Here is a 144,179-nt window from a genome sequence, read left to right on the forward strand (position 1 = left end):
AGTCACTGAGAACCAAACCAGATGGAAAATTTACCCTGATGTGTACTTTACCACAGCATGGATCAGTACTACCTTTAATCACAGTCTTCCCTGCACTGAAAAGGGGAAATACGTCAAGTATTTTGGTAAATATAGCTACTACACATGGCAAATGTCAAGATTTTAATGACACTTACTTTTCAGTGCTTTTCATCTTCAAAGGACTTCCCGTTAGTTGACATACTTTAGAGTAATGACTATTCAAAACTGCCCTGTGAAGTAAGTGCTCATAAGTATAAAGTTGTTTTCTGGCTTTCTTCTCTCCCTTGAGTTCATTGCCCCAAAACCCTTAGAATGGGGGCTGTATTCAATCACTGCTACATAGTCCTGGCATGTTAAAAGCTGTTTCATGACAACATGGTTAGTAGGTAGGCAGTTTTGCTGCTTAATTTGTCCCGCATTTTACTGTAAGTGAAACAACCATCTCAGCCTCCAGGCTTGGCAGGGTAGATGCATGTCTGCCATTGTTAAGGCCTCATTCTTCCCTCTGAGTGTCATATCCTTAGACTTCAGCGGAAGCCAGAAGGCAGAATACAGGCTTTGCATTTTGACTAGAGTTAGCTTATCTCTCACCACTTGCATCTTGATTTGCTGTTCTTAAATGCCACACTTCATTCGGTAACTCTTTTTTCCTTTAATCCAGGCTTCAAGAATGTATTTCGTAACAGCTCCCATCTATGGGATAATTATGCTTAGTTAGCTGTACTCAACAGTGATGATTTCATAACATGCCACAAACAGGTGCCCATTAAATTCCTTTATTGGAGACAGAAACATTGCATAATTACATATTTGATGAGGAAAACTGCAAATAGTATAGACTGTTTCTACTGCCAGCAAAATACAGTTATTACAGGATTTATAGACATACAAATATAAAGTGTTTCTTTCATGCCAGATGGTCTGTACGTAACAATGCCATTAGGAGAGCTTAATTGTGCTTCTACAGAACCTTTAGAGAAGAATGAGGTAGAGTTTCCTTTAGTTTATCCAGTATTTTTTCACACATCTGTCTTTTACTGCTTTTATATGCTCAGATCCTTGTAAAATACCCAGTTAACTTTAACATTTGAGAAAACAGAGCCCCTTCAGAGGTGTTTACTTCTCCCTCTTTAAGTTGCTAATTTCCCACTGCTTATATGCTACAAATCTAATAACTACTACTGCACCCTTCTAAATGCCTCAAAGGTCAGGTAGACTGGGACACCTGTCTTTCCAAATTTACTGCTTTGACAGAAATTGTTTGCAAATAACTTCAGATAAAACTCTTACTTGTCTCCATCATGGCAAAGAACCTTTTACATTCTGTAACCCTCTACTATAGTGGCCAAGTTAGAGTCCAAGCCATCTCCCCAGGAGATGGAGGGAATAGATTCACTCTTTGTCAACATCCTCAACTATGGAATAGAGTTAATGATATATTTGTCTCCTACTTTCAGTTCTACTCAACTACTGGGCCATTAGAAAATGAATATAAATTATGGGAACAGAATAGGCCACTGACCTGTAGAAAACAGTTTCTCACTGTTAGATTACCTGGAGCATTATCTGTTTGTTTTGATCTAATATTTTACTGTTTCATGACATACAAAAGTGTGTTGGCGGTTTCAGTTAAGATACTAGGGCCCAAGTTATGAAAATGTAGGCACAGATATAGGAATTTAAGAAACTGAATAAGAGCATTCTTAAATAGCAATAGCAATCTACCATCCTGCTAGACATTTGGTATACCTGGGTAGTCTCTGTTTTCGACTGAATGAGAGTGGTAATGATGTTCTTCTGACCTCCTGTCTTGTCTGACCTGATGGGTATTTTTACTCTCATTCCTTAGCATGCCTGTTCTGGAAACAGAAGACTTTCCACTTTACTTTTTGCTCTGGCATTTGCTGCAAGCACTTAGTACTTACCAAAAACCCGAGAGCGCGCTAGTAGGGTACAGTAGAGAAAAAACCTGTTATTTCACTTGAAGAGGTCACAATTCTAGCGGTGACCAAATCATAATGAAGAGGGGATTTGGCATAAAGTAAGAAGGTGATTACATAAAGAATAAGAATGTTTGCTTTCTTCTCATAACCTACTGAGACATGATAGTTTAAGATAATAGTTCAGTGATACTGTATCAGAACTCTAAATGAAAAGCTAATTTTTTATAAAAAGGTGCAAAATTTAAAAGATTCCGTGTTCATATCTTGATCACTTTGATCATAAAATGAAAGGAAATCTGTTCCTGCAAGATAGTACTGCCTGAGATAACTTGTGAGCTCCTCCATCTCACACTTAAATGACTGCTCTAAGCCTGAACAGAATCAAGTCCTATAAAGAGTCAGCATTATTAAGAGAACCAGCTCTTAGAAACTTTCCTAACTCTTGCTTAGAAAAAAAATCACTATGCTTCTGTTACCTACTATTCCCTGCATACCTCTTTGGTAAAAAACAAAAATGGCCAGTGTTGGAAAACCATTTGGAACACTGTAGTTAATTACTTCCACAAAGTTGTCTTCTCTTTTTCTGCCTTAACTTTATCCGGCAGATATTTTAAAGACTCAAAAATTGTATATCAAGGTCTTAAATCCTCCTTAAGGTCTTCCTACAAACATGAAATTTAGGATTCTTTTTTTTAAAGCATGGCGTGAGAATTCAGGATTGTGGTAAAAATCAGACACAATAAATTAAGTTTTAAGATAAGCAAACAGTATAAATTCATGTTCAGAGAGAGGTATGAGGATCTAGCCATGCTGTTATTACTAGTGAATTTAAAGATCATTATTTTTAGTAAATTTGAGTGTGGTTAACCTTTGCTAGTGTGGTTAATGAGATTTATTTCTATCTGAGCTACTAATTCCAAAATTTTGTTCCAAACCTAAGTCTTGACTATTCTAATTCAGTTATTGTTCCACACCTGCTAAGCCCTAACATACTTGACTGTTCTAGCTCAAGGTAATGGCTAAGTTAGTTTTGTTTATGGAGTTGGGGATATATTTGCCAACTGTGCTATAGATGGCACGCAGATTTTGCACAGTCAGGGAAAATATCCTGGAATTCCCACTAATAACCATCATGCTTAAAGCAAGGCATGGACAGAAGGACTGCTACAATAGTATTTTTCACCAATGCAATACCAGTACTCTCTTTTGCTGTTATGACTAAAAATACAAATACTTATTAAGAAGTTACTTAACTTAAATGATTTAGGACCTATGAACTATTTTTCCAAATCTTGAGAGTAGTGACAAAACACAGTAAAACACAGCTCTTTGACACTTTCCAATTGCTAAATATTGCAGTTCAGAAAATTTGTAGTCAAGATTGATAAAGAGGTCTGTCTCAGTGCTACATGATAAAGTGTACCTCTAGAATAGTTGTAATCTAATGACTCTACGTTGAGAGGTACAATGCTTCCTTCAAGTATCACTTTTAAATAAGATAGCACTGTTTGAGAGGTGGAGGTGAATTCTCTTTTCAAGATCTTTCTGTATGCTACTTTATATCCTGAACTACATATTTTACTTGTTTATGGGTTCATACAACAAACCTTAAATATATTTCTCATTCAGATAAAAATTTTGGCCTGCATAATCAAGATACTTCTACTCTAAAGCAATCCTTGAAATACTGGACTTTACATGGCATCTTTCTTTGCTGCTTAAAAAGCTTTCTGGAAAGCTTATTTGATCTGTAGTAAAATAACCTTTCATGCAAAAGTTTGGATTAGAGTTAAAAGTGATGTAAGTGGTAGTACTACTACTCTGCACTTACGAAGAGGTTAGATAACTTGTCCAGGGTCACAAAGTCAGTGGCAGTCTGTTCAGGCATTACATGTGCAGGTGGTAAAGTGCAATTCTGATCCCTGAACACCTGCAAGATGAACAAAACACTTTTTTTTTTTTTTAAATGTCACTACTGCTAAAAACAAAAAGAATGCAAAATTTGCTTAAATGGTCACTTTTACATATGAGACTAAGTGGCATCATGATAGGAGGCTGGGGAAAAGGGGCTCCAAGTTTGTGTGGAAGGGAGAGAAAGACAGCAAGGAACGGCCCACCTCAGGGCAAACTCAGCCATCATTCACACCTGCCCACCTCTCAGTATAGGAGCCTGCCACTAGAACATTAAAACTTACCATCAGCAGGGTGAATCCCATGCAGAGAGCACCAATGTGCCATAGTCTGGCAGGCTGTGCTGCCATCTCTGTATTCTATTTCATAGCAAGGCACTATCAACAGACAGTTCACACTAAGCGATCTGTTGAGATTACGCAGATAGTTTTGAAGAGGCCATTGAATTCAAGAGGGTTCCTCCTCTAATTAGGCAGCTATGAGATCAGTCCCCATTGTTTTTCTGTCTATCTCCTTGGAAGACCATGTATTAGACAGACATTTCAACTAACTTGCACTCCAAATGATTCTTTCAAATATCACATTTTTCCAAATTACCATTCTTCATGCCTGAGGAAAAATAAGTATAAAATAAGCATACAGGAGAGGATCAATGATAGCTCTCTGTTGAATTAGGTAAACCCTAAACAAGAGTTTATCTAGAAAGAGGAGGAGTGGAGGACAACTGCTTTTTGGCTTGAGATAGTTGAACAGGTGTAAACAATGGCTGGGCAGAGAGATGTCTCACTATCTTCCTTTTGTCTTATTAGACTTCCCTTCTATATCCCAGAAAAATCACGTTTGCTTTGCACTGCTACAGACTGAACAGATTATCTACCCTAAGCAGGAACCTTTATTAGCATTCTCACCAGAGTCTGTCACTGTAAATTCTCAACAAATTTGCCCTCATTGCAGTTAAGAATCTAGTGAAGTATGCCAGTTGCTGAAGCCATAACTCTTGGCATCAGAACAGCTTGTATGAAATGCCAGTTTCATGAAAAGTTCTCTCATTTGAAGGAGTTCTTTCCTATGCTTGAATCATGCTCACCAAACTGAAAATTAAGGACATGATCAATACTGAAAATAATAATCAAAAGAATGAAGGGGAGAAGAACATAGGAAAATTAGAGTTCATTATTATCATTTTAAAGTACCAGTGTTTGTAAAACATAAGCACGTGAAAGGCTGAATCTCATTTGATCAACCCAATTAAACATTAAATAATTGCAGCCAATTATGCAAATATCACACAACAATATTAATTTGTTGATCTTTTTTGAACAGTCTCAAATTCTCCTAATGTTAGACTATCTCATGTCTTAAATGATCAATTAGCAGAACCATAACTAAGTGATGAAGAATGGATAATTGCCTAGTTATGATGTACCATACTCTTTCTATGTAAATCTGTTGCAATTAAACAAATAGGGCACATGGAGAAAAGATGTGCAGATGTTCTTTTACAATCTATTATTAGCTCAGGGAATATCACAGTTCCCTCCTAAATTTTACAGGCTAAAATAGGGAGAATGCAATACCAAATACTCACTATTATTTATACATATCATTTCTTTCCTTTGGTTAACAGGATAAAAAAGCAGTGGCAGAATGCAAGGTAGGACAGCATGCAACATCAGAAGAATTTCCTGTATTATACTGACCTGTCAGCTCCCTTATTTAGGTCTTAAAGTTTGAAATCTAGAACCTATTGACCTGGATCCCATTTGGAAACAAGCACAACTTGAGTTGACATAGCCAGAGTAAAGCAATTAACCAAGCTGTTAAACACAACAGTTAACATACACACGCTACATGTTTTCATTCTTCTCTGCTAGAGAAGTCTACGCATTTCTGTGGATCATTCCAATTTCAACTCTCATCATTTTGAAGTCTCCATCAGCTCAAAATGTGCAGTAAAAGGAAAGGTGTCTCTCTGGTCAGTGCAGGAAACAGTGCCAACCACAATAAATGAAACCGCCTGGTTTCCTCACATTAAGTTACTTGCATCCAATTTAAGAAAAGTTTTACACAACTTTTAGGTTTACACAACAGTAAAATAATTCTTCTAACTGGTCCTTATTCATTCTGATTAGTGAATAGATTACTGCTGGCATACTGATGGCTTCATGAGGATTTTTGATATATGGTACCTGTCAACGTCCTGAGATGTTAAGGTATCATACGACTACTTTGCCATGCATCTGAAGTTAGATATTTCCACGTTTCCTTTTGCTGCTAAATCTAGGATGAACATAAGGGGACAGATTACATAGTCCAGTAACAGGAAGCCACATGTGGTTGCTCATTACATAATCTTTAGAGAGCTCCATGCCACACTCTAGTTAAAGGCACTCTTTAGTTATGATACTTGTCTCATTGGATAAAACTCTCTACCCCACATTGCATCTTGACATATTCTCTATGTTAATTTTTCCACCCATCTAATTAAATAAACAGAGACTACCAGCAGTTTATAATACACAGTAAGATACTGAACAAAGACCAGCACATGATACAGATCCAAATGGTCAGAAAAACAGACACACAATACTATTGCTACTGTAAGTGAAATAACATTTTGTGCTTGCAGTTGTATTCTAAAGAGAAAGCTATCCAACAAATTTTAACAATGGTTACATTGTCAGAGAGAACCTTCAACTGTTCTTCATTAAAAGATCAGATTGGACTGCAGTGAAAGATAGTAAAAGTCATGATTTGAGGGAGCAAAAGAAAGTGACGGCAAAGTAGGGGTTGTCTTTAAAATCTGACCAAAAAATGAACAGGAAAGCCATAAGGCTACTTTTCAGAAGTTGCATAAGGCATGGATGGTCTATTAGAAATTATATTTTGCCTTTTTAAACTATGTTAACAAATGGCAGTAACTAGAAAGGACTTATAAAGCATGGGAGAGATACTCTTGGGTCTTAAAAAAAATAAAGTGCTAAATATTTCCCTTAATACCAGTGCATCTCTACTGCAAACTATGGCAATAAATGTTTCACTTTTACTTCTTCTAGGACTCCATTAGTGTCAGTAAAGTTCCACCAGTTTTACACTTAAGTAGCACTTTGGAACATTGATACAGAATATGGTGATCCTTTTTGGCAAGAGATATCTTAAAGCTGTTCAACAAAGCTGTGTGCAAAAGAGAAAGCTAATAAATATTACAGTATGATTGTTAGTGAACATTTGCAGAAGTTATCTCCCTAACTATGGGCTACATGCTCTATATTGCCTCCAAATAGTATCCAGACTGCATGTGAGAGAGTAGCAGTATATGAAGTAGTATGTGCTTAATCAGAATGAAACCAGGGTTTGAATGAAATCTCTTTCCTTCTTGTGCTAGATATTTTCTGTTGACAACATAGCTTGCTCCTTAACAGGAAAGCCCTATTAAAGTACGTGTGTGTCAATGGAGCCTGGATACATTTCACAGCAAGTGGTGAAGGGTACAAGAAAAACATTTTGCTAATCTAAATTATGTGACTGGATGATGAAAGAAATTCCTCAATCCAAAGGTTTGGTTGCTGTGAAGAGTGGTTCAGCTTTCACAGCTGCAGTTGTTTGATCTTATTTTCTAGACATTCACCTGGAAGGCAACACTGTGTCCGCAGCGCCCAGCTCTGTGCTAGGCCAGACAAAATGTAATTCTTGTGTCACCAGGGCCCAATCCAGCCCTGTAAATCATGTATGGAAGGATGTATTCACCTATTAGAGAGGTATGCACTGCCCAAGCAGCCACTGGATATCTGCATGGAGGGAAAGGCAACAGGCCAACAGGGAGCATATTGCAGGCTAGATTGACTCAGAGAATTTTGGCCCAAAGGACAGAGCTATTATTTGACAGAGTATGCATGAGGGGATCTAGAGTGCTATGCAAACTCAGGAATCTCCCATACAAGCAGAGTATGAAAGGAAAGAGCATATGGCTAAACTTAATTGTTTCCCGAACACAGAGCAAAATGCAGAATAATGCGAATAGAACCCTGTGGCCAGCTAACAGGCAATGTCTTTGTGTTATATGACAATGTGCTCTGCTGGTGATGGCAGTTAAAACAAACCAAATTGAAGAGCAGTTGAAGAGCATTTTACAAGTTTTTAGACTGTACATAAGACACAGGGAGGCACTAAGAAAACCATTAGGAAAGTTCTATTGCTAACATTTAGCACCTCTACCAAGAAGACAGGTTTCTACTAACAGAATTACAGTAGAAATCAAAATGATTGTGTTCACATTTGCCAGATTGTGGAAAAAAATCATCCTGGGGAGCAAATTGATACAAAAACTATGCTACGCACAGGCAGCTACAGAGAAGTTGTCATTATTCATGTCTGTTCTGTCTGGAGGGTCTGAACTCTTCCACCTTCATGACACCAGCATAGCCCAATCACTGTCTTCTCTTCCATACTGAAACAAAGCAAAAAGGAAGTTTAAGAAAAAAAGTTAAAAGTAACAGTGTACGGTTATGATAACTTCTTAGGTCTATCCTCAGGCAGATTCATATCCACCACCCTGATAGTAGTTTACATTATTTCTTATGCCTCTACTTCTGTCTTTGATTTGAGCAAAGCCTAAAGGCAGCTTGAAGCTTTATCCATCTTCCAATAAGTAGACTAGGAAGGGGCAATACTGATACTCACTAGAGATGATACAGAATAGTCCTGCTTCAGTAGAGCTTTCCATCAATTTAATACAGTTATTCCCTGAGGTCAGTGAACTAATTCATTCATAAGTATGCCCCTGCTCAAGCTCCAATAAACAAACACATTTGGTTTTATTTCTTTTTATTTTCAAGGTGTCTTTTTATTACAGCACTCTGATTGAATGTGAAATAAAACCCATCACAAATACCACAGAGTACAATTAGAGAGAATTGTAACCCAAATAAAACAAGTCATCTTTCCATACGCAAACCAACAGGATCACCAGGCAGAAACAAAGGCAACCTACCACATGGAGCTGTATCCCTTCCAGGGGAGGATACAGTCCCAAAGCAGCACTTTTGCTTGTTAAACTGGCTCCATGTTCTAAAGCTCCTTGTCACCAGTCCTGTAAACAACGCTCCAGGGAGCCCCAAAAATGTACATAGGGCTCAAGTATGTAAGTAAAGCAGAGGTGGACAGACTAGCAGCAGATGTAAGTTAGGAGCCCTTTCCCTCATAGTACCATGTTCAGGGAGCTTGAAAACACTTTTCACCAAGGAATAAAGACTGGTTTTAGAGGCTTTATGTAGATTGAAAAGATCACTTGATGATAATTTCTCCAGAGAGGATAAAAGGAAGTTCCTCCAATCCAGGTTCTGCATCAGCAGGAAAGGAGATAAAGGGACATTAAAGCAGGGAAAAGACAACAGCTCCAAATCAGGATGAGCCAGAAAAACACACTTCTAGATCCACAAAGGAATGATGTTCAGTGTGCTTGTGTTTTACTCTTTACTCCAGCAGGTAAAGCCTCTAAATGACCTCCACATGTATCACATCTACTTTTTCTTTTCATTACTAATTCTGCTGTTCCTGTCCTGCAGTCTGTGATGTGGTTGACTAAACACTGGTTATGGTGCTACACAGGACCTTGGACAAATTACTTGTTCAAAAGATCTCCAGCTTATGTTCCCAGATGTCAGTGTGGTTGCCTTGGGAACTCTAACCAAGGAAAAGCAGATGTATCATCAGTTTAACCACAAAGCACTGGATTACCCTCATGCGAAGCAATTTTGTTGAGAATGGGGACATAGGGAGAAAAAAAGAGATGTGTCTGACCTTCATATCACTGCTTCTCAGAGAAAAAGTGGCACCCCCACCTCCCCCAAATCAGAAAGCAGGCAAAGCCCAGAGGATTATTTGTAAGTTTTGCTGGCTTTAGTAGTAGTATCATCTAATGCTCTGATGCTGACACTTCAGAAATTGCAAGGGTTGGTCTGAGTTGCCATTTGACTATGGTTTGAACCTGCTTCCAGAATTAAAAGGGGAATGAAGATGTTATACCACAATCAAGATGTTTTCATTCTGGAAATAAAAGCAGATTTAGCTTCCTTTCCTGACTCTGTCAAAGACTTTGTGACCTCAGCCTAGTCAATCCCATTCCTCTTTCCCCCACCCTCTCCAGGTCCTGCTTTGTACAAATTAACACATACATTCTCCTTCCGTGGTTCTTTTCCACTGCGGTACCTATTTAGATTGTGCAGCTTTGAGAAAGATAGGGTTTTTGACTAAATGTCGGTTCACTTCTGTCTTGACTGCACTGTTTAAATGTATTTTATATCATGTAGTATAAACAATATGCAAATCTTACCTTCTATCCATCCCTTCCAAGCTGCACCATGATCTACGCTTTAGGGTATAGCAAAAGCTTGTTTATTCTCAAAGCATGAAATGCAAAACCGCAAAAACATCTGAGTGGTATTTCACTGAGTGTATTCCCAGAGAAAAGAATCTCATCTCTAAGTCTTCTAACTCAAGCGGTTATAGAAGACAGTGTACTATGACTAATTCATTCATAAGCACACCATTACCGTATACAATGTAAATGATTTAATCTAAAATCTTTATCAGCCGTTAGTAATCATGATTTCCACTCAGAGATAGGAAGGGAAATGTATATCGCAGTGCTACTACTGTCTCTTTCAATTGGCATGAGAAATGGAATCAGTTCTGCCCATGAGTTTCTAATTTGTCACTTTAGCTCTAGTTCCACTGAACAGCTGTTGAAATCCAAAGAAATCCTGTTGAACACAGAAGACTTGCAAAAGAACAATGAGCAGCATGAAAACAGACTTGGGAACACAATAATGAAGATAAACTGAAAATTTAAAAAAAGCACGTATTGTACACAACGGAATCAGTATAATGATATTGGATATGGAGCCCTGCACCTCTTGGTCACAGGTTCAAATACAGGACAATGTTGATATTGAGAATTTTTACTTTTTTACAAATGTCCGTTGTCCAACATGAAATGGATACATTGCCCTAGTTCAGGCAACAGCACAGCACAGAGACCAAAGCTGTGTTTGGCTGTAATTTCCATTGCATTTTATTCTTCAGAACTTGAATGTCCTTTGGAATAACAGCCTCAGACCATCCAAATGATATGACAATAGTCCAATGGTACTGCAGAGAGACCTGTTTTTTTTCCCCTTCTGGTAGAATATGTAAAAGATCTTTGTGAAAGATCCTGAAAACTCCCCTGACATTTTAAGAGTATTATATATTTCATTTTGTGTGTTGCAGCATTTTTTTCTGTATGACAACTTGGGGTCCATTTGGATATGAACTCATCTCTTCACAGATAGAAAAGTGCAGAAACACAACCAGCAACTGATTGACTCTTAAAGGGGAAGCTGCCATCATTCTCTTTAAAATCATGTTTCTAACAATGAAGTGTTCTAACTCTCCTGGCTTTTTTAAAGAAGGAAGAAACCCCAGAAGTAAACATATACATAATAGTCCAGCACTTCCCAGGAGTGACAGATGTACTCTTGGTGCGTAACTAATGAACACATGGTACATACATAGTTGAAAGTCAAAAAGGTCCATGTGCATAGTTGTAAAGCGAAAAGATCCAAGAAAGATAATGGTTAGAAGCAATCCACACTTCTTCAGCCTTGGTTGGGGTTGGAAAAGCAGGGTAATCAGGTAGGGCGTGGAAGGAAGCCTCAGGGAGCAGGCTGAATGAATTTGTCTTAATAATCAACTCACTATCTATTGGCCAAGGGAGAAAGACACATATTCCAGTGTTGTCTTCTGAAACAGAATTCTGGATTTCACAAGCCATTCTTCTAGAGAAGGCACTTGCTTGTCTCATGACACAAACTGCTAAGGCAGGACCTATTCCCACACATAACACTCAACAAGGTGCTAGAACTGGCCTCAACTCTTTCTGATGCTGAGCTGCTCCATGACTGCAATTAGAAGTGATCAGTGGAGACTCAAACTGATCACAAGTTGTTGAAGGCCCTAACATATATTGCAAAAGCATTGCCTAGACATCAGAAGGTAACGCAGGAGTTACACAAGTGCTTTTACACATTAAAGACAGATACTTGGCATACTAATACGATGGCTTCAACACAGAGCAGAGTGCTGTGGAAACAGTGACCAGTATGTATCACAATGAAAAGTGTATAATAAATCTGGACATATGACAACAAAAAAAAAAATAAGGTGATGGATACCAACTGTTATTTTAGATAGGTGTATCAGGCACTTGGGATGAGAAAGATGAAATAAAACTGTGGTATGTAGTGGAATTCTGGAAAAAGGCTACTGTGTATTCTCATATAGTAAGATGATAAAAATGTTACGTATAACTGAGCTGGGAACATGCAATACTAAACCTCTCCTTCGCCTCACCAAGTAAAAAAATCTAGAACCAAAGGAGCCTATGCTTCTTGCTAGCTATCAGTCCTACTGTTTGAAGAAAAAGACCCAGATCCCAAGCCATTACAGTTTGCACAGCTGAAACAACAGCAACATGATGGGGGAGTGTCTCTTTTTGCCCCCATGAAAGTTGGCTCAGCCACCAACACAAAGGTACCAGAATATCAGGAATTCTTTCCTCCCTGAGTTGCACCCAGAAATGTCCAATACTATTCTAAAGAACAAGAGATGCTGATCCCACATCATCCTCCTAGTGAAGAACAGTCAAGTGGTCTTGCTGCATCATTTGAGCTACAAGTTGCGGGGGGATAAAAGAAAAAAAAAAAAAGTAGTTATGCTGGAGACCAGCAGCGGTGAAAGTTAAAAATATCTAGAGAAACAAGAGTACAGAAGAACCACCAAAATGATATGAATGGCCTGACTTCCCCTTGTCTAAGACTGCTTCACCCTACTTGAATTAAGCAATGAAAAAACACCACAATGAATAGCAATGGATTTAAACTTGGAGTGCAATGTAGCACAAAACACTGAATAAATAACATTACATAAATGAACCTGGTTATCATGGGATTTTAGCTGGGTCAACATATGACAGCAGACTGCAATTCATGAGTAGTTTTTGTTTGGGGTCTCATCAGAAGAACCCTGTGTCAGATTATTTCTACACACTGTAAAATAGAAAGAAAAATCAATTTCAGGACTCTTTCTTAAAAAGTTCTGATAATTTTATTGGGTTTAATAGAGTTGCTATGTAGTGCAGTACATCTCACAATCTTTCAAGAAGATTCTTAGTTCAGGGCTTATTGGCAGAAAGATAAAAATTTTAGTAGCAAACCTAAGAACATCTTGAGCCAAAAGCTAAGGATGTAGAACAGTAATCATCAGACGTGATTTGAAGAAATCATGACAATACTGCCAAGCAGCTGCTATCAGCTCTTAAATAAAGGGGCTTGTAACTTGCCAAGACTTACTCCTGTCCCCAGATCCCCCGCACCATAAACTACACTAAATAAGGAAAAGAAAACAGGTAACTAAAATAAGAAGGGCTATCATGTGCTGCTTGTTGACTTTACCTGAAATGGTATTGACTTCTACACCCAGACGTGGAGGTCAAGCGCAGATTCCAAATAGACTTTGATATTTAGCAAATCACAGAGGAAGGAACTGTTTTAAGAATAAGAAGTGACTGTGTGATTGGAAAGATGCTGAGAAACAGAAATGGTGATCAGTTGGCTGTGCCCAGTGAGTGCTTACTCCTTCACCCATCTCTTTATTGATTAGCTTAAACTCATTTGTGATTGTGGCTATTAAGATGCTTCATAATGTTATTTTTTCCCTTAAAAAGGAACCTATAACAACAGTACTGGATTTCACTGATAACAGCCTCCAAGATGAAAAGGGAAAAAATATATCATTCTCCATTCATATCATACTTTCTCAGGGGAAAAAAAAGAAATGATAGAATAACCACACCAAAGAGCCTATATTATTATATAATGGTGCCTATAGCACCACTATTAAAAAGACTATTTTCTGATGCTTTCAAATGGTCACCTTTTATTATTTTATCTGGTTAAAGAAGAGGAAGCACCGTACCTGGATATCACTCAGTTTATTCAGGAAACGGGTTGTTAACTGAGGTCCATTCTCCATAGTTGGAATGTGCAAATGCTGACATTGAATAAAGAAGGTGGGGGGAGGGAAAGGGGGGAGGAGGGTGGGGGGGAGAGAGAGAGAGAGAGAGAGAGAATAACATGTAATAATAGCTTTATATACGTATTAATACCTTAGGGTCACCAAGAATTTTAATAAATATTTATCAAGCTTTCTAGCCCTCCTTACAAGTAGGCAATGATTGTTGTAATGTTTTTTATAGGAGGGCATGCTGAGCCAGTGAAAAGTTAGGTTAGCTGAACCGTTATGCTGTTTTTAAACAAAGGCTAATCTAAGCCTTCCAAAAGATCTGTCCAAATCGGAGGGTATATTGTACAGGCAAGAGTAGTAACACTATATACAGTATTTCATTTCAAAGTATATCATGTAGAAACACAACAGGTACATTTATAGTACTTATCATCACTCAGCACCTTGATATCTCTCATATTATCTTAGCATCTGATAATATCAATACATTTATTCCATCTTATTTATTCAAGAAGTGTCACCTAACAGACATTTACTGCACTTGTCATATTTAATGGAACAAAGCACACCCATATATGCAGCTGCAATAACCCAGCCTTCTGAACTAACTTTGTGCTGGCTAAATAGCAGCAAGTCAGCTTAACAGTCTGAATGCTTGTGGAATTCCACCCGTGCAGGAGAAATCTCCCATATGGTATATAGTAGGTGGAAGCAGCTGTGCACCCTGCTGAAACAGCTCTTCCACCAGAGCTAGGTTCCCTGCAATGAGGAGTGAAGAAGAGATGAACTTGAGAAGGAAAGAATGCAGTGGCTCAGAAATTTGGTTCCCTGTAAAAGTCTTTCCTCTCCTCACCTTTCCCAGGTGCCTTAACTTTGGAAAAAATGTTCAATAAAAGTAACATGGGAGAATGTATTTTTCTATATTTTCAAACAGGCTGGGCTGGGAAATATTTATTTTTGCATTTCCCAGGAATTGAGATTTTATGATTTTAACTATTAAAAAAACCCAGAAGACAAGAGGGAGAGTTCTCTTCCGACAACATAGCAGTAACATAGCAGTTTCACTTGGGAAACAACATATTGACACTGTTCATCTTTCCAGGAGTCTCTGGCAGCACTCCTTTTCTATCTCACTTGTTTTTTGCTTCAGCTGCAATTAATTATATTAAAATTCTTTAGAAAGAAGGAAAGGGGAAAAAAAAAAAAAAAGAGACATTTTCTTACCTTGCCCTTATATAAAATTTTAGAGATAGGACATACAATACAAGCTGTTCCAGCACCAAACATCTCCTTTACTCTGTTCTCTTCCAAGGCAGCTGTCAGGTCACTCATAGTGATGTATCGCTCAGACACCTTAAATTCTCCCTGCACAATAAGAATCAACCATAAAAATTGTAAAAAGTTTAAAAATAGTTTGTGTTTTTGTTTTTCATCTTGAAACACCTCTAATAGAACTATTAGCCTAGTGGCAATCAGTCAAGTTTTGGTTGAGATCTTGCAATCTTTTCAAAACTCTCAGTATCACACAAGATAGACTCTAATCAAAAGAATGACCTTCATGGAAGCCAGTGGTTTGCCAGATACAATGCTGATGATTAAGTGGCACTTCCCTCTGATTTGGTACAGAATATCAATATTGCATTAGGGAATAACATAGCAGAAGTTGTCATGGGTAATGTGACACAGGATCTGACTACTCATGGTCTCTAGCATGTAATAGTTTGTACAAAAAATACTCAGTTATGTCAAGAGAGTTTTGCATCCCGCGCTCAGACAATTCCTGAGCAAAATACATTCTGTTAATTCCACCTGCAAAGCCAACTAGATGTGATATATTTCTTTAATCCCTGGTGAAATTTCACACTGTAGCCTGCACACAGCTGTCACATACAAAAATTAACTGTACTGCAGGTATGAGTAAAGCAATTCACATTGGACAGTCTTAACATAGGAAGTATTTTACCTTCTACGTGTTGAAGAATGCATAGCAACTGATTGAATGCACAGCAACTGATTGAGGTGACATGTTTAAAGAACAAAAATAAACATCAAACTTTGAAATTTTCACTTCATGGATTTATGTGGACTTTATTGTCCTATCAGACCAAAATAATGCTTAGCCCTTGTTTTATATGCAAGCTTTTTAACATGAAACAGAGATGCTTACGATAGCAGAAAACATGATTAGCTCTGGACAGGATAGTATTTGTAGAGAGAAGCAGGGATACCATGTAAGCAGAGTTTCAGATAGGTTAGGGAATGGAGGTCAGGAAGAAGACAACAACCTTTGTGAGAGCAGAAGACACCTAATTATTCAAGAGGACTGAGGTGAGAGGCTGGTATCTCACAAACAAGCCCTGTCAACTGGGAATATCTATCTGTCTTGTAAAGGAGATGGGACTGAGAAGTGTGCATGCATATCTGCACTAGAGGAGCACCAATACAAATAAAGATGCATAGGAATTCAATGCAGGTCAACAAGTGGTACACATGCACCACGAAGTACATGCCTAGCTCTCTTCACTGCAAGTTAGATTTAAGTGATATAACTGTGAACTGTATTTCAGGAAGTCTTTCAGCTGCATGTGTTTGGAAGCTGAGTTAATACCAGGGAGAAAGTATCACACATGCCTGTGTTTTTCCTGTCACTCCTCCCTGAACATAAGCCTGGCCAAAACCAGGAGACAGGATACTGGGCTTGATGAGCCTTTGGCTGTATTCTTATCCAAGCCACAATAAACCCTTTGAATACAGTGCAGGCAGAGTTAACAGTTTGCTGCATTTCAAGATATGAGGTAGTCCCAAGTGTCCAAATAAGTACTATGATGGCTACACTACAGAACTGGAACCTGGAAGCAGACAGATGACTTCAAGACTGTGGCTGGAGTTGAGGCTGCATGCTAGTTATTAGAAATAAGGGTGGAACCATGAGAACTAAGTGGACAAATAGTGTGCTGATGACTGAAGTATAGCTGTGGTCATGCACGGTAATTGTTTCCTTGCTTTAAGTTGCTGGTACCAGTGGATTTACTGAGAATTTTCATGTTAAATACTACACAGAGCTACTTTAACAAGCTTGGTATTGTTCTGTGTGACAGGTGTGGGTATTCTGATGATGTTGCTGGGAATCTACGAATTAGCATGCCCTTAGTTCCCATTTAGGTTAAGGGATTTGACCAGATCAGTTGAACTTCAAGATACCCAGCACCAGGAATGCTTACTTTCGTCGATGTAATATGATAGTTGAAACCATTACTGCCAAGGTCAAAACACTCACCCAGTTGCGTGCCAGATCCAAAATGCTTTGTCTTGTCACTCCTGGAAGGATGATGCCATCTAAAGGTGGGGTTGCCAGTTCATTTTCTGTCAAATACAAAAGAAATAGAAACACTGGTTGAAAAACAAAGAAACAAAAATAACGTTTACCGATATTACACCAAATATGAAAATTAAAAAGTAGTTGAAAGATATCAGAAATGTTCCCTACCCAGAAAGATGCAACATTTATCAGAGTTCTGTAAGAACACAAGTTACACAAATTCAATTCCATTAAGTTGTTGAGTCTTTGGAACCTTTTGAGTACACTTCAGCGGGTGGGGAAAAACCATATTTAATACATTAATAAATACATGGCTAAAGCCATGTATTATGTAGTAGGTTTTATTCCTCAGTGCATTATGGATTCACTCTATAACTAGTGGGAACCACTGAATGGCTCAGTCTTCAAATTCAGAATAGAGAGGCATAAGGGAAAGCCACGCCTAATAACGCTGGGGCAAATCATGACTTTCCTTGAACTGCTTTACTTAATTTAGGAATATGGGGCTCAGTATACCTACTTCGTAGCATTAATATGAAAAATCTACCAGAAATTTTGAGGCCCATTTACTGAACAAGCAAAGCAGTGGAAACCTTGCCAAATGCATCTTGAGAGGAGACTTCCTTAATGATCTTTTGTCTTCGTCTAGACATCCTTTCTCCCCGCTAATTTTCTCTTTACACAAGAAGAGCAGTCCTAATAAAATTCCAAAAGCACCAACAATTCAAATTGTTCGACTAGTTTGATTTGTTAGCTTGTTTTTCTTGCTTGCTTTTGAAAAAGAACATGAGATAAATGTTCATCTAACATAACTAATTAAACAGTAGATAAATGGTAATCTGTACTTGCTAAGTACTTAAATTACAACACAGAAGTTTGCATGTAGTCTTTGTTCTTCCATCTGACCTTTGCAGCAAATCAGAGTTAATCTTTTTAATTTTAAACTGTCACTTTCATTTTAAATCATCACGTAGCATACTCAGTCATTTCTATTATCGGAGAATACTGAACATTTACTCTTTCAGACAGCCAGGCTCTTTTAAGACAGTCTCAGATTTGCACTGAGAAGTGAAGACATCCACAGTCTTTCAGTAATATCCTTCATATTTTTTTTCTAACCATTTTCTCTTCCCAATGAAAATCCATTATCTTTCTTGATCTTATTAGGATACTATCCTGTTCATTAATACCACAAACCATTAAAGTTTTTGATTCATTTTTACCTAGGTCACATAAAAGAATAAGATATGTATCTTCATGTTTTTATTATGCCCCCTTCTCCCTACCCACAAAAGATCACTGAATCCAGGCCTGTTTGAACCAGTCTCAAAGGACAAGCTGTCTAAAAAAATGTTTCTGTAGGTCCTGTGAAAACTTGCAGCTGGATAGAAGAGAGAAACACGGTATTCATCCTTGGACTGAGAGAGCAGGTTGAGCTCAGCTGCTTAATACTCTATTTTCAACAGTCAGCTAGATAATTCTGTGCACAAACACTGCCGGCCAGCCAGCGCATACACAGCTCCAGACTGACTACCCGCATAGGCTGTCTCCCACTCTGAAAGAGGGGGCTTTGGGAGCTGGGGTGGGATATGGAGGATAAATAAATGGAATTGTTCATTGAATCTGCTACTCACTGTCCATTCTCTTGGGAAATGTCTGTTACTTTTTAATGCAGCCACCCCTGGATTTGTTCATTTGGACTAGAAGTTTTTCCTACCTATGCTTCCATGTTCCTTTTATGAGGATCCATACACACATATGTAACAGATGTAAACTGTCATGCCAAAATGTATAAAAAAGCTGCCCTAGAACAGGCTATATATTCTGCTCTGTTTTGACTAACCAATAGTGCTGTTCCCTAACCTATCTCAGACTCCTAAGTACAGCAGTGGTCTCTTCTTTTTCACACAGTCAGGAACAATAGCTTTCCATTTTCGGAGTCTGTCTAGAACCATTCCTAATCGTGATGCATGTCTGGTCCTAATTCTGGCACAACTGTCAAAAGAAGAGGACTTAAAAACTTTCCATGAGCCACAAGGCTCATGTGAACACTGAAAACCTGATGTTCTGCATTTGTGTCCCAGTCATATACAAGTGCTCCCCTTTCTCTAGCAGAAAGCTTCCAATAATGTGGACCTTAATACCAAAGACTGTGACTACGCACCAGATAATATTCTCTATCTATCTGGTAATGTTGCCACAGATCTTGGCCAGGACCTGTTTAAGCTCAACAACATATATTAATTGATTTGAGCTAGTTTGAAAAGGTGCCAGGCCAAACCAGCCGCCAAACAGCACTCAGCAGACAGGACATGGGAGTCTTGAAATCTTTCAAACAGCCTGTAGAATTTTGTCAAGTATCCATATGATGCCTACCAGCCTGGGGCCACCCAAGGAACATCTGCTCCCCTGGTATCCGGCAGAGATGATAATGCTATACAAGATGGCATGCCAAAAAGCTCATCCTCTCTGTGAATTGATGCCAAACCAGGCTCCATATGACATCAGTTTGTCCATCTCCAAAAAAACAGACTGTGAGCTCACAGACTCCATTTGCCTTCTGAATTATTTTGATGGGCCAGAAGCCTTAAAATGTACAGTAGCAAAAAGGAGGGGGAAAGGCATTTGAAGAAAAATGTCAGGGTTTCCCTTCGGTTGACTACTGTTATTGTTATAGTAGTAGTGCTAACAGTCCTGTGCCCATTACACCAGGCATGGTATAGACATGCTGTAACAATGGAACTCCATCAGAGTGTTTAAAGCGATTTTTAAAATGAGGTCTTGCATATTACACAACCTCAGTTTTTACACACCTGTATTTTTGCACATATAGCAGATAAGATTCCAAACATGGGATGCCTTCAGTACTAGTGACACTATAACAAGGCTGAGAAATTCACCAAAATGTATTTTACCAAAATGATAGCAGATACCAAGTGAACTTCAGGATCAAGGAGAACCCAGGAAACCCTTAGTTCGCTATTATTAACGGCTGACTTCCTTTCCCGGTTTGTTCTGGACCTTTCTATTTCTTTCTCCTTATTTCCCTCAGGCTTTTGTTCTATTCTCCCCTCATGCAATCACTCTGTTTTCACATCTCTGTCAATTTACTTTCCTCAATTACTTTCCCCTCCCTTTCTTTGTCTGCCGTCTCATTCATCTGCTGCTCTCCCCTCCATGCTATTGCTATGGCTTTCTATTAGAGCAGAAGGTGCGATCCTTATTCTGTTAGTAGTCTACTTGTACAAGATACTTCTGCAGCACAAATAATCCTCCACCTACAGAACCCTAAGCAAACTTGCCTGATCTTTTACCTGACTGTTCCAGAGAATCTTTTAACATATTTACTTTTTAATTTATGTAAGCTATTTTGAAGTGGGCACTATTAATCCCCATTTTAGTAACAGCACAAAAATATTAATTAATGTCTGAATGCTATTCACAATGCCTTAACATTAAAGCTAGAAGTAGAGCCCAGATGGTTCCAAATCATTCTGAAGAAACTGAATTTTTGGAAAGTGCACACAGATTTCATAGTTAGCAACCTTCAGGTTGGACATATGTTGAAATTTTAAGGTTTTCCATAAAGTCAAGCCTATATTCTAGGCAGAAGAACAGACATTATTAAAGGAAACAAGTTTCAATGTTAACAGCTTCTTGGGATTGGTATGTGCTCTGAAGAGGCAGGTGGAAGGGACTGTAGGGTGACCAAAATTTTCACTTTGTGAACATAAGCCGTAAACAGTATTTGATGAATGAAATGTCACACTCCTGTATTTATGCAACAGCAGGGATACAAATTCTAAGCCACAGCCAGAGCAGCAGTGGGCATACAAGAGCAGCGTAGAGTGTCATGTTATTTTACCAGGAATTGAGTAGTTTCCTCCCCTACTCCCTCCTTGATGTTACAAATGAAATATTTTTCCAGGCTCCTCCTGCCGCCCAAGACAACATGTCACGTTTAGTCACAGTGATGTAACTGAAAATATATAGCAAAGGGTTGCACAAAAAGCATAAAAATTTGGAGATCATTGGAAGCATAGATGTTCTTCAGTCTAGGCTTTACTGGGCTGGGTCTTTGATTTGTTACAAACCAAGGAGAGCAGTTCAGACTACTCCAGTGATCTCTGAACACACAAAGAAGTGCGTTTTCATTTTGATGATGATCTGCAATTTCTGCCTCACTATTTTTATGTTAGATCCCTCTCTCAGCTGCAGAATTTGCATGACAAAACAAAACCACAGCCTAAGTAAGTATCCTTTGTGAAGTGGCAGAACATATGGCAAACACTTTTTAAATCACAATGTAAAGCCATAGGCAGGTATGTGATGACACACACTGGCAGCAAGAGTGATTCTCAACCAAAGATATCATAAATTAAGCATTAATCAACACACCAGGAGACAGCAAAGTGCTCCAATGATGCTAATGACCATGTCGTGTGAAATGGCAGGTTTGCCAGTATACAGTTAGCTTGGGTGGCATGAATTACAAGTTGTTTGCTACGGCCACCTCACAATAGTACTATTCAGTAGTGCACTGGTAATGCAGTGATTGGCAGATCTTTGGAACAGTACGGTGCTGCAGCTGGATAATTCCAGCATATTCCTGGTTTAAGTACAATGAGAACATTGAATTCTAATTACGTCCCCCCTCAGTGTCCTTTCCCTGGGCAGAATGAGCCGAAATCTATTTTCGTGTCTCTCCAGTGAAGTTACACAAAGCGTGAATTTGGCCATCTAGCTACGCTGACAAATCTACTGCTGCTATAACAACAACAACAACAACAACAACAACAACAACATTTCTCATATTTATAGTTTCATTCACAAGACTTCACAGACTCATTTAACACTGAGGGAGTATCATCCCTCTTCGTACAAAAGTGGTAAAGATTTTGCAGAAGAATAAGTAATGAAACTGGAGATGGGAGTCAGGTAGCTGCATTCCCGTTACCCTACACTATCCAAAGCACACTGCTGTCCCCACAGAATGTTACCTCTGTACTGCAGCTGAGCGCTGTCAGAAAAATGTCAATTTTCAAGGGTACCCATGGCACTGTGACAAAATCAGAGTCTGAACCCTGCATCTGCTGCCATGCAAAAATTCAATAACACTTAATTTTCATGGAGGGCCAGCACTCATGGAAGTCAGGAGGTATCCTTTTATTCACTTGCCTATACATTGGCTTACTCCTTTAAGGACACAGAGTCATGTAGTCTTCCTAACCGGTTCTCAGGTGCAGCTATCACTTCTCAAGCACTGAGTACTTGCATGCCCAATGGATGTTTTTGAGATGCCTAAATAGTTGGCTGCTCATTAACTAGGTAGTTTTCTAATCAGCATGTACATTGCTCAGAGATGACTGTGGGTACAAAGAGGCAAAAATAGCTTCAAGAATGATGGTATATCTTGAGCATTAGTAATGTGGAACGCTGACTGCCATGTTTCTCTCTCTCTGCCTCCACTGGACAGAACTTCAAATTCTTCAAAGAAAGAGACGAGTTCTTCATCAGTTGGATGCTGAAATACTTTTGGCTATGCTTCAGGAACATTTGACTTGCCAGAAAGAGATGATGAGAACCACTCATGCCCAAAGCCACAGAGTTTCAAGAGTTACACAGCCATGAAGTGTCTTTAGTATGTCTGCATTGTTTCTGACCCAACACCTCCTTCAAGATCAAGAATGCTGTTAGAGTTGACACCACACCTGCAGTGTGGCCTTGTGTATGGCTAGACATTAACCTTCTGACCACTGGCCCAACAGTTTAGTATGTTATCAGTAGGCAGTAGTCACAGCTGCTCCACAATCTCCTCTTCCACAACGGTATAACTGGCAGTCACCTATCAGTTTTCAGAAGAGAACAGACATTTCCTTTCTTAAATTGTCTTCATTAAAAAGGTTAGGATGATCTGCACTCTAATAATCATTTTGTGGATTACGGTCCCAACTGTCTACTCTGTTAAAAGTTTTCATGTTTTGTGTTACTGTACCTCCATCTTCATTTATCCAATAGAGAAACAGATTCATTGTTCCAACTTCAGTTATTTGGTGATCTTCTCCATAGAGCCACAAAACCTGCTGGCAGCCTAACTCCAGGGCTTCTTGCTGTGCATAAATAGAAGAACCATAATTCCTTCCAGAAACAAAAAGAAAGAACAAACAGTTATAAGTATCTGGTTGGGTATTTTCTCATTTCTATGCAAGGTTTTGTGCACATCTACCTTATGAGCAAGTGCTCTGCACAGTCACTGCTTGTCCCTGGAATATTTTCATTGGAAGTACTCTACTAGTATTTCACTAGACCATTTGTATCTACAACCCAAAAACTTTGAAGGGCTGAACAGCATCAATGGCTCAAAACATATCAATCCAAATTGTCTTAAAAATACCTCTTGTTCCATTTTCTGGACATTCTAATCATTGCAATTAGACACGTTAGGAAAACATTTATCTTTATTTAGCAGTTGCCATCCTGGAGAGAGAGCAACCATTCCCATCCAGCTCATCCTTTTAAAAAAAAAGCAAAACAAAATTGTCTACCTCATCTCATATATGTCAGATGAACAGATGGGTCATGTATGTCAGATGAACCTCTTGGAATACAAAAATCACCAGAGACGAGTTATTTCTTTTCTAATAAAAGACATTCGCAGAACTAGTAGCTTCAGGAGCTGCAGATGGGCCTTGATGAATTCCATATCCTCGAGGAGCAACTGCTTTCCTAAAATCCTGCCTACAGAATGAACCTGACTGAATAATATGTGTTTACTCTGTAGCTGCTTTGAGGGGGGAGGAAAAAACCCTTTCACTTCTGATGTTCAACAACTTTCAAGACCCAAAGTCAGCAGCTCCAAAAAGTGCTGACCACACTGGAGTTAAATTCTCACTTCTGAGCACAAATCAAGTCAGTAGTGACTGCAGGCTATTCCTTTTTTCACAGCTGATGTATGAAGGATGCACAGGAAATATGATATTTCTAAAACTAAGCAAAAACTCACAAATAAAGAGTAAAGGTCTCAGAACATCAGACTCAACGAAGGAAAGCTGTTTTCTTGCCTTTTGATTACTCTACTAGCTGCCTAGAAAAGAAACTCCCAGGTAGAGAAAATGAGCTTCGTTTAAACCAGAGACCAAGGATGTATAATAGAGTCATTTATTTAGCCACATCCAAGTTGCTTGCTCCAGTCAAGTCCTAAGCAGCTTCACTCTACAACTCAAGTACTTGGACATTAACCATTATGTTTCTACCTTACTAGTGCTTTGGCCTAGTTCAGCAGAAAACTGCCAGACTATGGACAAGTCAATGCAGATAATTGTCTCATGCTTTCCCTTAAACACCCATACTCCCCTAGCTAACTGCAGATGGCTTGTCAGGACGGTCTGCCAAGGAAGAAGATCAGCAGACAATGCCGCTCCCTGCCCAGTTGGCAGCAGGTTGCTATACTGAATGCTGCATCACAGACGTGATGTCTTCAGTGTCAACTTCTGCAAGGGGAACAGGCAAAGTATTACATGGACACCTTCCAGGTCCAGTTCCTCAGCTTGAGATGCTGCAAAATTGCCTCTGCAAATAATCCACTTGGCTGTGATATCCAAACAAAAATATGCAACTGGATTGTATAAATAATATTTGCAAAGTACAATTTTGAAATCTTTGTTATAGTGCATTGTTTGTTTAACTGCTACACTTAATACCTCTACTTCCGCTGGATTAGATACTTCACTAAAAACCAAATCTCCTTTGTGAGCTATGTAGAAGATGCAGAATTATGTTTACTTACCCTCCCAGCTTGCAGTCCCCTGTTCCTCCTTTCCAGGCTCTTACATATTTCGGATCTGCCCATAAGGATATTGGATTAAAGCTTCCAGTTGCAAAGTAAGGGCCCACAGGGCTCAGTATGACATACAGTAGGGCTTTAGTCGGCTTCTTCACTCCAAGGGAAGGCTGAAAATATGGAATGTAAACAAATAAAAAGATACTGGTATACTTCACTCCAAACATCAGATGCTGCACAATCAGCTTTTGAAACACTGCTTTCAGAGGAACTGCAGCACAAGAGTGCTTTTACCAGGACAATGCAAAGTGCTGCCATGAAGAGAAAATATTTATATAACTTCCCCCCTATCCAAGCAACATAACAACCCTAATTTTATATACTGTCACCATTCACTTGCAGCTGTTTTATTTATCTATATATTATTCTAATCCTCTCAAATAGTTTAAAGCTTTTGAGAATTCAGAAATTAACTTAACAAGATAATTATATGAATTAATCACAGCAGAAGCCTGCAAAGCCTTCTGGGGGGAGGAGTGGCAAGGACCACTGCTAGCAACAACAACAGTGGAGGAACCACTGTCGGCTGCATTAGTGATAAGAATTAGCCAATGCCACTTAGAACTGGCATTGGTAGAGTTGAGTGCTGGCTCTGTGAATGGCTGTGTGACAAGCTAAAATGATTTGCCTGCTGGAAATGGTTCACACAACAGCACAGGAAATAACCTGGAATGTATCACTTTTTTTTTTCCCCCTCGTCTCTGAGAGATGGCTTCTCACACTTCAAGCCATCACCATCAATACTTGAAGGTGGAGGTGAAAAGTCTGGCACTGGTCAAACTCTGAATCCTGTGGTAGGAGACTCTGCTTAACTATATGATTCTTTGCAAAGCTCAGGACTGACCACAGAATCACAGAATGATTGAGGTCGGAAGGCACCTCTGGAGATCACCTTGTCCAATCCCCCTGCTCAAGCAGGGCTATGTACAGCTGGTTGTCCATGATTCCTGGGATCTTCTATGCAAGTGAATGGGTTGCTATTTTCTCTCCACTCAGAGAAACCAGTCTTGTAAAAAGAACAAGCTCATCCTTGGTTTCTAAGATTAGGGCTCCATTGAAAAAAAGTTATTGAACTTAGATCTTTAGGACCAAAGGTCTAAGCAAAACACTGTGCACAAAGCACATGAAGCTAAATTGGGAGGTGGGATGAAAATAATAGTGTAATAATGGAACTACTGGAAAATACAAATTAGCCTTCCTCAGGTGCTGAGAGGGTTCTTTTGATTTCCGTCTACCTTACTCCTTCAGCAAAACTTCTGAGAAGATTAACTGAATGAGATCTTGATATTTTTCCTGATTCTTACACGATCGTTCAAAAGATAGTGTTGACTGGGTTTCCTAACTGTGCTGATTCATAAAAAATTAGCAGGACATGCAACCTGGAAACAACATATGACATTGTGGAAAGGCCAGATACGTTGGCTAACCTGAAGCAAAGCTCAACAGCAAAAGAATTTCCAAAAACAAAAGCAGAGGAAAAAAAATTCAATTTTTAATATTAATACTTTACAGTCACGGAGTGGAGATCCTTCCATCTGAAAATCTGCAACTAGTTTACAAGAATTAAATTAATGGAGTCCTAAAACACATGTGAAATGTATAATGCTCAGGTATGGTAACAACTTATAGATGTGGATATTGCAGAAGAGTAACTTGCTTAGTTGGGAACCATAAATTCTTTAGCTTCCTTATCCTATGCTCTATCATTATAGGTTTCTCTCTTGCCACTGCTAAAAAAACCCAAACCTTAAAATTTTAATTAAAATAAACTTCCTGTTTCTAATTCCCTTTATAAATACTATAGGCTTGACTCACACCCACATGAAACTCACAGAGTACACACTAACACATAGTTTCTAAGGAGCCTCTTATAAGGTCAGGTTTGTCTGGGTTCAAGAATAAATTTACACAAGAACTTGTTCTTAGTGCTGTTAAAAATCTCTCTCAGAAGAGCCATCTTAATTTACTGGGTAGAATCTTCCAAAATCTCCTCACTAAGGTCAGGATGGAGGTATGAGATGAAATCACAAAATCTACAGAGCAAATTTCTGTTCCTTCACATTTTCTCCACATTATTAGTATTTTAAAGGCATACATTACCATGTCACAAATAACTATCTTTTTAGTACAAAACCAAAGTTAATCTAAATTTTGCCATTATCACTCAGAATAGTTAATCGAAGTTTACTTTCTGTGAGCTGAATCAATGTGTCCACTAGGTGGTGGTGTGGTCAACATAAATTTGTGAAGTAAAGCTACAGGTGACTAACTCAAAAGTAAAAACATAAAACCAATTTGCCCCTGAACTGTAATACTGTTGTCCAGTGACTGCTGCACATTTCCCTTTATGGATGGAAGCTTTTGCCTCATGCTTAAATACACAAAAGTTAAGAGGGGAAAAAATGTTTCATACCTCAGTTCCAATTAAGGTAGGACGGATATACAGGCTGGCAGAGGTTGAGTACGGGACCCACTCCTTTTCCACTTCCACAAGCTTCCGGATGCACTCTAACAGCTCATTCTGGTCAAAACACTGGGAAGGAAAAACAAAGGGAGGAAAGCAAATGGAGAAATACAGCCTGAACACTCTGTGGTCTTTATAGATCCATATGCTAAGGGGAACACTTCATCAGGATATGTAACAGTGACAGTCCGTAGAGGTTCATAGGACTACACCATCTTCCTTAAGCTCATTTCTTACAGAATTTAAGATCCCATGGTCTTTGCCACTGTGTCTTTTTATACAGTATCCTGAATGCACTCCTTCTGCCACAAAGTGTTCTCCTGAGATAGTAAAAAGGAGCCATTGACCCTTCTTGTCCTCAAAGCACACGGAGAGAACTCCCTGCACAGCCAACACCTTCACTTTGGCATGCTGCAAGCTATGGCACCACCTCTTCTGCAGATGAGCACTTCGGGTTAGAACTCCAAGGGGCCCACCAAGCCTCCCGGTTTTACAAAGTTGCAAAGTTCTTACAGTAATAAAGCTTATAAGTGTGGGAGGAAATTCACTGGCCAATATACAACTGCTAAAAGCAGCGTTAAGTTGCTAGCATGACCAAAAATGAACGCACTCAGAAGCTGAAGGACTTAACTGAAGTGGAAAGAAGAAAAGGAAGAACATTAGCAGCAGAACAATTTCATCAGCTGTGTGCATACAAATAGCTGCAGAACTGCGCTCATCCCTCAGAAACAGACTGTGTACATATGAGGCAGTAGGGAGACAAAAAAGAAAGCAAAACATGGTTGTGATTTAAAAGAAAAATGCATTTCAAACAATTCACTGAATAAGATCTCGTAACAAAGTTTAACTGAACTATTCAAGAGTTAGAGTGTTTGATAAATGTTACGCTACTGTAAAGTTTCAGAGATTTGCACTCTGAAAATGAAAGCACACTCTGGCATAAGGAGAATAAGGTGCCTTGGCTACATACTGGAAGAGTTGCTCGTCTTGCTGATCGCGCCATCCTGTCCATGTTGAGGGTTGGCCGGAACAGGCGGATTTTGCCATCCACTCCTCGGTAAGCCTTCATTCCTTCAAACAACTACCAAGCCAAAAAGGAGGGAAAAGAAATCAAATAATAATTGAGACGTGTTATCCCACAACAATCTGTGCAAAAGCAGAACACACCTTTTGGAAATAAAAGAACTGCACTTTCCTGCTCACAGTACTCAAAGCATAAATGCTAACTATTTCATCCTTGCAACATACTCCTGTGAGGTAGTACTATGAAGTTTATATCACAAAGACGACCTGCCTATGCTTCAGATATATCTTTCTCTGGCAGGGGACTTAATGATAACCATTTTTTTCATAATTTGGTTACAGCAATTAAAATTTGTAGCATGTGTTTGACTTAACTATTCCCTCACATCCTGACTGACACCTAAGGCTGAGCCAAAACAGTATTCTCCCTTACGGACAAGATGTATAGAATTTAATTATATATGTTAATAGTTTTTAGGGCTCTGTCCAAAATGCATTTTGGTAGGAAGCATAGAAGAAGGTAATTAAAGGAATTCTGTTGCAGTTCTTGCTGCAGTTGTAGCAAAATCTTGGTCACTTATTTCCCTTACATACCCTTACATTGTGGAAGAGAATTTAGCTAGCATGAGAGACAGATGCATCAGCCTTGCAGTAGAGGAAGAACACATGAAAATGTTTTATCTATACTTTGTAGGAAACTTAAATTAGTCATAATTATCCCATCAAACTGCAGAATCTGGATGACTGGTGTTGACAATCAATTTACCAGAAACCCTTATCCCACCAGCACCCTCCCAGCACAATGCTCTACAACATCTCCTAACCACGGCAAAAAACATATGCCCACAAATTATCCATAGTTATTTTCAGTTACAGATTGATAATTTCCAGTTATAGTTATAGATAGAAAACACATGTATTATATAAGCTCACATTAATATATACATATATACAGGAATTGTTTAGATTAAGTATTAAAGGATCACTTATGCTTATAGACAAGAGTTCAGATTTTTAGAATTTATTTTCTAAAGCATTTCTTTGTATATTAAATTTCAGTATGAGTTCTATGAATTTAACTGCATCACTGCTGTCAGTCTCCTCAGACATGTCCTCCTGACCGCTCTACAAAAAATGGCTGGAAATACATTCTGTGTGGTCGGAAGTCTACATTTGCAAGTATTTTTATTTGGAAAAAAGAATCCTGTGTATAAGTAATTTTAGTAGAATGCTCAAGGTCTCATTAAGTTCTATAACATTTTCCCATAAGGATCAGTGGAATACAATGTTTAGAAAGCTTTTCTGTAGTCCCATGACAGAGCTAGGTCCTTCCACATGACAAATTTTAATTGGGTTGTAACTGGGTTGCAGGAATCCCGGCAATCTTCCTTAGGCCACATGCCAACTACGTAGCAGAACCAGAATTAGAACCCAGAACTTTTTGCCTTCAAAATGTATCTTATTCCTATGGCAATGCCAACCTTATTAAAAGCTTTGTATGCAGTTTTGGAAAAAACCTCTTCCTAGTATAGACATTGTAGCTACAAAAAAAAAACATTCTGTCTTTAATAAAGGATGGCATAGCTGGTGATATGGTTGATACTTCGATACGATTTTTATTGGGCCAGTTACTAACTAATACCACATTTCTGTAATGCTACTTTCTTATCACAGAAGTTGTTTCCCCCCACCCTTCTCCCAAACACATTCACAGAACTTTTAATGAGAGGGAAGAGGAAGGAATGTTACTACTAAGATTTGATCAATGGTTTGCGAGAAGTAAGAATCACATCACTACTGAAACACAAAGCCTTCTCAAGCTGTTAAATCTTTTTCTCCAAAAAGAAATACTTTTAACCTTCCAGAGCTCAGTAAAACCTTTCACTCATTAAAAAGGGAGACAGTGATGTGTTCCAGAAATGCTCAACTTGAATAAAAGCAACTGCTGCGGTTGCTTGATGGTCAGTTGCTACAGTGGTGTGCAAACAATATTATCTGACATCTGTACATCACAGGAGCTGGATCTGGACTTCAGCAGATCCAGACTATCACACTGCATCATGGAGGGCAAGGAGAAAGGGAAGGGAATGCCAAATTCATCGTTTTTATTATACCCACTGTGTATTCATTGAGCCACAGCATTGGTACCAGATTCTCCTCTGTCTGTCCTCTTGGCTAGAGGAAACGTGATGCAATAAGGGTAAAAGAATAAAAAAAATGGAAAAAAAAATAAGAGCATATTCATATTAGCAATTATTTCAGACTGGGCCAAAGGCCGAGCATTAAAACAATATGCTACGAAGAGTGAAATATAGATTTGGGACTCCAGCGTGGTTTCTTACTTCTTGGGCAGATCAAGAGCTGCAGCCTTAGTCACAGGGGCCTGTTGTAATTTACACAGGACCTTTGGAGGCTTGGTGACTAGATGGGGAAAAAAGAGCAACAACAAAAAATGGTGAAGGCAGGAGCTCAGGGACAACAAGCAGGGAAAAGCTTGATCCTTCCCTTATACCAGCAGTTACAAAAAAAAAAAAAAAAAAAAAAAGAAAAGAAAAAGAAAAAAAAAAGAAAAAGAAAAGAAATAATAAAAGAAGCACACTCAACTCCACTAACTTCAGTGGAGACACTCCCCCCTACCCAGAAATGGGAGGAGAAGCAGGCTTCCCTTTCAGCATCTGTGCCCTGCTGAGGCTCTCACACAGATCTGAGTATAGCCAAAGCTGCTCTGGAGACACAAAAGGCAGCTTTAGACAGTAAGCAGCTAAGCACGGAAACTGTTAACCACGCTGGTTTCCGACTTAACATTTCACTTTCCAAAGTTCCTTGCTGTATATTCTCTGCTTAAATACACTTGTATATGCTGAATGTATCAAATCTAGTTCGGAGCTCTCCAGACTTGTTTGGAGTTGCAAACAAGCATCTGTCTAGCCTGTCCTGCCATCCAAGCTATGGATTTAAAACAGCTTAAAATAACTTTCACAAAGTGCATGTTCAGTCCCCAAATTAAAGCTACTCTTAGAATCTCACACGATCTTATCCAGGGTTTCATTAAGTTACACCAGAGACAGTAATTAGACTGATCCATTGTCAGTGAACTAGAATGCTTTCTCAAATGAATTTGTCACCACACAAGAAAGGTCTGACCTTCACCAGGCTAGAAAGTTAAGTGAGCTGGACTCCACAGGCCAGAGTTGCTTCTGAGTCATACTAACATAAACATAACCTGTTGTCAATAATGGAATTATTCTGGAAGGACATCAGTTAACAAACCAAAATGTAACTCAGTACTAATAAACTTAAGATAGTAATAGTCCCTGCATTACAAAGCTGTTGCTTCAAGAGCTAATGAAACAAAATAGCAGTTTCCAAATCAATTCAGTACTCACTTCTACAGCATAATGCAGAGATGAGGAGGCTGGATGCAATGAAAGGTTCTCAAGTGGCTTAATGTAAGGTTTCTCCCATCCTGAAGCCAAGGACCATTCAATTGTCAGCATGTTATCAGTGAACACAGTTCCAAATACCAAACCACTGGGGTCTGGTTTTTCCTTGAAAGTCGTAGCTGGGGTGATAATCAAGTCTGAAGCCTGAAGGAACATGAAGACAAAAATGAAGTGTATAAAAATAATTAAGTCCAACTGATTTTAAAATGATTCTGCATCAGTGAACATGGACAAATGCAATATTTTATCTGCAGGGACATTTAATGACAGAATGGTTAAAGGCAGCTAACCCCTAAGTAGCCGGCAAAGTATTCATACTGTGTATGCACACATATAGACAGTGCTGCTTGTACCAGAAGTAGTTAGCATATTTTGAAGCACTGTTAAGTGGAGGAAGCAGAACAAGGTGTAAAAACAGAAAATTAGCAGATGAAAATATCTTGGACATTTAGATTAACACATCTATACATGTTCCAGAAACACCCAATTGCTGAACCTCAGAATGTAAGCTGATCATCAGAAATTAATCCCCCTCGCAACTAAGTAGATATGTTACACTGATTTTCCTTTAATGCATAAAAGCAACGTGAGAGATCAGAGCCAGCAGTCAGCAGATTACTTGGGTCACAGTAGCTTGTTCATTCACATTCATATTTTCCTAGAAAGATCCCATTAGCAAAGAAGGCTAAATGTTTCCCTGCATGATTAACTGTAGAGACTTTCTCTTACAAGCCATGACTAGCTGCAGAAATGCAGCATAGTTTTTTGTACTGGTTTTGGCTGGGATAGAGTTAATTTTCTTTACAGTAGCTCATATGGTGTGAATCATCCTTAAAGAACAGCAGGGGAAGAAGGAAAGCAGGATCTCTGGCACGTCACTCTCCTTTTATACACAGATAGGGGGCAGAGTCTTGATCCACCCTCTCCAGTCTCTTTCTACGCCATCTGAGCATTTAAACTGTGTTGGTCAGAGGCAAGGAAGAATTCAACAAAGAACTGCATTCAAAGCTCCATTTTCCTTCCTATCATGACTCAGAAAGCACTGACACTTACTACAGACCCCAAAGTGAATTCTTACTCCTCTATGTTGGGTACATATAGAATAGACTGGAACGCAGGTAGTTCACACCATTGTTCAAATGATTTGCACGTGAACTAAAAAGGTGGTTCTGCGAGACATATCACTGACTTTGACTTCTCAGATTCAGCATACATTTTGCAAAACGAGTAAAAAAAATAGTCCCAAGCTTTTGAAAAAGAACACACGCACCCCAGTCTCTGTAAACAACCTGATTTTCAAGATGTTTTTAATGAATAATGGCCTATTTTTTATTGATTGGTTGGCTTGGGTTTGGTTTTTTTTTTTGTTTGTTTGTTTTGGTTTTTTTTTGCTTAATGGCTTAGATGCGAAATTAACTTAGAGCTGGAGCACATGAATGGCTGAAAGCTTATTTCAAACTATCTCCAATTATAGGGCTTGTCTAGATATTACACTGCATTAGCGTGGTTGAACTAATACATAATCTGATGAAACAACAATTACTCTTCTTAACTCTTTATAGTACCCTTTATCCTGCTGACACTGAATGCTCCAATAGGAAAAGCACTACTTAATGATGTCGACAACCCCTTATGCGCTTCGGAAAAAAAGATGTCACAGAAGAGCGTGGATCAAAATAAGAGCCACAAAGGAGTGTTTGCAATTATCCACAATGCAAGACAGCTCAGGAAAACACTCAGGCAGGAGCAAGATGTCAATGGGGCTTAAGCAAGGATGTAGAACACAGTTATATCCTTGGCTTTATGTCTGGACAGAATCACAGCTTCTAAAGAACTCCTACTGCCAGTGGTATTAACAGCTCTCGCTGAAGACAAGGCTTCTGTCTCATCTCAGGTCATTTTCATCAGAGGTGATTATCTTTACAATAAACTGGTCTGGGGACCAGAATTATATGGAGTTTCATCCCCCAGAACTCCCATCAGTGTGCTGATTTCTGGTTTTATGCCTCAGTTTGCCACTTCCTTAGTTGTGGTAGCACAACTAGTTGAAAGGCAGCACTATAAAACAGTTTTCTAAGCTCATTGGGGTTAACAAATAGCTTTTACTTTAAGGATGGGGAAGGATTTTAAGCTGGCTCTTTTCACAGGCCCACAAGCACACGTAGAGGGAGCTGCAAGCTGCACACAAGTGAAGAAACATCCTCGCTTGGGAGCATTTGGGCTTTCTTTGACTCAGATTTGACACCAAAGATATTTCTCCAGATTTGGAGACCTGGGGTTCAAGAGAGCCTTGGATAGAGTCTCTGTCATGTGAGTGATAATTTAATACAACTATGCTGATAAAATACAAGCACACTGTTATGCTCTAATGGTTAATACAGAGAGGGTCCCAGATCCAGAGTCACCCCTATGCTGGCTCATTAGAGATAAGAGGTGGGCCAAGCGCTCACTCCTGCAAGTTCAATAAAATGGGTACTCCTCTGTGATGGGCAGTCACACAGCAGTGACTATGGCTCAGAGCAGTAGCCCACACTGCTTAGCTTTCAGCCCCAAGAACTGGGGACTTTCTGCAGTCACAAAAAAAAAAAAAAAAATCACTGGACTGGACTTCAGGTTGAGTCACCTGAAGGCAAAAAGCCTAGAGAAGTAGGTAGCTGCAATGCTTATCCAGAAAAGAAGAAAGTAGTTTCTGGACCACAGAGCTTCCTGGAGCTGCACACTCTGAACAAGGAGCCCACCTGCTGTTTCTCACTTCCTTCAGCATTTAGGGAAACCAGCTTTCATTCAGGCATTTTGCAAACACCTGACTCAACAATATCAGGTATGACACTTGACCCATAACGCTTCCTTCGAACAACAGTAGGAACACCCTGCAGAAGACTTCAAATATAGGGCAACGTGAGAAATGAGAGCCAGCAGTCAGCAGATTACTTGGGTCACAGTAGCTTGTTCATTCACATTCATATTTTCCTAGAAAGATCCCATTAGCAAAGAAGGCTAAATGTTTCCCTGCATGATTAACTGTAGAGACTTTCTCTTACAAGCCATGACTAGCTGCAGAAATGCAGCATAGTTTTTTGTACTGGTTTTGGCTGAGATAGAGTTAATTTTCTTAACAGTAGCTTATATGGTGTGAATCATCCTTAAAGAACAGCAGGGGAAGAAGGAAAGCAGGATCTCTGGCACGTCACTCCCCTTTTATACACAGATAGGGGCTAAACAACTAGAGAGGGCTATGAAGTGGGCAGGAGGGCCACCCTGCAGAAGACCTCAAATATAGGCTAAACTGGACAGACCAGTAGGGCAACAATCATTAAACAGGCAAAAAGGCAATTTTGCTGATCCTTATAATCCTGTTAAGCTCTCAGGAGATGCATTTAAGACTTTTTTTGGCCATTACTTTCTTACGATCCTTTCTTAAGACTCTTCCCCCTTATTCATTCTATCGTATTTTTCTCCCTCTTTTTACCAAGCAGTGAGTAGTGCAAGTGAACACTGTGCAAAATCACCTGAATCTTTCAGAATCCCAATGCTTTTTATGTCAAGACAACATCAAGCGCTGCAATACATTCAATCTTTTTTTTTTTTTTTTTCCATGGAGGGGGATGCAAGGGGGGCATTGGAGAACCCACCCTTGGAGTACTCTCTCCCACACTGTGGTCTGCAGCATGAAGTATTGCCAGCACCCCCAACCTCTTCTAGGTCCCTGAGTAATGGGACTTCCTACACAACACCTCACCTGGCCCACAGGCCCTTTTGGCTTAACATGCCCCAAAGTCCTGTCCCAGCATTTTATGGTGCTGTTCAAGCAGCACCAGCAGGAGGGAAACAAAATCCTCAGAAGAACCCACACAAAGAGAGCAGAGCAAGGCCAGGTGACTAATACCAGGAGTACTGATTAGGTATCAATGCCTATTACTTTAATATCACTCATGAAAACGTTATCGCAGTGCTACTGTGGTATCACCTATGACCTTTATAAATGGCAGGTTATTTCTTTCCTTTGTCAACATTCCCCCCACCCTGATAGCAGCATATTAAGGATGCATTAACACCCATCCAGATCTCTGCTATTTGTACTACCAATAAAAAGGGCAATTTTCAGCTTGGTTTGTGTTTTCCGTGCTTTGTTTATCAACATGCTCTCAAGCACCTTCTGACACTGCTCCCTAGTAAAACCATTAAACTGGAAGGAAAACCGGTAAATGCTGTAAAAAAAAAAAAAAAAAAGATAAGGAAGATGAAAGAAAGAAACGGATGTGGCACACAGTCTATTGAGCGCAGCTATTTGTCCCCTGTTGCCTAAAGTAAAATGACAAAGATGTAGTTCCACCCCTGCAAACTCTCCATGTCGCAACAGTACAGTACGTACAAGGTGTGTGTGCCTAGGTCCCAGTGCAGGGCACTCTGGTAAGAAATAGGAAGAGCCAGATTGCCCTGCCTATGGTAGGCAAAAGGGAGTGGTGGGGAAGCCAGCTGCATACTGTTGATTTTCAGGGCTTATATAGCAACACTACACCTACAAGCAGCCACTGTCTTTACCAGATGCACTTTTTTGAATAGCTCCTCATCTGAAAAGCGCCTGCTGATTCCAACGCAACTTCTTCCCGAGCAAAGCTTTACCTAGCCCAAGTAAAGAAGATATACTGTGACCTCCTAAAATTCATCATTTGATCAAAACAGATCTTGTCAGTTATGAGCTAGGTCAAATTAAAAGTGACATGCTGGTCAGCGTCAATTTTAACCAAAGCTGTAGCAAGACATTCTGGTGCCCTTAGCCAAGATGTCAGTTTAATGTTTATTCTACCCAGCCTTTGCAATAGCCTTAACTGGATTTGGAGCTGACAGCAGCCTCTGGCCAGAGCTGTTACTCTCATTAGTACATGCCTACCTTTCTTACCCTAGAGAGGTGTCTCGAGAAGGTGCAGATGGCAAGTGCCTATTTTGTCCTACTCTTTCCATCAAGTTTTGCCAATGCCTTCCCAAATGATCCTTGGCTGCAGTTATTTTTACTGCACTGAAACTAATAGACCATAAGCAGTAGGCTGAGCAGCTGTAACAGGTGTAATTCATTTGACATGCTCAAACTTTTCTAAACACTGTGCTGGGCCAAGCATTTCTATCACTTACATCAGTAAAAACAGAACTAGCAGCGTCAGTTTTGAAAAAGCTTACAAGTTACCTAACTATAACAAAAAGTTTCAGCAGAGATCCTCAAAACATTATCATCCACTCAGTGAGACTGACTCTAATCTATTCTGATGAAATAAGTAACCTCCCTGGCTTCTAGTCAAGGCGATTCAGTCAAGATCACAAAGCAACTGCAATTATTACTTTTTATTACTTATGCTGAGTTTGTAAGCATATTCTCGGAAAGATCTGGGCCTTCTGACGCAATAACAGACATGGAAGCGTAGGCAAAATTGAATAACTTGTTTTGCCCTTGCACTTGTGAACAGCAAAATGCAGTCGCAGTAGCAGAGCAAATTTTGAGAAGGAGACAGATTACAAAGAGTATGAGGAATTACTGTAAAGGGAAAAGGTAACAAAGTGTATCCAGGGGGAGTTGGAGAGAATGAGGCTGGGACTACACAGAATGGTTTTGAGGAGGGCTCCAGGGGTAAGGATGTCATTTTCCTGCCGTTCAGTCCTTATGGCTGTGGCACCCTCATCATGGCTTTTGGGCCCTCCCCAGCACACACATCTCTATCCCAGGAAGCCATTCTTTCTGCTGGAGCAGCTACTTTCGCCCCACAACACCTTCTGCCTGGCCTCCTGAACCTGAGGCTCCTCCTATATAACAGACTGAGGAGAAGAGGTTTGCATTGCCAAAGAGAAGCAGCGGTGGGGAACTAGGTTGAGGATACCAACTAAGCTGAAGAAAGCGGCTTGTTAATTCATCTTTCGAAGCTGAAACCCTCTCTTCTTTTAAACAAGTTTTTTTTGGCCTTGCAGCCAATGAGCAAGCTACCACCTTTCTCCTGTAACTCATTCAGCTCCGTTGCTTTCCAGATGTCGAGCTGCAGGTGGCAGAGGATTGCCCCCATTTTCTTGCTGACCTGAGCAGTGATCTTAGCTGGCTGGTGAAGCTTGTCCATTAGATATTCCAGCCCAGCAGCCTCATACAGCAGGGTTCAGGCTACTATATGTTGCACATAATAGCTCCTGTAGAGCGGCTACTATGAGCAGCCCACAGGGAACTGCAACCTGATCCAGGAAGAGCCTTCACCACCTGGGCCTGCTTTCTGCGGGCAGACATCATGAATCATGCTTAACAGGTACTACTGCACACAAAAAGGCAGCTTGTGCCAAACTATTGCCAAACTATGCTAAGGCACATGGAAAATAAGGAGGTGATTGGTGACAGCCCATATGGCTTCACTAAAGGCAAATTGTGCCTCACAAATTTGGTGGCCTTCTATGATGGGGTTACAGTGCTGGTAGATAAGGGAAGAGCAACAGATGTCATCTACCTGGACTTGTCCAAAGCATTTGACACTGTCCCACGTGACATCTTTGTCTCTAAATTGGAGAGACATGGATTTGACGGATGGACCACTTGGTAGATAAGGAATTAGCTGGATTGTCGCACTCAAAAAGTTGCAGTCAATAGCTTGATGTCCAAGTGGAGATCAGTGATGAGTGGCGTTCCTCAGGGGTCATCACTGGGACCAGCACTGTTTAACATCTTTACTGGCAACATGGACAGTGGGATCGAGTGCACCCTCAGCAAGTTTGCCAATGACACCAAGCTGTGTGGTGCGGTTGATACGCTGGAGGGAACGGATGCCATCCAGAGAGACCTTGAGAGGCTGGAGAGGTGGGCCCGTGCAAACCTCATGAAGTTCAACAAGGCCAAGTGCTAGGTCCTGCACATGGGCCGGGGCAATCCCAAGCACAAACACAGGCTGGGTGGAGAATGGATTGAGAGCAGCTCTGAGGAGGACTTGGGGGTGTTCGTTGATGAGAAACTCAACATGACCCAGCAACGTGCGCTTACAGCCCAGAAAGCCAACTGTATCCTGAACTGCATCAAAAGAAGCATGACCAGCAGGTTGAGGGAAGTGATTCTCCCCTTCTACTCTGCTCTTGTGAGACTCCACCTGGAGTAGCGTGTTCAGCTCTGGGGCCCCTGGCATAAGAAGGATATGGACCTGTTGGAGCGAGTCCAGAGGAGGGCCACGAAGATGATCAGAAGGCTGAAGCACCTCTCCTGTGAGGACAGTCTGAGAGAGTTGGGGTTGTTCAGCCTGGAGAAGGGCAGGCTCCAGGGAGACCTTATAGCAGCCTTCCAGTACCTGAAGGGGGCCTACAAGAAAGCCAGAGAGGGACTTTTTACAAGGGCGTTTTAGTGATAGGACAAGGGGTAATGGCTCTAAACTGAAATGGGGTAGATTTAGATTAGGTATAAGGAAGAAGTTCTTTACTATGAGGGTGGTGAGGCACAGGAACAGGCTGCCCAGAGAAGCTGTGGATGCCCCATCCCTGGTAATGTTCAAGGCCAGGTTGGATGGGGCTTTGAGCAACCTGGTCTAGTGAAAGGTATCTCTGCCCATGGCAGGGGGGTTGAAACTAGATGATCTTTAAGGTCCCTTCCAACCCAAACCATTCTATGATTCTATGAATCAGGGATGACATGCTAACTCTTCCATCAGTGACATCAGAGCAGACAGCAGCAGTGCTAGGCTACGCAACTAGAAAGTAGGAAAAGGTTATGGAGGCTGTGTGTGGTGTTAGGGAAACTGGTACTTTTCTCCTGCATTGGGACAAAATAAGCAATCACCTGTTCCTCCTGTTCCTAAACCCTGTCTTAGAAATAGAAATGCTGAATACTGCTGCAGTAGATTAAACCAACTGCAACCTCTTCTAGCTGGTGTTATTTTTGTCTAGTTTGTCTGACTTACTGCCACTCAGCTCTATCCACTAATCACTAGCTGACACCACAGCAGCATCTACTTGACTAAAAAAGAGGAGATTTGTGTCCTACAGGCCTTGGGTAAACCAAGGTCTGTGGTTTTGTTTCTTCTCCCATCCCCACCTTCTTTGGAAAAGACTGCTAGTTTTCTGGGGCAGAGACCATTGCTTCCTGTATAGGGCTAAGCCCTGTATGGCTCTGATCACAATAATAAAGTCTGTAGTAGAAGCAATAAGAACAATAAGAGTTCTATCAACTGAAAACAGAATAAGACAGAGTTAAATAAATTCTTCGAAATCTATTACTAGCTTGTAAGTATAAAAAATAATGTTAATGTAAGCTATCCTATAATCCCTTTACCATCATTACTATTTTAAATTTACAGCAGAGCCCGAGGCTTGAGAATGGAAAGTGTGCCAAGATATAATAAGATTTGAGCAGGAAGAAAGCCCTAATTTTCCTACTACGAAAAAATAAAAAGAAACAAAATATAACAAAATATCTTCTGCAACCCCAGGGAGAATACACAGAAATCTTTCAACATAAAGCTTCCCTGAGACTTCATCTGAGAATATGTTAGCACATGTAATTAGACTGGGGCCTGGAATCATTGCATCAGGTTGACTGTATACTGGGTGATAAACCACAGAACAAATGACAAAGCAAATGGAGTCAAGGCTCTGAACCAGTTGTGAGTCAGTCATGGAAACAACAGAAAATATGGCTGGAAGGACTTTGTCTAGTCCATCCTCTGCAAGGCATCTAACCTAAACTATTCATAACAGATATTCATCAAATATTTATCAAAACAAAGAATGAGCTTCTGCTACACTCTGCAAGCAATGGGAAAAAAAGGAGAAGGGCACAACATACTGTTGGCTTCTTTAACTTTTCCCCTGACCTGTTGGATGCTCCAACTCTGATGCAGGAATGTTTGATTTGGAGCAGTAGGCAGGGAAGTAAACCTGCTCTGACAAGCAACAGATAAGCGATTGGAATTGACAGAAACTTCTTGCCTTAGAGAATGAAAAGGGCACCTAGGGCAGCAGCACAGCTGAAAATGCAGTCTGAAGCTCCCAAAATGCACCAGAAGTAAACATGTTGGGAAGCTCCAGTCTGGCTAGACTGTAAAGAAAGCATTGAAGAAACTAGTCTTGCCCAACAAAACACTCAAGCACATGGATAATGCATAACATCATTGATTTCAATGGCACTAACTAAATTTTAAGAGTTTTTCCGTATGTGCTAAAATGTGGCCCTGCACCAACTCCGACTGATTTGATCCAAACCCCATTTAAGTTAATCAAGACTCCTTCCTCCATCTTTGTAGGAATTTGGATTGTGAGACAAAACTACCTGAATCTTTATAGCCTCACCCATTTCTTCAGTAAAATTAAAGGGACTAATAATGGTTTTGGTTTTTTTTTTTGTCCCTTACTCATTAGTCTGTTCTCCATGGATACAAGTTTCAGAAGATATATATTTTTAAAGTTCAGAAAGATGAGGGAATGGGGTTCCTACAGATCCTAAGGAAACCTTCTTCCTGATATTAAGGAAATCTTAAGGAAAGCATCTATTTGATTTTAATGCAGTCTATCTCCTTTACTCCAGCTAATGGTATTTACTAGATGACTGGTTTTTGTAGATCTGAAATTTCATCTATCAAGGAATTATATAAAACATTTCAAATATGGCTATCTCTTTAAAATATAAACCACCAAGATGCTGATAAGACTATTAAACATAGGAACAGCAACTGGACATGTTATTACATTTTGGTCATAGAAACTATTCTTGTTTGCTTACAGCTCTTCCAGTTAGCTAAGTGGGGTCATCAGAAAGTATGAACAGGGAGGAAGTATGAGCAGGCTTTAATGCAGTCATTGCACTGGACTGAAAAACACATTGATGTAGCTCACGGCAACTGCTAGTCAAGTTAGCTATATAAAAATCCTCTTTGGCCATGCAACTGCATCTCATGTCTGCAATGCAGATATACCTGGGCTTTTGATTAGAAAGAAGCAATTCCATATAGAACAACAAGGGAAATCACAGATTGCAATTTTGTAATAGCCCAATTCCTTGCACAGAAAGTCCTCTCAGAGACTCATACTCAAACATTTCCATAAATACGAAACTCGGACCATTCTTTGCTAAGGGAACACATTAACTAATTAAACTATTCATATTATTCACTATTAGTATATACTGCTTCTTCTCAAAAGATCTGATATCTTGGTTAATGCAATTCCTGATGCTGTGCTGCTCCTTGCCTCACAACCGCTGTATTTCTGCATTGTAGCATAAACACAATGTTCCATTTTTAGAAAGAGTTTGCCTGGGAGAAGGTTTGAGCCTAACACAAGCTGAGGGCTCACACTGGCCTATGACACAAAAACGGAATAGAGAGATCTGTGACATTTCATAGATATCACATTTTTGTACAGTGGCACAGTGTTTTAGATGTTCAAATAATGCTGTATGAAAACAAAACTTACAAATTTGGTCCACAAATATTTAAGACACTGCTGTCTCCTGGTTCAGGAAACACTATCATTTCTATTTCACACGAAGAAAGTGAAACAAAAAATGAGATATTTACATCTAAGCTTTTTTAAAAAGTTGTCATATTGGAAGAAGAAATTAATTGCAAACCTAAATTTCAGACAAACAAGTTGGAAATATTTCGCCTACGTAGCCTGGGCAGTCACAAACCTGTTATGTGGAATAGCCAAGAATAGAATCATAATCTCACATGTCCAAGTCCTGAGCAGTTGCAATTAAATCTTCTTACCCTGACTTTAATAAGCCTGCAGACATGCAGGGAAGTGGAATCAAGGAATACAGAATTTATCATTTCATATGGAATTTCAAAACCTTTTGGGAATATAAATTGCTTTCATGGTACAGTCTCTTATGTAGAGGTTACAGGAATAATTTCAAGCATTCAGTTAACCACACCTGCCGTTTTCACTTATTCCATCTACCTCTCACACTGGTAGATAGAAGGTAAACTTACAACTTGCCATGAATTTCAATGTTTGATCTGCCACTGAAACTGCCACATTTTGCCAATTCATTCTGTTCAGTACTTTCCTAGAAATGGGGACTAAGTACGAGATCAAGATAAAAATCTTCCAGCTCCCTAGACTGTTAGTTCATGGGAGTTAGGATATAGAGATAATTTCAAAAGCAAGCAGAAAGGCCAACAGAATACTATGGAAAAAAAAGACTAAATTCTCTTCCTAAATTGTAGTTCCTATTCATGTATGTTCAGCAAAGAAAACACTTAATATCAAATCTGGGAACTTGATATCACAATGACATTAAAATTTAAGAATTCTTGGAAATAGGTATGGACACCATGGATTTTATACATTTTGGAGTCCTATAGTTTCCTTTGGGAATCATTGGATGGTGCTAAAGCCCTACATTTTAAAAGCAATTCTTCACCTTGGTAAAAATAAATCCAGAAAATTACGCAGGCCAAATGGAATTTCTAAAATTCTACTACAATTTCTGTGTTTTTACAGACACCAACTATATCTTAAACTCCTAGTTAAGAAGAAGATAAAGGAACACTTTCTTCGTGCTATAAATCAACTCAGCCAAACTGTCCCCTGGCTGTTTTTCTAGCATCTTCCTTTTATCTTGGCTTAAAGCTCCTACTATTTGCTGAAGACAATTAGCTTTATTTGCAAATCCTACAGCTTCAGATAATGGCACAATCGGTTTCTCTACTACAGCTTAGAAAACCTATTTGCTAAAAGCCTGCAACTATTTGAAGGACATTACCCACCTGAAGAGAAACACATAACTACTTGCCACCAAGATAAAACTGAAGAGAGCTGCCATAGATCTCAAATGCCCCATTATAGATGGGTTCCTGATGGCATGAGAAACCTACTTGCAGACTATTGGAACACCATGCATTAGCGTACCATGGAAGAATCATGGTGAATTATTTTCACAGCACTAAGAACTTGTCATTGCTCAGTAGCATTTCATGGCTACTACAATTCTGAAGCAGTGACACTACTGCTACTACTCCACGGTAACAAGCTTGATTTAGAAATACTGATGTGCCAAGTAGAGCTATCAGCAATACTAAGCTGCATCAGTGTATCTTGCACGGTCTCCTTCAGGAAAGCCACTTTCTCCTAGCAACCAACAACAACTGAAACATTCATTAACACATATTGGGCTTTGCTTCTTCCCTCTTTTGTCAAAACAGGACGCTCAACTGTAAGCGCCCTCTGTGTTGATCATTACTGTGACCTAGACCCATACTTTCCTAATAACTGGAATGAAAGCAGCAGATATGCAAGTCAGTCTTGCCCAGCTATTATTAGTAACATTCAAAAGAGTTTGTGCAATGCCTGTGTCGATGCAGAATACCACAGAAACCACTCAGCACTCAAATCTTCTCTGTGCTGTAGCTGGTTTCCCTCTTGGCATGTGAAGATGAGGGAATGGGTTTGATTGTAAATCACCTAAAGTAGTTCTGCAGCATATACATACCCTGCTAGGAGGCATAACCAAGGGATATGAAGGCACTGCGATCTAATAGTATTATTACTCGCCAATCTTTTTTGATTCAACTCATGACAAAAAGCAAATAATTTTACTGCCATTGATGAAAAGCTAGAGTGAATAGATTCAGCTGAAATCAAGATAAAATCAGAATGACCTTTTCTCAAGCAATGCCCAGTCCACAAATGCTAAATACTGTTATGACAACAACAGAATTGGCCTCTAGCTTGGCATCCTAATCTAACAGTGGCTACAGCTATGTACTTCCATGGAAATGATACGGAGATGACCTACCAAGTAGTAACTGACACAGTTTTAGCTTAGGAGGTTCAGACTGTACATCAGAAAAAACCATTTTCTTAAAGAGAGTAAGGCAGCACAGCATTCAGCAGACAAAGCCACAGCTGACCTGGTCTGGTGCTGATGAGAGTCCTGCTTTCAGCGGGAGGATGGACTGGATGGCCTATGATTCTAAGACACAAAATATCTGGAGATGCCTTGTTGTGTAATGTTATATGCACACACACACACACACAGATATCCAAGTGGTCATCTTTCTTTTACTGCTGACAGTTTATATAAAAGCAGCTTTCCTAGATACACATTTTGGGGGGCTACTGCTCATCACAGCATCAAGATATTGGTAAATTTCTGTAATAAATTTTCTCCCATACAACTTAACATAAACATAGAGGAAACGTTCTATCTGATCAATCAAAATTTAAAATGGGGTCTAATACAGAATTTAAAATGGAAACGCAGAGCATTCTCCTAACACCCCCCAACCCCAAAACCACAGAAGAATCAACAGCTGCAACATGACAAAAAGCCTCATTGAGTGTCCATATGCTTTGGCAGGTGAATAATTTATTGATGTCGGTAGAAAATGACAAATTGAGAACAAGCTGGAGAACAAGAGATGTGAAAATATACAAACCATGCAAACTGCTTTGTATTTATTAACTTTATACATAATGTGGTAACTGTAATGCATATATGTCCTCATTCCAAAAACATTTCAGCATTCTATTGATCCATATGCTCTGAGCATGTCAGAAACTTTACGTACTGCTCATATAAAATGAAAACACAAGAGAAGTGCTATGTACTTCCTAAAGTCTTCAAGGAGTGGAACTTTCACTATGTAACTCTAATGTTGTGCCAATGTGATACAGCCAATTAGTTCAGATTTTAAAAAGATGTTTCAAAAAATTAGACTATTCTGTATTTTGTATGTTTTTAATCTTTGCATGGGAGCAGGCGGAAGAAAATTTGGTGAAGAAACAATTTTCTTCTTTAAAAAACGGGGTTGGAGAATTGTTTATTCTTTATCTCTGTCAGCAACCTTTTCACATATAAAATAGTTTTCTAAAATAAAGCTTCAAACTCTCTAATATCTCAAAATGGATTGGTCCCTCTCCCAATTCCCAGAGTAAGGAATCCTATACCCCACCATATTTGGCACAAATTATAGACACACTTGAGTTTCATTAGTATAAACACGGTAATGAATCACAGTAATTTAGTTTCATTAATGTAAACATAGAAAATGCAATAATTAGTCAGGTTTTCCTTTGAAAGACTGTTTTGAAATTAGGCATATCTTTCTCCACAGGAAAAAGGAATTTTTCCAACTCTTTCTAATGTATACTATATAACAAGAAATGCTGCATACTGCAATAACATCTAACCTACATCTTACCTGCATAGATTACTCCTGTAATACTACCTTATTTATAATTTTAATGTCTCCAGAGTAAGATATAGACCTGTTCTTTGTCTTTAATGTTATTGCATTATTTGTCAAGCACATGAAAAAGGCAGAGAATTGGAATCAGCACAGTATGTTTTGCATAGAGCCAACCAAGTTCACAGTCATTTCATGCAAAGGCTACCTGTTTTAAAGCATGCAACTAAAAGTCCTATTACAAGGAACAACTACATTTGTGTGAAGAGACCTCCAAGAACAAGATCAACATCTGTAAAACTTTCATTGGCAATCTCTCAATTTGAACCACAAATGACTGCATTGGAAATAAATTTTCAGTTTCTTCATACTTCATCCAGAGGTAAAATACGTTTTAGATTCCATGGAAAAACGGTCAGAGATTTGGATTGTTTATTTGTAAGTTTTACCTGTAGCGTGAAAATAATCTTTATGTTCTAATTTGTACAATACCTAGCACAATGTCAGCTAGTTCACAGCTTGGGCTCTAGAACATTCTAGCAATGCAAGAAACAAATACTAAAACATACATCATTACAGAAAATTCACTATATCCAGCATCTCATACAGCTAGATGTGAGCTAGCTTCAAACTGGAAGCCATGCAAACCTATTAGCATAGCACTGTATTCAGTCTAGCAAGTCCAAGGTCTCAACAGGGATCATTAGTTGGAGCACAGCACTGCACTAACCTGCCTATATAGCTTCCAGTCTGCCATGGGCTTGCATCCCACTGGCTTGGAGCCTGGAAGGTTGGGTCTCTCTGCAGAAGACTCTGCAGGGACACTCACAGTTATTTGGAGTAACATGAGGAGCCATTCAGATACAGAAGCTCCACTTAACCATTTTTCACTCCACTACCACAAGTCTTCATATTAGCAAGTCAATCCAGATCCACTTGTAAACTACAGCTACTTTATTCTGCTTTGGCGTAGCAGGCTAGCCAGTATTCCCTAGAAGGCCTGCACCATTTTGGTACACTAAGTAGGCCATTAAAAATTAAAACAAAAGAACTGAACTTTGCACCATTAAGATGCCCAACTAATTCCACATCACTTCAGATCATTAAAACACAGAGAAACATTAAAGGAGTAGGCAATACCTTCTTAAAGTGTGCCATGTATGAGTTTCTCAAAGAGAAAATCTATTCCATGACAAAAGGTTACATAAAAACTAAAATCATCTTTCTGGATATGGACTGATAACATGAGGGAAAGAAAAGGCAATAATAGATGCCTTTAGTTTCTTAAGACCAAGTATTACGCATTCAAAGTCAGAGCTAATACACACGTTAAAAGAAAACAAATTAGACCTACGTATGGAAATAGATGGCTACATTATCAAACAACATTCATTCTCGTGACAGTACAATAAGCAGAATGAATGCATTAAGGAAATTACCAGATTTTTAATCATAAACATTAAGTACCTTAGACATAACTCTGTGCTATTTCATGGTATTACTGAATGCAAAAAAACATGTACAAGAACAAAACCAGATACGTGCATTTCTTGATTCAACATTCTGAAATACATTCAGAGGTACAGAGAATGACTGTACTTTCCATTACTGCTTTCATACTCCCCTCCTAGAGATCCAAGGCTGACAATAGGCAAAAACTACAAGTTTAACTTCTTAGGTTATGGTCACAAAGCACAGTCAGTTATTTAAATAAATAAATATATAAATATGTGCATACAGCTGCTTGGGGAGGGAGGAAGACTTCATTCTAGTGGAAGGAGCTGGGTAGATAAATCCTGGAGATTTGACATTTTCTACAATACAGGAAACTCTAGCATAATCACTGTTTCCTTCGATGTTTCTTATCTGTTCCAAGATCACTGGTCATGTGTCAGCTCTAAATACAATATGTTAAGTAACTTGTAAATCACAGACCTGTCAGGATGAGACTTTTAACTGCAGAAGTGAGTCAAATTAAAGTAGTTCAGTAGCAGCTAAAATGGACAAAGTGCCAATTCTGACCTATTGACTTAAGAGAAGCCCATGAGAATTGAAAACAGCGAGCAGGTGGCAGAAGGGCTCACTGCTTGCTAGAAGCTGTAGGTAGCCTTCATTCCTTCCCTCCCAGTGTAAAGGGACTCTCCTAGCCCACTTTTCCAAGTCAGGCAGAAATTGCAGTAAAATTCAAAGAAGCTCACCTCACCTAAAAAGCACAGCACTGCATTCTAAAAAGAAATGTCTTCAGAGGGCTAATCTGGATTCAAATGCTGGGTATCATCCACTTTAAACAACATGTTTTATGTAACCATAAACAAAACCATACCCTGTTTTCTACATTCCCACAACCTTGGATTACTTAGGTTACTGGCACAAAATTGCAGCTTTCTTCAGCACAGTCAGCCCCATGGGTCAACTTGATTCCTTTGAAATGTTATTAGCTGTAGTTTCTGAAATTGTAACCGTAACTGTCTTCCACAGAAATGTTTGCGAAGTTCCCTAGAATGAATCCAGGCTATTTTATTTGTCATTGTCTGGTGTTATTTTTTTCTTAATTTACAAAATTTTTCTTTTAATTTGACAATGAAGTTAAAGAGACTGCAAATAATTATTGTAATGCATGACACTGCAATCAGTACCTGTATTCCCATCATAACTTTCATATACACACCCCCCCACAGTACAGTATTTTCTAAAAAACTGTACCCCTTTCTGGTGACTGCAGCTAATCTTCAGAAACAGAGCCATAAGGCAGGAATGGACTTACAAATTAGACTTCAGCCTGAGCCAGCTGTTTTTTCTAGTATTATTCCCTTTATGACCATCTGTCCTACCTGCTAATATATTTTTCCCCTCACACAGACTCTCCACTACAATGATTTGCCATTCTGGCTGACATACAAGTATTGATGGAAAGGAAACTGAATTAAATCCAACGTTGTGCCACCCAATATTTGGAGCTTTGGTAAGGCACCTGCTTGACTGACGGTATAATTAAATCTGCTTTAAGTCTGCTTTAGTTTATGCCCAGTTCACCTACAACCCAAACACTATCAGAGTTTGTTGCCACTCTGCCTGTCTTCCTTCTGGACTACCTCAGTGAGTGGAAGGAAACAGTACAGTGCCGTTACACAAGAGTCTCCTCTCTGTAAAGCAATTTTTGTTTTTGAATACATGAGCACACTCTACTGAATGAACCTACTGAGATCTATCTTGTCTATTTATTAAAGGCAAATTCACAAAACAACTCTGCACTCCATACTCGCGAATTCTCAGGGTTTCAAACCTGGTTGCATGCCTGGTTTTGTCAACATTTTCCAAATCAGACCTTGTGGCTGTAAAGTCATCCTAAATCTTCCTTCTTGGGCAGAATTGCCAGAGAGACACTATGCAAAGAAATGAGGAAGAGAAGAACTGGGAAGGGCTGAGAATGGGGAAGAAGAAATTAAATGACATGTTGCTACATGGCAAAATTCTGTAGTCATGGACTCTCAAGAATTGTTTGCTGCTTTCAATGAGACTGGCATCAGAATAAACCTTAACAAGGAGTCCAACACATTTTCTGCAGTATTTATTTTCCATATCTGGTTAAAGCGTGGCAACTAAAAGGGAAATAACTACTTATAAATAATTCAGAAGACTGCACAGAAGTGACACTGCCCAAAAAATCAGGAAGAACATGACAGTTACAAAAAGTACCATTATAATTTCATCTCACGTACTGCTGACAATAGTCAGCAATAACAGGAAGGGAACTGCTGAAAAAGCACAAGTGAGGTCACCTTTTTCTGGGTACTATTTTTAAACATCTGCAAAATATAGATGAGGCTTTTTAAAGATTGTAAAGCAGAGAAAGAGACTGGGAGAAAGAATTACAGATGTGTGACATAAGGAATAAAGGCAAAAGAAGTATAAACAGAAAAAAAGGGAATGAAGACAGAAGTAGAATTCAAAGGAGCACATGCTGATGGGCTTTACATTTCCAACAGAAAATTAAAAGTTGACATCTGTGTCCATACAATGTTTAAAATGAGCTCTTAGTTGCCCTGCATTCAGGAAGGAGGCAGAGGAAAAGAGTGATATCTTAACTGAGCTCAATTCTAAGCTTAAGATTAAAATAAGAAAAGAGAGATTCAATTTCATGTCAGCTCCTGGCAGCTGCTCAGCATTCCTTATTATCATAGCCCTGTTTGCTTGTTGAGCGCTGATAATGTGCCAGAGCTGTGGTGTGCTTTGGAGTCTTTCTGAGATCCTTAGCTCTGCAACTTTCAGACCAGATGGAAAAACCTATATTTGAACACTGTTCATAATGCCGAAGTTTAACAAATAATAGAGTGTTACATAAACTTTGTTTGGAAAAAACCTTAATGGGGGGAATCAATCTTTATTTCTATTGCTTTTGAAGCAGATAAGAGTAAAAATAAAATCACCTATACCATTTTAATTTTTGCTCAATGACTACTAACCTTTTAGCTGGTACCTGAAACTATAATGAATTAAAGAAGTTCATTTTGTAACATTCTTAATTTCTACACTGAAAACATTTTCAGCAAATGCAACTTACAGAATTATTTACAGAATTATGACGTTCAAGCATGTCAGTAGCTATGAAGGCCTGCACAATAATCACTACCATGTTATGGATGCTGTCTGGCACCATCTACTGAAATGCTTCAGACGCCTGTCTTTTAACAGACAACATACCTTGAAAGACTCAGTCATATGCTTTGCTGTTTCTCCCGAACATCCTCCAGCCATGCACTCATTTTGACAGCCCTAGAAGAGACAGAAACAGAGGAAATCAAATTCAATGCACATTGCAGAAAAGTTGATACACATTCAGTTAATTCTTTTTAGGGACAGATTTTATTGAATGATCACTCAGACTTTGTCATCAGTAAATATATTAGCAAGAACTTTTTGGTAGTTTCTTAGCACATCTTTCCACTTTCTAAGCTTTTAGTTTTACTTCAGTTGCATTATTTTGTGCAATTGTATTTCAGGGATTTACAGGAGAGACAATGTCTTAGACTAGATTATCACTCTGAAGTGGGGAAGGGCATGGACAACATCACAAGTCTTTCATTCAAACCTGACTAAGTAAACTGTGTTTTTACACAATTCCATCAGATCCCAGTTTCTCTGCTAAAGCATCCACCTAACAGATTTGCTTTTGCCTTTTCTCAGAGAAGCCTGACTAGGCAGAATGGAAGAAAAAGGGAAAGAATTGTTTTTGTTAAATCCTTCATTAAATGAAGACAGTGATAAGGAATGCCCACCTATATAAGTATATAATCAGAGTATTTTGAATTATCTACTATGTTGAACTTAAGGGTTCTGCCACCGACTATGCTAGAAAGGAACTGAAAGAAAAAGTGCGATAGTTCTAGGCATCCTTCTGTTCAGCAACAGAGGGATAACATAGACAGGTGCAAGCCATCTACCTAAAAGCAAGATCCCCAGTTTCCACAGCATCAGGCTAGCATCTTTGTGGACCTTCCTGCACTAGCTAGACCTTCCTTGCCAGTGGCCAGTAAACGCATATTAGACCCAAGAGCACAGAGCAAATGAGAAAAATACAGCCCTGACAGCATTTCTTGTTTCCGAGCAGCCTTTAAGAAAGAGCTGGAAAGGTAAAGTGGGGGCAGAAGTTTGAGAGAGGGAGGAAGGTGCCAGGAGCAAGACTGTCTGGGGGGTGGGCCATGAAGGGGACAGCTAGGAGGATGGCTTAAGGGAAGCACTACTGGCAAGATGGAGGGGATGGCGGAGGGGATGGCTAGCTGCTGAGATGAGGCCAGGGAGGGGTGGACATGGGAAAATAGTCATGCTGGTCAGAGGGGCTGTCTCAGGGGGTGAAGGAAAGACAGACACACTAAGGGATGTTGTTGCCAGGGCTGACAGGCAAGGGGCTTTCAACCTTACAAGGCAAAAGCCCTAGGAGGAGCCTGCACTGGCTGCTCACCACTTCGTGGCTGCCTCTCCCCCTGTCACCCCCTCAGCCTTGCTGCATCTTGGGTGGGAACTCCCAGCCCAGGCGGGAAAGCCTTAGGACAAACCTATAATCCCCTGAAGGAACGAGGTGGAGAAGAAACCCTTCATGGTCACCCTGTAAGATCCCTGCCCCAAGCTCTTAATCACAGAGCAGCCCTCACCCTACAAGGAGGGCTGCGTCTAGGGTGGATGGCAGTGCCAGGGAGACACCAGCCACCACAGTCCTGCAGCAGCCACCAAACTGTGGGGCCAGGACTTGGGCCGCATGGCTCACGGGCTGTGAAGCATGACGCAGTCAAGGCAAATAACATGATTTTTTTACCCTTTTTGCAGATCTTGGGGATATGGTAGACAGGGCAAAAAAAAAAGTACAGTATCTTCAGTGGCCCTTTAACAGATAGCAGGCTTGCTACCAACAAAAGAAAAAGCAAACTCCCAGCCACAGCACATCTCACTTCCTCTCCCCTCCCCCCTGGGTCCCAGGGAGGCCATAACATCCCTCCTGCCTTTTCTCACCATCACCTTTAACCCTTCTGTTCCTCTTCTTTTTATAACCCTCTACAGTGAGACATGCAATCACGGCTACAGGCTCCTTCCTATCAACTAAAGGAGGCTCTGCCAAGAGCAATCACAAATCTCTTTACAAGGTACCAATATGCTTTACCTTAAAACCGTATTAAAAATATGTTTTATTTGCCTTAAAGCTTAGAGTTTTTTACTCCAGAAAGACAAGTCTTTTTGGTAGAGTGTTCAATGGCATTCAGTGTCAGACCCTAGCAGGACAAAAGTGTTACCCAAACTGAGGGACAGTCTGAACTAAACATTGGTCCTTGCTTTCCCTGTAATTCTTCAAATACTTCCAAATTCAGTGGTAAAATCTCAGAAGGCCTTCATGACACCAACAGTTTATAATAGTTAAGTATTCTGCAGATGAATTAAGCCAACTGATTTTTCTTTGCACTGCAGTGAATTAGGATGGAGAGCGTGCCGATTACCAGCTAACAGGATGGGAACTGCCAGCTGTGGAGCAAGAATTTCTCAAGCAGCTCCAGCTCCATTGCTGGCTTTTGTCTAATATCTAATACGCAAAGTTGGATTTTCTAATAGTAATTACTGGTGACAGCAAATACTAACAAATACTCAACCATTACGCTTCAGCGTCTTCCCATCTCTACTTTATGAAGTTGCCCTAAAGCAAGTCTTGGCATTGACACAGAGGACCAAAGCTGGATATAGTTTAATATTCTCTTTCATGATCTTTAAAAAGATACAAAACTTGTATGTGAATTTCAGGTGTGGACCACCTACAAGAACAGCCCCTAGGGGCTCAATCATGTTGCTCTTCAGTTCAAGGTTCTCACTAAACTCAGCGAAGTCAACAGCTCATTTTTTGGGCATATGCCATGGGGCCAATCCTGTTCTCCATGAAGTCATTATGTTTTACAGATTTAACTCATATTTAAAGCAAGTAGCTAACTGCCTTTGTTAACCTCACTTAGATTAAATTGAGTTAATCCCTCAGCACTGGAAAGACATACCACAATTACTTTCTAATTGATGGAGTCATATTTTAATGGCTCCATGGCTTTTAAATCTGAAACATGTTGTTAAATGCAGTAGGGAAAATTACTCCCTGATTTAGTGCCAACATTGCCAAGGGAGATATGCCAAGCATAAATTCACCCTTTGTGTTTAATGGCATGGTAGATTTAAAACTGCATCCATTAAAACACTGATGTTATCCTAAAGATACATTTGAGCCACTGGGTCAAGGTCTCCTCAGAAGTCACTCAAGCCTTTATCAAGTTGCTATGCGATTACACAAGCATGACAGTATTTCCTACATTGTAGTGTAGAGATAACACCACTTTCTTTATGGTACATGTAACTGTTTTATCTAAATTGGAAATAAGACAGTATTTCACAGTTTTCCTTCCAGATTATTGAAATTTCACATTGATTTTATCATTACTGTAAAGCCTGTATGAGAAAAAAGTGTAAAGCATTACACTAGATTAAATTTTGTTAAAAAATGGGTTTTACATGTCATTGTGTCACTGAGAAACACTACTAAAATAAAGCCCTGGTGATAAGTAATTCTGTCTTTACATTTATAGAAGATCTCAATGCTTAATAATCATCACAAATCCTTTACTATCTACAAAAGTAATTACAATATACCTGGTTGGATATAGCGCTCCCTCACATTAGTACTTACTTCCAATCTAACTCTCATATAAAGAAGAGGTAAGCCTTAGGGGGGTTAGTCTCCTCCCAACATGTGAAGGACTACTGTGTGTGTAACACTTACCATCACTTTCGGAAATTTTATACTTAATAGTTGTCACCTGCACTTCTGCTAGAGCTTTCTCAAACCTGAACATTCAACTCCTGCATTTGGTCCTCAGACTTTGTTAGACACTTGTATTTTCAACGCCTTTTAGCATCAGGATGCTCCAATCAATGCCTCTTAGCTTTCCCTGCTGTCTTTGGCACACCTTCTCTGACTGCTATTCTGTTACAGGCATGAGACCTTGTAGCCAAAGTATTGACCTGCAAGAGCACCCACCAACATCACTATTACCATTTTGCCATGCCTCTAGTTATGCTCATCTTTTAGGGTATCCTCCTGCATCTCACAGCTTCTTCAAAACAGAGAATCTCCCTCTTTTATGCAGTCAGATCACTCGTCCTTCAGCTGAAAGAACCTTCTGCTACAAAAATAGGCCCATCTCCTCCCTAAACTCCCTAGACGTCCTAGACTACATGAGTCTGCCCTAGTTTTTCCTGTGCCCTCACACTTGGTAGCATTTGAGACCCAGTGGAAGCACCAATGTCTTTGTTCTTGTTTGGGATTATCTGTTCTATAAACTGCAATTCTACCAGATCCTTTGTCAAACTGCTGTTCTTAGGTTTTAGCTACCCCACTACCCCATAGGCTCATCCTCAGTTATGAAATAGGAATTGAAGATTATCAGAAGCTTCATCACTGTAAACTTAAGCTGCAAACTGCACTTCTTTAACCTATGGTGCATGACATTATTTAATAAAAAAAAGGCACCAGTTCTCAAAAAAAATTTGCAGCTACCTCTATATGCCATATACTTTGTCACCCTTTTTCAAAGAAATCTAATTCTTTAATCAATCAGTTCTACGCTCACTTAATTTTCCCTGTTGTTTGATAACTCTTCTCACCACTGGGGAACAGAAAACTTTCCCTAGTGGAACGTAGGACTAAGGAAATAAATTGCAAATAATTCTGCAGAGTTCACACTTTCAGCTAGGAAATCATATTGGCCACTTTTCAAAACAACTCAAGATCTGCAGTTTCACAAAATCCTTAGTTATCTTTTTGGTTTCACCAGTGTGTGCTTATCCAAGTCAGCCCACAGACAGCTCTGATGTCTCCACTCTGAGTGAGAATTTCATCAACAGCACCAGTGCCCTGGTTAGAGTACTACTGGTGACAGTGAACATCTGAAACCCCAGTTTTATGCCCATGAAAAAACTGTAGACAGTGCTTTGTTGGCAGGCATTGGCTATTCATGGAGGACAAGAACCTAAAGAAGGAAATAAGCCACAGATACACAGCTATGGCTGCATATAGTTCCTTCTACTGAGGCAACCCCGTTTCCTGCTGTGCAGAGGAACTTAAAACCAAGACTATCTCGTAGCAGTCATCAGGCCCCAGCAAAGATAGAGTGGAGGTTTCCTTTCAGTCAGAAGTCATATGAAAAACAGTTTTCAATGAAGAAAGTCCTTTCTGAGACATTTCATAGAATCACAGAATCATTAAGGTTGGAAAAGACCCTTAAGATCATCGAGTCCAACCGTTAACCTAGCGCTGCCAAGTCCACCACTAAACCATGTCCTCGAGCACCACCTCTACCCGTCTTTGAAATACCTCCAGGGATGCGGACTCAACCACTGCCCTGGTCAGCCTGTACCAATGCCTGACTGCCCTTTCGGTGAAGAAGTTAAAACAGTGTCTTACTGCTTTTTCCCATGCTTGCTTCTGGCTACTAAGTCTAAGAACTATTTCATGCTCTAATTTACACTGGAAGGATAATGAAATTAGAATACTTATCAGATTCCAGGAATCTAGCAGATCAATAAATTCAATATATAACTTATACTACGGTACTTTGGGATTCAAAGCCGTACAAATCAGAGTTCCCTTTCTGTTCCAGGTATAAAATAGAGTCCAACATGCACAACTGCCGCATATTCTGTGTATTGATACAGTCACATAAAACAGTTCCATGAGTTCAAAACAGTTTTCATCTGCCCCTAGGAAATGTTAATACAATTTGGCAGCCACACAACATAAAAGATGAATTTGCAGAAAAAAAAAAAAAAAAAAAACATAATGATGTTCATAGCTTTAGAAAAAAAAAATTCACCCGCTGTCAGACTGAGAGAGAAATTCTGAATATTGCTGTAGGGCAGAGTCATATAACACTATTTTTAATATCAACTAAAAAGATATTTACTTAACAACATTTATGAAAGACTTCCAGAGCTCAGGAAGCTCATTTATGGAATCTAACAGCCAGACATGTTTACCCCAGCTGTCACGGGAGTAGTTGCATGATATAAAAATATTTTAATACTGTCTTTATATTGTATGTATGAGAACGTGAACAGACACGTATGTATGTGTTACCATGCAAGTGTCACCAAGTACGTTCATTGGATTGGGTCATTTACATGATAGCATGGCATGCCTTATCCACACAACTTCTTTTAAATCTACCCTTTTCAAAATCAAGACAGAAGGAGCAAGAAAATTAATTCTTAAAATGTATTTCTAACCACTTATCAAGCCAAACAGAGATCTTTGAGGTATCTTTGGTAGGTTGGAGCACTCTCCATGTGTTGGCTTGCCAGTCTTCAATAATGAATTCAAAGAACATGCACAGCACAAATCCCAGAGCAGCTTCAATGATACACCTCAGTGTACACACAGATCAGCACTGGGGGAAGAGTTAAAAAACAAAAACAAAAAACACAAAGGAAAAAAAAAAGGACAATTTGGCATATGCCATTTCCATGCTTAACTTTTTACTTAGCTCACCAAGAATTCTCATTTGTGTTGATTTCTGCACTTCCAATACATTTTTTTAAGAACTCTTACCTAACGTATATCTGCCCTGATGCCTTGTCAGCTGGGCATTATCACCTTACTGTGGCTGCTTGTTCAACCTTCAGCTGGCACTAATGTTGGTTAAACAGTGAGGCAGTGTAATAACAGTACACAATAAAGAAAAATACAAGGCAACTAGCATAGCAGAAAAAGACAGCTTCCACATTATTTAATGATAATTTTGCATCAGAGTGAAAGCATCAGGGCTTAGAACATAGAAGAGTTTCTTTATCTAAGAAAGCTGCATGGCATAAAGTAAGGTTAAGTTTAAATAGATTATCATTAAATTAGTCCAAAAGACTGTACAGGCACTTATCTTCCGGCTTGAGCAGTTTATTTGGTTTAATTTAAAGCAATTTAAGTAGTTTGAACAAAACTGAAATATGCTCCTCTTAAAACAAGTATCACTGTTTTTATTACATTTAAATGAAAGACAATTCAGATTATATGAGCACAACTTATTGATTAGAAAAACCTTAAAACAGAGAATATAAAGAAATGGAAATATTCAGCTAGTCCATCCAAGATTCATATTTAGTAACATTTATAGCTATATCACAACTCTAAAAGCAGACCAAGTTGGTTCCACAAGATTAAATAAATGCAGGACAATGTTGCCAAAGTAAAGTCATTGCAGTCAGCACTAAGGTGAGAAACCTCTCTAGGAAATAATGCCAATTTTTTGACTCAGTGCTTAAATTAATATTTGAATGAGTTCAGTAATGCCTAACCTGTGGTACAAGAAAGCTTGTATCCGTTCATCTGAAAGGTAGCAAGGCTAGGCAAGGTAAAGGATAACTACTTCTGAAATCCAAAAAGAATGTGTGCTTGACAAACTGGATTATCAAGGCAGCTAAAGGAAAAGAGTTCAACAGAAATAGAAAATAGATTAATTCATTGTAAACAGCTCTAAGGAGAACCTGACTAAGGATCTATTCAGATTCAGGCTAAAATTAATTTGCCAGATACTTCAGAAAATTTACAACATGAGCTGTGAATTACACTCATACAACATGGAGTCTAAAGTGTGATACTTCCCAAATGAAAAATATTGAAAACCTATCATGAGCCCCATCCAGGACATAAAGCAGCTGTACATCTCTGCATGGTGTCCCTTTATTCAATAGTTAGTTCTGTCTTAGTACATTTCCTGCACAACCATACAATCTCCCTATTTTCTTTACAGAAATAGGCAAGCACTCCAAAGAAATCCTCTTCACGAATTACCTCCAGATGCAATGTGCTTTAACCTTGATTTCTAAGCCCACTGCTCATGCTGCTCTTGTTTGTTTTCCTTCCTATGACCCTCTTATTGCTCTGTCACTCCCCAGTGCCATTTCCTCTGTCTTTACCCTCTTGCTCAGGTCACTGACTCTCCCCTTCTGATTGAGGAAAACAGCCTTGTACTATTAGGGGAATAAGCAGATGACCTAATGGAGCTCTTCCATCTCTAACTCCTATGAACAGTGCCTCTAAGTGCCTCTTTTGTTGGTTTGTTTGTCCGCTCTAGCATTAATTAGGTTTTTAACAAGTGCATTGTTTGCTAGAATGGCATAAAGAAAAACATCTTAAAGCAACCAGCTGGATCTAGTTGACCTATAAATTCATCTGCCTGTTTTCTAACTGGATAGTGTCTCATGGCTATGCGATATGGTTATTGCTCAAACAAAATAAATAAAAATTCTGAAACTCACCATGGTTTTATTGTGTTGAGGCCCAGTTCTCCTTGATATGAGATCTTTTACATCAAACTGGCAACAACAAAGGGTATAAATGCTATTACATACTTTCCCCTAACACTGTAAAAAGGCTTTGCTGTTAACCACAAGGAAGATTGTGTTCATTAAGTTTCCTCTAACATTTCCCTTTGCTTTTGAATTCATGTATTCTATGATGCCAGGTACTAAATTAGCATTTTAAGATTTTACATTAAAGTTAACCAGAGCTATGGGATGCATTTTCAACTGCACTGTTATACCAGCAACGATGAGCCTAAGCACAATAAAAATTATTCTGCTTATTTTCCTCAGGGATTCAGTTATACTGGCTACATCTTTTATCCTGAGACAGCTATACAGGTAAGGTACAAATCTGATTTAAAGATGCATAAAATACAGTTTACAATTTATTTGTGAAATTCCCTGATGGTGGAAACTGCAGCTGATGACCAAGGCAAGTGGCTTGATGCAATTACCAAATGATAATGTGAATAACATGAATGCATACACAGCAGAAACAAATAAAATCATTGTCTGAAGAGTTACTGAGGCTTTAGAACTGGAAGCAGACAATTTAGTGCGGGAGACCAAAGCTTCTGCAGTTTGCAAATAAATCATTGTAGACTCCTAGGGAAAAAAAAACCCAAACCACAGCAGAGACAGTGATGGATTCCAAAATGAGAACTGACATGCTTAAAGAAAAGAGCTAGCAGACAACAACCTGTATTTAAGGACATACTCCTGTTTGCAAGCTCCCTCATAACTACAGTGGAACCAGAAGAAACACAGGGTCAGGCCTGAATCACTGGCCTGTATAAGGGGTCATTTGTAGCTATTCTCAGAGCGCTTAGACCGTGTCCCATTTAAGTCCATTTTGCACTGGAATAAAGGTTTACATAAGACGCTGAGCAATGATGAATCACACACTGAAAACAAAAGCTCTGGGGGAAAAAAAAATCCTTTGGAGGAGAAAGGAGTTACTTTTTTCACCACAAGTCCTATATACAGTCCCACTAGAGATAATAAAACTAACTTATACAGCTGGCTTTCAAGTAACACTTAAGTACAATAAAACATTATGCAACTGTGCATGTGGCTGCTGGTCTGTAAAGGGCAGACATATGCTGGCTTGATATCACATCTAGCCCTGATAACTTTGCATGGCCTATTTAATTCATCACTGAGTATCAAATGCCACTGGTGCAAAAGCATGACTTTCTGTATTGCGTTAGGCTGTTAGTGCAGTTATTGCCTCTTCCCTGCTTCCCAAGCAGTTTGTTTAGCTGTTAAGAGTCCAACAGATGAAGCTGATAAAGCATGGCAGCAGGTATCTGACCTGGGGATCTGAATGGGCTCAATACTTCAGGTAAACTCTGCTCAGCTAATCAGAGGAGTACTCCTTATAAACGTGCTTATCTATTATGTTGGTCTTTTCAAATGGCTGAGCATAGACCCTGGTTTTTTGCTTGCAGGCAGAACTGTATACACCTAGATACGCCTTCTGCCTGGACATTTGACCACAATGCTGCAGAAGGACCCAGACTTGAGTTTTCAAGCCTTACAGTGGACTGAGTGTTCTAGTAGGTCTCTTAAAATCAGTGATGCAAGCCAGGGTAGAAAGAAAAACCCAGAAAGACAGCAAGCTTTGTCTAGAGGTGTTGCAAATACGGTGCTTTCTCTTGAATTCTCATGGTGGGCTGGTCTGTATCATGCCTGCAGTTATTTTACTGTTTGTTCCAGATAAAGAACCGAGACCTTCGTTGTTTATAAGCTTTAAATGAATCTTCTCACTGTAATACCTGGAGGCCTTAAAAATTAATACTGGCTCTACAGTCACAACACCTAAGTGCAGGAAGGTAGAAATATCTGTCTCTTCTACAGACAGGAAATTCAGGCGCAGATTGCTCTGTCGGCATACCTCACACTGGTTGGCAGTTGCTTCAGAGAATTCACTGGGAGGTGGACAGGTGCCAGAATAGAACGTGCACAGCTCCCCAGGAACTAAATCTATAGCTCCTCTTCCTTATAGAGGCATACCCATCAGATCCATTACAGTCTTCTCAAGGAAGAAGAACAAGTGTAAATGATTGATGTGGTTTTGGCTGTGCACTCTACTCACAGCTATGCCCTGTGCAAGCTTCTTGCATGACAGCACACAGGTGACGGCTGCAGAAGACCTGCCTATACTAGCTCCAGTGGGTTTTAAGCCTGGCATAATTGGCTTGAAGTAATGGGAGATCTCTCCCTGGCTTTTACCAAAGCCTGGGTTATATCCTTGTGATATGTCTTTTTCTGTGTGTTCAAACACTGCTTTAATTTGATTTAACTGGACACAACTCAAGAAAGTAGAAAGTTGAAGCTTTCCTCGTGATGTAAAAGGCACTAGGAACAGAGCTAACTCACAGGGAATAACCTTGGAACCTGTTTGAGGACAGCACCTACAATGATGTTTGTGTTCTTGTTCAAATTAACAACAAACTACAGAGAGGGAACATATTTGCATGATAGACATCCAGCTCAGAATATGCTAGGAACTTCTCTTGCTTTACAGTCTTTATGAGTTTCAGTGGGTGCAACGAAAGCATAATCCACCACACCAGCAAATGTGAATAATCCCATGGAAGCTTACTAACAAGCCAAGAAAAGCAGAGCACAACTAAAGAGTCACTGTACAGTGTCACACATTACTCCCTTGAATGTGGAAAAACACCAAGATAACAGCCACAAGAAGTTGTTTTTCTTGATGATGTCTGCTCGAAAGAGGTAAAATATTTTAAATCAGTGACAAAGCCAGATACTCCACCTACTTAGTATATATTCAACTGTGTAACAACACTAAGACAGGGAAAAATCACACATTATAACGCTCCAAAATTTTGGAGTTGCATTAAAGTCACCCTTTGTGTCCTTTCTAAGTACCCTGTGAGCAAGTCCTTCATCTGAAATCCCCCATTATTTGTTGACAATGCCCAGAGCAAACTGGATTCTGCCCAGGGAATGTGAGAGCAAAATAGCACTCGGCACATTAAAAGTGGCCTTGAAAAAGTATGGTCACAGATGAGGTATTTGTAGAGGTGTCAGCATTAGGCACACATTAAGCATGCAAAGCAGAGGCCCTTTGCCAAAATTATAGCATGGTAAAAGGTCACCACACATCAAGAGTGCCACGGTCTCTATTAGAAAAGTGATAACTTTGAAATACTAAGAAATGGCACTAGTAATGAAGATAATAAACAGGTCTACGACAAGTAATGTAGGCTTGTCCTCTTACAGTTAGTTCAACATCTGTATCAATGATCAACCAGCCCTGCTCAGCTCAATAAATCTGAATTGGCAAATGACTTATTTATAACACTTCCATGAACCAAGGGTTTTGCCCAGCCTCAACCCACATGAATATCAATGCTCTTGACTAGAAAGTCTCTGTCATTTCAGAATTTATGAAGCTAATCTTAGGCATCTTAAAACAGTTTAGAATTGGATCTGATTTGTCCACTGTTGAAATCCAGTTCACCTGGAAATGGCAGGACAGAACATTAATTTTATATGTATGTCGCAATAAATATTTTGCCTAATTGACATGACTAAAACATTGCTGGCCACAGCAAAACCGCTTAAAAGATGGTCCAAAAAGAAACAATTGTAAATGCAGCATTTTCAGCTCAACGGACAACCAGAAAGGAATGCTGATGTTACTGAACTTCTATCTCCAAGTGTCAAGAAGAGAATCAACCTGTAAATGCCAAAAATCATCTCTGAAAAGGTGTTGAAAGGCAAAGGATAATATTAAAAAATGAAGCTATTCTACTGGTACAGACACTTGTCAATATAAAAAAGCATTGACTGCAGAACTTGTCTTTGTATTCTGTAAAGCACTGTCTAATACTGAGGACGAGGCCTGGGCCATAGCACAGGGTTAGATTTAGAAAAAAGCACAGCTGTGTTAGAAGGATATACAGAGAAGAAAAACTGAACTGAACCAAATAGTCAACCAACCCAATGGACTTGCTTTATGGTTATAGAAACAAAACACTTCCTGGCACGGGAAACTTTGTTTCATTTGTCTTGCAAACCGCACTTCTGTTTCTACAGACAGTTAATCCTGTTCAAGGCAGAGTCTGCAATTTAGTTCCCATGTGCATATAAATAGGTTACAGCATATCTAACCGTCATACATGCTTAAAAACCAAGCGATATACTCAGGATGGATAAATGTCTCAAATATACAAGCATGTGAATACAATATGATTTCTTTTTTTCTGCGTGCACACTAGCACTGACTGTGACCTTGATAATTTGATGATCTTAATAAATCTTGATGTTCTGTTCTCAAAAATTATTGAGGTACTTCCAAATGTTATAAAACTATAAATTCTACTAAAAAATAACTTATGCTTTTATTTGTCCATGATCAAAAACTTAACCTCTCCACCTGTTTCCTCAAACTTGAAAATCAGGGAAATAAAACCTGCATCATACATCTGGTAATAAACTTACTTAACAACTAGCCTGCTAAATATGTTGAGGATGCTTCAAGTATTAAAATTTGCTATAAAGTTTTCTTCCCCATAGTGTTTTGATTAAGATTTTCCTTTATTTTACTGAATGGTGAGAAACTCCATGCATCAACAGAAATTATACTATTACTGCTGATTTTGAGTGGACTTTATGTGATTTTAATGAATTGCATGATGATATACAGTTGTATAAAATCTTGTGAATTAATAATTTTTTGTAACAGTAGAATATGCAATTTTGTATGGTATATTCATATATTATATTTAAGATATAGTAATTTAAAGTTCACATTCCAGAAAATCAAAAAAAATCTGCTTTTTTTCAGTACTTCATATATTTTTGCCAGTATTTTATTTTCCACATACCAAAGGAAAAATTACATAATTTAGAAAATTTAGCATCAAATATTACAGAAGTGAAAACCACTAGACAGAACCTTTTCAAAAGTTGCAAGAATTCTAACAGTGCATTGAACCTTACTTGCAGTCAGTTGCACTGGAAAGTAAAAAGAAGACCTTGTGCATTAATTTCAAAACCAACAAGAAGCCGTTATTTTTTAAAAAGCCAGCAGTATTATAAAACCCCCAATCTTAAGAAAAAGATGTTTAAATCCCTGAGATATCCCCTTAACATTAGTAACTTCCCTAGGATTTTTCACATACCTCTTCCCTTCCCATGGCCAGTGCCTACTGGTACAATGATCCTTGTTTAAAGAATGTCTTAAAATACATGGTAAGAAAAAAAGTTTAGCAAAACCAGGATGTATTCTGATTATGAGAAAAAGTAGTAGCTTGGCTCTCTGATGTGGATGGGGAAAGCAAGTACAGTACTTAGAGGGAAGGTGTTGAGAGTGTAGGAAGGAGGTACAGTCCTCTTTCCTGGCTCAGCAGCGGCACACTGATGGGGTATTGATAACCTTACCATGGATCCTAATAAGGTAATTAAAGCAATGAGGCTCCTGGGGGAAAACAAAACAAAACAAAACAACACAACTAAAAATCTCCAGCAAACAAACTCCAAAGGGTCCAAGTAAAGTATCATTCTTGTGAAGAGACTTGCACCATTACTGTTCAACCTCTTCCGCCAAGCACCTGGAGTTCCTCAAGATAATAGAGAAGAGCAAAATATTACTACTATACTGACATGTTAAAGAAATTACCTTCTGCAAAGAAACCTGTCTATACTGGTGACTATAAAGACCATCTTTGCGCAGAGGTCTTTGTACTGTTAAAAGCGCAGCAAGCAGAGCTCTGGACAAACACGCACTGATCCACACTACTGTGTCAAAGACTAAGACTGGGTTAAAAGAAAAAAAAAAAAAAAAAAACAACAAACAACTTAGTTCATAAGTTTTTTTTCCAGGACCATAGGAAAATCCAGGCTGGAAGGAGCCTCAGGAGGTAATAGTCAAACCTCCTGCTCAAAGCAGGGTCAGCTCTGAGCTCAGACCAGGTTTCTCAAAGTTTGGGTTGGGTCCAGTTGGGTCTTGAGAGCTCCCAAGGATGGAGACTGCACAGCCTCTCTTGGCAACCCGTTCCACTGCCTGACTGTCCTTGTGGGGAGAATTTTTTCCTTATATCCAGTCTGAACCTTTTTTGTTTCAAGTTATGCCATTGTCTCTTGTCCTTCTACCATACATCATTGCTGAGCCTGGCCCCATCACCTTGATTTTCCTCTAGATTTTGGAAGACTGCTATTATGTCACCCCAAAGCCTCCCCTTCTCCAGACTTCCCAGTTTCCTCAGACTCTCAGTGTCAAAGTTTAAAAAAAGTTCATTCTAAGTAAGGGTAATGCAAATTCAAGCATTTATTACAGAAGTGATGACCCCTAAGACAACAGTCTAAAGAAAATTACATAAGTGGACATGACTTGTGTGGCACTGATCTCTCTGAATGCTACTGGAAATTAATACAATCAGAACCTTGTGGAATTAAACCCTATTCATATACCAGGAAAAACAATATATCTTCTGTGCTTACTAAGAGTGTTTTTATCAAATATTGTGTGAAATGCTCTAATAGGCAACTTGAATTAGCAATAGCTGTGTACCTACTGAGAAGTCATATGCTGTGCTTCATTAATGCACCAGGTATACTCTAAAATAAAACTTGGAACAAACTGCAGACCTCAAGGGAAAAAAGTAAATGAATAACTTTGTTGGAAGGTTATTATGACATTAGTTTGTAAAAACAGTAATAAACTATGGGCCAAGATGCACAAAAGACAGATGGGTAAAACTTCTTGATCATTTTAAAAATAGTTTCCATTATTTAGTTTATGTTAACTCTTTCGGATCATTTGATACACACACCAAAGGGCAACATTAGGCCTTTCCATAAGCGTAACACTGGATTTTCATCTGCAATAGCAAATGGTAATATTTGCTAAATTGCCCTTCTACAACAGGTGCTCTATTTTATGAGGTAATATTACCTGTCCCTTTAATGTATGTCATAAAGTAATGAAATTGTTTCCAAGGTAAATGGGACCACCCATTCACTCCATCCTATGTAAGAATTGGAGGTATCAAGTTGCAAGCATGTAAGTGACTACGAATAACAAATTAGGGTCACATACTACTTTGATTTATGCCCAAGTATCACCGAAATTCAGACATTCAAGATGAAGGTTGTGCATTTAATCTCCACATTACAGCCGTTGCAAAAGCCACAATCAGTATTGAGTGGCTTGAGCTCATAGAAGTCTCTGATGAGCTTATCTAGCACTGTAGAGTACATAATAAGTCACTGTAGTGGCATGAAGATGCCAGTCCTCACGTGTGTGGCCTAAGAAGGCTAATTGTGCAAATTTTCCAAACAGAATTTACCCTTTAGCTCCTTCATTCTAATGCTGAAGGTCCTGCCTTCAAACCTACTGATAGTCTGCAGTTCGCTATACATTCAGCTATGATTATTCATTTAAGAAAACAGCATAACATAAGGAAGTAACGAAAATAATGTCTGTTCTGATTCTTTAGCGTGCCCACACCAAATAAATTGTTTTAAAATGGCTGAACAAATTCAGAGTAACTGAATGCTTACACAATTAATGAGCTGATTTACCTCCTTTCCTAACATTGCCCTCCCAGGGATAAATTCATCGCTAGTGAATTCCATTTGAATTAATTTCATCTATCAAATTAAACCAAGGATATGGCTTATGGACTGATTTAGCAAGATATCAACTGTGTTAAAGCTACCTAATGATTTTGCAGTCTTCTTTTTTACCTATGACTTTGCAGCAGATTTCAATACTTAGTTTCCCTGGGAAAAATCAGAATATCCACTGGATCACACAATGCTAGGAGTGCTAGGCCTGTCAGTAACAATCAGTGCAATAGGTGGACAAGGCAGGGCTGCAGAAACCAGACGCATAATTCATTTTTTATACATAACATTCCTTTAAACAGGCCAGAAAGAGAGTGTTGAGGTTGGGCTGGAAATGGTTCAAGGAGAAAGGGAGGGTTGTGACTAAAAGCAGGAAATGGTGAAGGGGGAGATGAAGGGATAAGGAACTGTAATAATGCTGTTGCTTACTGATACCTTTATAAATTTATTGGGTTTTGCTTAAGTATCGTGATAATCAAATGGTAGTTTTCTGCACCTTTGATACATGCTCTACAAATACACAGTGACAGCCATAACCCTGAAGAGTTTACAGTCTGAACAGATGAGGCAAATAAAGGGTAAAGGGCTCAGACAGAACTGACTTGCCCAGGGCTACACCACTCACAAGTGACAAGAGAGTACTTTTACCGCTGCAGCTACTTCTTCATGCTCTTCTCTACAATAAAAATACAAAGCAAAGTTGGGTTTTGTGCAGGTGAGAAGAACCCAATGAGATGTCAGCACTGCTTTGAGCAAACAGGCAGGTAAGTCCATGGCTTGCCAGCTACTTGTTTTTCGCATGGGTGTGCCAGAGCATTACTGCCAGGTGCTGGATAACACCCCGGAGACTAGGGTCATGGCCTCTTTCCTAGACACGCAAAAGGTACATCAAAAGTGATATAAAACATGACAGACTGCCTCACTCCTTGAGGCGCTTGCATTCTGTCCCTAAGCATTCTGGCTGGGGGCAGCTGCTTGGGTATTTTCCCTGAGCAGTTTCAGATCAGTTTTCTGCCATGGCTGGTCTGCCACTCTCAGGTTGCAGAAAGTGCAAATGGGACTAATCAGAGCCTCCTGAGGCTCCTCCAGAGCACTCACCCATCTAGAATGGGTGCCTGCCATCATCAGTAGCAGCTGCACCACTGCCAGACCCACCCAGGAGAGAAAAATGTTGATGAGACCTAGGATGGGATGAGAGTAACACTTGTCATCAGCGGCAGAGAGGAGCTGGGGAGACACCTGCCAGTCACATACCTGTTGTGCCCATATTCCATCTGTTATAGTTACCCAAGGACAGCAAATAACTCAGTCTTGTTTTCCCTCAGCTGTTAACTTTGGCATCGGGCTGCAGCTGCGAAGTTCACAGTCAGCCCTGCACAAGCTTCTTCAAAACCCAAGAATTATTCTTAGTGCAGCTGTTACACAGGGTATAAAGTGGCTGTGATGTTCCCTCAACCTAATTGAAAAGCACCTGTGCTATCTCCATGCCCTTTGTCCTGACAACGAAGACTTCTTTTTAATCCCCAGATCAGCCTCACTAAGCAGAAGAACATAAACATGACTTTCATAAAAGGATAGTTCCCACAGATGCTCATCTCTCACGTTAGTGTTCACTACCGACAACTCCTCTTCCGTTATTTAAAGTTATTCCTGGAATTACTCAAAACCTCTAAATACATGTTACTGGGTTTTACCCATAGTCTATTTTAGTACAATGGCAGACATTAAGACCTATAATAAACTCAAAGGCGTAAAAAGGCATGATGCCTGCCAGGAGACCATACACTTTGCAGTTTTTTTCTTTTTAATCATTAAAAGTCCCGTGTTACAAATAAACAGTAAGAACCCCCCCACCCCCGAGGAAATTATACACCTTCCCTTCCCCCCCCTTCTCCCTCCCGACTTTTCCACCCATGCTGTCTGCAATGAAAGAACAGGGAAAGAGGTAGAATGACACACATCCTGCTTCTGAATCTCAAACAGCAAATCTCTTGGGGACAGAAATCTCCTTCGCAAAGCATAAATAATAAATAAGAGCATTCAAATCTGTAAATACAAATCAGCAAACTACCGCTTTCCTTGTTTGCCAAGGAAAAGTCCCTCTGCTACTCCGCATGCCCCGAAGGATGGACGAGGGGATTTTGGCAGGAAACCCGCCCCGCTTACCTTGATCATGCTGGCAAGAGGGGGGTGCTTCCCTGCCGCGGCAGAGCGGGCTCTCGGCGGGCCGCCGCTCCTGTCGGGCGGCGGTTGCGATGGAGCCCCGCGGGTCGCCGAGCCCCGGGCTGCGGCGGCGGCGCGCTGCGCGGGCTCGGGGCCGGCCGATCCGCCTGCGGGGACCGCCGGGGCGGCTGCCGCTGCTGCTGCTGCCGCTGCTGCTGCTGCCGCCGCCGCCGCCGCTTGCGGGCTCCGATTGCATCAGCGGGCGAGGGCGGCGCGCACGCCGGCCGCCGCTGGGCGAAGCGGCGAGGGGCTGCGGGCCGCCCCGCCTGCCTCCTCCGGCGGGCAGGCACACCTCCCGGCGGCCGCCCCGCCGCCGCCCGCTTCGCCCTCGCCCCCCTTGCCCTCGGGAAGCACCGGCCGCGGCCCGGGCCGCGGGAGCTAACCCACCGCCCGCACCTATCCGCAGGGGCAGGTCGCTGGCAGGGGCCGTCGTGGCCCTGTGCTCGTCCCTAAAATGGCCCCACATCATGCGCCGCGCCTACCAGGCAGAGACAATGAAATGTTTTTACTGTAATTTACACTGAGGATAACACGTTGTTCTTACCCCTCTCCCTTAACAAGCATTAAGAAACTCATCATTTTCAGTCTCTGAGTCATTTCCTCCTTCTGGCGTCCAAGCTGCCTGACACACCAAACACCTCACGGTTTCTCCCTCCCATGGCTCGCGAGCCCTTCAGCTCTCTCGCTGCAAGGCAGGCTTTCCCCAGGCCTTCCGCCTCGCACCACTACGTGCACAACTTGTCCTAAGTCCTCCAGCGCTGGACACGAACGGGGGAGGGGCCCGCGCCACCCGTTTGGTTTGGAGGTAGCTGGGATCGCCAGATGTTTCACACCGGGGCTCCGAGTCCTGGCCCTGCTAACCCGTGCCTAGTCCATGCTGAAGCCCACGTAGCTACACCTCCACAGCTCTTCGTACCCCAGCCAGCCATCTTCCCGCCAGCTGGCGCCTACTTCGGTGTCTCTGATTTCTGTGCGTGGGTACCTGGCATCAGAGGCCGGTCTACTCTGGTACTTCTGCCAGTGCTGCTGCCAGGGAAACTCTACAGTAGTAGTACAACAAAACCGTGAATTTTTAAGAGAAAACTCCAGTGTAACCACAGCGTAATGTTCACAGTGTGCTTACTTTCATCTTTACTGATCTTACGGTTAGGTCTTTTCTTCCTTTACTACTGTTTTTGTGTATGTTTTCCCCTTCTGGTCTGCTTGAGAGTAGCTGTAGTAAGCTGTTTCATCTCAGTGCTACTGTCAAAAGTGTCAGGTTCTGCTTTGCATGATGTACATGAATTATTCTCTCTTGTGTAGTGCCAGAGATTGGTTACATAAACATCTCTGCTCCTGCCACTCTTCAGCCAGGTAAGAAAGTCCTATTTATTAGAATTACAAAAATTTAGATTCCAAAGAAACGTGGGTAAACGATGCTACCCGAAATGAAAGTTCATGTGAACAGTGATGTTTTAGTGGCTATTTAGGAGAGAAGAAAGATGGAGCAAAAAGCAGGAGGCAGAGAAGGCAGCAAACCAGCATCAGAGAGATACAATTCATCATCAGTGAACTACCACCCAGCGCTCACGAGAGCAATTCAATCCATTCACGATGAATTATCTTCAGATTACAACCACAACGTAGGAACAAACATGCTGGGTCAGGCCAAAGGTCCATTTAACTCAATATCCTGTCTCTGACAGTCGACAATAACGATGCCTACAGAAGAGTTAGGAGCACAGGATAAGCACGCAGGGGCACTTTCCTGATGGCCCTTTTTGCCTCAAGAGGTTTGTACCACAGCAATTTCCTGAAAGATGGAGTCTTTAGGCATAACAGTTCTCCGGGGATTTTTGTTCTATTAATTTAATTGTTCCTCGAACCCATGTAAAATTTGGCATCTATAAGATCTTGTGCTAATGAGTTCCACAATTTAACTCTGTTCTGTGGAAAAATACATAATTTTGTTTTATTTTGAACTTGCCACTTGGAAATTTCACATCATGCTCCCTTCTTCTGATATTGTGAGACTGTAAACACAAACAAAGATCAAAATATTCATACCTCTATATTATTTATGATTTTACAGACTACCATTGAATCTTCTGTCAGCCATCTCCTTTTTCCAGATGAAGAGTCCTAATCTTTTTAGTCTTAATATAAAAACAGTTCCATACCCTTGATCATCCTTGATTTAGAATGGGGACATGAACTACACAAAACTCTCAAAATGCAGGTGGCCATATTTACTTTTAATCTGCTTTTTTCCCTCTCTTCCTAATAATGCCTGGTGTTCTACTTCCTAATTTGACTGTTCTGAGCACTAAACTGAATTGATATTTTTACAAACTATCTAATTCCAAGATTTCTCTTCTGAAAGGTAACAAGTCATTCATAACCCATCACTGTTTACATAAATTTAGCATTTTTTGCCATGTGCATCATTTTGTACTTGCAGATATTATTATATGTTATTTTGACAACTGTGTACTCAATTTCATAAGGTCCTCTGCAGCTCTTTGCAGATAGCTCTAGTGTGCTTGAATTGTTTAACACCATTACCCCGAAGGTGTTAATCTCATCAGCAAACTTTGTCCTTTCTCAATTTGCTTCCATTTCCCTACCATTTTCTCAGTTGCACAGACTCTCTCTCTCTTCTGTTTCTTATCTTTTAATCAATTAATGAGAGCAACCATAAAACCACCTTTGTTACGGGAGCTTATTTTCTATGAGCCTTTGGTAAGGGACCTTGTCAAGTCCTTTGGAAATCCAAGTAGATCGTATCAATTGGACCTCTACTGTCTGCATGTTCACTGAATCCTTCAAAGAAGTTTCTAGATAGGCAGGTCAGGATTTCCTTTCAGAAAAGTCATGCTGAGTCTGCTCCTCAACGTGATATTTATCTATATATCTTTTTCCATTCCTTAATACAGGTTCTACAGTTTCCCCAGACTTACTTCAGTATCCTGAACCCCTCTAGCAAAAAAGCTGTTTGAATGCAGTTTGACTGTTTCCAGACCTCAGTTTCCCAGTTGGAACACTATTGTGCTGTGAGCCCTTTTTCCTTCTAAGTTCTCTGCATCATGCTCCACCATAGAGATGCATTTCAAGTCATCCTCAAACTACTGCCAGATATTGAGGTACAGAGCAGAGTCCATGGCCTGGGCATAACTAAGAAAAAGGCGAAGGAAAGGAAAGGGAAAGGAGAAATGTTATCTGAACTACAGAGGATTTGTGCAAAGCCAAAACACCAAGTTATCTAGGATATATATTTAAAAGATTGATAGTCAAGCTGGCCCTGAACTTGCAAATAAAAATCAGAAAAAGGAGACCAAAACTCAGAGAAGCTACAGAACTTACCTCAAAACTTGCATCTTGCTGCAACACCCCAGAACCTGAAATTGCCATCAGTAAATGTGCCATACAGACATATTTTTGCAGTGTTGGCTTGCATTGCCTCTATCTAATTACACTTCCTTCCATAACACTCCAGAAGTTATAATGCAAGGGACATTGACTTTATCTTTACCTCTACTGATTCAATCAGTTGTATTGGTCCATCAATAACAACATAAATTTTCTACATTCTGAATATTTCATTTTCATAAAACAGGCCATTCTTCATTTCTACGCTAGATTTTCCATTAATGCAAAGCATTCTGCAAACGCTTGACAGCACTGTTAAACTTTAGAGGTTTTAATGAGTAAGTTTTTCACAGATATGGGAGAATTAGGTAACTTATATGCTTCAAGTCCAAAGTGTTTCCACAAGTTCTAGAGATTCACAAGGTGAATAGGAGCTGTGATACTTGGGGCCCTAGGGGCAGATTATGTTTGCAGAGTGGCCACAAAAACCTGTGATTAATATGTTCCATTCCTTTTGCTGGTCTGCACAGAAGCCGTGCAGAAGAGCACAACATTCCTTCTGCTTGCTGTGGGCTCCTGAGTGGAATTTTTGCAGAAGACCAAAGGGGTTTTAAATATGCACGTTATCCAAACCAGAATGGAATAAACTTAAATTCTAGCCACAGAAATATGAGGAACTACCGTTGGGAAAATGAAAAGGCTCTATGATATAAAGCCAAATAGGGAATTTTGTAAGAGGCAGCTCGTATAATTCCATAATTCTGCAAGGAATGAAGGGTGGAAGCCCATAGCTTGATGCACTTTCAAAGGTTTCCTCTGATAACCCCAGTCTGCAGAAAGAGGATAGGGTAAAGGTGGGTAGAAACCAGGTTTTCCACTTAAAAGAAAGCTGGAATTTTGAGATTTTTTTTTCCCTTCTGAAATGGAATGAAAACTTCCTGTAGTAAAATGTGGGGAAAGCAATTTTGATTCAATCAAAAGGTATCATTTTGACAAAATTCGTGTTTCGGTTTGATTTTGATCTTTTAACATTTTCAAAGCTTTTTGTAATATAAGCCCTTTTGAAATGCGTTCCAAAGCTATTTAAAAAAAAAAAAAAAAGTATCTTTTAAAAATATATAAGAATGGTATGTTTTGATCTTTCTGAAATACTTTGCTTCTACTTAGCTTTTGTACTAACACTGAATCATGCTGAGTTTCTGCAACTGCATGAAAGTGCATTGGCATAAATATTTAAAATAAGGAAACATCAACTTTCATCTAAAATATTCTTCAGGGAAAACCTGTGACTGATTTCAGTCCCAAACTAAAACTCTTCAGAACAATTAAGGTAACTGCAGGACATGATTTCCATATAGCTGCCTTGCAGAACTGGGAATACAGTTGTGGAAAGTTTTTAAGTGAGGAAAAGAGAAACCTTTGGATGAGAATCAGGTTGGTGTTGTAGAAATTTCCTAACAGAAAAAAAAAAGTGTATTATGTAAATATTGTACATATGTGTGTGTTCATATATGTACAAAATATTAGGGTAAGATTTATTTTTTTATTTATTTTTATTTCAGAGAAGGACAGGTCATTTAGAGTCTTGTCATTTTGGGCTACAACAGAACGACAGGAGAAGCTGAAATAATAAGCCTTATACACAGAAAGCGATGGCTGCAATTACTAGTCTTCATTTTGGAAAAGCAGAAGAAACAGTTAGGATTCTTTGTAGAAACAGAAAGACAAAGGCACAGTGGCCTTTCTTGTACTCACAGGCACACGTCACCTCACAGAAGGGCTCGAGTGAGATGCAAGGTTTCAGTGGATGTTTTTCAGAAAAGCAAGATCTTTTTCTGGCAGCACCTTCTCTTGGTGCTCATTTCCTCATTTCCATCCTCATGCCATTTTTCCACCTCCTTGGACATGCCAGCTCCGCTGTGTGCGGGCTCTGCTGTGAAATGGATTGATAGAGTGATCTGGGTTTAAAAAACCCAGATAAAAAGCATGGGAGTAGGAGGTAATTGTTGTAGATGCTAAAGGGCGGGAAGCGTCTAAGCTGGCATCCTCACAAAGAAGTAGCCTGCATAATTATAAAAAACAAGAGTTGTGAGAGAAGATAAAGGGGAACGCAGCCACAGAACACCTGACAACCAGGAAAACACTAAGAAAAAGGCTGAAAGGGAAAGGCCTGCACGTGTGAGGGCAATTGGAACCAAATAAACACAACGTCTACTGCCCTTTCATTCCCACCCACTCAGGGAAACAGCATTTTACACATTCTTCCTAAATAAGCACTTCGTGAATGCGTCACTTATTTCTGCCCTGAGAGGCAAGAAAAACATTACGCTGTAGGAATTAACGAAGGACAGAGCTTGTTACCAACGTTTCTTCCAGACTTCTGCCTTCTAGCGCCGCTCCTCTCCTCCGCCTCCTCACAGCCTCCTCAGCGGCGGCGGGGCAGGGCCCCGGCCCCGGGCCCCTTCCAGAAGGTTCTGGGTCGCCGCGCCTGCCTCGCCTGCGCGCTGCCCGCCCCGCAGCTAGCTTCCTTCGCGCCGCAGAAGGCGAAGTGTGAATCGCGCTTCTGAAGCAAAGCCTGCAAAAGGCATTTAAAAGGAGTTTAGGTGCACCAGAGGTAGGTTTCAGCAGCACCTCAGAGGCCGAGGCAGCAGCAGAGCCCTGCTCAGCTGGCTCCGTCTGAGCCTTCAGCACCTGGGCCGCGTGAATCCTGAGTTCTCATCAAAATCAACCCGCTCCTTCACCCTTTAAGGGAAGCACCATGATTCCTCGCCAGCCCATTCTCCCCATCCAAGGTAACTCCTAAGATTTCATAACTGCTAAGTCGCTTCTTTCTCCCCCACTCAGGCCTGATTAAAAACTGGCAGAAAAGTAAGAGAGGGGAAACACTGGGTATTCTGTGCTGTTGTGTTTTTTTTTTTTCCTTGGGGGGGGGGGGTAAGCAAGTTGAGGATAACTCTCCACATAAGTTCATAAAATCACAGAATCATTTAGGTTGGAAAAGACCTTTAAGATCATCAAGTCCAACCATTAACCACTGCCAGGTCCACCATTAAACCATGTCCCCAAGCACCACATCAAAACATCTTTTAAATACCTCCAGGGATGCAGACTCAACCACTTCCCTGGGCAGCCTGTTCCAGTGCCTGACTGCCCTTTCAGTGAAGAAGTTTTTCCTAATATCCAACCTAAACTTCCCCTGGTGCAACTTGAGGCCGTTTCCTCTCATCCTATCCCTTGTTACTTGGCAGAAGAGACCGACCCCCACCTCGCTACAACCTCCTTTCAGGTAGTTGTAGAGAGCAATAAGGTCTCCCCTCAGCCTCCTCTTCTCCAGGCTAAACAACCCCAGCTCCCTCAGCCGCTCCTCACAAGACTTGTGCTCCAGACCCTTCACCAGCTTCGTTGCCCTTCTTTGGATGCACACAGATGGTTAATGATAAAAGCCACTCAGCCAGGCCACCTGGAAGACTTCAGCTGAACTGCTTGGTTTCAATATGAAAACTAAATCAATATTTAAAGACTGACCTAACATGATTGTGGCGCAAAACATTTAGGGCCGAAAATGCCTTTTATTTCAACGCGGTAGAATTAAATTGCAGAAATCAATGTGAACTCTTGATCCCTCCGACGTTACTGGAAGAGCTTTTTGCGCGCCGGGAGAAAGGGCGGCAGCGAGGCCGCTGGGCGGTGGGGGGCGGGAAGCCCGCCTTCCTTCAGCCCCGCCGCCGCAGCCCCGCCGCCCGGCCGAGGGGCGGCCGCCCAGCGCCTCGGCGCCAACGCCGCTCTATAAAAAGCTCAACATCTGCTTCGCGTTTCGAAGCCACGTTGCCGTTCCCCAGCCTAAATTAAAGCAAGCTTAAAAAGGCTTCAGAAGTACACAACAAACCAGCCAGATATTGTGGAGGCATCTTTCGGGTCCCACTCACCGATCGGCTGTCGGACCCTGAACGGCTGGCTCGTCGCACGGCTGATTTGAAAAGAAGACCGTAAAAAGTATCTTTTGCCCTGGACCGCGTGAGGTATCCCCACTTGATCTCCATCCCCGGCTCTGCAGGTACAACCCCGCTCGCTGCCCGAGGGAGGCCGCCGCTCCCCGGGCCCCGCCGCCGCCGCCGCCGCCCCGGCGGGCGCCGCGCCCCCCTCCTCCGCCCGGCTCCCCCTGGCGGCCAAGGGGCCGCTGCGGACCCGAGCCGAGGTTCAGAGCCAGGCACGAAAAAAAGGAAAATAAGGAGGTTGTGGGTCGCTTCGGTTTTGCCCGTGGTCTGCTACGCTGTCAGCTCGGTGGTGCAGGAGGCCGGTTCTCGGTTATAAACACCTCGGCACCTGGATCTTAATGAGATCTATACCCCTGCACCAAACAGCAGGTTAAACACCGTTGCCCTTTCAGTGGAGAAATTCCTGCATGTATTAAGTCAGCTAGGAATCCAATGCTTTTATGAGCTTTCAGCATCATATGCAGTAAGATACATCAAACCTATGTATTTTTGTAGGAGACCCGTTACATTCCCCTGCAAAGTGGTACTACTGCTTCAGTGAAAAACAGTATCTGCTAGAAAGTCCCCAGGAACACACATGCTTCTCAGCAAGTACACCTCCAGACACATGCTACTTTAGCAGATAGACACATTAATGACTGGTAAAAACCACATAAATGCATTTCTATAAATAGACCTTGAGCAATATCCCAAATCAGCAGTCATAACACTTGGTTTGAGATAGTGAATTTCACACCAAATCACTCCACATCAGTCCTGTCAGTTTTCTGTAAATTGTTACATATTTGAGAAGGATGCTTTAGCATGTAATAATTGTGCTGAAATTAGGCCTGGTGAGGGATTACAGTAGCCGCAAAATCTCTATGTTGGACTGAGCATGAGATCCCAAGTCTTCTGAAAGATGCTTTAATATGCCAAGACCAACACTAGAGGGGTAAAGCTTAGAACAAACAGGCCACAAAGGCCAAATTCTGCTGGGTAAGTTAGTCTGGTAATGGCAATCTGAACAGTAGAAGTAACAGCCAATGCAAGCCAGGACACGGCAGCCAGAGAAACAGAGACAGGAGTCCAAGGGTTGGCAGTGACATCTGAAGAGACAGCAGCGACACATACATACTACATTGGGTTTAGGGATGTGGACTCTACTTTCCAGCCTGATAATCAAGTGAACCAGAAAAGCAACAACTAGATGAATCTGTACCTTGAAATCCGGCGAGGAAACAACTTTAAAGCAATCCAATAAAACCTTACCTTTGACGCCTACTGCAGAGACAAGATACCTTTCTTTACAATGTTTTTGACACGGACTCTAAACTACAGTGGTACCATATTGTGAGCAATAGCGAAGTATTCCTGGTTAATAAATGGCAACTGTCCACTAAAAGTAACTGGCCATGAGCTACATAGAGATTAACGTTGTACCTCTCACAGTTTAACAAATATAACTAGAAGTAGCTGGGATTTTTCCCCTTTAAATTAGGAAGTGATAATTCTTTGGAATTGTTAGGATAGAACCAACTTTGGTAAAAGTTAGTTGAGAGGCTAGAACTTCAGCCAAAATAAGTTTTTTGGGCATTAATTAGCACATAGCACCAACACACCACCTCAACAATCAATTCAAATCCCTGCTTTGCTGTTCTACTCCCTCTGTGAAAACCCTCAACAGCGGGCTGCAAGCCTGCAGCGCACCACAGGCTAGTAAACCCGCTTATCAGGCCACCCTCTAGGATCTAGAGAGCCTGTGCTCATACCCTTGAACTGAACTGAAAGCACAAGGACTAGAACCTGCTATAAGTTCTAGATGTGTGCACTTTTTCTCCTAAAGTTTCACAGTATTTTCATCAGAAAGGAACGGAGGCAGTTTAACAAAGAAACTATTTCCCACGTAACTAATTTCCACATTTTGCTGTGATGTGTTTGAAACTGGAACCTGAATAACCAGGGGGATGTTTATGTAAAAGGTTTATTGTACAAAAAAGAGGAAACCTTTCCATTTAAGGTTAATCAAAGACACTGTTTACTACGAAAGTCACAACAGTGTAAGATAGCCCAGCAGTAACACCACGCACCCCCTAACTTTTGGAAAGGAAAACTTGTCAAAACATTGCCTTAAAATGTGCATGTAAAGAGACACAAAGACAAATTATAAAAAAAGGTACCCATTTATTCAAGGTATGACAAGGATATTTACAGTATTCATTTGCTCAGAACAAGATCCATCCTTACGATTTTTAAAGCAGCAATTATAAATTACATTTAAAAGGGGAAACGTTCCAAGCATGTTTCTGTTAAAGATATTTTTACAACGACAGAAACACTTTAAGGCTAAGTCATTTTGACCTTTGCTGCCACCCACATTTATCTTGGCAAAACTGCCTCAAAACCAACATTACCTTGAGGGATAAAGACTATGCTAAATTCGACATACAATTTTGTTCCCTCAGACGCTTTTCACAACAGTTCACATCTGACAAAAATTGACTTTTGATTTAGAACGATGCATTAAATAAAAGTGAGATGAACTGCCTACATCCCAGCATTTCAGAGGGCTAAAAGATCATATACAGCAACACATCCACCACCTCTGAAAGATACCATCAGATTTCTTGTTGATGAAGGTACTTCAGCTTGCCACGCAATTTGCTTTCAGTCAGAGCTCCATAGTCATGTGGTGCAATCCACCTTTCCCATCACATTACTTTTCAAAAGATAAGAACAAAAATCTCCAGGTAGCTGACTTCTAATGTAAATGATGAACACTGTCTGCTTGAAACAGTACTTGATTCCCACAGTACAGACCAGCGCTCTACCAAAGCGAACAAGATGAGTTTGCTAAACTGCTGTAGTGTTATTCTCTAGGCATTTTCACACACAACAGATCTACGGGAGCAGTTAAAATTGGTTCATCTCCTGAGGTAGAAGCCACAAGCCATATTTAGTCCTGTCTGTAAACTACAACACACATGCTGTCAGGCAAACATAGCCATTTTTTAGTCTTTTATAAAAGAGAACCACTGATTTTTCAGATGCTATTAATTGTAAATATAATGGCATTTTTTCATTGAATCACTTTGTGCCTGTTTGAGAAGGAAGCAAATTAAAACATTGGGAATAGTAGATTGTGGCTATTTATACAGTTGCAATGAAAATAAAACATGTCTTGTACAAATAAACTTCGTGGCAACTTCCAAACAGGTTGGTATATGAGGATTCTTCTTAACATAAAAGTTATTTTGGAAAAATACCAATTTTAACTGCATAATAAAGAAAAAGGAAAAAAAACCACCACTAAACAGTCATTAGACCTTTAAGACTACATAGCTACTTGAAATACTACCATTGCATTTTGGTTATTTTTTTAGGATTACATTTAAGGGAAAAGGAAGTCAAAACCAACAGAAACCCCCAAAGCCTCCACAAGTAAAATTTACTTAATGATCACGTTTTGCTAGGTGAGGATACTAAGTAATTAAACCTATTGAAAGTGCACAATGTTTAACATCCCAATAGAAGCAGAAATGTGACCCTTGCACTTGTAGGGGACATTTATTCCAGGTTAGCTAAGAATCTCTGTAACAGCAAAGTTGTTGCTGTAACTGATAGGAGTTTTAAGTTATTTGAAGACAACCCAAGCAACAAGTTACAAAACATGGAGATTGGCACTTGATCTTTAGTTAGCCCCAGAGACTCACGTACACAGAATTTTAAGTTTTCATTTTATTACTGTAAAAAATAAAAGTCAATTTGTAGTTCCAGAGTAAACAATGAAACCTTAGCTTCAAACTATTTAAAAACAAAGGTTCAAATTTTGATAAGATACATTTCACAGGGTTCATGCCAGCACCTTAACCAAATGCATTTTTTCTGTGAACTAAGCATATTTCACAAAGTTTTCAAGTTAGTGACAAGGGGCTACATTCTCATCCAGATGCACGTGTAACATGACTCAAGGAGAACAAACTGGAAGGAGCGCAAGTCAGTTTCCAGAGTTCCCTGTTGAGCTCTACATGTTCAGAACCAACATTTAAGACTGAAGTTACTAACGATTGACCTTTTGCATGTTCTGAAACAGAAGGCAAATACAATCAACTTACATTTGGCTTTGAAACATTAAGATAACAATGTTTTATTTCAGCCACATATTTACAAAAATGTTTACAACAGAACCGTGTAGGGTTTCCTTTTTTTGTCATAATACACTTAAAGATGAATAGTCATCTTAACCTTCATGCAAAGACGCATCTCTCATTACACAAGAAGTTTTCTTTTTTTTTTTTTTTTTTTTTTGCACTCTGAGGATAGCAAGCAGAGGGTTGGATAAGTTTGGGTCACCCTTAAAAATGCAGGCCTGTTTGCTCTACTGCACCTTCAAAATAAGGAGGTAAAGTACAGGCTCCATTAATTCCACAAGGGTTCATTGCCTCTAGCATGTTTTCCAAAAACAACAAAAGTAGTCTTGAACAGTTGTAATATGGGTTATTCCATGACTTTCACCTCTTCAGTTTACTTCCTGAACTCTGGAGTTACTTTCCTAGAAGCATACTTGCTGAGCTTCTTTTCTAATGTATATTGTTGACTATACATTTTAAACTGTTATGTAAAGAATGTAACAAGCTTTTCCTTTGTACACAACTTAATCTTTGTGCTGAGTATTCTTCAAAAGGATTTTATAAATAATACAATAAGTTTAGAATCAGTCTTCTGCCCTCTTGTCATTATACCATGTTGTTGCTCTCTCCAACTTTATCTACAAGCTGTAGAAAAGGAGACAAAAAAGTTTTAAGCTGCATGACGTTTATGTACAGTGAAGTTACTCTCAAATATTACTTGCTACTTGCACAGTTAGTATGCGACTGAAAATGAGAGTCAAGTAGTACTCACCAAGGTCTCATGATTTAAGTTTGTGAAAATTAAAAATCTTACATTGCAACTGTGTTTCTGCATGACATGTTTTTCTCATATAGACATTAACAGTGCAACATGAAGATGCAACAGAATGAAAAAGGAAATAGAAGAATGCAGATAACACTGCTAGCTTAATGATTAAAACAAAACAATACGGTATCAGCCACACATGCATTAGTAGACCAAGTAAGATATTTCAACTGACCATTACTGTGGATTCTCTTCTGAGCCTACGTAGGCTTTGAATAAAACATTAACAATTATCTTTTTAAAACAAGATTTAACCCCATTGTGATCAAATTAAATATGACTAAGTAAGATCAATTGACAAATGAAACATTCAATTGATCATGAATTATGAGCCAGAACTTGGCCTAACTGTAAGATTGGAACAGATGATCTTGAACGCTACTTTTTAAAAAACAGACTCTATACATCTAAGTTATATCCCCTGTTAATTTTTTAGTAGTGCTATTAAAACCATTGCTTTCAAAACTAGGGTTAGAAATGTTTGTCTTAAAATACATACAGAAATTAGCACAGTAAAAGTAGTTGACTGAAACACCCTAGATTACCATCTTTCTGGCACCTGTTAATTGTCTTCAAATCCCTGGCTATTTGGTTAAGCAAATGGAAAACTGCATTTGAAAAAATACAAATCTTAGTAAATAGCAAGACGTAGTCTGGTGCAGTGGACTTTAATATATTTGATGAATGATTATGCATCATGAGAGTTTCTGGATTCACCATACGAGCTGCAACTTAACATTGAACTAAACTGTTTGCTTTTACAGGCCACTTTTCATAAATACATCCAAATACTACACAAAAAAGAACAGTGTCCTCCTCATCATACAGACAGGAGGAGAGGCACAAAACAGTGGCATGATTCACCTACTAAGTCACCTAGGGCCAACAGTGAAGCAGGAAGCAGAACCCCAGCACTGAGTCACAGGCCAGGGCTCTTTCCACTTCACAACATGTAAACAGGGACAGCTTCTGTAAAGGTGTCCTTTTACTCCTTTTACATCTAGAAGCCCCTCACTGGGAACAAAGGTGAGCTGTATGGTGCAAGAGCTATACAGGAATACATCCAAAGTCACTGCTCTGAAGTTATATTTGCTTTATTTCTGATTCATTTCTAGTATTGATATAACAATGGAATAAAACACAGTACAAGCTTCAAATTTTGCATGAAGTACCAAACACTTACCGAGCTTATACCGGGTAAATTCAAGAGATAGCCAAGAACTGGAACTCTTCTAATAAAGCCAACCACCACAGGAAAGAATCCCCTTTAGGTAAGATATCAGAAGACTGTATTAGTTTCTATACTTAAACTATTCTCTTATTGCTATAAAATGAAGAAATAGGAAGTATTTTTTAAACCAAGATTACATAAAATCTTGTACCTTTTGTTAGCAGCACATTAATTTTACCAAATACATCAACATACATTCAGCAGAGAAAGGAGAAAACCAGGAAAGAAACACCTTATTTTTAAATGTACTTAATTTTCTCCATAGCTGGCAACCCTCAGTCAGCTCTTCAAAAAATAACTAAAGAAAGAATACCCAACTTAATCAGCAGAACTGATGCTCCCAACTAATTTCTCAAAATTACCATACATATTTTGAGATAATTTCTTTTTACATTATAGGAAATACATTCTTGCAATACCCGATGCAAAACCAGCTGAAGTTAATTCTGAATAATCCGCTTTGAAACTGTATATAGTACTCTTTACATTAACTAAAGAAAATTAAGCATGATAGAGTTGCCTATTCACTTATTTGACAAATTTATGTAAAGTAAGGGTTTGCATCATGAACCAGGGGATGTTGCCTAACACAGCTGCTATGGTGTAGCCCCCTGCACTGTCCACTTTGTCTCTGCAGCAGGAAGACAAATTTTCTATAGCAGTATCTCAGCTGTTTGCAGTCAACTGCAGCAATTCAGCTGCTGGTGGCATTCCGAGTTCTCTCTTGTTGAGCTACACATTCCCTACGTAGAATAAGGATTAACGTTTAATGAAACCTCAGCCACAGTTAAACAGTAAGTTTCACAAGTCATCATCCTCTTCACTACACTGGTAAGAACTATTTGCTAGATAATAGCAATACCAGCAAGTCTTTCCAGGAGATTTTCTTTTTTTAAAGACCACATCACTTCAGTGGTCCAGTAAATTGTAATGCAGGACACACAAATCACTTGTAACAAATTAAAACAATTGCTGTAGCCAAGAATAAGGAATAGTCAGTATAGGCAGGATAATATAGTTAGCCATAACTCTGGATGCCTGTAATCTGAATAAGGCTCCAAAAGCAGCTTAGAATACAACAAGAGATACTGTCCCATAATAGCCTTCTCCAGTGAATGTAATCTGAGCATGCGAAAGTATGGCAAAAGACTAAACCTCTGATGGGAAACTTAACTTGCAGCAGCGTGTTAAGGGAAAGACATTCTAGATTTAAATCAGAGTAAAATAATAATTGCATCTCTCTTACTTCAGTCAGATGCATCTTTAAAAAAAAAAAAAATCACCTTTGCAATCCTGCCTTTTGTTTAAGTGTTCTTGGTCACCAGTACCCAACCGTCACTTTGTGGCCAACAGGGCCTCTGCAATTACTGCTACAGGGCATATGAAAGGTGACTGTGTAAAAGTAGCCTAGATATGCAAGACGACAACCTACGAGTAAAGATTCTAGAGCGATCTGGACACCTAGTGGAACTGGTTTGGTGGTCTAAAAATCAAGAGACTGAAAAAAGTACAATACAGTGGTTTACATTTGTACTATCTTAGTCTGAGTTGAAGTAAAGTTACTAGAACTGCTAAATTGCTCTTGATAAAAATAAAGGTTTTCCATATAAAAGTCCTAGTAATGCACATGACTAGAACCATTAGGATACACAGAAATACCCATCCTCACAACATACTGCCCTAACAAATCCAAAGGTGCATAAGTCGATCTGGTATTCCTTGGGCCTAAGAAAATGATGTACTTCAGAGACCAACGATAACCAGGGAAGTTTTCTGTTACACAACCAAACAGTGGGATCCTGAGGAATCACGTAAAACAACACTTGAGGAAAGGCTCCATTTTTAACCTCTTCAGAAAGGAGCAAGTTGCCAAAAACACAATAATGGTTGAAACGAACAAGAGTGAAGCAAACCAAAAAGCTTTGCTTGAAGTAGAAACTAGCTAACATTGTAGCATGAGATTTAGAATCTAAGAACTATCAAGCACTAGAAAATATGGTCTAGAGATGTTTTACATTAAAACAGATCAGGTAATCATTCACACCTGGAACTATCTATCCCTTGTTGATACCCTCCTGGCTAAGGGATAGTCCTAGTGACCTAGGGATAACTACTGACCTTCTATAATCCCTTCAACATTATTTTACCCTGCTAGCCCCTGGCTAGCACCAATAGATAATCCATAACCATACCTGCTTAGACATAGTAACTTATAATTCTTTTGAGATCTTTTAAAAGGAGGGACGTTTGGTTGGAAACACGCTCTACTTGCTTTGTACTGGCTGATTAAATCCAAGTGCTACGTGCAAGAAGTAACAATGCATTCAGTAAAATACTGTGATTTTCAAAACACTTGCAGTGACAGAGTTCAGAGTCATAGAGGGTAGAACAATAAGAAACATATTAAAAATATTTAAACATTTTATCTAAACTAAATACATGATTAACACACAATTTTACTGAGTGGAAAAAAGAGCGCCATGAGAACAGTGGCTTGATTTTGATTAACAGGAACTGTATTATTTAGCCAGCAGCTGAACACTTTGAAAATATTTTAGGGGTCCATTATTAGATTAATAAGATTAATGGGACAGTCTTCATCTGAACAGAAGTCCAGGAACAACTAAAAGCCTCTCTTCTTTCTTATTAGCATATTTTTGTACTTTGCTCTATCCTGAAGTATGGAACTTCAACCACAGAAATAAAGATAAAATATAGATATACAGGTTGTAAAAAGTCAAATTCTTTCACCGTTACAATTGCATTTATGAAGAAGTTAAATGATATTTCACATTGTGAAAGCTATAACATGTATCAAGATTGCTATTCAAAAAATAAGAATTGTCATCTTTCCTTAACTTAGTCCAGATAATGCTAACCAAAACCAGCAGTTCTGACTATACTAGGGCACAAGTGTGATGAAACATGACAGGAAACACCTTTTCACTGTGCTACCATAGTAATGAAATGGTAAGATTACAAACCTAGGAAGTTTGTAACCAGGTATTTTGCCCCATTTGTTACAGAACAAACTCCCCACCAAAAAAATACTAATTGTCCAAGTTGCCTTTTTATGAGGAAATATTTAAACTTTGCAGTCCTGACAATTGGGGCTCCCAGGTATTTTGAAGCTTTACAATTCTTTGGTTAAACATAAAAATTACCAAAGTCAGTTTGGTATATGCCTCAAACATTAGCAGATTTGAGTCTTGGAAAAATACTTACCAACTTTCCACCTCTTGCAAACGTACATCAACAGCATTATATATAATCTATCAAAAGCAAACATTTAAAGGATGCTGCTTTGTCAGCTGTAATGTAGCAACACTAAACAAATATATTTATTCCTAGATACAGCAATACAGAAAGGTATTTTGAAACAAGTCTTACCTGAATAATAAGAAGAACCCATAAATTTCAAGGATCATTCCTATTAAAGGCCAACCAATGAGAACTATGAGCACACCACCCAGGAAAAAGCCCGTTGCTTTCATTTTGTGTTTTTGAAAGAAGAATCTAAATGTTCTTTCCAAACCGATAACAAAAGACAAGCCAGCCACAAATAAAACCTAGAAAAGACAAAAACCAACCAAAGAAAGAAAACAGCTAATTATAATCCTAAGCTTAAGATGTGAACATATATATATATTCTCTACAAAATTAGATTGCATTTCTTGCACAACTCCTTTTAATACCAAAAGAGAGATGGTGAGAAGGAATTTACTAGTGATTTTCTTTTGTGAAGTCGACCTTAAAGCATGGGTAGTTAGCGTTCAAAACTCTTCTCTCAGCTGCTTGAAAAGTAGAGTCTACCTTTGTGGTCTCTGACAAACACAATCATGTCAAAAGACCTGGTGACAACAGTTATCTGTCCTGTAACATACGTACAACCATTATTCATAAGTATTGTGTACCACTGACAGCAAAGGTTACTAAAAACTGAGAACAGATGTGTTACAAAAGCACCTCTGTTCTGTACCACGGACATCTTCAATAGCTTGTACTGATCTACTGAACAGTGCAAAGCCGAAAAGGAAAACAGCTGAAGAGCATTATCAGTTACCTTTTATTTTTTTCACTGTGTATAGTCTTACTACCATTTACTACTTCCAGTATAGACTGAACACTATCACATTAGTCCCAACTATTTAGAACTACTTTTAGTGTCCTTTAGCAACGGGACTTGTAATTGTTTCAGCTTGTAAGCATAAATCTGTGCAACGTTTTTGCTGAAAAAAGGATTTTACTCAAGATTATAGATGAAATTTAAGTTTCGTATGTTATTTAATAAACCGCTTTCTTACCACCTTTTCTCCCTTTTGATATCACCTTTTTTTTTTTTTAACTTTCTGTAAGGATACAGTACCTTTTCTTGTATTATCTCTGGTTAGCATATAGCCTCTCATTGTCTCTTCCCACCTATGTTTTCATTATTTTCCCTAAACAGGATCTCATATTTCCACCTTACATTAGGAAAAGAAAAAATAAGCATTATTTTATTTTTCACTCTTCCACTATACACTTTATTGATGGTTCAGAACAATGCTTCAACTAATGCACCCAAATTCAAAGATACATTTTCAAGTTTTCCTTCAGTGAATCTCAGCATTTGGCTCTGCTGCCACACAATGAAACTGATCAGTTTTGACCATAGACTTTTAGGCATCAGCAAAAGAAGATGCAATCCTCTACCAGGCTGTGCTCCTGGCTGGCTGGCAAAGCTGAGAACAGCAAAGGCACAGAGATTATCACATTCAGAAAACACCCTGTCATTTTATATTTGCTTTGGATTGGGAATTTTCTTTTCTATCCTGCTTTAAGTGAAAACTTTGATTTGGTAAAAACTGAAGATATTAAATCTCTCCATTATGAAGGGTGATCGGCTCTTCTAAACCCTGACTACCAGCAATTCATACTTCTTTCTTTCCTCAAAGCACTGCAAAGCGACATTTGCCAGTGTGTACAGAACACTTCACTATTTTTATCCAATTAGATACTTAAATTTGACAGTTATCTTACAAGACCACAAAAAAGAAAGCATTAGTAATGACAGCCAATCTAAAAATCTTATTTGCGGCAGCATAACAACCGTTGAACAAGCTGCTTCTTTATGACCAACACACCGCAGGCCTGACCTGAGGGTACAATATTTAGATTGATGTGAGCTGCTCTAACTTTAATCACGAAAAATGATTCACTCATATCACTGAGCATAAATCTTCCTTTATACCAAATAGCCACAGTATTTTTTGTGATCCAGTTTCAAATCGATAGCATATTATTCCACATTTAGTTTATTTTTCATATATCATATACATAATTCTAAGCAGTGCAGAATCTAAGACTAAACAGCAGGCACTTACATTTCCAATAGCCAAAAGAGCTTTGTCAAAGAACAGTATCATTCCAAAGAAAAGGAAAAACACTCCAAAGCCTGTTAGTCCCATTCCAATCTCTGAAAAAGAAACAAATTTAGGCACATAACAAAACATGGTACTAGGAAAAGTTCATGCATAAAAATTGTGAAAAACATAAAATGTAAATTATGAAAAACTTAGAACATCCAACTACAGACGTTTTAAATTTATAGAAAAACCTCAGTCTATATTAGGACCACCTAAAAACTTTCCTGAGTGTACAAATACAGTAAGTCTTGTAGACACCAATTACTTCAATAACAGACAGAGAGATCTTTGGAAGCCGCTTATCAAAAAAATACATATTTGGAACTATATACTGAAATCGAATGCAACAAAAAAGCATGCATGCATATACACATATAGCAGAAACATCCCTTTTGATTTACCGCTCGTATAGAGAAAAGGATTGTTTTGTGAACAGATAATGAAACTTTGTTTTCCATTTGCAACTTTTATCCCATTATGTTTACCACAGTAACATAAGTACCCTGGTCCTTTCCATCCTCCCGAGACCTTGCATCCCACCTCCCATACCCTTGCATAGCAGTCCCGCTTCCCCCAACTTCCTGACTGAACACAGCTCAGACTAACGCTGCAGGCTCTCTCCAAGGGACACAGGCACTGACGGCTATTGAACACTAGCTTGGGTCTCCAGCCAGCTGCCAGTTTTCACAAAACTAGTGGACACTAAATATCTTTGCATTCTGCTTGTCTGTAAAGGTCACTCAAAAAATATTGGGAAGGCAAGAGCAGGAGGGAAGATTTGTTTGTCTGAGGAACTGGGCTAGAAATGTCAAGCTACGATTAAAGCTACCGCTTGACAATAGCTTCTGAGGTATCTTGAGGACCGCACTTGGAAATACATGCTACTTCTAAAATTAAACCTCTAAGGCCTTCCTTTGACTCTCACACAGACTGAATAGGAGAGAAATAACAGGAATAGCAGCAATACAGCTGCAAAAATCCTTGCATTTATCCACACGCTCACCCTTACATTATTGCTATCCCTGGGACCAGAGAATTTAGAAGCCTACAGGATACATAAAAACAGCTAGCAGAAACAGCCCTAATGCTATAGACAGGCTGGCAGCCCAGTTTGTGTCTCTGTGTGTGTATATGTATATATATGTGTCTCTCTATCTATTTTGAAGATTCCAGTAGTTTTGTGTAGTCTAGCCTGAGACAAACAAACAAAAAACCCCACCCACACTATCATAGCCTTCACTGCTACTGTTAGCCAGATTGACCTAAATGTATTTTAGTTGCACTTTTGACTGCAATGTAGATCTAGTTGAACATTTACTGTTGCTTGAAGTGCTCAGGAGTAAAGGAGTATCATTCTGTGTATTTCAGAACTTCCATTTAATTATTGCAAAAAAATTTCAAAACAGCTTAAAGAGATTTGTTACAGCAACATTCAACTTCCCTAACTTCTGTAAGGGCTCGTCTTTCAGCAAGGTTGGAGACCACATGGTGTTAAATTTGTAGTTCTACAATATTGCCTGCCACTTAAACTTTTGCTATGAGCATTTTAACCACCCAGAACTACTAAGTAACCTGCTACAACTGATTTACTGCAGACGTTCTCAATACTCATTTACAATGAAAAATGGAATTGCAAGCTGTATTTTCAATGAATCTGCTGACTGAAGGCAACATAACAATTGCAATCTGCCCTTTTCTCTAGTACTCTTTACTTTAGAAAAGCAAAAACAATCTGTATTTTGGAAGGAAAACACTTGGAGGCAGGACTCCAAAAGAATTACCAGCTGCCAATAAGATAAATATGCAGTCCTGGGAAGCAAGTATTCATTCCTCCCACAGACACAGCACAAAGTAGGGATCTAGCAAAACGGCAGAGGCCAACTCCCAACAGCTGCTGCAGTTACTACTCTGACACTTCTGTATTCACTTGAAACATGTTTGTAATCACCTAATCCTACAACAGGTTCAGATTCACTTTAGAAGTCAACCATATTCTCTGGTTGGTGGAGGGAAAAGAAAGAAAAAAAGAGATCACCATTCTCATCATCCCAAAATTACTGCTGAAAGAAGATGAGTAGTCCAGGAGCATTATTCTCTGTTGCCAATATTTCAGTAGAAGGTATTACTGACTTGATTCACATCAGAATTTGGAAATATATTTGACCAGCATTCTTAGAGGAAATTAAAAAAAAAAAAAAAGCACTGACATTTTGTACATAGTCTTTGCAACAATGAACTAGGAATTTTTATAGAAGGTGTGAACTATTTTTAAATGCTTTCTCCTGCACCACAAGAGCCTTCCCATATTACTCAAATACAGCATTTCAATGCCTAGAAATGCAGAAACACATACTAGCCACGTGACATTTACTCTAGATTTTTCTTTAAATTATTATGATTTACTGAGAGGAGGGAGCAATGTTTTCTTGATGTTTCTGCAGAAATCCCATAAGCTATGCAAGAGTACTGCAGCACTGTACCAAAACAACTTAGTAAATATTAAGACTTAAAATTAAGATACATTGCTTGTGAAAGTTAAGGGAAGACTATGCACATCCTCCATCTTTTGTGTACAAAATTACAATGGAATCATGCACTATAGGCTCTCAGCAGACAAAAAATAACACAGTTTATAGGTTATGAAAAGTTTCAATTTTTAATTATTATTATTATTTTGCTAGCAGTATTTTTTAGTATCGAAAAATTAATTTGTTTGGGAAAAACTAAGTGCATTTTTTCCACAGTTACTGGTGGTTTATAACACCATTCAATGAATCACTTAAAAAATGTTCTAGACTACAGCTGCAAATTTAACATTCCAAACATCAACTAATGCAGTGGTCCTCTCTGGGTATTTATCACACTACTCCACCAGTGACCCCATGGCTAACTCCATATTTTTCCAAACAGCAGTGAGTTTAAAAATATCTGATGAAATATGTTCAGAATTTCAGAAAAACAGTAAAAACGCCTGAACTCCACATTATATTCCTTACTACTCTCGGCTCTGACAATTAAAACCAACAGAGTCAGCACTGGAGTTAGCTGAAGGTCCCAAATGAGGAACTAAGAAGAACAGTGAATAGATCTCCTCTTTCTGAAAAGATTTTTCTTTTTCTCTCCAATGAATACTCTGGAAAGGAAGATAGGGGAACAGGCAAAAGCAAAGCCCACAAGGGTTTAATCATTCAGAAATCTAAAAAATGAACCCCAAGGGTTAGTACTCACCCCAGTAACAGAGCATGGCACCCAAATTTCTCAAGAAATCATTGACCTCAAATGTTGCTAACCTGCTTTTCTGACAGTCTTCATCCTTGGCCTTGATGGGCTCTCCAATGCCTCCATTTCCAGTATCCTCCTATCAAGTTAAACTTAGTTCTTTTAACTTTCTTTTCTGCACCTTTCACACTTACCCTCCTTCATAACTGACACTACAGCGCTTATCAAGCAGACCCATTTCCTTTCATGGCAACCACAGCAGAAATGCATCTTACGTGAGATGTCAATTTAAATCAAAGACCTAACATTCTCCTTTACCTTGCAGTTTAAACTCTTATGAACCTCTTTACTTTGATTTCTTTGTATTTTCCCCTTCAGCATCTCTATTTCCAAGTATTTCTATTCAGTGAAAACAAAACTAGGGTCACATAGAAGTACTTCTTTTTTCCACTTCAGATTGAGCACCTTGGTCCTCACCTTAAAACCCCCTCAGTATCACCTGCAAGCGTTCAGTGTGATAACAGCAAGTTAAGAGAAACACAGCAAAGCCACTAACATACAATTAAGCGATTCCAAACCACTCATACCCACGTGGAGGCATACTAGAAGGCTTTAACTAGTTGTTACTGTTGTTTACCGCTCAGTTTTCATTCATTCGCGCCGTCTCACATCCCAGCACCCCTGCCAACACGAAAGAGCTCACAAACGCTAGCAGCGGTGGCAGCGGCGCTGGCGGCGGTGCCCTCCTCAGGGCGAGGGAATCAGCCGTGCCGAGCGCTCCTCTGTAGCCCTGCATCCCACCTCACCCTCCGTTTCACCCGGCAGCTCACGGTACCGCCGCTAGACCCGAGGCCGGGGCCAGCGCGGCTGTAGCAGCCCTAGCGAGGCGGCGGTGCCGACAGGCGCGGCCAGGTGAGCTCCGCCTGCGCCCTCCCGTTTCCAGCCGCTGCCCGTCAGGGACCACCGCGGGGTGGCAAACGGGCGTGCCGACAGCCCTCCCTCGCCCGCACAAGCCGGACCCCGCCTCGGCGACTCCCGCCCCGGCGCCAAGAGCCGCCTCCCCGCGCCGTGCTCAGCCGGAGCGCCGGGGCCCCGAGCGGGCGTGGGCCGAAGGAGACGAGCTCTCCGCCACAGCGGCCCGGGCCGGGGCCCTGCAGCCCAACCGCTCCAACAGCTGCAACCGACACGCCGCCGAAGTGCGGACAAAGGGCGAGGGCCCGGCCGGCTCCGGGACCGGCGGTCCAGGCCCGCCCCGCGCTGCTCGGCCACCACCGGGGTCCGTCGTCGTCGTCCCAGTCCCAGCCCCCGCCTCCCCGCTCCGCAGCATGGCCGCCCCCAGCCCCACAGCGGGCGCCCCGCTCCCCGCCTCCCACCGCGGAGCGCCGGTGGCTCCGGGCGGCGCTTACTCTGGGTGTCCGAGAGGGAGATCATGGTGGCGGCGGGCGCGGGGCAGAGGAGCGGCGGCGGCAACGGCCACGTCTTCCGGAAACACGCAGCCCCCTTCGCCTCGCCGCCGGGTGAAAGGCGACCGCCGATTGGAGGGGCCGGCGCCAATCAGCAGCCGCGTTGTTCGCGCGGCTGCGCCCCCGCCCGCCTCAGTGCCCGCCTCTCTGCTTTCATTAAAGCGGAAGGGAGCCTCGCGGCACCGCTGCTGATTGGGGAAGAGGGGATGCACGTGGTCACCCTCGCACTCGCTCTCTCTTGACGATTGGCTGAGGGAAGCCGGCAGCGGAAGAGGCTGCAGCGGGCGGGGGCGGGGCCTGAGAGCCGGCCTGTCCAGGTGGGAGTGGGGAGCAGTCGCGGTGCCGGGGCGCGGGAGCGCGCGCCCCGGCACTAACCGTTGGGGCGGGGAGGGGGGGGGGGGGGCGGCGGCGGCGCGCGCCAGGGCTGTAACCGTCGTGCGGGAGAAGGGGGTGATGAGGCGCGGCGGGGGCCGCGGCCGTGGGCTCCTCCGCGGCTCCTCCGCCTGTGCGGCCCCAGCAGCCTCCCTCCCGCCCCTCCTCCGCGGCGCTGCCTGCCCCCGCTCCGCTTTCCGGCCCGCCGAGCGGGTGGCTTCCCGGCCTGCTCGTGACGGCTCCGTCACGGGCCGCTGGAGGCGTGGGGCCGCCTGGGGAGGCGGGCGCTCCCTCCGTTTCGTGCCTGCGGCTGGTGTTCGGCTTGCAGGTGACGGGTGCTGAAACGGCCGGTGTAAACACATCCCCCTGCTGTCGGTTAGGCTTTTTTTTTTTTCCTTCTCCTAATGAGTGCCTTTAAGGTGGCTTCTCAGGGTTTTATGGCTGGATGAGAGATTTTTACTACTGCTAAGATGATGCACCATGCTTGTGCAATTGTTGGTTTTATTCTCTAACTTTAAGGGTTCTTTGATAATGCTCTGTTAGCATCACTCACCTCTTAGAGTTGGGACTGAAGAGCTTTGATTCAGAGGCTGGATAGAAGGTGGGGTAAGAAAGCCTCCAGTGCTGGGACTCTGATTTAAATCTGTGCAGGGTGGAAAGTGGTGCTCGTTGCTAACCTGTTTTAGGTATGGCCAGCCCGCCTGTGCTTAGAGGCCTCTTTTTCCCCACTAGTGGGCTACTTGGAAAAGGCTGTAATGGGATGAATTCACAGGAGTTCAGCTGTTTTTACAGTGGGCTAGAACTGCTTGATGGGCAAGATGCTTCCACTTGCCTTTTGTCCACTGTGGTTTATCAGATATGAGTTTGTCGTTATTCAGTTTCTTAGGAGCTGCATTTTTGAGGAATCAAATGGTAATTGGGGGTCTTTGTTGGCAGTGGTGGTATAAAATCAGTTACAAGGTATGCTCAGCTACTTCTTTTAGAGACAGGAACTAAATTAAAGACTTGTGGAGCTTTAGCAGCATATAGGGAAACTTTCATAAGTAATTTTCATTCTCTTCCCACTCCTTGGATAAGAAAATGGCTTATGTTTCCTGACCTATCAGCCTAGTGAGATATGTGAGGATTGTGTTTACAGGAGGAGGAGAAGTAGCATATTGCTTTTACAGCGCATGTGTGCCATAGCTACTGATTTTTCTGGATGTCCTTCATTGCTGTGTACTTTGGGGACACTAATATTTCTAAATACTTTTGTGCAAGTGGCAGGTGTTATAAAGACAGAACTGTGTAACTGTGTAAATTATGTGGGTGACCTGGACACTTCTGAGTTATACAATAATCAACTTCTTTATGAAGTGTGAGCCTTTAACTTATTTTTAATTATAACTTTTTCCAGCAAAGCCAGTGTTCTAGTCACACATTCTTTTTTATATATATTTTCCCCGCATTTATTGGAACACAGTAAAATGTTATGTTACCACCAGGTTATAGTGAGGGTCCGCTGAATTTTTTCCCTTTCACCTTCCCTCAGATTTGGCTCCCATGTATATAATAAATAGTTCAGATTCAACAAGCGTGAGAGACTATCAAGTTTCTTGAGTTTTGTATTATTAGCATATAATAAAAGAAAGAATGTTGTTCAAAAACATAGCCAATAAATAGAATTCTAAGTTCATCTCACTGATGATCTGATCAAAACCAGTCCCCCTTCTCTGAACCAAACTATCTTTCTACTTCCTCCTAGAAGATTCTCTAGGTGTTATGGTGGCTACTTTTCTAAGGGACACAATATAATTTGTTCAGATTTTTCTGTAAAATAGTCTTTGAAGAGATGAAAAAAAAAAAAAAGATAGGTCAAAGGTAGGTGAATGACTGGTCTGTATTAGACCATGCCTCTCACAGAAAATTTATGACTTGGTCAAAATTCATTTGGTTTCATTTAGAAGGCTGGCGAGATATAGCCTTAGGAATTGATCGTGCGTTGGTATCTGTCCATTTTGCAGATGGGCAAAAGTGTGTTGTCATCTACTTGGGCATATTTATATAGGCGGATTAAATGAACCAGTACTTAAACTGTTATATTAACACCTCCTATATTAATGAAGAATCTCTTGCAGTAACTTTGTTCTAAGTTTAGAAAGATTACCCATGAAATAATTTTTCTTTTTTTTTATTTATTTTATTTTATTCTTAGTGGCAGTTGCTTGGTTAAATAAGGTCTCCTAAGGAAAACATTCTTTAATCTCCAAAGATGGCAGCTGTTGCAGGTAATCCAAAATTAGTATTCAGTATGTTCATTTTGCTATCTTTTAGCTAACAGGCACAATAATCTGAGGTTATTGGTTGTTATTTATATGAATTTAATGTATGCAGAAAAGAGTTTGTGGGGTCTATGTTATTATACTTCAGATTTGAAGAAAAAGTTCTTTTACTGGATAACTTTTTGTTTCTTAGATAAAAACTAAAACAAAAGCAGGTTTGTCAAGGAAATTACTTGGTTTTCAATATTTTGAAAGTGTGCTTCATATTTTAAGATACTTTCAGCTCTTTCCTGCTGAGTAACAGTGGGCATTTAGGAAGACCTACGTCCCCATTTTGTGCCATTTGTAATGAGGATATCTTTTTCTATATTATACATTTTTGCTTGCATAAGCAGATTATTATATCTGCTACGCTAGGACTGAAATCTCTTATTTTGAGGGGCCAGGGGGAGGAAGACATTTCTTCTTACACTTTTCTGACCTGGCTCTGAAGTATTGATACACGCTTGGCATGCTGTGATATGTATTAATTATTCTTTTAAACCCTGGGGACTGGATTCTAGAACACAATCCATAATTCACACAGATGTGTGTAAGGATGTAAAGAGGCAAATTCCCACCAAAGATTCACTTATGTTACCCAAGTTTTTGGGGAGTATTTCGTTCAGCTTTTTTAGATCTGAAGAATGGCTTGTGTTCGCAAAAGCTTTTGTCCTCTGTGTTCAAACCTTGACATTCAGCAGATCCTCTCGTTCTGCATAGAAGGGAGATCTGGGTGCATGAAATGTAGCTTTTTGCTAATGTCCCTGTTTCCATCTTCAGAAGACCTTTATTTGCTGAGAATAATGCTGCTTCTCACATGTAAATGCTTTCTATTAAAAATGTTCTAATGTGCTCACCTTGGAATTGGCTGGAATGCTCATTGTCTCCATTGTAACACAGCAGCTTTAATATCAGGGCAGATGCAATATGCGTTTCACTGCTTAACATGCATCTGTAGAAAAGAAAATAATTTCAAGTGTTTCTCTGGAGAGGCACTGCTTTTGAGAAACTGGATTGTGATTTTTTTTTTTTTTTTCCCCTCTATTAATCAACGCAGGCAAAGATAATGTTGCGTGTCTCTCATACACCGTACCGGAGATGACAACTTACAGTGTACCTGTGTATATATGACCTGCTAACATAAGAAATACGTTGTTAAGCCTTGCTAAGTATTTTTACATGGCATATATGATATTAGATGCTATAATCTTATCAGTGGGCCTGTCAGGCTGTCTAGTTCTCTAGATGCTTTTAGTTTGTGTTTAATTTTGATTGTTCTCAATCAACAAATGAAGTACAATATCCTTTAAAACTGGGATTAGCTTCTTACTGTAGTCTCTATTCTGCCTTCACCTTGCTTTTCCCTTCAGTGCTAGAGGAGGTACTGGTTTCCATTGAAAATGAGCTGCAGGCAGTGGAGATGCAGATTCAGGAGCTTGTGGATAAACAGCAGGAACTCATTCAAAAGAAGATGAGGGTAAAGAGTCTGATAAAGGAGTCCTCAGGAGACTTGGAGGCAGGTGGAAGTAAAGACACCGAGACCTCAGCTGAGGCATGGAACAAAAAAGGTTTGCAGAGTCAAATTCAAATATTCTAACATAGAAGTAAACTAATTCATTAGGGAAGAATGTGTTCATACAGAGTTTTGTTTGAATAGTGATATTGTCCTATTTCATGTTGTTCAACTGCGTGACCTGCCATCTTAATTACACAGGGTAATGTTTGTACTTGACTCCCTGGACATTCCTAAACACTAATCTGAGTTCTTTTGGGCAGAATTGTCACAAGAATGGCCTGTTATAACTACTTTTATTCTTTTCTTGTTGCAAAGTCACAACTTGATTTGGTTTGCTATAAATCCTAGAGTAAATCTGGATATATTGCAATGCTTATGTTCCCTGTTTGTTTATGTTCTAAAAATAATTACTCTGGATCTTTTCAGGATTTGATAATAAGCATCTTGCACTCTCAAAGTTACCCCTTGCTGTCTTTGTGTGTCTTCTTGCTTGAGTGGGTAGGACATTGGTTGTATCTGCCAGGGGTTATGTAACCTCACCGTTTTACCAAATTATGCAAATTAGATGGATGCTGACTGCCAAAAAGTAACATAGAATACATCGGTATGGTAGAGCTGGTCCGAGTGGCAAGTGCCCCATGGTGGTGTGAGGGCTGCTGTTCTTCTGGAAGTGCTGTCTTTCAAGTTAAACATTAACTGAAGTCCTCCATAGCTGGTGGGTCTTGACCATGTTATGCCTAGCCAAATTCAATTCAGATCTTTTTCTTATTTTTTTCCCCTCCTCTTTTACTTCACTTGCAATTTGGAAATGCATTGTTAGTTTCTGCCTGTATCTATTGTATGTATTCTCTTTTTTGGCTTTTTTAGAAATGAAATTAATTTTGTAGTCTAATCGTATTTGTCTGTGTTTGAGAAAAGTGTTATGCATATGTAAGAATATTGATACTTTGTAAATTGATGCTGTTGAACAAATTGATGTGTTTTGGGTGACTTTGTGCCTAATTCTCTCCTCCTAAGCTTTGAAAACTTAACATCTTTGCAATCAGATGCTGTGTGTGTGTTGAATAAGAACAGTAGCTAAATTTGGTCCCAGTACAAAGCTCACTGGAGTCAGTGGGAGGCTTTTCTTGGTTTCAGAGAGCCTTGGATCTTGGCTGTGATCTCTGTAAACTGGGAAGCAATGTCACCTCAAGTCCCAAAGCTAATTCTTGCATTGCATGCGGTGTACTCTGGAGTTCCCATGGTTTTTCTGCATTTTAATTTTAATAACACAAAAATAGTTAATATGCTTCCTGTTGCATCTGAAATTTAAGTTTTTACAGTATTACCTCTTTAAGTGATGCAGTCTTTGGCTCTTTATTGAAGAAAATAAAAAACTATTATAAGCATGTCGGAGTGATTATTTTTGGGAAGATTAAACTTCCCCTCCCCCCATTTTGGTTTTTTTTGTTTGGTTGGTTTTTAATAAATGAATTATCTCTGGAATATGTGGGAAAAACAGTAGCCCTGCCTTCATTATACTATTCGTAATCATTGCATTTGTATGAGGGAAGCATTTGGGCAACTTAGTAGTGAGACTGTTGTAGGGCTCAGTGTCTGGTTTTATTTATTTTCAGGGTGGGCTTCTCATTGCCACTTAATTTTGGACTAATCAGTTAATTTGATCATTAGCACTTTTAAGTTCTTCATCTGCTTGTGAGTTTTTAGCAGTAGTTCACGTTTATGTGCAATGAGAGCCTTTAGTCTGGAGGTGGATTGTGTTTGCATTTCATAGGGTTTTCAAAGGTCCACCTTAGAAATTAGTTTATACGGACTCAGGTTGTGTGTAGCTTTTTGTGTGTCATTATTGAATCTTTGAACGCTTTACCAGATCTAAAATTGTATTGCTTCCAGATTTAGTTATTGTATATGTAAATTGCCCTTCCTTCTTATATTTTAACAAACTTGGTTATGAAACGTGTTTGATTTTTTTCCCTTAACAGATTTTCCGTGGTATGAGAAGATAAAAACTGCACTGCAGAGCAAGTTTAAACTCCAGAAGTTTAGGTCCTTGCAACTCGAAACAGTAAATGCTGCCATGGCGGGAAAGGATATATTTCTTGTCATGCCTACAGGTGGTGGAAAGAGCCTTTGCTATCAGTTACCAGCTGTCTGTTCTGATGGTACGTAAGCGAAGAAAAGGTCATATATGAACAACTGGATTTATTTTCTCCCTTTTATAGTTATTTGGAGAATGAACATTATATTGGTGTCTAATATCATGGTACGGGGAAAAAAGAGCAAAGACATGAGAGGAAGATGTACTAGAAATATTTGCTTTGCTCTCTTACTTTATTTCCTCTGAAGGAGCAACAGCGGCTTTAAAATAGGTGTGCCCTTTAGGTGTGATTTAGATTTAAATAATTTATCTAGTTCCTCTCAATATGTTATGTTATTAAACACTGAAAGAACTTTTTAAAAGTCTGTCACTATCTTTTTTTTCTTTCTTTTTTAATTCAATATACAGACTATACATTTATTAAAGTATGGATATCTGTTATTTGTTCCATTCTAAAGTTTTAGCTTCAGATTATTTGGGAGAGACTTTGCATATTATTTTTTAAAAACAAGTATCCAGTTTTAGTTTTTAAGCTGCCTTTTTTTTTTTTTACAAATAAGCCATCCAATTGCATGGAAGTTTATTTCCAAAGACCAAATTTACCAATACCTAGCATTGCTTAGTTGTGTGGTAAATTAGCACCTCACGACACAGATGTGAATCCAGCTTTCTTTGTTTTGTATATTAGCTCTTACGCTCTGTTGCAGCTCAGTTGTTTGTGGTCTAGATTCTAAGAGAAGGTGCATGTCACAGGCAGTTGTTGGTTAGAAGTATCCCTATGTGACCTAGCACTCATTTATCAGCTACCTAGGAAGGGAATCTGATACTATGTATGAAGCTTAAGCTCACCTTTGGCAGTTCCTTCAGAACAGGGCTGGTGCGTTACTAAAAAGTATTAGAAAGAGGTATTTGTGACATCTGAAGTGTTCAGTTTGCGCAATGTTTGATGGTTACAGGTTTCACACTTGTGATATGTCCTTTGATATCACTTATGGAAGATCAGCTCATGGTTTTGGAGCAGCTTGGTATTTCTGCAACTTTATTAAATGCCTCAAGCAGCAAGGTATGTTTAACTGCCAAGTCTTCCTGGGTTTTGTTGTGTATGTGCCAGCGTCTTACCTCTGTGTATGTTATTTATGAATACTGAATGAATGGCACAGTTTTATCAGCTAATGCCATTCTGTCAACAGTATCTTGCCAGCTACGTGCTGTGACACGGATAATGTGAATAAGTATCTTGCTTTCTTATTTTAATGACAAGAACACATGTAAACCAACACCTTTCATGGAATAAATAGATTTCATGGGGCTATTTACAGGATGTGAAGTACATTTGGCTGGTGTGTGTTGTAGATTTTTACTCAGTTAAAATAAGATTGGAGTAGGCGATTTTTCTCCACTAGTAACATGTTGAGCCATGCAGGCTTTTACATATAATTATTTATCTTACTTTAGGATGGTAAGCTGCTTGATCCAGAGGCCAAGAAGCAACTTGTTTCCCAGGCTATTATTAGTCAGTTGCTTTTTACAGTGAAATATAATTTCCTGACTACCAGAAAGCCGTGGTCATTAACTTGCACATGACACTGGATTTGATAGGTTAGTGGCTTGATGCAGTGTATCAAACTTGGAGCCTGCTTTGAGGTAGAGCACTGTGAAGGCTCGGTATTAAAGACTATTAAAGTGTGTAAGAAATTATTTTACACTTCTAGTACCACAGGCATGTTTGGTACATTATAGTTTATTGGGAAAATACTGATACCACATGATGAAGCAAAGGCAAATATTCAATAGTTTGGTTTTTCAAAGTTCTGTGACAGATTTGCCAAGTATTAAAATTAACATTTTATACATAATGATCTTCTGCAAAGACACATAGTAGTGGTAAATACTATGTAACAGTTTATCAGTCTCTGTTAGTTACCCCTTATGTATTGTTAATAATCTCTTAAGAATCTTAGCACTAAGCAGCTTCAGTGTGTTCTAGTTTGTTAGCCCCTGATTTCTCTTTTTCTTTTGAACAGGAACATGTGAAGTGGGTTCATACCGAAATGCTAAACAGAAATTCGCAACTGAAGCTCATTTATGTGACCCCGGAGAAGATTGCAAAAAGCAAAATGTTCATGTCGAAGCTAGAGAAAGCTTATCAAGCAGGGTGTCTTGCTCGCATTGCTGTAGATGAGGTCCATTGCTGTAGTCAATGGGGCCATGACTTCAGGCCTGGTATGCTCATTAGAAATCAGGCGTCAATAAATAATGAGTTAGGCCTGAAATAAAGCTAGGTGCTTTCTTCATGTGTTAAGTAAATACTTAGTGTATGGCAAGCACCTGTGTTAGCTCAAGGACTTTAAATTTAATTCAGAAATGACTGTATCCTTGTCCAGGAGCTAAGTTTATGCAAATGGGGGTGATTTCAATGTAGATTTTGCTGTCAGTATTCTGAAAAACTCCTAATTAAATTTACTTTAATTGGAGTTTAATAAAATGAAAGTTTTTGGCTGCCATCTTTAATATGGACAATACAGTCATCTTTAATCTACTGCTACATGAAAAAGTGTCATTCTGTACACTGCTCCCTAACACTCTGGGTGACAGAGGTAGAGCATTTTGTAAATTCATGAGATGTATTTTAATCGTTTCTAAAGCTCGTTGAAACAGATGCCCTTGTCTTGCAGGGAAGAAAGTGTGCTTCAGTCTGTTTCCTATCTTGTCAGTTGTAGAAGACTCTTACTTACTGGTTAGTGTTTCTTTGCCTTTGAAAGAAAACCTGATTTGAAGCAATAGTAACTGTAAAGTCAACCTTTGCAGTTTTGTTAAAAAGTGGTGTCTGAGCAAAGAGCCATGCCAGTTAAACAGGCAACGTGGAATGAGGATATGTACCTCTGGCTGCATTTCTGTTCTAAGGCAGCAAGTGATTGTCAGCACTGAGCCTTGAAAATCTTTCCTTAGTACAGTCTGGTCCATGTATCCAAATTCCACATTGCTTGTTTAGTAGCGAAGCTGTGTTTACTGAAAAGCTGTTTGTAAAAACAGACCTGCAAAATAACCTGAAAGTTGGTTAATGCGATGCCGCTTATATTTTTCTAACTTTTTAAGAACTTCTATTTCAATGTATTTTGTCTTCTGAATTGTGGCTGCTTCTGTAAAATTCAATTAGAAGAGCAAGCATCTGTTTTGATAAGTGCAACCTGCTTATTACTTTATTTGGATGTATAAATTAATTCTGTGAGAAACTGATCAGTAATAACATTTCTTGCAGTATTACCCCATTGAATGCTATCTGCATGAGTATCTTTTTTAACTTTGGATCTATGGTATGAGAAATCTTTTTCTTTCCCCTTTTTGTTTTCTTGCTTAGACTACAAGTCTCTTGGTATCTTGAAAAGACAGTTTCCCAATGCTCCCTTGATTGGATTGACAGCAACTGCTACAAATCATGTTTTAAAGGACGCTCAGAAAATTTTGCATGTTCAGAAGTGCATTACCTTCACCGCTTCTTTCAACCGGCCCAATCTTTACTATGAGGTATGTCTTATTACCTGTTTGTTTGACTGCATCGCAGTCACGTTATCTTCTGTAAGTTACAGTTGATGAATTTTAGAATAGATTTTCAATTATACGTTTTAAAAATAAATAGCTTTGTAACTGAATGGTGGTGTTCTTTCGTGACTTCATTTTGTTGAACTTGCTGTCATCTGCAGGGGAACTTGGGCTGCTCTGTCTTTGTGAGCAAGGCTTAGCAGATAGGACTGTGTACAGGGGAGAGGGAGGTAGCAGGCTCAGACTGCTACAACCTGTTGGAAAATATGTCATATGATTACAAAATGTTGTGAATTATTGTGTTGTACTGTATTTTCAGTTTGGCCACAGGTTCTTTTATTGTTCTTCATGGGAAAACTTGTGATTTTGGTTCGGTTTTTTTTGTTTGGTTTTGTTTTTTTTTTTTTTTTTTCCGATGGACTTTTGAGGTGTAATCTGACTGTACACAAAGGGAATATAGTAATTTTGGTTAAATGGTAGAATAGTTGTGTTTATTGTCCTGGAAGAAGTAGAAAAATAGGATTGTTTGATAGACTGTGTGCCCACTTGAAGAACTCTCTGGCATGTGTATATTATATTTTTGAGGTTCGGCATAAGCCTTCAAATAATGAAGATTTCATTGAGGACATTGTTAAGATCATTAATGGAAGATACAAAGGACTCTCAGGTAAAAAGTGTTTAAAAAAAAAAAAAAAAGCATGTTATTTTTTTATAATCTTAAGCATTACAGGAATGTTTTCAAGTGATCCTGAAACATGTAGAGAAATTCTGCCTTCACCATACAGTAAACATCCAGCATTAAAAGAAATTAAATTTAATAAGATCTGTACCTTGAATAATTACTCTTTTCACTTATTAGTGTTTAAATGTTTTTACAGTTTACTTTTATCTTCTGAAGTATTGAAACATAATGTTTATGGGCATAAAGCAATGTTATAACAATGCTGTAACAATAATGTTATAACAAGAATAATGGCCATTTTTAAGATTGTAAAAAGAAGGCTCAAAAAAGGTTATCTATATGTTCTTAAGTCAAGTGTATGTCATTTAGTATCTATGTGTCAGGACACTTACTATCTTTAACATTTCTTTTTCATATTTGGTCATAAGATTTATGTATTATTCAGTGCCCAGAATGGGCGTGTGGTGGGGTGAATTGCACTTCTGTGATGAAAGTAGAACTGTAAAAGTTGAACTTTGTGTGGTCCATAAATTATGTAGTGCAAATAAAGAGGAGAGGCATATTACAAAGGCAACAGAACCCAATTTTCCGGAGCAGCAGTCTGTCCCTGTCTCTGCTGTGGAACTCTGTGGCTGTGATGAGCAGCTCCTCGAGTACAAACTGTGCTAAGATGATCAGAAATTACATGGCTTTGTGTGTAATCCTTGATTTAGCCCAGACTGACTAATGACAAAAAGCAGATTTATCTGAAACCTCGGATGAGATGTTATAGATGTCATAAGGAACAGCATTCCTTTACATAAGCATTAATAACCATTGTCCTCCTTGAACGTTAATAGAATACTTCCATGATTATGTGGATTGGCACCCGTATTTTCTCTCTAGCCTACAAGTCAAAGCTGATAATTGAAGTTCCGTTCATGGCTACCAATACTGCAGACTGAATAGGCACAAAGATAATTTGCTAGTTTTTATTTATTTATTTTTAGGTTAATAAAACTTTCAAAATTGTTTTTAAGAATTGGGGATTGTTTGGGTTTTTTTAAGACATTACACTAAGTCATCTTTCACTTTTGTGCAGGGATCGTTTACTGTTTTTCTCAGAAGGATTCTGAGCAAGTTACTGTGAGTCTGCAGAAACTGGGAATCAAGGCAGGGACTTACCATGCAAACATGGATGCTAAATATAAGACCAAAGTTCATAAAGGATGGGCAGCAAATCAAATCCAGGTTAAGTAGATACTTTTCATAGACTTATGGCTCATTTAAACAAATTGTGTTTTGGTACCTTCATAGTTTCTTAATCTTATTTCAGGTTGTAGTGGCGACTGTTGCTTTTGGCATGGGAATTGATAAACCTGATGTGAGGTTTGTAATTCATCATTCTATGAGCAAATCCATGGAGAACTACTACCAGGAGAGCGGACGTGCAGGTATTGTAGGAAATGGCTTTTGCAAAGTAGCCATTTACATCCCTTAAAGCAATAAAATTGTACTTTGATTTCAGCCATTTGTGCAAAGTGTCTTGTCTTTGAGACAGTTCCAGAGCGTTTAATGCCACTCTGCCTCTGTAAAGAGGCTTTAAAGCAAATATAAACTACATTCATGATCTCAGGCCTCTCTACTGCAGTGTAGCAAAGAATAACTAAGTACCTAGCCCTTTACTTAGGATTTTTTTTTTAGTTGCTTGTTTTTTGTGATATCTGTGGCTTACCAGAATAACGTCATAACGTGACATTGACTGATTAAATGTACGTTACAGAAAGGATTTTTTTTTTTTTTTTTCTTTGCATAGCAACTGAGATGCATGATTTACTCAGATTGTCTCTAGGTGATGTCTTATCTCTGTATGAATTTCAGTGGACACAGAAATACAAGTAAGATGGGGAGTCTGGAGCAGGGAATTTCAAGGATTGATCCATGTATAGCAGCACTAAATAGCTGTTACAGCTAAAAAAAAGGTTTTGTGGTGGTTTGTTTTGGTTTGGTTTTTTTTGACCTTGTGTATTATTACTTTTTCAAAGATGGATTCAAATCTGTGTGGAGGAAAGCTTTTTAAGGACCCTGGGGGGCAATTGGTTGAGATTTTAACTATGCCTGTACGATAGAAATTGGCCTTAGTGCTGGCCAAAGAAATACAACAGTCATCAAAGTTTGTGGGAGTTTGCATCTGCTTACGCGAGAGAGACAAGGGCCGTATAGGTGCTGAAACAGTTGTTTGACAACGTTTATCAACTTGAGGTGATTAGAGCAAGCTTTTGTGTGTTTTTCATAACTCGATTCAAATGAGATTTGGGGAGGGGGATTAATTAAGCACTGCTACTCATTTGCCTGAACATAATACTTAGCTTATGAAACCTTCCTTTTTTCCCCTTGACTGCCCATCCAAATGAAGTAGTTCCTTTCTGTTATATGTTAAAATTTTTAAAAGTTTAGGTGTTTTGACCTTTTCTGCTCTCCAAATCTTGTAAACATCAGGAGGGCGCCCATCAGCACGTCACTGGGAGGGGTGGGCAACGGGAAGGAAGAGATTATCTAAGTTCAGCTATAGAAGACACAGTTGGTTTTAAATGGAATATTGTGTTAAATCATACCTAATTCTCTCTTCACTTATTACCACTAATACCTAATAAGGTATTTGAAGCTTGCGATGTCTTTTAATCGAATAAGAATTAAGCTTCAAGATGTATTTGGCTAGGATTTTCCAAGCGGTGTTAGGGTGAAAAAATGGTTATTTCACTGACTTTCTGTATGACATTAATATTTTATTTCAGTTGTTAGAGAGTAAAAATCTTCATTGTGTAGTATTTTCAGTTTGCTTGATTCTGTAGTTGAGAAGACTGTTCTAAATCCATTTTGTTTCTGGTTTGTATCATGCTATGTTCTATTGGCTAACATGCTATGCTTGATATTCTGTTACAGTCATGCACTCTCTATATACGGGCTGCAGAAGCCCATGCAGATAAGAGTGGAATTTGTACCAGAACATGCTATACTTAAAGTAAATCTTTTCTAAAGTCTAAATTTTTTTGTTTTGTTTTAATGCATTGCAGGTAGAGATGACCAAAAAGCTGACTGCATTTTGTATTACGGTTTTGGAGATATATTCAGAATTAGCTCAATGGTAGTGATGGAAAATGTAGGGCAAGAGAAGCTGTATGATATGGTGTCTTACTGCCAGAATATGAACAAGTAAGTTACCGTGGTGGTTTGGTTGCTTAGTTTTTAAATAATTAGGCTAATTTTCTTAGGTTTTTTAGAGGGTATTTTAAAAAAAAGCACTGAACAAAAACACCCACAAAACGAACAACAAAAAAAACCCCACCACACTATAGAAGCACTACCGTTGTAACAGAGTCTTGAGATTGGAGTTTGTGGTTTGGCTGCTCAGTGTGCGTACTCTCACACGTAACTGAATGTTGGTGTGTTGCTTGCAAGCTTCAGGCTAGTTCTGGAAGCAGTTATGTTGAGATAAAATATCTGTCAACAAGCCGTGTTTGGATTTCGAATCCCATTCAGAGCAAATACTGGAATGCTTTGGTTTTTACTCTAAGGCACCAGTGTTTCGTGGCCATACAGGAATCTGCATGTGTTTGATTCATGTGCTGCACTGAGCTGTAGTGAATACTTCATGGAAAGCACTTGTATCTTTGTTGTGGACAACTTGTGCATTTGGCATAGCCTTTGTTGGCCTCAGTCTGAGAATTAGTTCATGTTCTTATGATTTTTCATTCTATTGGAATTGCAGATTATACTTGCTTTTCTGCTTTAACCAAACTGTTCCTACAGCAGTGTTTAGTATCACTGAAAGCTACTAGTTACTCCTATTAGTGTAACTGACAGAGAACACTGTGTTGCAGTGTTTGTTTTCTGATTTTTCTTGAGAGAATGCTTCCTGCTGGTTTTGAGATATGAGCTGACCCAGGGGACCTTCTTTTTGCCACTTTCATAATTTATGACACAGGTGTATACATTTATGTTCTCTAGTCCCTCTTTGCTCTCTGTTCTTTCAGGTGTCGCCGGGTCCTCATAGCCCATCATTTTGATGAAGTATGGGATTCTGCAAACTGCAACAGAATGTGTGATAACTGCTGTAGAGAGAACTGTAAGTAAATTGTTTTTATAATCAAGGACAGGGAACGTGGAGAAGGTTGGCTTAAAGAAATACGTAGTTTAGAGAAACTACAAGCAACTTCTGTAAAGTGTGCTCATAATAACTGCCTGTTTCCAAGGTTCAACTTTTGTTATGAACATCAGTTTTTGGTTGCCAAATTCAGGGTGTTTAGCAGGATACTTCTTGGCTTGGCTTTTTGCTTGAGGCCACACTCTTCGGTATTTTTCAGGCTCAGCCTTTCACCTGTTCCCAAAAGTGAAGCTGGGGCAAGGGGGAGATTGGCTTACCTATTTTAAAAAGATTCTGGTATGTGTTGGGTTTTGTTTCAGGATTTTTTTTGGGGTGTGAAAGCTTTATTTTGAGAAGGACCCTCTTGTTCTCTGCAAGCCAAGCTGTTCACACTTAGGCTCTGAGAAGGCACAGTTTGCACATGTCCTTTTACAACTTGCCTGGTAATATCTCTGAGGATTTCAGCGCTGCATGCTCATGAGACCTACCTGTGTCAGGACTGTGCATGACACTTGTGCAGAACAACTGAGCACACCAATTCAGGATTTTGCGATGTGTTAGCCCTAACAGCACGATGTCTGTCTAGTGTGTGCTCTTCCTTTGGAAGAAAGTTGGGATCATAAGAGGGAAGGCATATGGGCCAGACCTAGAGGGAATTTGGGAGACGAGCTGAAACAAGACCTGCTGCGTGGTAAAGGAGGGTGGTTTCAGCAGAATACGGTTCTGGGACATAAGTTCTTTTGCTGCGTTGCCTGCGAACATCCTGGGCAGTGTTGGGTAGATACACTTTCATGGGTGATCATTGGCTGCTTTAACTGTCATTTTTGGTATCCATCCAGAAAGCCATAAGTCTCTGAAGATGCACAAAGTATCTGTTGCTGCACCTACTGCATGAGAGGTCTGGTTCAGACATAGGAAATCCCATACGAAGCTAGAAAGCTCTGAAAAGAGTGCTGAGAAGAGGTTGGTCTTGGACACACAAGGCCACTTAAATTTCTTTGAGTAACAGGTGAATTCTTGTAAGGTGTGGAAAATACCATCTCCCTCATATCTGTTGCAAAGCGTTTGGATAACGTAGTGATCAGCACTTGAAAAATTTGGGAACAGCTCTGTATTCAAAGCTGTCCTTATACTAGACTTTATTTCCCTGTACATTTTTTGGGGGGTGAAGTAGGCAAAACAAAGATATTTAACCTCTTTTTTTTCTTTATACAATTAGTTATATCCATATAATGGAACTGTTTTGCAAAATCATGCAAGTAACAATTTCTTGTTATCTTCTAGTTGGAAATGGGGCTTAGTTCAAATTTATACTGGCATCAGAGGTTGAGAAGAGTATGGAGCTTGCTTGTACCCAAGACTTACCGGAGCCATGTGATGAAGTATAGTTGAAATATATCTTGTTTACTGCTGGTTTACCCCCAGGGCCTTTTGATATATAAGCAAGGTCTGAGGAAACCTAGCAGTAGTACTAGTTTTTCAGTACTTAATTCTTAGTGTTGGAGGAGGCAGTTGGGGTAGTTCTATGTGATGATCTGATCATGCAGTAGAAGCATGATCGTTATGTACTACATGGATGTGTTAGTGCTCGGAATAATTAGTCATGATGAAGCTAATTTGTATAATGAAATTAATGCTTTTTTCCTGTCTCATTTTGTCCATGTCTTGAGAGAAGAAATGTCTCGCTTACTTTCTTCAATTCCTCTTTGCTTTCTGTTCTTTCCATAATAACTATTATGGGTGAGGAAAAGGAATCCAGCTGCAGAGTAACATAGTAGCTGCCTTACAAATTTTAGGCCTTGTAAATGCTTCTTTGAAATAATTTGTGCGGTTTGTAATGTTAAATACATGTAAAAATGTTTGCCCGATTGGAGTTCTAATAATGAAGTACAAAGATAAACGTAAGTTTGAGTACAAATACATCCTAATTTGGCTGAGGGAAAGTTACGGCTTTATTTGTTATATGTTTAATATTTATAAATGTACATATAAAAGTGCATATATATATATGTATGCACCTAGTGTATATATGGATACTATCTAAATAACTATAAATAACTTGCTATTTAAATATTACTTCACTTTTATTTGTAGCATGTGAGAAAATGGATATAACAGGATACTGCAGGGATCTAATCAAGATACTTGAGCAAGCTGAAAACATGAGTGAGAAACTCACCCCACTGAAATTAATCGATGCGTGGTCTGGGAAAGGTGTATCAAAACTCAGGGTGGCTGAAGTTACTCCACCAAAGCATCCTCGAGAGGAACTGGAGAGAATTATTGCCCATTTACTGCTGCAGCAGTATCTGAAGTATGTAATATGACTACTACTTTTTTTTTAACATCTAGTAGTCATTTTTCTTTACTCTCCTGTTAATTCTGTATAATATTAATGGATACGTTCTGTAGTCTCATTTTTAGCCTTTACTTCATAGGTATTTAATGTATTTCAAAAAACCTCAAAAGATTACTATATTTCTACTTTAAAATGTTAAAACTAAAGTTGGAGGAACATTTGAAACGCTGCATCTCTTGCAATTTTAAAAAGCTGAGATCTTCTGTATTCAGGTTTAACCTTTAAATCTGCAGCAGGCTTCATTTTGGAGAAGTCTACTGTTTATACGGAGTCTCATTTACATTCCATGGCTAAGCAAAGCAAATAGGGTTGCCCAGGTGAAGTCTAAGTCAGGACAGGCTGCCTAATGTGGAAAGTGGTAGTCAGAAATTTTAAGAAAGCATAGTGAAAATAAGAACAGTGCTTCTCGTGTAACCTGGCTGCCTGTGTGGTATGTGGTTTGTCTTTTCGTATAGTTTTAGAAGTTCCAAGAATATGTACCAATCAAATATTTAATCCCTTTATTTTTGCCTTAAATTTTTTTTGGCATCTGTTTGTACAACTGACTTTTTACACTCCTAAGAGGGTGAGCAGATGTCTTATTATGTCTTTTTTTCCTCATTTTCCTCCATGTATTCCAACAGATTGACACCTCTGTGTGTGTGTGTGTAAAGGTCCACAAACTGAACTATGTTAAGTGTTGGCCAGACTTGCTCTAAACTAAGTGACTATCCACCTGAACAGATAAAGCCGAATCAAGCTGCTATTTTGAACATCCATCAGCAGGGTTAATGTGTCCCATTTTTCCCCTGCATGGTCTGGCCTGTCTTTGTCTCCAACCTTCTCTTATAAGACTGGTTTAATTTATGCAGGGAAGACTTCAGCTTCACAGCATTTGCTACAATATCCTACCTGAAGATAGGACCAAAAGCAAGTCTGCTGAAAAATGAGGCACATGTCATCACTATACAAGGGATAACAAACAAGAAAAGTGTTTACAAGGTATTTATATCTGTACTGACTTGCTATATAGATATCTTTTCCATTATGGTTTATTTTAATAGTTTGGTATCTGCTCAATATATTTTTTCATAGTAATGCAATCAATGGGATTTAAAATAAATCTCATTATCTTCTCTCTTGTGTGGGAACACTGAAAAAGAAGGAAAACAATGTTAGAATTTTAATAGAATTGTTTATAACTTACAGGACAAACCATCTCAATCTTCGAATTCAAAAGGAAGCAGAGAAAATGCTCAGACTATTTCAAAGACTGTCCAAGATTCAGCAGTGAAGAATTCAAAGGAACATAAACGGCCTAACTGTGGTTCTAACTTAAAAGCAAAGAAGCTTAAGCTTCAGGCAGGTGGAGATGACCAACCAGTAGTTCTTGACTGAGTTTCACAGACTACATTTAGGATCTAATCATGTTTGCTTCTCCGTGGACAATGCAGTGTGTAAGTTCAGTTTGTGTTATAGTAATGGTATTTTTTGTGCATTTTTTTAATTAAAAAAAAAAACAACAGGGAAACAAGTATCTTTCAAACTCTCAATTCTAGAAAAAGTCTAGTAGTCAAGGGAAAAATGCTTCATAGCAAAATAACTGGTGCATATCTTATGATACAGCAATGACTACAAAATGTAAATAATTACCGTGTTGCCTTTTTAACTCTTTTGGAAGTGTAGTGTATAGTAACACTATTGCAGAATCATGCAGGCTGGAAGGGACTTCCAGAGATCATCTAGTCCAACCTCCTGCTCAAAGCAGGTCCAGTTGGAACAGGGTGCTCAGGGCTCTGTCCAGTTAAGTTTTGACTGTCCCCAAGGGTGGAGATTCCACAACCCCTCTCAGCACCTGTTCCAGTATTTGACCACCTTCATGATCAAAAAAAGAAAAAAGGCTATTTCTTAGAGCTAATTGTTATCTCCTGTGTTGCAACTTGTCTGTTGCCTCTTGTCCTATCCCTGTGTTCTTCTGAGAAGAGTCTGGTCCCATTGCTGCTATGCTCTTCCATTAGGTAGTTGAAGACAACAACAAGATCACAACAATCACTCTGCCTCCCCCTGGCTTTCTTCTTTCTTAATCTGGAAGAAATCCAGTTCTCTTGTTTCTCCTCTCTAAGCCCCTGCTTCTCCTCTCTGAGTACCTAGGCAGCTTGGTAGCCCTCTGCTAGACTCAATCCAGTGCATCAGTGTGTTTCTCTTACTGGGAAGTGCAAAACTTAACCCAGTGCTCTAGCTGTAATCTCACAAGTGCTGAATACCCAGAGTCATTTCCCCCAGCTGCTGGTTACATTCTTGTTAATATTGTCTACTATGCAGTTGTCATCCGTGCTGCAGAGGCACACTGCTGATTTGTGTTCAGCTTGTTATCTACCGGGAGCCTGCGTCCTTTTCTGCAAAGCTTTCTAACCAGTCCGGCCCCAGCCTGTGCTGTTGCATGGTGTTACTCCATCCCAGGTGCAGGACTTTGCTTTTGCCTTTAACTTAGAGCTCCTGTCAGCCCATGTGTCCAGGCTGTCTAGGTCCCTCTGAATAGCAGCCCTGCTCTCCAGTGCATCAAGAGCTCTCCCAACCTTAGTATTAGCCGCAGACTGGCTGGAGCACACTCCATCCCCATATCCAGGTTGTTAGTGAAGACCCTAAATTATATTGGCCCCAGTGTTGATCTGTGAGCGTTGCCATTAGTAAATGGCTACCAGTTGGATTTCGTACCACAGATCCCAATTCTTTGAACCAGGTGGTCCAGACAACTTTCTACCTACCTTGTTGTACGTTTATCCAGTCTGTATCTCACTGTTATTTTTAGCTGTAAGGAAATTATAGGAGATCATGTCAAAAGCCTTGCTAAAGTCAAGGTATACAACATCCATTGCTACCCCCTTATTCACACAGGCAGTTATTTCAGTCAGTCTGGTTGATCAGGTATGCTTTGCTTCTGGTAGATCTAGCTGGCTGTTTCCAATCACCTCCATGTGTCTGAAAATGTCTTCTTGGGAGTATTTGCTCCTTAAGTTTTTTCTGGGGGCTGAGATGAAGCTGACTGGCACGTAACCCCTTGGACCCTCCTGTTTGCAGATGGGCAAGATAGATACTTGCCTTTTCCCCGTCGTCAGGAACCTCCCCCAGTCTCCAAGTCCTTTGAGAAGTGATAGTCTCACACTGACTTCAGTTGGCTTCCTCAGCACCCCTCAGGGCAGCCCATCCAGTCCCATGGATTTGTGTGCGGCCAATTGGCTTAAGTGATCTGTAACTCCATCTTCCTCTGCTGCTTTACTCCCACAGACTGCAAGTAGGCTTGGAGACCTGGGAGGTCTGAGGGCAAACCTTACCAGTGAAAATGAGGCAAAAAATGGGTTGAATACCTCAGTCTTTTCCATGTCCTGTGTCACTAGCTCCTCTACCCCTCTGACCAGTGGGACCATACTTCCCTTACCCTTCCTTTGCTGCTAAGGTACTTAGAGAAGCTGCTCTTACTGCCTTTTGCATCCTTTGCTGGTTCCACCTCCAGCTGAGCACTGACTTTTCGAACTCCCTCCCCGCGTGCTCAGGCAGTGTCTCTATTTGTTCTGGATATCTTGTACCTTCTGCCTCTTTTTTGTGTTTGAGCTGGCTGCGGAGCTCTCTGTTCACCTGTGTTGGCCTTCTGCCACCCTTGCTTGACATTCTGCATATAGGAATAGACTATTTGTGTTTTGAGGAGGTTGTGTTTTGGAAATCAAGCCATTCTTCTTGAGCCCCTTTGCCTCCCAGGGCAGTCTCCCTGGGATCCTGACAAGCAAATCTCAGAACAAGCTGCAGTCTGCTCTCCTGAGGTCCAGGGTAGTGGTTCTACTGTGTCTTCCTGACTTCTCTGTTGAGTTTAAAATCCTGAATCACTCGGTCACTGAGCAACAGCTGGGATCTGGGCACCTAGTAAGAAACAAACTTGTTGATGTCTCCAAGTCAGGTTGGCAATGAGGGCCTCTGCCCCCCACAGGAGGGATTCTCTGGTAACTCTCATCTTCCTTTTCTTCATTGTGTGAACACTTGGCTCAGGTTCAGCTGGTGTTGATCACTCCTTGGTGGAGTCATCATCCTCATCTTTCTCAGGGCACTGTACCTGCTGTGCAATGGCAGAGCTGCAGGTGGAAAAGGAGCCCTTTTGTGTTGCTGGAAGTAAGAGGTTTCCAGCTTTCCCTCCTGTGGGAGTCTCCACCCATGGCTCCCGAGAGGGTAGTCTCAAGGTTTTCCCTCCTTTGCAGCACAGGACTCGGGTGCTTCTTAGCTCTGCAGAGTCTCGGTGAAGACCCTGTCACCTCCTGTTCCTCCTTCTGGCTGCTACAGCGACTGCTCACCTCCTCCTGCAGCTCCTTCACCCAGCAACTCGGCACTGCAACCGGAGCACAGCTCCCGCCGGCGAGGCTGCTGTCGCCAGCCCCGGGGGGAGACATCAGACATCCGGGGACCCGGGCTGCTGCAGCACCCTTCCTCTGGGGCCGTGTGTGGGTCAAAGCCTCGGCCGTGCCGGGGCGGTTGTTCCAGCTCACGTGGGCATCACCATCACTGCAGTTTTGAGCAGAGAGATGTGGCCTGCTTCTGCAATGCTTACACCTGCTACAGCTTATTCAGGTACTGGAGTGTACTTTAGAGAAGACTTTCAACAGGGCATTGATACAACATTGCACTACTTCTGACTTGTAGAGATTTTTGTGAAATACTATATGTATTTATCCCTTTAAAATATGTCTGTTGCTCTTAGAACTGGGTATCATCTCTAGCTTGTTATTCAATTAGAAAATCACCACTTCTGTGCTTTTCAGAAGGACCTAAATTTATGTTTAAAAACAAGACAACTTTTCTTGATCTCAGCTCTTCCCTCTGTAAAAGTTATACTTTATTTGGGAAATACAGGAAAAAACCACCACTCAAGAAATACTTGTCTCTCTTTTTTCCCCTCCTTCCCCTGTTGAACTGGCTTATATTCCAACTACAGATCTGTCTTCTAATTGGAAGTGAATCTGGTTGCCCTAAGAAATACTTTTCTGCTCTCTAAGCACTAGAACGTGACTGCATTGAAAGTTGCATACTGTAAGCCCTAAATGTGGGCTACATTAAACAATCTTTGGGAGGTTTCTGAATGCTGGTCTCCTAACTTTGCTACTCCACCTATCCGTTTGCTCATGGTCCTGTTGTTTGTGGAAACGGAGAAGAGAAAGCAACTACAGGAGAGCATCACTGCTTGCCTGCAGCCTGAAGTAGTGTGTCTCCACCATTTTAAAGAGCAGCCTGTCTCTCTTGATGCACCTACGATTCCTTTCACACGACGTCTTGGTTCTGTCAAGGTAAGAAGGAGCCAGTGCTTACTGCTGCAAGTGTACCTTACCTCATCCCACAAAGCTGAATATTAAATAAAAATAAACACCTGTCTGGGTGAACACTGAGTGTGTTTTTCCATAATACACAGGTTCAATGATGAAAGCTTAGTCAAAACTATATATATAGTTGAGAGAAGAAAGAGGATGAAAATCACTCAGGATTACCAAGTAAGAGTAGAACAGAAGACAATTTTTAAAATGTTTCACAAGTAATGGGAATCTGATTGATAATTCAGAAATTATGGTAGAATTTTAATTTAGATTGAAACTGATTTTTTTTTTTTTTTGCTAGAAAGGTAGAAAAATTATATTCAAAGTTGAACACTGTCAGGACCTGAGACTGAACATGGGAGGACCTTAGTGTAGTAGGTACAAAGGGATAGACGATAAAAAGAATGCTTGAGCCATTACCTTGTTGAGTTTGGAAAAACATGAGCTGCTACTGCCATCCTAGCGTTTGGTAACCAACAAGGCCTTTTGCTGCTACTGAGGACGTGGTGCTTTCAGTTCCCCTTGTGCTTGTCAGCGTTGGGAGCAAGAACAGCTGGGCTGAGGGAAACGGCCCGAAGAGCAGCTCTGTCCGCACTTTCAGTTCCTGAGCAGCAACAGCTGCTGGGCTTATCCTTGAGGCAGTGCTTCATCTCAGAAACGCGGATGCCATGGTTAGGCTGTTTAGTAAAAAGAATCAAAGTTACAAATAAGAGCGAGTGGACCTTTCCTTGCCCTTCAGGGTTCTGGATTTCCTCTCTAATTTCTTCTAAACTGGCAGATGATGTGTATTGAGCCCCTAATTCCAGGACTGTAAAATGCTGTTGGGATAAGTTCAGTATCCAGGAGATTACCCTTATTAACTCCTTTGAGCCTGATCTCAGCTTAGAACCATGTGACCTCCCTTTTCTCACATGTACTTCAAGAAGCTGCCAGAACACTAGTGCCATCTGAATATTTACATTTGACTAATTATATAAAAGGAAAAGCTTCATAATAATGGAAGGCTCCTTTTCATACAGTAAGCAGACTTGAGGAAAGCGATGGTCTTTCTTTCCCGAACAAGGAGCAAAGCACTGTTCTACACGGAGACACCACAGAAGCACAGAGCAGCCCAGCTGGGAAGGGACCTTGAAAGATCTGGTCCAGCCTCTTGGGGGAAAGGGAGCCTGGGCGAGATCATCAGCACCCTGGCCGGTTGTGTCTTGAGAACCTCCTGCGCTGGGGACTCTGCCGCTGCCCTGCGGAGGCTGCACCAGCGACCCGTGCTTCTCGCTATAAAAACGTTCGTTCTTATGTTGAAATAGACCTGAGGGGGCGCTTGAGGAGTTCAGAACAACGGATTGCAGCACAGGCAAGCGGCAGGGTATGTTAAAAGCTTCAGTTCTTTTGCAGTGGAGGGGTTGGTTAGCATGAGCTTTTTTCCATTCCTACTTTTCCCAAACAAGAAGTACTTATGGTTCTATAACCGACATCCTCTGAAATCAGTTATTTATGGTGCATCAACATTGTTTTATTTGCCGAGTCCCACCTTCTGCATCGTCTAATTAAGTGCCACCAAGTCTTTTCCTTTCCATGCCTAACTGAGCCTGGGATGCAGGACGCCACATCCTGCGAGCTGAACTGCGGCCATCCTACACGACGGGTCAGTCTCTTTCCTCGGGAATCTCTCTGGACTGAAGAGAATCTTCAGCTACAGAATTCTTCTGCCTCCCATTTCAGCAGGGAGAATATTTACCTGTATGTGAAGCAGAAATAGATACCTGCTCTTGACTTCCTTTGATGAACATCAGTGTTTCCAGAAGCAAGTAACTGTGCTGCCAGAGGGGTAAAGACCCCACAGCTACAGCTGACTTCAGGCATCGCTTAGGCACACACAAGGCTGAACACTAGATTAGGTTTTTTTTTTTTTTTTCTTTTAGGATCTTAGCAGCCACTGATCAGTTAGGCAAGTTCAAACATTATAAATGCGACTTCTGGTAGCTTTTTTTGGATCCCCACATACACACATTCAGACGAATATGAACTTAAATAGAACAAAATTAGAACAAAACCAAAAGCCAGCATGAAACCTCTGTCCATGGATGGCACTGTGGAATACGGAGAGGACGTTAAGGAATAGCTTAAATTGTTGGGCTTTATCACCTAGGCACTAAATGATGCCTAGCAACTAAAAAAGAAGGAACTTGACAGAAGCAAGCCTGTACACACACCCACTATTATTAAAGCGCATCTTGTGTAACTAAACATCCAGTCAGGGAGCTGGCCATGATTGAAAACAAACAGCTTAAACCCCCATTTGCAACTTAATAGTAGATATTTTGTCACTCATTACCGCAGGTCAAATTGGAGTTTAGTACCTGCAAGAATTCCTTCCTGGAACCACTCTGCATGACAGTGGAAACGAGGGCAGAAAGTGGCCAAGACACACAGTCCCCATGAACGTTTTCATTAAGTGACTGTAATAGTTGTCTATTAAGAATCCCATCGGGATACAGGACTCGCATCCAGCTACCACACAGCCTGGATACAGCAGCCACCCCACAGGCCCTTGCCAGGGCAGACCGCTGCAGGCGACATCCACCAGGGCTGTCGTGCCAGCCTCTCCTGGGAGCGCACCGCGCACCGGTCCTGCGGAAGGCCAGACGGGACGCGCCAGCGCAGCTCTGCCGCAATACCCGAAAGCTGAAGTGAAAAAGCTGCTCTCAACTGACATCTCACCTGGGCTTTCATTGCCCAAAGTTTGTGTGTTCTGTACTTAGCTGAGTAGAAAATGCATTTATTTCAGAAATAAACTTGGCGGGCGAAGATAAAGCATCCCCCTTGCCGTATATTTGCAGATCACGTTCCAGGCAGCGAGAGCTCCGAGCGCCCTAAAGCTGTCCTCTGTTCATCTGAGCCCGCTCGACAGAGATGGTACCATTCGCTGGAACAGGAGCCTTGAAACCCGTGGCAAGGACTCGCAGGTCTGAGCAGTGGGGTGGTAACGCACTGCGTGCCTGCCTTGTCAATGTTCACCTGAGCCAGCGGTTTGAGGAAGGGGAGGCTCTCCCACCCTCGCCAACACTCAACGCCGCCCAAGTCCGCAGGCAGCTTCAGGCAGGCGAGGCAGCACCGTCACATCACAGCATCCTGGCTCGCAAGGGCGGCTTGCTGGGGGGAGGAGGAACGCGCGTGGCAGTAAGCCACGGGCAAACTGCTCTGGTAACCACGGCAGGTGACTTATGCATGGTTTGGGGAAGAAGGGAGCTATGAGGCAGGCACAGGATTTAACAGGTTTTATTTAGAAGGCTACCTTGCGTTCAAGTGACTGCAGCGCGATCTTAACAGCACAGTGAAGCCCACTTTTTAAGACTGTTATAGCCCTGTTCTCATACGCTCATCTAATCTAGACAAAAACTCTTTGCCAACACTAATCCACTTGCTATTGTTGCTACATTTCTACACAGATTAATTTAATTTGCCGGTCAGCATTTTGACAAGATCAATAGAAAATCTTAATAAGGAATTGCATTTATCCCTCATTCCTGGTAATCCTGAGAAAACAGCTTTATAAGACATATTACTCGGTGTCAAAACTTTATATAAAAATGGAAATGGGGTTTTCTTCAATCAAAATAATCTTCTATATCGATATCTGGATTCAGGAGATCTTCACCATAGGCTGAAAGATCCATTTGATTTAAAATTAAGTTTTCGAACGTTTCTTCCAAGTCCGTTTCACCAATCAGCACAGCTCCCATCATTCGGCCATTCTGCATCACTACTTTAACATACTCTTGTCCCTTGGTACATCTCAGCATCAGTTCGTGGTCTAAACCCAAGCCTTGAGCATTGTATTTTCCCAAAACCACCACCTAACAGGAGGAAAAAGAAAAAGCACTCATAAGGTCACCGCAGCGGCTTTTAGTATTTCTGCTGCTAACAGTTCTATGCTTCAAATGACTCATGCAAATAGGGAAATATTTGTCCCTAGGGAACCTCCCCCCTTCATTGGCTTTCAAACCCACAACAGAATTAAAGATTTTTCACCTTGAAATATCATACACAAACCAATAATGAACCAGTCACCACGCTGAACCGTGTTGAATTTATCCATGAAAGAAACCTAATGAAATGGAATATATACAGAGATGCAAGTAGATCAGTTGTCATTCACCAATTAAAATTTGTAATATGTCTGTAAAGATTTTGCCCTCTTCAGGTTCAGCATTCCAAGTTAGCGTGAATAGAGAAAATCTAAATGTAAGATTAATTATTATATACAGAAAACAGTTTTGTCAATATTAAAGCATCTGCTCAGTGTTGGCAAGTGAATATAAGCAAGCGATATGTGCGTTACTCAGCGGTTCAAGACTATTAGACTGTATTTACTTTACCTTGTAATTGAAAAATTTTGTAACGTGAGCAAATAGTTCAAAGCTGAAATCCAGATCAATAGATTCCCCTACAGTATCCGCTGCCATGCATTTTGCTGCATACCACCCCATCTGCCTAGCTTGCGTCCACAGTCTCATCTGAAAAAAAAATTAAAAAGATTTACACACACAGATATGCATCCCTGTGCAATGAGCAACGCTCGCTGTTTCATCAATGCACGCTAGGTATTTTCATTATACTCAGGCTGAACAGCCTGGCTTTCAGCCACATACATGAAATTATCTGTCGTCGAGACACCCAGGATTATCTACTTGTTCACCGGTTTCCGCTTCAATTAAACTTTCTTTTCTCCCATCTGTGTAATAGTGTGTCATTTACTTTGTAGATTAGACTGCTGCTGAGCGCACAACCGTATGATTTGACTTACCTGATGCCACACTGGACTAGGTTCCCACGACGCCGTGCAGATATCTCCAGCTGCATATATATCTGGCAGGGATGTGTGCATGTGTTTATCTACTTTAAGACCTCCATCTTCACCTACAGCAAACTAAAGTATGTGCACAGATCAGCAGTAAGAAAAATAATCATTTAAACTAAGTAATTCAACTTCATCCATGTTAAGCGGTCATCTCATTTGTTACTTTTTAATGGCAGACTCCTACAAAAATTTCAGTAAATTCACTATTCTGCTTAACCAAAACATTTGAAGATATAAAATTATATGAATAAATACTACAGGAACCCAGTAAGATGCTCTTCTGGATGCCACATAGCAACAGAGAACAAGGTCATTCAGTGTAAACAGTTTATGGCTATTCTCCCATCTGACTCAATTCAAAAAGACTGATAACCGCAAGAGAAACACGGCGTTCAAACCTCACAATCTCAAGACTCCTCCATCTTCAAGGGAAGAAAACAGATCCCCCAAAGAGTGCCATAATGAAGTATTTTTCACAACTGTCCACATATAAAAGTATTACTTCCCCATATTATAATGCAACCCTGGACCTGCAGAATTTACCCTGAATCTTATCAAACCTAGGAGGCTTCAAATAAGCAAAGACAAAATTACCCTACAGAAGTAGAATTTCCTAGCAATCTCTGCGTTCTTTTCTCACCAGGTTTAAGAACAGATCGGTGTTGCATTTTACAAGTGACCTTCACATATCCTTTAAAATATCTCAAACTATGTATTAAAAGAAGCTCAGAATAGCATTACATACTGAATAAAATTATTTAACATGAGACTATCTGAAAGTGGCAAGACCTCTGTGGTAAGATACAAAGCATTAAGCATCGTTTCTAGAACACAGCATTGGTTTTTAAAATATTACTGATCCCTAGGCAGGGATGTAACAGAGCTTGCCAAATTTCAAGTCACACTACCTATGTTACAGGGACACTGAGTCTTAGTTCATTTTGTATTTTTGCCAAGGCCAGAAAACGCCATTTGCAAATACTTAACGCCTAATCTAACTTTGTAAAGCAGGCCTTGAAATATTTCGTGGCTCAACATCAGATGTACATTTTCATAATTTTCTTCTGCTTTATTCAGAGGATGGTGTTTTACTTCCTAATCAGAAGGAACTGCAAAACGCCAAATACCCTCACATACTGGTTTTGGCTGGGACAGTTAATTTTCCTCACAGTAGCTTGTAGGGGGCTGTTTTGGGTTTGTGACAAAAACTGTTCTGATAACACAGGGATGTTTTAGTTGTGGCTGAGCAGCACTTAAGACAGCATCAAGGCCTTTCTTGTTTCTCACGCTGCCCTGCCAGCGGTAAGGCTGGGGGCGCACAAGAAGTTGGGAGGGGACTCAGCCGGGGCAGCTGACCCCCGCTGACCCAAGGGATGCCCCAAGCCACAGGATGCTGTGCTCTGCAGCAGGAGGGGGAAGGGGGGACATCCGTAATTATGGTGCTTGTCTTCCCAAGTAACCCTAACGCGTGATGGAGCCCTGCTTTCCTGGGGGCGGCTGAACGCCTGCCTGCCGATGGGAAGCGGTGAATGAATTCCTTGTTTTGCTTTGTGCGCAAAGCTTTCACTTTGCTTAAATTGTCTTTATCTCAATCCCTGAGTTTTCTCACTTTTACCCTTCCAACTTTCTCCCTCATCCCAGTGGGGGAGTGAGCGAGCTGCTGAGTGGTGCTGAGCTGCCGGCCGGGGCTAAACCTGACACCCAACGTGAGGACAGAATGATTTCAAGGCCTGAAAATTCACACGGCAGCTATGAACTCCGTAATCATCATCCATGGTCAGATGCTGATTCAAAGTGTGACTTCCCTCCGTGAATATGAGCACCTTTTTGAGCTCACCCATGAGCTCGGTTTTCTAGATGAAAATTATTGGAAATTACTGCTTTCTTGCCAGGAGAAAATGTTAAGATTTGTAAGATAAGAAAATGGTACAGAATTAACACAAAAATTATTCTAAATTTTTGCCACGTTAACCAATTATACAAATGTTTTTCTCTCTTTGTATAGGCTTAACAGCGTATATTGTATATATACTGCGTATCAGTACATAACCATGAGTAGCAATACAATAAGCCAAGAATAGTAATGAAATTAATGAAATTAATTTTTATCATGTTGGGTATTTCCAGTATCAACATACCTGCCTTATTCTGAAATGCTGTACAACATTCAAAACCTTTATCAATGTTTATGTCAGAAGCATAACCAGCTGAAAGAGCTTATTTCACCTTACTTTAAAAAAACAGCTTAAACTTCAAAAAGAAATCGGTATACTTACATTATTGCCATCAAGAAATGGTTTAACATTTGGCACAACTCCAGTTGCACTGACAATGAAATTGCATCCATAAATTTTTCCATTAGTTAATTCCACATATACAGGCCATAGCACTGAAAAAGGGGAAAATTTTGCCCTAAGAATGTAACCAACAGAAGTTATTTTATTAATGATGTCTTATAACAAGACATGAAATAAAAAGAAGAAAAAATAATCTTTTGAGATCTCTAATTGATTAGGTAGGGAAAAAATAAAATAAAATACACCCCCACACTCCACCCCCCACCCCCCCCCCCCCAAAAACCAGAGATTACCTATAGCATTTCTTACCTTCACTCAGGACTAGAAAAATCAGATTTTGGAGCTTAGCTCCAAGTCCTACTATTAACTTTCTCTGGAATTTTCCTAAATCAAAGCCCTCATTTGTAGGGGGAAAATACTGTGTCCTGCCACTGCTTCAGACCCACGGGATGTTCTCTGGAGTATGCAATTGCCAAATATTTGCATATAAATTTACAGATGCACAGGAAATGCCTCAAAAGCAAAAAGAACGTCAGAGATTTGACTTTCTAGAATCTTATGCTGAAAGTAACTGGCTATTAAAATAGTATTTTAAATATGAATTTTCATTCAGTGGAATTTATAGATTGAATTATGCATGAAACAAGTGATATTTTCTTCTACTTTCTTTGAAGGACTACATCAGTTTTGACACTAAATGCTTCTGGGGTTTTTTTACTTCTTTTTTAACTCCACTATTGATGTATGACTTTATTGGACTGTGACAAGGAGGGAATATTCTGCATACAGGATTTAGGTGACTTTGTGGAAAAAGAGTCTGACCCATAACGTTTTGTAATTCAATTGTAGCCCATAAATCAAATTCTCAACTACTATTGCTAGAGCTCCATTTAATTTATAGAAACAAAGGATATTTTTTCCAAATCTGTATTTGCTCTAAAACAACAAACAAGACGAAACATGCTCCAGCACTGCTTTATCTTCAACACGTTACTTCTAATCAGCACTGGCACCTACCCTCATCTGGTTCTACATTTTTCTCTTCCTTAGGAAAAGTCAAAGAAGTCCGTTGCAGTTGTATAAATTCTTGCTGTAAATGTATTTTCTTTACTTCACATAGTATTTCAATATGTACTTTATGAGAAAACTAAAGAAAGATTGACAAAATGGTGAACATAATGATTAACAATAACAATATTTTTAATAGGAAGTGTACCTTCATCTAAATTCACATGTTACTAAACTGGGGAAAAAAAAAAAAAAAAAACAAAAAAACCCACAAACCAAAAAACAACATCTATCCCATCCTAAAGCATGACACATTAGCTGAGTTCCCACGCTTTTTCCTTTTTTGGCACAGATCTAACCATAGCAAATGGCAGTTTACCTGCCTTTTCAGCAGGTATCTGATGTTCCTTGAAATTTCATGACAATTTAGATTTTTCTGGCATGCCAGAAAACATATTCAAGTTCCCCTGAGTTTACAGAAGAGAATTCAGAACTCATCAGAACAGAAAAAAAGTAAATTCATCTTTTCTATCTTTCAGTATTTCAAATCCTTTATTTTTTCTATCATAAATTAAATTCTGGTAACAATAATAAGCTTATGTCCTAAATGGTGTAAAAAGAAAATATATCCTGTTCCATCAACCCATGTTTCAACCACTAACTCCTATTTTGAGCTCGAGACAGAAGCTGGAAAGTTACCTGTTTCTCTGAACAGTTTTGTGGATTCAGGCAGGCCTTGAACGGATTTATTCTCCACTACACAAACACATTTCCACAGCCTTCAACAGCCAAAATACCACTGATTACTCTGCTGAGTATCCTAAGCATCCTTCAGTTGGTATTGTAAAGCCATTGCTGTAGAATCTATCGCTGATGGCCTTTGAAAGGCTTTTGTTTTCAAATGAGTAACAGATGCAAACACCTAACAGCTAAGAAATTAATGAATAACAACCTGATAAAGAACTATGAAATGTGAGGATTTTTACTTTATTTCAAATGTGAAACTCTTCACAACGCTCATGTCCACTACTGATTTTGCATTTCATTATCTTCTGTGACAGGAGACTGACGGATGTTCCCTGTACCTCTGCACAAATCCTATTTTTCACATAAGAAAACGTACGTATGGCAGATAAAATCAGGACAATAGAGGAACCACTGCTTCTGGTTCCACCACTGGACACCAGTCCTACAAAAACATGCAAACCAACATTTATGTTTCAATCTGAAGAGCAAACCGCTAAAACTATGCCAGCGGATCTGATCAGCCACCTTCTTCAAGCAGAAAATTATTTTATTTGTGTTAACATGTTTTCCTGTTTAATTCTGACAGAACAGGAGAACCAGTTCAAACACGTTTTTGGGTTTATTTTTCTAATAATCCTGAATGTGACATTTCACATTCTGTCATCCTTACCCACTTAAAGTAACATTCAAACAAATGTGTAAGCAAGAGTGTGACCATACCTCCTTAGTCCCTTTAAGACATAAGCCCTCATGCCAATCGGGGCCTAAGGCACTGCCCAGTTTGTCAGATGCTGCTATAGGTCTTTCTTTTTCCTCACTTCCTGAAGGAAAGAGACGGAGAATATCGGATTTAGCGTGCATACTTTATTGCCTGCAGAATTCAGAACAAGGATTCTCAATTAAAAGATATATGATCTGGCTGCCAGGAAGGAAGACAAAAATGTGTAATGTCTCAAAACCCATTAATCTGCAGACAAATCAAACTCCAAGCCAATTATTTTTAACACCTTTCAACTTTATGCCTTTCATTACTTCACTCATCTCCGAAACAACCATGCCACTGTCAAGTGCCTGCACGGAGACTGAGCCCCAACACTACCAGGTTCTGGAGACCCATGGTAGACTTAGGTGCTTAATATCCATGCTAACATTTAAATTGACGTCCATCTGCTAGCAAATGTGCACCGTCCCCTCCGTTGCACGGAAGTGCGAATTCTGACACACCACGATACATTTGAAGAACCGTGGTGCCATTTTGTGATGTTTAGGCTGACTCTTTTACCATTTATTCTTCCAACCTGAAGTCTAGAACCACGCTCTTCTTTTTGTTGTTATTTCGGTCATATATATGTTTGTCTAATGTTTGTTCATGCAGTTCTAGTTAACTGTTGTGATTAAGACTGCAGCTTCACTGCATCTGTAAGAACGTTCTGTGAAGTTTCATCTGGTCCTCCAATAGCTTATCATGGGAGAGCTCCTTCCTACATAATGCTGACATAATTCAGAAAAACATTAAAATATTACAGAAAATAGAACAGGTTCTTCAGCAGGTGGAATACAGGAAATGAAATGTAAACTTGGCACAGCTATAAAGATAAGCACATTTTTTACAGTTTTTAGGTAACTATTACATGCTGCCATGTGTCTACATCAATTCTGGATGGGTTTTTATATCACTTTTTAACTTTTTTTTTTTTTTAAGAAGGAAATGCCATTGATGATAACAGTCAACCTTATTTATGGCCTAAATTAACTGATCTTAGGACTATCTTTAATATTAAATGATGCTGCTGCAGTGTTAGGAAACTAAAACACCATACCTTCGGTTGTATACTTGGTTCTTTTACATTCAATTGGAGTCTCCCGTTTTTCAGCAGTTAGCTTTGGAATGAGAAATTCAGCTGCTCCTGCATCAAAAAAAGTGTTCCCAATGGCTTTGTCTTTGATAGCCCAGATTACTTCGCAGCCTTGAATTTCATACCTGTGGACATTTAAACAGTGGATAAAGTGACAGACTACCTGAAAGGGATCTGACTCTTAGCAACACAACTAGAAGCATGCCAGCTTTCATTCCAGAAGCTAGAAATAAGGGATCCAAGACTTTTAAGCCTATCAAATCCACTACTGCTTCTAAATATTTACACAAGGAACACATTGGGGTTGGGGGAATCTCTAAGTTGACAGTCATACTTTCTCACCAGCACAACTTCAACTGAACCAGGGTGGGGGGTGAGGGGACTTAGATCAAATTTATAATAATACTTAGTATTTCCTGTTCCCCATGATGAAAAAAAAAAAAGTGCATTTTTGCCAGACTGCCCACTGCTAAGAACTGGCATTTGGATCTTCTTTGTACTACCTGGAACACGAACTGGTAGAGACATGCAGAGGACAACCTAGTGAAAGTGAAAAAGTGATTCCCACACAAAACAAGACCATATAATTGTGTACTACAGATGTTTCTGTAATCTAGCAGACTGCAGGACCACACAGTTCAATATCCTACCTGTGACAAAGGCCATGTCAGACACTTCAAAAGCTCTATCAACTTTAATTGATTATTAGGCTGGGTGCAAGATAAGCTGCCTCTCTATTCGTGTTACATCTTCTGTCTCCAGAAGTCAGTCAAGTTTTATAACTTAAATATGGCCCTTAACAGTCTTAGCAGAAATCTGTTAGTGCCAAATCAGAAAAATGCTGTATATTCTTGATACGTATGTGTCAAAGCGTCTTCTAAAGCTTGCTGAATTTTATGTGACAGTAAGTGCCACTATACTGTGAAAAAGTTATTTTAGTAAATTTTGCTACTAAAGGCTTTAAGAGCTACAATTTTATAAGTCAACTTTCTCCCAAACTCTCGCACACTGGCTTTAACATAGCATTGTTAAAGATTTTATTTGCATACGTATCTTTAAAATTTAGTCGTTTACTTACACTAATTCAAGTGCAATCCCACCATTTCCTACCACTACTATTCTCTCAGATTGAGCCAAATTCTTCTGAAAAGCCTGCATTAAGAAAGAAAAAAAAGTCAATTACAACTTAGGTCACACGTTCCCTCATACTGATCAATTACATCCTCTTCAATATTTTCTTGCTCTCTTAGTCTTCTCATTTTGATTTTCTCAGACTACTGATACACATTTTCTTATGCTAAGATCTGTTACAGAAGCTAATGAAACTTGTGTGTTCTGTCATATTAAAGGATGAAGTTATTGATTCAGCCTTACAAGTCTCAAATTGAGACAAGAGAAGTTAAATAATTACATTTAAGCCAATTTGTCAGAGCCCTTAATAGAATCCAGGAGATTTTTCTCTGTCCTAGCGACCATTAGCATTGTGGTATCTATTAATGCAGTTTTATCACAACTTGCATAACTTTCACAGTAATTTGCATAACATTAAAAAGGCAAAGATACAGAAATTTAGGAATTTAAAAATTCCTGATAAAAAATCAGGAATCTAAAAAATAATTTGGAGCAAATCAGAGCCAATTTTATTTGTGCAAAAAACTTTCAGAAGGAAACAAGTCTCCAAATCCATCTTAGTGGTGAGAGAAATTAAAAAAAATATATAGCCCAGACAGGTTTTTTTTTAGATAATATAACCACTTCAAGTATTTTCTTTCAAACAAATCAAGAATCACGACTGTCAGACCAACTATTGCAATTACACAAAAACGTGTTCATCCATGCTTCCAGTTTACCCGACTAATTGTATCAGAGAACCTAAAGTGTAAAAGTAAAAGACCATGAAAACTGCAGTCCTTTAAACCCTGCAGAGGATACTGAAGTCGTATCAAAGGGGACTAATGAATGCAACCAGTCACCATTAAAAAAACCAAACAAACAAACCAAAACCAAACAAACCAAGAAACAGAAACAAGCATTTCAGTCTCATTCAAAGTTCAACATCAGTTTTGACAAATGACAGCCCAGTCTACTGTCTCCCACAGTGGCCAACAGTGGATGCACAGGGAAGACCATCAGAAGATGACAAGCACATGACAATACTATCCGGGAACACCCTCACAGGTTCCAGACACCACTGGTGCCACTCAGGTGGCATCTTTCCCTTCAATTCAGACAAGATAAATTTCTCAAGGGCTGTCTTTTCTTGTGTGTTTTTTCTTCCCTCTTCTTCTCTTTCTTTTTTTAAACTCGGGTAAAGTTTCAATATTCAAAACAAACAACAACTATTTCATAGTTTCACTTCAGTTTGCTTGGAAAATCAACTCCCGTTTTATTCTCAACATCAAACTTCATTTGATGAATTACAGCCCTTATGTTATGGAGAAGCAGTGTTCACTTTCACCCTGCCTCCTCTAATTCTAAAGACCCATAGCAGTGAAACCTCACTTTCTACTTCCAAGCTGAAGTTTTAGTCTATTAAGTCATTCCTCATGTGAAAACTTTTCCACCTCTGTGACTGTATCTGTAACTCTTTTTCAGTACAGTGAGGACAGGCAACAGTAGAACTAGAAAAAAGCATCCTTCAGTAGCTTTTCACTGTAAGAAGTAGCCCTTCATACTGTGCACCAGATACACCTTCTCAGGGAACTTCCTACTGGAGCCTGCGCTCTGTTTGCATTTTCAGATTGGCCTCTGCCCGGAGGGTAAAAGAATATAATTTATTCTAGATTATCATGTTAGAAATATTGTCTATAAGCTATCTATAAACTTAAATTTAGTGACTAATTAATTTATTTAATGGTATTTAAGGCTATTTCCTCTGCTACTGAAAGTGTTCCTATTTAAGGATATATAATAACAAATATCATCTTATGCATCTCCATTTCACTCTGCAATCATTTTTAGTATTTTGCATCAGAAGTAAGAATACATTACACATTTGTAAGTCCAAAACACATTTACCTGCGCACTGTCAGTATCCCGGATTCCTAACACATATGGGTTTCCTTCAGAAATTAATTTTGGTTTTGCTCCAGCACACAAGCAAAGTTTTTCATACATATATTCTTTCCCATCCTCAGTGAAAATTTTCTGTTAAAAATTAAGATAAAAGAAAAAACAATTGGAGACATTAAGAGAACATCAGCTTTTTTTTCCTTAATGTTATAGTGTTTTGTAGATATTAAAAGCCGTAACTGGCGTCTTAAAGAGCAAGCCTTCATACTCTCATTGACTGTGTGTCATTTATTTGCATTACACTCACCACGGACTTACAAGCCTAAATATATGACATTATATGATGGGTAAAATGGAAAGTGTACACAGTGCACCCAAAGAAAGATGAAATATAAAGATTACCACTTGGTGGCACTCTGTACTCACTATCTCTGCTAAAAGAATCGGTCTTCTACCTGACAATGTGCCCCCCCGCCCAGTAACAGCTGTAGACCTATGCACTACCGTATATTAGCAATTAAGAATCTCATTCAAAACATTTCAACAACAGTAGACCTCTGTTAACTTAACTAGGCACAGGCTAGAATACAGTTTAGAAAGACCGCAAATTCTGTTCTTTGGTAAAGAAAATCGGCAGGCACTAAACAAGCTACATCATTCTGCAACAAGCAATACTTATATTTTAACATTTTATGACCTTTGTTGTTTTCCAAACTATAAGCTAAATAGTTTACAGTGGTTTTGCATAAAGAGTTTTTACAGGTTTTCGGAAAACAGAGGCAAAAGATCCTCCAAATCCATACACGTGAAATATCCATGTTCACAGAGACATACCTAAACTAGAACAACATTATAATAATGATAACAGAATGTAATTCGAGTCAGAATATTAGCAGAATTATAATCTAACTGGAATCGTATCTCTGTGACTTAAAATGAGCAAAACCAGTTTTGGATACGAATGTGAGTTCCCAATAAATGCTGAAGTGAAAAATAACGTCAAGCTGACACGGACGCTAAAAAGGATCTGTATGTGCTCTACACTGCTCATACTTGCAACATATTTCCTGCTAAAAAGAAAGAAGAAAAGCTGGAAATGATGGTTCTTTCAACAATTACTAGGTTTTTTTAATCATAAAGTTGTTAATATTTTGCTCTCTGTAGCGACAAGCAGTAATCCGGGAATCAGAGATCTCTCCAATTAATGGTTACAGAAATTTTGACACCTATGTTGATATACAGTATTGGTTGCATTGACTGGTTTCCCTGCTGTTCCAATCAGGTATTCAATGCAATATCTGTAATGAGTCAAAGATTTAAATCTAAAACATACAGTTTCTTAATTAACAAGTAATTTTTGATCAACATTTATGTCCCCTGCATATATTTCTACTTGAACAACAGTGTAAGTGATAAGTGAAATTGAAATTAGGAAGTATTTTCTTGGAATTTTGGCAACTTAACACTTAAATAACCAGAATGTTCTTCAAGAGAATTTCATGCCCAAAATAGTCACCTGTTTCTTAGATTTTTTTTTTCCTAAATAATTTGAAAAACCACATAAAAGAGAAAACATTAACTTACATGTTCATCACTTTTCAATTGTTTTACTCCAGACTGTATAACTTTAATATTGGGATATCGTTTTTCTAACATAGAACTTGGTTGCTCTTCTACATCAAATTCCTCAAGTGTTTTGGAGACCTGTAGGAAGAAGAGAGGTATTTAAAAATATGGATCATTTATCCATTTCTTTTTCTAAAGCTTGTAACAAAATGTGTTCTGTTCACTTCCAGTAAAGAAGTCACAACATAAAGCCCATACTGTCTCAAAAAATGTTATCATGTTACTGCTAGAAGTTCCTTTTTATATACAGAATCTTTTCATGCCTATTCCTGGTAAGGAGTCATAGTATCACAGAGAATTTTAATTCTGAAGCTAGAGGTTAAGCAAAAATGGAGAACCCTGACAGCTGCTCTAACTGCTATTATGTTTTATTCCATATATAGACTATATTATCAGACTTGACAACACTGCTTTTTAACTTACCTGATGCAGTGTTAAGACCCTGTTTTTCTGTTTGTTATAATTTTAATAAAATAACTCAACGGTGTTCCCCCATGTAAGCATCTTCCTCTCCTTGGTACTTTGGGAAAAAAAATTTGGTTAAATAGCTTAGAGAATTATGGAAACACACTTTTGTCTGGAATAAGTATTTTTCTTCTATTTAAAAAAAACAACAACAAAACAAAACTGGTGACATTTTCTTCAAAAACCTAATGATTCAAAAAACTCTTGTTGCAGGTAGTTGGCCTTTATGTCAGGAAAAGTGCTTACTGTTGTTCAGCTTGTAAGCAGGATGTATAAGACAAGTGTTTAGGCAAAATAGATTCAAGACCACCTCAAAGCATTTACTCAGCATCTCATCTGTACTCACTATCACTATTTCAGAGATTTGGGGGCGGGGGGGACGGGGCACGACACGGGACACAACAACACACAGACACCAAAACCAAACCCCAAACAGGCAAACCAGAACTCAGAAAACATTCAAGTAAGTTATCTTGATTTGGGGTTTCTTCCAGAAGTGAGCAGCTGCATGGGAACCTCCAGGCCTTCTACTTCATAGAATATTCAAAGAGTCTGGAACACAGCTAGGAACCAGAAGCCACACCATGCTTGCAATTCAGAGAAATTAAGATGCGCATGTCCAAAACTTAGAGATGCTGCCTTCAAATACTGTTTAGCTATTCCCTTATTCTTCAGATACCGGAGCTTCTGCTAATGTGAATTACAGACTTGACTTTTCCGCAATGTGTGTCTTTCCTGGATACTCATGACCCTACTGTCAGCGCTCTCAAACTCAGAAGATATTCTTTAGTTGGATGTTACTCTACCAGTCTCACATCCAAGCTCTCAGTCTCTCAGCTGTGTTCTGAGCACCCCATTAGCCCCGGACAAAAACCACAGTGTGAAAAGGAAGAGATGCTGATAGCCAATTACAGCCACTCAATGCAAAGAACTGCTATTCAAGTCTCTCTATGCTTTATTTTCCCCCTGTAATGATTTGAATCAGGCATTCATACACCAGTAAGAATTATGCTAAAACCGCGCCGTCAGATAAACCACAGAGTGGTCTTCCTTTACCTGCCATGAGATATGCCTCTCCTGTTAGATACCACGTTTCAGAAAGCGTCATGAATATAAATGCCAAGTGGAAGCCCAGCTCGAAGTGTCGTAACTTTCCCTGAGGTAAAACCTAACTTTCCCTTTAGGTAAAACCTAACTTCTTACTGGCTGGCAGCTTTGCATCCCGAGTTCTGTGCAATCCAGTCTCCAACTCTTTCAATGCCCTATGGTAGAGCTTGAAGTTCCCTCAGAGCGGGAAAAAGAGCAGTGCTTTCCCACATCTGAGTACTTCTGCAAAACTAGCTTAATGAACCCACTAGCCAGAAATCTGAACTCATGTATGGATTTTATTTTCTTTTTTCAAACGAGCAGGAAGGAGGTCATTGAATCACCAGCTGCTGGAGATGTAGATAAAGCTGAAGGCAATTTCACAGACGGCTATCCCTTTTTTGTTACTTGTCAGAAGTCTGTTTCTGCCCAAAATTCAAACACACTACTATATATGAGAACCAACAGCAAGACTAAGTTTCTCAAGTAATTTATTCCGAAGATACCATTTCAGTGCTTAAAACGGAGCATACCCACTAACAAAGCAGTGAAATAAAGCTTCAGTAACTTAGAAAATACTTAACCACGTAAGTACCCAGTTTAACCTTTGCTCGAATGTTGTGAATATACTCACCAATTACTAACGATCATGAATCACTATAAAATATCCCATCAGTCCTACCAACACTTAGCACTGTAGTCACACTAATGCAAAAAAAAGTTCAAAATCATAAGCATTTTCAGGATTAGGTACTAAATTATCTGTACATATACAAACTTCTGAAGAGGTCTTACCATAAGAAAAATTAAGTCTCTCCTACCTGTTTGAAATTCGTTACAGCTTTTATAACTGGAGAAGCTGTCACCAAAAAAATGTCTTCTGATGGGAATTCCACGGCCAGCTTGTAAAGAAACAGAAATCATGATAAGTAAGAGTCATCAATAGATTTTGACTTTAAGATAATAAAATTATTGGTGAAAAGTAATATGTGTTACTACATTACTTTAGTCTTGTAGAATCCTATTGGATAAACACTACAAGATTACAGAATGATAATGACTGGAATGAACAGAATTTGGAGACTCAAGATTTTAATTCATTCACACACAAATATATCTTCAAGAACTACAGCCATGGTATAAATGACTACTCAAAAGACTATTTTTATAGTATTCTAAAGGCCAACTGTAGGAACACACTATGATCATGTGATTTCTGGAGACACCCAGTTGCTGGATGTACTTTTTTATTGCATAGCAGTGACTAATTGTTCACAGATTTCATTTTGACAGAGGAACTGCTGATTCCTATTGGCTATTGTAAATGTCATTTAGTAAACTGATAAATGGATTATCATCTTCAGAGTGGTACTAAACAATACAAGACTTTTACAGGCTCCAAGCCAAAGTGAAGAGTTCCCATTTTAAATTTCCCGTTGCTGTGCCACAGAAAATAAATCAGCTCTGTCAAGTACAAACCACTCATCTCTGAGGTACAGACAAAACCCAGGGCTCCTTGTCACCAGCATTCTACAGATGAACAGAACAGTTCTATAAGCCACCAAGAGGCACGTTCCATGTTGTAAATGAGCAACTGAGTTATAAAGGGACCAGCACATATTCCCGTACCTCAGATAGGAGCAATCTAACATCGTAATCTGAAGGTGAAAGTCATGAAACCTTGTTGCCGGTTTAAGGGAGATTCACATGGTCATATCCTCAGCAAATACAAATTAATTTAACGAGGCTATGTAAAACTCCATGTAATCCACACTTTATAGCCTGAATCCCTAACATGTGTTTCACACATACTGTAGCTGTATGCTTTCTATTGACAGCCAATAGGAAGAAAAGTTGACACGTAACATATTGTGCTGCAGCAGTTGCCCCCAGCTGTATCTAATAAGCCTTAGAAAAACTACAGAGTGCTATGGAAAGCACGTGATCATGCTCAATATCGTTGTTAATGACAGATAGTGGGATTGAGCACACCTTCAGCAAGTTTACAGATAACACCAAGCTGAGTGGTGCAGTGGACTAGCTAGAGGGAAGGGATGCCATCCGGAGGGAGCCTGACAGGCTTGAGGAGTGGGCCCATGTGAACCTCATTAAGTTCAACAAGGCTGAGTGCAAAGCCCTGCACCTGGGTCAGGGGAATCAACAGCTTCAGTACAGACTGGGGGATGAATGGATTGAGAGCAGCCCTGCAGAGAAGGACTTGGGGATACTGGTTGATGAGAAATTACATAAGGGCTGTCAACATGCGCTTGCAGCCCGGAAAGGCAATTGTATCCTGGGCTGCATAAAAAGAAGCGTGGCCAGCAGGTCCAGGAACCTCACCTGGAGTACTGCACCCAGCCTGGGGCCCCCAGTGCAAGACAGACATGGACCTGTTAGAGCAGGTCCAGAGTAGGCGCATGGCCAATGGTCAGAGGGCTGGAACACCTCTCCTATGAGGACAGTCTGAGAGAGCTGGGGTTGTTCAGCCTGGAGAAGAGAAGGCTCCAGGGAGACCTTATTGTGGCCTTTCAACATATAAAGGGGGCTTACAAGAAAGCCAGAGAGAGACTTTTTACCAGAGCCTGTAGTGACAGGACAAGGGGTTAACAGTTTTAAACTGAAAGAGGGTAGATTCAGATTAGGTGTAAGTAAAAAATTCTTTACTCTGGTGGTGGTGATACCCTGGAACAGGTTGCTCAGAGAAGCTGTGGATGCCCCATCATTGGAATTCTTCAAGGTCAGGTTGGATGGGGCTGATCTACTGTAAGATGTCCCAGCCCAGGGCAGGGGGGGTAGAACTAGATGATCTTCAAAGGTCCCTTCCAACCCAAACCATTCTGTGATTCTATGTAATAATCATCAGATATACACTGTAATTTTAAGACTGACAACATGTACTTCACATCACTTACACAGGCTCAGATGCTTACCCCTGCCCTCTTATTAGGATTTAATGGTTGTTTGAAACTTTCATTCAGTATTATTAAGGTTATTACATTTCTTCACCTTTTCAAATACTAAAATTAGAAATCTGCCAGGTAGAATATTAGGTTTATCCATTCATATAGAAATGTGTAAGTGATCACAATCCAGAAGGAAACGTTGCAATGTAAGCATGGAAGGCAGAAATTATGTAAGATATGAAACATTTTATGACAGAGAAAATAAATTTAACTCAAGCTTTTAAGGCAAATTCAGCTTTTAAGACATTTTGTCAGACTATTTCAAAATGTACTCAAAAAGTAACTAATGCTATGTGATTTTTTTTTTGAGACAGACCTGATGCAATGATTGTTCTCAGACAGCTGCCTGAGAAGTCTGAACTACAAGACATCATATAATGCATACCCAAAATGCAATATGATGGACAAGTTGTTTATTGCCACTACGTTCCACAGAATTGTACTTGCTCAAAACCAGGACTGAGAAAAACTGTGTTGAATCTTCCTCTTTTATTTAAAGCATGCCCCCAGCTATGGATGTATGACATAGAAATCCTTCTAGAACATACAGTGCCGCTTTTAATGGACTTGGTGAATTAAAATGTATGCTAGAAGACTACTAATACTCATTGCTAACTGTGCTTCCTGCAGTACTAAGAGATGAGAAAAAGAGGTAAATCTCTGTCATCACATAACAATCTGATTTGGGTTTTCCAGGAAAAAAAAATAATGGTGACGGAAAGAGCATAAGAAAAGAGGTGTGAATTACAGCAGTAAATGGCACTCTCTGTGAGCTTTGGAAGAAAACAAAGCCTGAACTCTGTGGCACTAACACAGCAGAAAGCATTTTCAAGAAAACAATAAATTTTAGTCCCTTTTATAGCAATCTGAAAGATTACAGACGTCCAATATATATTGGAAATAACTGTATTGTGAAACAGGATCTTAGCAATTAGATACAATTCTAAATTACTTCCAGGAAAACATAAAGTCTCTGGAAATATTAAATATTGACCCAAATCTTATTCTTGCAAGCACATAAGATTACACAAGAACCTTAATTATACGAAAAGTTTGATCAACTTTCAAGGGATTACTCATACTGATATAGCATTTAAGTGTCTGTAGTACCAGAGCCCACAAATTACATTAACCACAAATAAAAGGAAAAAAATAAATCAAACTAATAAATGGTAGAAACAAACCAATTCCATAAATATGGAGAACAGTATCAATATTTTTTTGTAATTTAGTTTGCATGTGGTTTATACAACATGTCAGAAATATCACTTCCATCACCAGAGAATAGATGCATCTGAAACACAGTCTTCATACTGCTTTGTAGTTTTAACAGATAAAATATTCTTCACTGAACTAATATCCACATCATTTCATTCCACACTATAGGTACAAAATTACCTCCAGTTACTGTAACTTTAAAACCACCAAAAACCTTGAAACCAAGAAACAAACAAATTTATTTTTAGAGCTTGAGCTCATGGAAAGCTGAAGAGATCGGACAATCTCGGCAGGTGTACAGCCCTAAACACGGATCCAATAAAAACAGAGCAATATTTTTATAAAAAGGAGAACATGATAGCAGCCTTCACCTTAGCTGCAGTACCATCCGTTATCAGGAATAATGCATGCAGTGCTCCTTCAAGTTTCTGACCTCTTGACTAGCATACAGAGTGCCAGCTTTCTCAAGTTACAAAGTCTTAATCCTCTTTTTATGATCATAAGCCCTTATCAGGTTATCTGCAGGACAGTTTTAACCTCTTGAGAAATATTTCTAGACAGATAACTATTGTTATATTGCAGCATTGCTTCCCTGGGGCTAGTTTTGTTCAGGTTATTTTTTTGAGGGACAAAATATTTGTAAAAAATTGCGGGGGGGGGGGGGGGGATAGGACAGAATTCTGCAATTACTGTATAAATGAGAATATTTATGCAATTACTATATCAATCTAACGAACTGTTTCTACAGAAGTTCGTAAGTTGCCCTTGGAAGCATTTATGCCTCTAAGTAAACACAAATACCTGAGCGGTCCCCACAGCCGCGCAGGCCGGTTTCAGGCAGCGCACGGCTGGCCCAGTCCAACGCGCACACGCAGTTCCACAGGGCCCGCAGGCCGGTGACAAGGCGTACGGGCCCGGGCCCGGACCCGCTGAAGTCCGGATACCGCCATAGGGCCGGAGAGCCTCCTCCGGGAGCCCAGGGGCCAAGCCCCGGCCTCACCGGCTGAAACAACGCCGCGCCCCTGCCGGAGCCGGGAGGGGTGGGCCGCGGCCGGCCCCCGGGGACAACGCCGCGCCCCCCGCGACGACATGGCGCCCCGGCAGCGCCTCGCGCCCCCGCGCGGGGGGTCTCGGGCGGCTGGGGGCGCGCGCATGCGCGAGGCGGGCAGAGGGGCCCGGCCCTTACCTTCTCGGCGCAGGTGACCCCTGCGATTCCTCCGCCCACCACCACGAACCGGCTCCGCGCAACGCCGGGGGCAGCCGCCATTTCCCCGCCTGCTCCCGAGCGCCCCGGCAGCGAAGGAAAAGAAAAGGAAAAAAAAAAAAGAAAAAAAATCGCCGCTCGCCCACGGGGGCGGTTTCGCGCCGCCGCCTCCTCGCTGGGCGGCGGCGGCGGCGCTGCGGCTGCTCCGCCTACGGCGCGCGGTAGCGGCCAAACCTCCCCCGCTGGCGGCGCGCCCCTCCCGCGGGGCTGGGCGAGGCACCCCGCGCGCACCCCCCCGAAACAGCTTTTTTCGCTGATTTTTTTTTTTTATTATTTTTTTATTTGGAGTTTACTTTCTCCCCGTGCCGGGGTGAGGCATTCGCGGGCCTGAACGCTGGAGGATTTTCATGGACTTTGTCAAGGGACCAAAGAGAACAGATAGCAAATGATTATGATAAAAATTAAAGGGAAAAAAAAATACATTCAGGCCTTTCTTCATTCCTTAACGGGAAATCAGGAAAAAGACACAGAAATGTGAGACTGCATTTTCCCCAGGCCTCCCCGCCCCCCCCCCCCCCCCCCCCCCAATCAGTTTTGGACACAATACTAAAAGTATAATTTAGTCCCTGGTGTGAAGACGAAGATCGAGCTGATGTTTCCGAGATGCTCCTCTCCCTACCCGTAACCCTCCCTCCACAAGGTGCAGCCGTACGGAGGCAGCTGGCGCTTCCCCGCGGGCTGCCTGCTGCCGTTCAGCAAGGACATCGCCAGCAGCGCCCGGCTTCGGTGGTGGCGAATCCTCAGTCTTCTCTTCGGTCATCGGAGCAAATGACTTTGCTGGTTTCCTTCTTTGTTTTTGAGACTTGGGTAAGAAGTGTGGTACTGTAACGAGAAGTGCGTCAGAGTAAGGAAATAAATCGACAGGCGATAAACTGCCCAGCAATGCCTATAGTTTGATATGAGCTGCTCAAAACGAGTTGAAGCTTTTGCAGTCTGGTTTACCTTAGAGTTTTCAGTAGTATTAGTAGGTACGATTTTCATTCTAAAGCTGACCTTCAATGCTTTTTTTTCCTCTTGGAGGAAGGGATAAGCTATAAAAGATAAAACTACTAATTGCGTGCACCAAAGAAAATGACGCTATTTTATGGCCGATGCCTTTTCAGACATTCCTGTTGCTATCAGGACATCAATCAGAGTCTTCAAAACAGTCACTTCCTGATGGCAGCTAGTTATAAATACTTTTATTTTGTCATTTTTTTAAGAAGTAACTTTTTTTCCTAGCATTGAAGGTAATTTCACAGTCCAGACAATTGCTGGCTGTTTTGGTCATAAACTAAATTCTGTTCTCTGAACACATCCCATTCCACTATAAATTACCTGAGTAAATGACCTGACCTAAACGGTGCAAGAAATTGGATAGACTTGCGTCATCAAGTACAAGAATACCTTCCAAGGATTTTATTCTGCAGTATATGATAAATGACAAGAGAAATTCTCATTTTACTTAGAGCGTTTGCTTGTGCAAACAAAGAAAAGTTGTTACTGCCTCCATTCACAAAAAATGTAAAAAGCCATTTTGGACACAATGGGGCAAATTAAGACTGTGAAAATAGTTGCTCACAATTACAGCATACCTTCTTAGTTCCTAATTGACAGCAAGGAGATGATAAGTACAGATCTGTAAAAACTTTTCCAGATTAATGACGTTTAGTTTGTGTAGGGGATGTAATGAACGTGGCTTTAGTATCAGTGACCCTTTGCAAATTCATTCCTGACACTTCTTACCAAGCTTAGTGCATATGCATTGGAAAGGAGTAGCAGAGGATGTGAAACCATGAAAGGAGATGGCAGCCATTAAGTAGGTTTTATTCTTTATGAAACGAGAACTCTTAATGTTCTCTGAGGAACTCTGAAAATCACTGTGCACCCATTGTGGTGCCTATGTCACTCGTATCAGTGTGTGCATAGCCTTCAATTCATGACTTTTTGCATCTGACACTCACAATCTAAACATAAATATGACTGTCATAACCACTCCAAACTCCAGTACCCAAATCCTTGCTGCAGTCCATAGATGGAGTGGATATTGACCCAGGGGAGTCCCTGCAGAAATTCCAGAAGAAATTCACTTGTCTGTAAAGCACGATCATTTTTCTATGAAGGAAAAAAAGTGACCTGTACAGTTACAGGTTGACTGGGTCTCTGCTACCCTGCATCCTTTGCTAAATGGCCGTTATGCTTTGGCACAGAACAAGGCCTGCTAGTTCATGGCTCTGTTGTGAAAAGCCAACTGTGCTGCCTGCCACTGGTGATGCATTTTGCATCATCCTTCCTTTTCTGCAACTGTGTTTGGGCACCTCAGATGTCTGTAGGCCTTTGTTGATTTGGGCTGAGATGGTAGGTTTTGTCTGGGAATATGAGTAATGTATCACTCATGAATAATAAATTAATGTACAGAATATGACAATAAAGCCTTTACAGCGATACATACTATAAGGAATTCTTTTTTTTCACTGTCTTCCATTCCTCAAGCAGATGGAAAAATTGTTCAGACAGTGAGAGCAGTGGGAGGCAAGAGCTGCCCAATCCACTGACTGAATGATAAAGGTGAACAGAAAATTACATGTTATTTGATTGGCCTTTGGAAGGGGATCAGAGAAGTGATAAAGCTTTTAAAAGAGCAGAAAACATTTTACAGGCTGAATGACACGAAAGGTTCCAAGAAGATTTTTTGTCAGTTAGTACTTGGTTCACAGAAAGGCAGAAGATGTAATATCATTGTGGTTAATCTGAATGATTTTTAAAACTACAGACTTGCTTCTGGAAAAACACCTTAATGTCTTGGCACCAGGAGGTGCTGGTTCATTATGATGCTAGTAAGAAAAGCACTCAGACTCTAGTAAAGTATCACTTAAAATGATGTTTATTGGAGCTAGCACTATAACAAAAAACAGGATAGTACAGATAATCTCACATCCTTCCAGATGCTGGGAGCCTCGAGTTGTGCAGCATTGGATGGGGCTGCAACAAAGCACACCATACAGATCCCATCGGTGGAAAGGTTACCCAGCGCTGCGGTCTTTTGAGCTTTTATAGGATTTTCTTACAAGACAACATTTCTATTCATCGTTTCTACTGTCAAACAAAAAGGACGTTCATATGAGAACTTGTTGCTGCACTCTTAGATAAAAACAAGGCCACGCAGGTGGTGTAATTGCCGCTACCGAGTGGGAGCTGACGACAGGCTCCTCGTTACAATGAGCTGGCTGAGTTCAGCCCATGGCCAAGGGCTGTGTGCAGCACAGCACGGGCTGAAGGCCAGGCTGTATGTGCAGCACCGTACAGCACAGCACAGGCTTGGGCCAACGCAGGTCAGCTGTTCCGTGGATCGCTAACTCCTCGATGTACAATGATCTTCCGGTCAGGATGACTAACTTCCACCCCTTGATCCACGTACAGTTGACCTTTCCTACAGATACCGTAAGTTGCAGATTATACCAGTAAGTTTTTTTGGCTACTAGAAAGATTATTTTACAAAAAAACAATTACTAAATAATACAAGAGTAATAAGTATTAATTGTGAGAATAAGTGTAGGATAGCAGTCACCTTGGAGCTAGGACCATCAGAGATGTCGTGCCATGAGGTTCCACCCCTAGTCCCACGTACCCTAAGGTTTGGTGGTTTCACCAAACAGTCCAGTTATGTGATGTCGTAGATGAAGAGGAGCTTTGGTGCTGCTGGAGGGCAGAGATGTCCAGCACTTCATGTTCACTGATATGCAGCATGCAGAGATCAAAAGCAATACTGTGAGTCTCCACATAGCAGTTCTGCATGAGATAAAACAAAGACTTATTTTACATACAGCATAAGTTCAGACATGTAATGAGGGGTGTCTGCTTGCTCCTTTAGGATTAAGTACGTGGCTCCTGGTCCATGTGTCCCGTCTGCAGGGATGAGTGTCCCTTGAAGAGTCTGGTGTTTGCATTTACCTCTGATTCTTGAGGGGTCATTGGGCTCTGTCAGCATCCTGGACTGTACCTCATAGTGCTGATGTCCCAGCAGAAGATGCTAGGAAAGGAGGTATAGCCTTAGAAGCATGCTTTACTATTCAAATTCTTTACAACCTGTAATAGCACAGTTGGCCAGTTATGGAGAGTGCGAGAGGGGAGCTGTGAATGCATCTGCTCTTTTAATCAGGCATTGGTCTGTTCCATTAGATCAGCTCCCCTGGGGTGATAGGTATATGATGTACCCTGTGTCCTTTGTGCTCGGCTGCCCACTGTTGGACCATTTGGCCTCTGAAATGAGACCCATTTTCTGGCTGGATGCAGGCAGGTGGGTCTATCCACTGGCTAAGTAACCACAGGCCTTTCAGTGTTCCTCTCTGGTCCCTCTGTGCTCCCTCTCTTCCTCAACACCTTGGTGACATGAGCATCAACTTGTCAAGCCCACAGGTTTAAATTCCCGTTTTTTTTTTGCCTTGTGCTTCCATGAGTCCTGACTCCACAATGGTACTGTCCAGTTGTCCACTTGTCACTTACTAACCCCTATGGCTCATCCCTTATACACTGCCCATCATTCTGCACTTGTATTGCCTCCCCTTCCCTCTTTGCCACAAACTCCAAGGTCCTGTATCATCACCTGATACTAAGACGTACAAAGTTTTGTGGGGTTGACTGGGACCTAACATAACAACATGGGAGACAGCATGTTTAGCCTGTTCAAAAGCGGCTTTTTCATCATCTCCCCATACAAACTGGGTTTTCTGTTTTGTTAAATTATTTGGGGTGTTTTGCCCTAGGAGAATGGTGGTTTTGGATCCCAACATGAAAGGCACTAACACTCTCAGGAAGAATTAATATCCCAGAAAAGGTAATAGCAAGTTATAAAATCTTATGTTCTGTCTGATGCTGGGGACCCTGAGCCGATACAGCATCAGATGGACATCTGACCACAGCACTACATATATATATTTACACATATATTTATGGAGAGTGAAAAAAAAAATAAAAAAAAATATAAAGGAGTGTAAAAACATGTCTGTATTTTTCATTTATACCTAGATACAGTTTATATATGTGTATTCATAGAAGTATGTATATATACATACATAAAGATATATAACATACATTAAATATATATATATCCATAAAAGTGTTGGTATAAAACATGCTTTAATAAGAGCTAATGAAATGAATAGTTGACATTTGGTTCTGTAGTGAAGCCATTACTGTAGTTTGGGTACCACCTCATGGAGACAATTAGCAATTATACCTCTTCCTCTGAGAGGTTTTTTATGGAGGAAATACAGAATGGCACCTTCATTGCTTTCTTCTATGATGTTTCCTCCTTCATTACAACAACTTTTCAGTATCTTGAACATCCTTGGGTAGTTAAGATATATCTATTGGTAGTTCTTGGGAATATTGTTTCAGTTTTGTCTAAGGTTAATAAGCAGTTTAAGAATATCATCCAGAGATCTGCTCCAAGGCTGGATAGTTATGAGTGGCAGGGTGTGCGGGAGAGTATGGGCAAGTACCTAGGACAGTGGGCACCTCCAATGTTTTGGAACTTCACCCCTGAACAAGTGCAGAATCCTGAAAAACTAGTAAAGTATTTGGAAAAAGTATGTTGTCACCTTGGCAACTCCAGAGAGACACAAATCACTGCAACGTGCTGGGGCCTGGCCCATGCCTACCGAGCCCTATTCAACACTATTCAGAACCCTCAAGGGCAAGAGAAGGTCTCTGGATCTGACGACAAAATGACAGACGCTGCGGCTGTGCCAGCCCCTGTGCCAGCCCCCGCGGCTGCACCAGCCCCCGCGACAGGCGCTGCGGCTGAACCAGAGAACCAACCCGTGCCAGTATCACTTGCCCCTGTACAGAAGAAAAAATACACAAGAAGATCAGCTCATTTAGTAAGGGCTGATGATGAGCCAGGGCCATCAAGAGAACAGGAGGAGGAAGAGGCAGAACCCATAAATGAGATGGTAACCACTCGATCCCTGTCCCTGAGTGAGCTGCGAGATATGCGAAAAGATTTTAGTCATCATCCAGGTGAGCACATCATCACCTGGCTGCTCCGATGCTGGGATAATGGGGCCAGTAGCCTGGAATTAGAAGGTAGGGAAGCCAAACAGCTGGGATCCCTTTCTAGGGAAGGGGGCATTGACAAAGCGATTGGAAAAGGGGCAAAAGTCCTCAGCCTCTGGAGGCAACTCCTGTCAAGCGTGAAGGAAAGGTACCCCTTCAAGGAAGATGTTATATGTCACTCAGGCAAGTGGATCACCATGGAGAGAGGTATCCAGTAGCTGAGGGAATTAGCTGTGCTGGAGGTGATTTATAATGACCTGGACAACGAGCAGTTATCCAAAGATCCAGATGAAGTCCAGCGCACACGACCCATGTGGCGGAAGTTTGTATGGAGCGCACTATCATCACACGCAAACTCATTGGCAATAATGACCTGGAAAGATGAAGAGGGACCAACGATGGATGAAATGGCTAGCCAACTCCAACAATACAAAGAAAGTCTCTCTTCCTCCCTACGGGCCTGCGTCTCAGCTGTGGAGAAACTATCCCAGAAGGTCCAGCAACTTGAAGAGGATATATCCTGCTCCTCACCTGTACAAACAAATATCTCAGCCACTAGGACTAAGTGTCCCTCTGCTCAAGAGAGAAGATATAGTGGATACACACCACGGGCCACCCTGTGGTTTTATCTGTGTGACCACGGAGAGGACATGAGGAAGTGGGATGGGAAAGCTACCTCGACCCTAGAGGCACGGGTACATGAGTTGCAAGGAAAGACAACTACAAAAGGTGGTTCTCCCAGGAAAATTGCTGCTCCAGTTTCCAGTGAGCAGTTCCCCAGACAGAGTAGGAGGGCTGATTTTGTTTCTGATCTTGATAAAGGGATTTTTGATTCACATTTACAAGAAGTGAGTAACAAATGCTATGACCAGGACTAGAGGGGGCCTGCCTCCACCCAGGTGGAGGAAAGGGACAATCGGGTGTACTGGACTGTGTGGATTCAATGGCCTGGCACATCAGACCCA

General features: G+C 40.2%; 4 protein-coding genes across 11 annotated transcripts; 1 reads left to right on the top strand and 3 right to left on the bottom strand.

Moving 5' to 3' along the window:
- Positions 1–8,117: 8,117 nt before the first annotated feature.
- On the bottom strand, positions 8,118–68,834 carry BCAT1 (branched chain amino acid transaminase 1). The gene is made up of 11 exons (XM_082309103.1): positions 68,806–68,834; positions 50,863–50,934; positions 31,970–32,170; positions 28,531–28,641; positions 27,510–27,629; positions 25,043–25,206; positions 23,252–23,394; positions 17,215–17,300; positions 15,162–15,302; positions 13,890–13,964; positions 8,118–8,322 (listed from the first exon to the last, which is right to left on the bottom strand). The coding sequence occupies exons 1-11, from the start codon at positions 68,812–68,814 to the stop codon at positions 8,281–8,283; spliced, it is 1,164 nt and encodes a 387-aa protein (XP_082165229.1). The 5' UTR covers positions 68,815–68,834; the 3' UTR covers positions 8,118–8,280.
- Positions 68,835–78,408: 9,574 nt separating this feature from the next.
- On the bottom strand, positions 78,409–92,517 carry GOLT1B (golgi transport 1B). Its single transcript, XM_082309724.1, has 5 exons — positions 92,402–92,517; positions 87,735–87,826; positions 85,762–85,940; positions 82,324–82,405; positions 78,409–80,959 (listed from the first exon to the last, which is right to left on the bottom strand). Exons 1-5 carry the CDS (start codon positions 92,424–92,426, stop codon positions 80,921–80,923), a joined length of 417 nt encoding a protein of 138 aa, XP_082165850.1. The 5' UTR covers positions 92,427–92,517; the 3' UTR covers positions 78,409–80,920.
- A 230-nt stretch (positions 92,518–92,747) lies between these two features.
- On the top strand, positions 92,748–117,940 carry RECQL (RecQ like helicase). 8 transcript variants are annotated; one of them, XR_014227871.1, is made up of 18 exons: positions 92,748–92,775; positions 95,025–95,097; positions 96,504–96,701; positions 98,632–98,811; positions 99,704–99,810; positions 100,772–100,970; positions 102,106–102,272; positions 102,873–102,954; positions 104,051–104,199; positions 104,285–104,402; positions 106,023–106,161; positions 106,983–107,074; positions 109,187–109,406; positions 110,303–110,432; positions 110,640–110,887; positions 113,675–114,041; positions 114,406–114,754; positions 117,116–117,940. XR_014227871.1 is itself a non-coding variant. In XM_082309044.1 (15 exons), the coding sequence occupies exons 2-15, from the start codon at positions 95,082–95,084 to the stop codon at positions 110,826–110,828; spliced, it is 1,986 nt and encodes a 661-aa protein (XP_082165170.1). In that variant the 5' UTR covers positions 92,748–92,775; positions 95,025–95,081; the 3' UTR covers positions 110,829–110,908. The 8 variants fall into 8 exon arrangements, 1 of the variants encoding a protein (XP_082165170.1); XR_014227872.1 differs by having other exon boundaries at positions 114,620–114,754; XR_014227873.1 differs by having other exon boundaries at positions 114,623–114,754.
- Positions 117,941–118,091: 151 nt separating this feature from the next.
- On the bottom strand, positions 118,092–137,294 carry PYROXD1 (pyridine nucleotide-disulphide oxidoreductase domain 1). Its single transcript, XM_082309045.1, is given in 13 exon segments — positions 118,092–118,632; positions 119,155–119,292; positions 119,583–119,705; positions 121,913–122,034; positions 122,037–122,048; positions 122,951–123,080; positions 124,409–124,509; positions 125,509–125,669; positions 126,623–126,696; positions 128,563–128,691; positions 130,141–130,260; positions 132,555–132,635; positions 137,101–137,294. Coding segments are annotated over 13 exon segments (1,521 nt in total). The 5' UTR covers positions 137,182–137,294; the 3' UTR covers positions 118,092–118,383.
- Positions 137,295–144,179: the final 6,885 nt, after the last annotated feature.

Source organism: Platalea leucorodia (genome assembly GCF_965183815.1).
Source record: "Platalea leucorodia genome assembly, chromosome: 4".
Lineage (NCBI taxonomy): Eukaryota > Metazoa > Chordata > Aves > Pelecaniformes > Threskiornithidae > Platalea > Platalea leucorodia.

Excerpts from the sequence above, each read along its gene's own strand:
- RECQL (XM_082309044.1), top strand. Across the intron at positions 99,811-100,771 it reads TAAATGCCTCAAGCAGCAAG|GAACATGTGAAGTGGGTTCA; the intron begins GTATGTTTAACT and ends TCTTTTGAACAG. Across the intron at positions 102,955-104,050 it reads AAGATACAAAGGACTCTCAG|GGATCGTTTACTGTTTTTCT; the intron begins GTAAAAAGTGTT and ends ACTTTTGTGCAG.
- GOLT1B (XM_082309724.1), bottom strand. The coding sequence starts at position 92,426 with ATGATCTCCCTCTCGGACACCCAGA. Across the intron at positions 87,827-92,401 it reads CTCCCTCTCGGACACCCAGA|AGATTGGAATGGGACTAACA; the intron begins GTAAGCGCCGCC and ends TTTCTTTTTCAG. Across the intron at positions 80,960-82,323 it reads ATTTACCCGGTATAAGCTCG|CTTGTAGATAAAGTTGGAGA; the intron begins GTAAGTGTTTGG and ends CCTTTTCTACAG.
- BCAT1 (XM_082309103.1), bottom strand. Across the intron at positions 25,207-27,509 it reads CTACCTTAATTGGAACTGAG|CCTTCCCTTGGAGTGAAGAA; the intron begins GTATGAAACATT and ends CCATATTTTCAG. Across the intron at positions 8,323-13,889 it reads ATAAACTGAGTGATATCCAG|TATGGAAGAGAAGACAGTGA; the intron begins GTACGGTGCTTC and ends GCTTTGTTTCAG.